This window comes from Garra rufa, chromosome 25, assembly GCF_049309525.1.
Source record: "Garra rufa chromosome 25, GarRuf1.0, whole genome shotgun sequence".
NCBI classification, from domain to species: domain Eukaryota; kingdom Metazoa; phylum Chordata; class Actinopteri; order Cypriniformes; family Cyprinidae; genus Garra; species Garra rufa.
Window position 1 is genome coordinate 40,067,446 of NC_133385.1, and position 116,131 is coordinate 40,183,576.

At 42.0% G+C, this 116,131-nt stretch overlaps 1 protein-coding gene, 1 long non-coding RNA gene and 2 pseudogenes across 2 annotated transcripts; 1 reads left to right on the plus strand and 3 right to left on the minus strand.

Moving 5' to 3' along the window:
• The first annotated feature begins 40,082 nt into the window (after nucleotides 1-40,082).
• LOC141301131 (uncharacterized) lies at nucleotides 40,083-45,289 on the plus strand. Its single transcript, XR_012342111.1, has 4 exons — nucleotides 40,083-40,775; nucleotides 40,921-41,073; nucleotides 44,563-44,654; nucleotides 45,038-45,289. It is a non-coding gene; the product is annotated as an uncharacterized lncRNA (long non-coding RNA).
• Nucleotides 45,290-46,030: 741 nt separating this feature from the next.
• LOC141301114 (interferon-induced GTP-binding protein Mx3-like) lies at nucleotides 46,031-51,054 on the minus strand (annotated as a pseudogene).
• A 4,682-nt stretch (nucleotides 51,055-55,736) lies between these two features.
• On the minus strand, nucleotides 55,737-63,280 carry LOC141301506 (interferon-induced GTP-binding protein Mx-like; annotated as a pseudogene).
• A 2,603-nt stretch (nucleotides 63,281-65,883) lies between these two features.
• Nucleotides 65,884-74,347, minus strand: LOC141301115 (interferon-induced GTP-binding protein Mx2-like). The gene is made up of 13 exons (XM_073831363.1): nucleotides 74,158-74,347; nucleotides 69,209-69,289; nucleotides 68,959-69,018; nucleotides 68,535-68,689; nucleotides 68,310-68,448; nucleotides 68,008-68,206; nucleotides 67,741-67,819; nucleotides 67,526-67,648; nucleotides 67,198-67,327; nucleotides 66,948-67,085; nucleotides 66,735-66,811; nucleotides 66,431-66,640; nucleotides 65,884-66,349 (listed from the first exon to the last, which is right to left on the minus strand). Exons 1-13 carry the CDS (start codon nucleotides 74,345-74,347, stop codon nucleotides 66,128-66,130), a joined length of 1,803 nt encoding a protein of 600 aa, XP_073687464.1. The 3' UTR covers nucleotides 65,884-66,127.
• Nucleotides 74,348-116,131: the final 41,784 nt, after the last annotated feature.

The following is a 116,131-nucleotide window of genomic DNA, read 5'->3' on the forward strand; positions in this document are numbered from 1 at the left end:
CCCAACAAAAATCCCACCCCCTGTCAGAAAATACATAAAGCTGACATTACTGAGCTATATGCGTTTAAAAGTAGCCTATTAAAATGGTACAATGGCATTGCTCAGTTCAACGTGTTGGGAAATCGGGCATTTTGTCCCGCGTCAGCATTTATTCAACAGTTAATAACGCTCAACATTCAAAAGGTAAATATTATTCAGCCACTAAAGTGTAGGTCTATGTATTTCATAGAAAATTGTGTCTAGTACTATATAAATTACAAAGGTTTAATTGGCATCTTTATTTCAAACGACCCGACCGACCGCGACCCAAATATCATTAAAAATATTTTTGGATGACTAGTAACCGGGTGACCAAAGGCACCCGCTCATTTTGGATCAACCGGCGCATCACTGATGCAAAATCATTTCAAATGTTTAAAAATAAACAAGAAAGCATGGATGTTTAATCGGCATATTCATCAAAATACACACAAGCTTAATACAAGTGCAGCTCGAGCCAGACGGGCGAGTGTGTCTTCAGCGCAGTTTGAAGAGTTGCGAGATCATGTGCACCCAATAGCCTAAAGCTTGCCACAATGGGGGAGAGGGGTGGCTACTGTGTAATCGAAGGTCTAGAGCGGCTTGCCTGCCTGGCTGTGCATTAGGGATGAAATGCATAACCCCATGGTGGCGCCACTGCTCAAAGAGCTGGATGAAGGCGCACCGACAACACAGCGGTGGTCTCTTATATCATCCACCAAGGAGGTCTGCGTTCGCGCCCCTTGTACAAGCTGGTGCACCAGATCCTTGTGTGGTCAAAGGGGAAACTCCTCTCGCTGAGAGCAGTTTACATCCCTCGGCATTATAACGTGAGAGCAGACATTCTGTCGGGGCAGGGGCCGAGGCCCGGGGAATGGATGCTTCACCCCGAGGTGGTGAAGCAGATCTGGAAAGTGTTTGGCCAGGCTCAGGTGGACCTATTCGCGACTCTAGAGAATGCGCAATGTCCCCTCTGGTACTCTCTGAGTCATCCAGCTCCCCTGGGGCTGGATGCCATGGTTCAGACGTGGCCGAGGCTACGTCTGTACGCTTTCCCCCGATTGCTCTGCTCCCGGGAGTTCTGGCGAGAGTGCGCCGGGACGGGGTTCGACTACTCATAGTAGCCCCGTACTGGCCTGGCCGAATATGGTTGACTTGATTTCCCTCCTTGACGGCTCCCCCTGGGAGATTCCACTCAGGAGGGATTTCCTCTCACAGGCGGGGGGCAATCTTCTCCACCCCCGCCTGGAGACTTGGAAACTGTGGGTGTGGCCCCTGAAGGGGGCACAGTTCATAGCTTCCGGTCTCTCAACTGAGGTTGTTGAGACCATTCTCCAGTCCAGAGCTCCCTCCACGAGGAAACTGTACACCTTGAAGTGGAGGCTCTTCACTTCTTGGTGCGGAGACCGCCAGTTTGACCCAGTTAACTGCTCAGTTGGTACAGTGCTGGAGTTCTTACAGGCCCGCCTCTCCGCCGGGTTGACCCACTCCACCCTTAAGGTCTACGTGGCGGCCATAGCAGCTTACCATGCCCCTCTTGGTGGCTCTTCTTTGGGTAGAGACCCTTTAGTTACACGTTTCCTCCATAGTGCGCTGAGGTTGAGGCCTCCAGTATGCTCTCGCGTCCCTACTTGGGACCTGGCTGTGGTGCTAGAAGCTCTCTGTAAGCCTCCATTTAGAAGAGATATCTGATCGTCTTCTCACTCTTAAGACTGCTTTTCTGTTAGCTATTACTTCTCTTAAGAGGGTTGGGGACCTTCACGCCCTCTCAGTGGCCCCTACTTTTCTAGACTTTGCGCCTGGTATGGCCAAAGCGTTCTTATATCCCAAGATGGACTGCCCTGTGGAGGAAGGCTGACCAACTTCTGGTCTGTTACAGCCCTCCGAGGAGAGGTCGTCCTGCTGCCAAGCCTTCTTTAAGCCGGTGGATCGTGGATGCCATTGTTGTAGCCTATGAGTCCTCTGACCTTCCCTCACCTCTGGGAGTCAAGGCTCACTCTACAAGGAGTATGTCTGCCTCTAAAGCCTTTCTTTCGGGCCTTTCTATTCAAGATGTCTGTAACGCTGCGAGTTGGTCCACGCCCTTGACCTTTACTAGGTTGTACGGCCTAGATCTTCAAGGCTCTCCTGGCTCTTTCGTTCTCTCGCCCTAATCCAGGCAGGGACATTTTCCTCAGTATGGTGGTGTGGGCATCTCGTTCCCAAAGCATCTCGATGCAGCTCAACGTTCCTGGAGGGAAATGTCTCTAGGTTATGTATGTAACCCTAGTTCCCTGAAGGGAATGAGATGCTGTGTTTCGAGGCCATTCTTCCGGCATCCCTGCAGCGCTTGCTTCATCCGAAAGCTAGCGCTGTTCTCACCGAACGTGCTTTTAAGCTTCCTGGTCGGTGACGTCATCACGCCGGTGACGTCACGCGATTCCATTGGACGGATTACACACGTGTATCAGAGCGTGGTCATGCTGGGGGCGTTCCCAAAGCGTCTCGATGCGGCGTCTCGTTCCCTTCAGGGAACTAGGCTTACATACGTAACCTAGAGATGTTTTACATATATGTGACATATATAAAATTGGCTGTTTTCCTATATTATATGTACATATATGCACATATATGTGAACATATATGCGTACATATATGTGTACCTATATACATGCATACATGTACCTATATAGGTACATATATGCATGTATATATGTGTGCACATATGCACATATGTTCACCTATATGTTTACCTATATATTAGTACAATTATTAAAATCCATAGCTGCTAGACAACATAAATAAAAGCACAGTGAAATGCTCAGATAAATGTGGGATGATGATGATTGAATGTTGTAAAGTACTTTTTCCAACTTATTATAATGATTTTTATAATGATTTTATTGCCTACTCATTTTACAATTTTTCTTAATTGCGCAGGGAAAGGGGATTGGAAACAAAGGCAGCATAGACTCTCTGTTGTGCGCGCTCACACTGCACGTCCGTGTTTGTTTTATCCTGGGGAACCTCCATGGACCACGCCCACTTCAACAAAGTAAGTCCATATATGGAAACGTGCATCACACGGAACGTCACCGTGGGTAAGGCTAAAGCTGCGACAACAATTGTTAATGACATACAATATAGCCACAACATACTCCGGCCCAATGAACTTGTAAATCAATGTTCATCCACTTCCAGGGGGTAGAGTAATTGTACAGGTCTTCTAAACATAACTCCAGATGGCAATCGGACAGCAGATGATCTAATTTTACCGTCTCTTCCTATAAATGTCTCATCAATCCGTCCCATCTTCCACATATGCTTAGGTTGCTTATAATCATAGATCAATACAAAATCTCCAATTTTAAATGGTACATTTTGACTTAATGGGTTACTCACATGATGTGCAGAACGAAGCTCCATCAAATACTCCTTCTTCCATCGATTCCAAAAATGAGTGCTCAACCTCTGCTGATACTGTAATCTCTTATTGAGCTGGGTGGTGGTCATTTTCCTCAAACTGGAATCTTGTAACGAATAGGACGGAAGAGTAGTAATCCTCTGTCCAGTCAGAAAATGAGCAGGAGTGAGGGGTGAAGGTTCACTGCTGTCTGTGTGCAAATGGGAAGAGGGCGGGAATTGATCACAGCCTCCACTTCACAAATCAAGGTTTGGAGTTCCTCAAAGTCGAGATAGGACCTGCCCAATACCTTTCGTAAGCACGTCTTAACTGATCTCACCAAACGATCCCACACGCCACCCCACCAAGCGGCTCGCTCAACAATATACTTCCATGAAATTCTCTTGTCGGCAAACAATTCCTGCACTTTCTTTCCATTCATCAATGTCCACGGAAATTTCAAATCCTTTTCAGCTTTCTTAAAGGTTTTTGCATTATCAGAATAAATGACACCGCAAATGCCGCGTCTGGCAATAAACCTCTTAAAGGCAAGCAGGAATGCGTCAGTGGTCAAATCAGAAACAAGCTCTAAGTGCACAGCTCGTGTTATGGCGCATGTGAATAAAGCAATATAAGCCTTCTTGTTTTCTGGTTTCACATAAACTGGACCAGCAAAGTCAACTCCAGTAATTTCAAATGCTTGGGCCTCTTTAATGCGCTCTTTTGGTAATGGTGCACTAACCTGTTGGCCTGCTTTTACGCGTGCACGTCTGCAGATCAAACAACGCTTAACACAACTCTTGGTCATCTTTCTCGATTTCAGTATCCAGTACATTTCTCGCAATTGGTTCAGCGTAGCTTGTAGGCCTGAATGCATCACATCCTCATGTGCCTATTTCTGATCAAAAGTTCTGAAAATGCATCATTACCTGGCAAAATGTAGGGATGCTTCTGTGAAAAGGACCAGTTCGTTTCCTGCAATCTCCCTCCTACGCGCAAAAGTCCACATTCATCCAAGAATGGTTTCAGTGAAATGATTTTCGAATGTCTGTCCACATTAGTATTTTTCAACAGACTATCAATTTCCTTTGGGAAGCTGTCACTTTGAGTTCGCTTAATCCAGTACTGTTCTGCTTGTTGAATCTCCTCAGTACACAGGTATCCTTTATGTTTTTCCTGTGCCCGTACGCAGGGGCGCCGCTAAGGGGGGGTAAGTTAGGACAATTCTAAGGGCCCACGCCTTTTAGGGGCCCCCAGAGATCTGCTTTTGTGTGGTAGGGGGGGGCCCAACCTCATATTTTGTCATACGGCCCAAAATTGCGAGCGGCGCCCCTGCCTGTACGTTATATACAAACCGCTGTATCCATGCTGTGACTCTCAAAACTCTATTGAGTCCACTGTACCTGTTCAAGTCAAACAGCGGTGAAACTGTACAGTTTGGATAAATCATTGTATTCTGAACGAAATACTCCATCACATCATCATTTTCGTCCATTACCTGAGATTCGGTTCTATGTGTCTGTACGCCATCTTTCAGCCACTCCGGCCCATGCCACCAGAGCACCTCCTCTTGGAGCGCTTGGGCACTTGTTCCGCGAGTCCCACAATCCGCTGGGTTCTCCTTTCCAGAGCAGTGTTTCCAGTTTTCCGGTGATGTCAAACTCTGTATTTCACTTACTCGATTCTCCACAAACGGTTTCCACTGTTTGGAACTACTCCTAATCCAATGAAAAACTATCATCGAGTCAGTCCAGAAATACATTTCATTGTCACTCACATTCAGATTATTCAATATAAATTTTCCAAGTCTTGCGCCAATAAGCGCTCCCATTAACTCTAATCTGGGGATTGTCATTCTCTTTAGTGAAGCCACTTTAGTTTTGGAAGCAATCAGACTGGTTGTACACTCTCCGTTTAGTTTTATGCACCTCAGATAAGCGGCAGCGCAGTAGGCCTTCTCACTGGCATCTGTAAATTCATGAATCTCACGCTCAACTGTTGCTTTTACACTAGTTTCATCACATTTAATTTCAATATCATTATCATCATAACGACGTGGGATAGTTATCCTTTTCAAGTAAGGTATTTCTGAGCACCATTGATGCCAGGTCTGCTCGATGTCAGAGGGAAGATCTTCATCCCATGATATTCCTCTCTCCCACATTTCCTGAAATAGACATTTGACTTGAATGGTAAACGGGGACAAAAATCCAATTGGATCAAAAATGCGCGCAGCTGCCTGTAGAAGCCCTCGTTTGGTATCTCTTTTGTTCTGCAGAAAGTCAATCAATTCATTAGTTTCAAACCCGAATCCATCAGTGTCTCTGTTCCATGTTAAACCAAGCACCTTGAGTGAATTTGGCCCTTTTATTTCCACTATTTCCTCCTTATTTCGTTGTTTCCATTCGTTTTGCAACTCCGATGAATTTGTATTCCATTTGCATAGTTTCATACTTGCACTTGACATTATTTCTTTGGCTCTCTGAGACAATTTGAGTGCAATTTTTACATTATCTGCCCCTGTTATCAAATCATCCACATAAAGACACTTTAACTTCTTCAGGATATTTATCTTTGTATTTCTTAAGGTGGTGTCGGATAGTTGCAGCCAATAAAAAAGGGCTTGGTGATGCACCAAATGGCACACACGTCATTCTCATAATCGCCACTTTGAGATCCTCATTAGGGACAGGTCTCTCCTTGAACCACAAGAATCTAAGCACATCTCTATCTTTCTCATTCAGGCCAATTTGCAGAAAAACTTTCGTTATGTCTGCCATCATAGCAATTCTGTGCTGCCTGAATTTAATTAAAATGCCTAGCAAATCAGGGTTCAGATTCAGTCCCGTAAAGAGACATGCATTAAGTGTTCGGCTTTCTCACTCATGGGATGATGCATCAAACACAATTCGCAACTTTGTTGTAATCCTATTTTCTTTAATTATGGGATGATGGGGCATATAATACACTGGGTTTTCTGTCTCAACATTAGTCACATCTTCAATAATTCCCTCAGCCAAATATTCTTGAATTACTTGATCATATTGTTCATACAACTCATAATTATTGTAAAAAACGCTTTACTAGGCCATTTAAACGATTTCTAGCAGTACAGTAATTAGTAGCCAAATTAATATTCTCTTCTCGCCAAGGCAAACTAACTTCACATCTACCTTGTTGGTACTTTACTGTCTGCTCGAACTTCCACAGCACATCTGTCTTTGGGTTCTGTTTGATGTCCGTGATACCCAACGACTCGGTCTCCCAGAAACTGCGCAGTTGGTCAGTCAGCGCTTGCTCCTCGCCAACACTAAGATGCAGAGCATTTACGTCCACTGTTTCTGTTGTCACACTCATTACAGGGATGGACACAGTTCCTTGTATCAACCATCTGAATTTGCTCTCTACAGCCACAAGTCCATTGTCCAGTCTCTCTATGTTTCCTGACACAATGCTCCAATAGTAGTCTCCTCCGATAAGAATTCCAAGGCCTTCTTGTTCCATACCACTCACAGGATGATCCGCTACTTGGAAGCCCTTTGCTTCAAGAGAGCGTCTGCTTTCTTCGCTGGCCATTTTAATATCAGATGAACATACACTTGGGGTTTCTAGTAATTCAACCTCAATGGATACATTTGTTTTCAGATTTCTCAGACTAGCCTTAACCTTCCTGACTGTCATTCGTTTAGCGTTTTCAGAACCAAATACGTGCAGCTTAATAATTTCCGTAGGCAGGTTCAAAGCTTTACAAATATCTTCACGGATAAAGCTACGTTGACTACCCCCATCTAATAAACATTTGACAATTTGGCTTTGTCTAGGCGTATCTACCCAAATAGTTTGCAATAACACTGCTTTACTATTACGATCACCTGGTGAAACTGAGCATTGGGCTTGTGCAGTGTCTATCTCTGGTTTAGTCATGGCCTCTCTTGACTGCTGATTGCAGATTGTTTTGTAATGCCTTTTGCCACACTGAACACATTCAATTCCGTGCGCCAGACAATTTCGCGCAATGTGTCTGGGCCCTAGACATACAAAACATCTGCCTAATCGTTTTAACTTTTCTCTCCTGATATCAACTGTAGCCTCCGTGCAATCAGGAGATTTATAATCAGGCTTACCACAAAACAAACAGTCACTGTCATTCAGACTCCACGTGTGGAATGCCGTGGCTGAGGAGGCCATATTTCCAAAGTTGGGCCTTCTCGTCCTTCGCTCTGACATGCGTTCTTTGTCAGTAGCGGCACCCTTCCATTCGTTCTGAGACACTTCTTTCTTCTGAGTGAGATTCAAGGTTCTTTCTCTACTTTCCACCTCTAATTTCATAAAATCCATCAACTCTTTTGCTTTAAGAACATTATCGGCTTCTGATTTAGTGAATTCGAGTGCAATGTCCTCTGGGATCATTTTCAACAAGATTGGACATAATAAACTTCCATAGGTGTCCGCTACAACACCTAGTGCATCAAGACTACGCACCTGTATCTCAAAGTTGTCATATAATTTGCGCAAAGAGCTTACATTAGTCGCTTTTTTTACGGGAGTCATATTCAATAACTTGTTCATATGGGCATTAATCACTAAATCTTTACGGCCAAATCGATTTTTAAGCAGATCAATGGCAGTATCATAATTAATATCAGACAAAGCAAGACCTGCTACTGCACTCGCTGCAATGCCAGATAGAAATGACTTCAAATAACAAAATTTGTCAGTCTTGCTCAAACTTTCGTTATCATGGATGGTTGTTTCGTATTGACTCCAAAATCCTTGCCACTCACAAATTTCCCCAGAAAACTTCTGAAAGACCAATTTAGGAAGGTTGACTTTTTTCATTCTATAGGACCCAGGTGTAGACCCATGTGCACTCTGTTCAGACTGGCTGTCTTTGACTTCCATGCGCAACGCGTGTCTCAATCTTGTTTTCCGCACACTAATTTCATCCATATACTCCAATACTGCAATCATCTCATCTTCCAAATCGTCTTCTTCCGTTTCTGCTTCAACATCTTTATCATATTCTCTAAGAATCTGTTCTTTGTCCTGAATCTGTTCGAGCAATTCCTCCAATTTCTCAAAGCATAATTCTTCTTTTTCCAACTCACCATCAATCTTCTGGGTGAGTTTTGTTGTTGCAGTTCGGACCACTCTTTCAAACAATTTTCAATTCAGCTCAGTCTTCTCCCATTACTCTTCATAAATTAAGTCCAATTTCCCGGGTTTCGGCACCAGTTTGTAAAGTACAGGGAAAGATTCTAAGGAGAAGAATTCTTATTATAATGATCATTTTATTGCCTACTCATTTTACAATTTTTCTTAATTGCGCAGGGAAAGGGGATTGGCAACAAAGGCAGCATGGAGTCTCTGTTGTGCGTGCTCACACTGCACGTCCGTGTTTGCTTTATCCTGGGGAACCTCCATGGACCACGCCCACTTCGACAAAGTAAGTCCATATATGGAAACGTGCATCACACGGAACGTCACCGTGGGTAAGGCTAAAGCTGCGACAACAATTGTTAATGACATACAATATAGCCACAACAAGTGTAATGACCAGATCCTGCCATGAGCTATATACTGTAGGATATATATGTGGATATAAAGAAGCAATACAGGAGACCTATATGGCCTGTATGTGCACATATATGAACCTCAATTTTGCCTGTATGTGGCATATATACGCATATATGCAGCATACATATTATCATATATGTGCATATATACTGCATATAGGTTTAATATGTGCGCATATATCCTCATATAGGTTCTTTCCATGTGGGTTGGAATGCTGAATTGACAAATCAGCATCAAAGACTTTAAGACAAATCCAGTTTATAAGACAACACAGTTACTGACTTTTAGTTTGAGATTTTGATCTCTTTGTACCAGAAACCCTGAAAAGAAAAGAGAGTTTTACTAACCTGCTGCAACATGTTGTTCAACTAATGAAGAATCTGCAAATTCAATTTTCTTCTCATTGTAAGTTGACTGTGCTGCCTTACCACTAGCCAGTTTGCTGGCTTTAATAGGACCTGCAACAAAACATAGGTTAAAAGCAATAATTTCAAGCCAGCTGAGAGAAACCATTCCAATTAAAAAACAAAACACACTGCAAGCAGTACCACTAACCTGCAAAATTCACAGATTTGCCTGTTTTCTTATTGTAAGTTAAAACAGCCTTCCACTTGACTCCTGGTACCTTTTTCAGTCTCAACTCTAATGGACATCTGGTGACAATTCCTACAGCCAACACAGTTGAGTTAGCAATCAAAAGAAAACGAAAAGTGGAAAATTATGTGACAAGAGCTTTATCTATCTCTATCTATGGAGAAAGAGAGAGAGTTGCAACCTCTTTGACCTGCAAGGTTAGTGTTCTTCTTCTTCTTCTTAGTTTTGTTGTTGGTATAGAAACCATAAAACCATGGTTATGAGGAGCAGGGCTTTTTCCTGAATCATGATCTTACCAACACTACAGTTAACTCTGTATTCAAGAATTACAGTAGATTTTTTATAAAGGAAACTACAAATGATAATTTAATAGTTCTAAAAAAACTTAATATACTTAATATTATAAAAAACAACAACAAATAAATATATATTATATTGTTAAATGTATTTGCAGTATTGTCACAGGTTGCTGGGGGTGAGGAGCCATGGGGAAACATGCAGGAGCCAGGAGATACAAAACAAACAAAGTATTTAATAAAACAAAACCGGGAACAAAGAAAAACTACAACCGTAACATAACATTATAGACAGGACAATGTAACTTCTTCTTATTCTTCTTCTTTTGGGTTTTATGGCGGTTGGCAACTCAACTTAGAGGCTCATTACCGCCACCTACTAGACTGGAGTGTGGGCAGTAGAATGGCATTAAGAAGGTGGAACTAAAGCAAATAAAATAAAGTAAATCATTATATATATATATATATATATATATATATATATATATATATATATATATATATTAGGGGTGGGCATAGATAATTTTTTTTAATCTAGATTAATTAAGCAATAAGGTACGAGAGGCCGTGCTGTATCATGAATAAATCACGGCTGAAGGGCGTTGTTAGGCACGACGCGAAGCGGTTACCACACAATAAAAATATTAAAATCAAAAATATATATTAATTTATATATATTAGGTTGTACGTTTTCATAAAGTAAAATCATTAACTGCCTTCCGCTGTAAAAAGTAGTCCCTAACTGCTGCAGCTGTGTTTACGTTGCTAAGGGTGGTTGCTAAGGGGGTTCAATGATACACAAAACCGTTGAGTGAAGCGGTCATAGCAGTGCCGTATCATGAATACGACACAGCTGCTGACCAATCAGAATTGAGGAATGGAACTAACCGTTTTATAATTGCATTTACAACATAATTACCTATACAAACTTGTGTAACCAAGTACTTCTGCGCAAAAGGCTGCACGACATGGGCATGGGCATGGATAGCCTATCTGCGTGCATAGTCTTCGATTAAACTGCGTTGCTTTTAGAAACGTCAATTCAGTTTTTGCATATAGTTTAATGTCTTTATTTCGGGATTATCAAAGTAAATTATAACTCAAATTTGAGATTTTACTGAAAATCTAAAAAGGGTCTAGCAACGCACGCACCTGCCCTGAAGCGGCTTCATAATTGCATCCATGTCTGCACGTCTCATTTGATGTGGTAATTTCACAGAAGTTGAAGACTCGTTCTCACCTCCTACAGTGCAATTCGACTAGGTATACGTCATCCGCGCTAAAATATCAAGGTGGAAGTCATCATAGCTTACATAGTTTAGACCCAGCTCCCAACCCAACTTTGAGAATAGATTAACGGCGATATTTTTTTTATCGCCCGATAAGAGTCTCACGTTAATGCAGTACGTTAACGTACGTTAACACCACTAATATATATATATATATATATATATATATATATATATTCAAACAAAACAAAAAACAAAAAGATTATTTTCTTTGGATTATATATGCATTTTAAATTCTTTCAATTAACCCAGTATTTTTTAAGTAACGTATTAATACCTTGTGTACTTTCCCAGATGTATTCCCCAATATATACTCGAGTGTCATATTTTGTTCTTTGATTTGTGTCCTTAATTCTACTCTATCTTCCTCATATTTTTTGCATTCTAATAGTATATGTCTTACTGTCTCTTTTACATTACAATGAGTCCAGTGGGATGCTTTCTTATTTTGTGCATTGTTGCATTGAAACCAGTAAGATCCATTCTTAGGCACGATACTACCATTTCCTCCCTTGGGCTCCTGCCCATCTTCGTCCTTATAACTACTTGTTTTTGAATACAGTATAGATGACACCCTGTGTCAGCTATGTCACAATAGTACTGCCTTATTTTGAATATATGTTCTTTTATGATAGTTTTAACCTCTGCTCTGCTTACTAGTTCTTGTACATCTACTGCTTTATGCTTTATAGAGTTTTTTGCTAGTGTATCCACTATTTCATTTCCTTCCACCCCTACATGGGCAGGAACCCAAAGGAAAGAGTCTACCCATTTCCGATTATGAAGTGTCAGGAGTAAGAAGAATATTTTATATATGTGGTCTTGTCTTAAGTTAGGACAATTCTAAGGGCCCACGCCTTTTAGGGGCCCCCAGAGATCTGCTTTTGTGTGGTGGGGGGGGCCCAACCTCATATTTTGTCATAGGGCTCAAAATTGCGAGCGGCGCCCCTGATGCTGACACCCAAGTCATTTTCTCATCAAAAAGAACTCCTAGAAATCTCACTACTTTAATCTGCTCCAGATTTTGTCCATACAATTTCAAAGGCACTACTTTATGTCGCTTAGAAAAGCATATAACATGTTTTTGGGACTGAGAGTTTGAATCCCCATTTATACGTCCATTGTTCCACTTTCTCTATTGCGACAATACAGTAACAGGAACAAAAGACTATTTAAAGGGTGGCAGAAGGGTGTGGCAAATAAACAAGACAGGTGTGGCAGATAACTCAAACAAGGGGGAAGTCCAAATATGGGCAACGGGTGAAACCAAAACAAACAGAACAACAGGGTGAGACAATGGGAAAAACCAACATGTGAAGTCCAAGGGGGGAGAAACACTAGGAAAGGAAGTATATTCACAAATATCTATTGTTATTTGTCTCTGTCCTTTATTCAAACGCCCTAACCCCAGCAAAAGTTGTTTTTGGAAACCTATTTACTTTAACCTCATATCCAGCATAAATGCATTTATGCTTTAAATCTGTTGTAGTTTAGAATATTTAATATACATACCCATATATCTTTGTGTATTGGAGTTTTTTAAAAATACTAATTATTCTTGTGTTAGAAAACAAAGTCTCAGGGCCCTATGTGTTTTTAATATGAGTGTGTATGAATATCCAGTAGCAAAGAAGAGTTAAATTAGTCCTCACCAGTCCCTCTTGGTAATGCAACTCCAGACAGCGCTTCCAACACAGAGCTTTTTCCAGAACTCTGGTCTCCAATCACTACGATAGTTGGTAAACTCAAGTCCTTATGAATCCCAATTGACCGCAGAGTGTCAATCAGATCAATGTATGGACGAATGCTCTTTTCTAAATGACTGTGAACTTCTCCATTCATTTTCTGACTGTAAAGATAGATATACATATGTAAAGAAAAAAAATCACAGATTGTACTGTATTCCTTTTAGTGTTTGGCTTTTCATACATAGTTTCTCTTTTATTTGTTTAATATTTCTCGCGTTTGCTGTGCCATTCTACGTTGTTCCTGCCTGTGTGAGAAGTGTATAAATGTTCAGCAATAAAACTAGCATAAAACTTTTAAACAGTAACCTGGATCATTTGCTGAACAACAAAAGATAGCCTTTTTTCATGAATCATGACATTAGCTTGATTTTAAATAGTAGATCTGGCTGTATTTTCACAGACTTTTCTATGTGTAGTAACATTTTAGGTGTGTTTATGATTGGGTGATTGGGACTTTGACTTTCAAGCTCATAATTAGTACTGCACTCAGTACTCAGGTTCCAAATTAATAATTTAATTAGGGATTTAATAATTTAAATTTAACAAGAGAAATCTTGAAGCAACCAGCAGTGAATTAGTCTTCAGGGTTCTGATGTCATACCTGCACCACTCTATAACACCACCATTTGCACTATAAACCACATTGTTTATGAGTACAATGATAAAAAAAAAAAAAAAAAAAAAAAAAAAAAAAAAAAAAAAAAACATGAAAATACCAGTTCTCAGTTTCAAGTACCTGAAGTCACACATTCAAGCAAAAATAATGACTGCACACACTGGATAGTGGTCTGGTGGCATCTCTATGTTGTCTTGTTTGGTATTGCACCTAGACTTACTGTTTTCATCAGCCAATACTACAGTCCTTCAGATCCTTTAGAAATCATTACAAAAGTTTTCTACTTTAGATAAATGCTTTTCTTCTGAACTTTCTATTAATCAAATAATTCTGAATATAAAAAATATACTATGTAATGTTTTTTTTCTTTAACTGCATTAAATTATATTGGGATGTTTGCTAAAACTGTTGTGGCACAGCCCTATACCTAGAAAAATTTCCACCAGCCACCATTGAATTCAACTGAATTTACTCACCTAATTTTATTTACCACTATTACTATTATACTATTATATAGGGCAAATGCCTGCCCTAATACACTTGCCTTGTCTATTATATAAATGTACATAACAGCAAGAAATAAGCCAGGCTTCTAAAAGCCTAAACATTTAGCTTAATGATAAGCAAAATTAAATGTATACTAACCTTTCATTTTGTGAACTATCACTATCTTCATCATCATAAGTACTTCTTTGATCTGGAGATGAGAAAGCGCCTGAACCGGACATTTTGTCGAATGTGCCTGAAGTGGACATTTTCTTGAAATTGAAAAGAGTGAGAAAAAATAATAAAAAAGTTCTAAGAATATGTCCTTGATAATGTCCTTCTTTTCAGATGCCTCAAGCAGAGTGTATGTGGTGATGCTGAAGAGAAATAAACCTTGACAACTTTCATGGTGTTATTTGTACGGGAATTACCAAACATTTGTGTGTTTATGGGTGTGCCAGGGCAGGAATTGGCAAACATTTCTTTTGGATGATGCTCCAGGGCAACTATCAGGGTGTAAGGAGTGAAATTATCTCCTCATGGAATTAAAACACAGGAACTCAAAACAGCTGCCATGCAATAAAGCAATAAAACTACTGGAATCAGGAGAATCGATCTTCAAAGAGAAAGCAAACAACCCCACCCTGACCTACCCCCCTCTCTTCTCCCACTCTCTCACCTTTCTTCCCAAAAGCTTTTGCTGGAAATCAGTAAGATCATCCACATGTTATATCTTGTGAATATATTGTTTTTCTCCTTCATGTTTGATATCATTTTAATGGTCTCTGTGTGTTTGGTAAAATGGTCTCAATTTCATAGCAGTCACATATACTGTAAGAAAGATTGAAAACTTCCATAGAATTGGGTTTGTTGCCATTGGGTGTGTTCTCCCTTTAGGGGCAAATGTGAACCCCCAACCAGGTGCGAGCCTGGGGTTGCGAGAACTCCTGAAAGACCAAAAGGTCTTTGTATTTTTACAACTGATTAGAAGATATGTTTGTGTTGGTCTGGTATATAAGGCAAGTGGTGAAACAGTACGGGGGGATTTTGTAGCCAAATGAACCCCACTGTATACAAGAGTCTCTGGAGCTAAACCTCCAAGTCTCCCATGCTGCAGTGTGTCTCTCTGATAGTCAGGAATGCTTTTTCACTCTTAGATACTTCTTTGAGTTACTGAGGTTATGTATGTATCTAAATTGAAACTGAATTGGATTCTCATTGTTTAATTGTGTAATTGGCATGATACATTTTTACCTGACAAATAAAATGTTAAATTTTGCTATTCTGATACGTCCTGAAATCATTATAACTATTAAATCATGGAGGCCGATGTTACCACAAAATAAGACCAGGATTAGACAAACTGGAGGCGCGGGAACGGATGAAGCAGTAGGCACATCCTCTGAAGACCTCCTGATTTCTGCTTATCACTGAAGTTAACAAGTTGAGCATGGGAAAGACTAAGTAAACTACACTTTTGTACGAAGCAAGCAGTAGGCGGCTGGTCAAGAGTGCATTAGTCTCCCACAACCTCTGATTAATTATCAGACTGGCGATTTTGTGACGTATGATCCACGTAAAGGCCGACGTGAGACATAAAAGCGACATTGGGTCCCTGATGAACGGATAATTGAAAAGATGGAATGTCTAGAATAATCAAATTCCCAAATTAATTCATAGTCTATATTTATGATAACCTTTTGATTGGAAATACAGTCTAAATTTAATGATCAATTAAAAATTGGAGTCAGATTAGTATGGAGCCAGATCAAAATTGAAACTAAATCTTGAAGCGCTGTAAAAAGACCGAACATGCAGTAAACCTTCAACCAGATCGCTGGACTGCTTTCGTGCCAGTGAGTCGGTCCTTTCAGTTGGTGACATTCCCTAGTGATCTCCCATTATGAGGCGAGGGTTTTTCAGCGCAATATTCGAATGTGCTCCGGAAAGAGGTTTGAGCTTCTCCTTCCCCTTTCTTCATCTGCTGCGGTAAGTCATTTCTTATTTACCTTTTTAGAAGTGTTGAGGGAAAGCCTAGACCAACCCGATATATACACATTTGTAGAATGAGTCGGAATACTCATAAATTAGACCGGAGACGTAGAAATCCGGTGGTGTTTAAGAATTAGACGAAACCACATGAATTAACAGGGACATGATAGCAGCAGAGTAGATAAAGAATGAAGTCTCTTGAGCCAAAATCAGAATCTCGTAAGAGAAGAAAATTTAGAAATGGAATAACATCATCCACATTTATTCTGGTACTCAACAGAGGGCTGTAAATTAGAATCTAAATTCTGAAATGAACAATCTCCTGTCACCATTGTTTAGTGGCTACATTAACTGAGCAACATTGGAAAGGCAAACAGTTATGTTCAAGTTCTCACTAAAATCCTTTTGTGAAAGTGAAGTTGGGCAGGACAGGGCAATAAAATTAAAGCTTAGAGGATTTGAAAAGAAACTCTAATCTGACAAAATGATCCTGCTTGTATTTTCAAGTTTGTAACTGTGTTAAACACATTGTGTGTATAGACCACACACCATAGTTGTTTGTGCTACTAAATGTACACATAGGCTAGTCGAGTTTATTCTTTAAAAACATGACTGCTTTACTGTAAGTGTGTAAAACACTTAGGTAAAGGTTGTAGATGCTACATGCATACTAGACCAGGTGTCCTGTTTAAAAATAGAATAACTGGAATTGTATAGCAATTTCAAGTTGAATGTGTGTCTATAATGAATTTGTTTGTCTCCTAATTGGTAAACTCTGCTATTTTCAATATAGCTGCAGTGATCCATGTGTAGGAGCATAGAATTGCCATGTGGCCGCAGTGTGATCTTATAATTGTCTTAACAAAGAAAATACTTTCCGCACAGCGGATTTTAAAGTTCAGTCTAATAACTATAGCTTATAGCTTGGTTTTAATTTAGAGTTGACAAAAATTACTACAAGTTTGTATGAGTCTCAGTCTTTGTCTTTAAGTAGACAGACAAACATGAATAGACCTCTGAATCTAGAACAATGATTTAATCATTTAATGATTTAATCAACAGAGATGTAATCTGCATTTGCTCTGGGTTTGCCCAACCCCCAAAAACTTTCTCACACTCAAAGAGATTCCTAAAAGGATACAGTTAGTTACAGCACAGCTCAAAACTAAAAGAAAAATTTGACCAATCCCAGATTGTAGTCACAGAGATTGGCAACACTTTACTTTACAACAATAGTCATTTATTGATATTGGTTAGTGTAGTGGCTAATTTGAATAAGCAATGAACAACACAATTCTTACGGTATCTTTTAGTCTGTGTTCAATAAGAATACAGTTAACGGGAATTGTTGGGAACCGCGCCGTTGTTCATTGTTTGCTCATGTTGGTCCATGGTGCACTAACTAAAGTTTACAAACACAACCTGTGTTTTTATTAATGCATTAGTGAGTGCTGAAATTAGCATGAATTAGGATCAATAAATGCTGTTAAAGTATTGTTTTTCTTGGTCCATATTAATGGAAGCAATGACCCTTGTTGTAAAGTGTTGCCCAAAATGTTTAGATTGAGCAATGATTTGACTCCTGATTTCAGTATGTGCTTGCGGGCATTCAATGTCCACGACAACAAAAGCTATAACTGGGTTCCAGTTTGGCTTGTTGCTGTGCACATGATGCACATGCTGGAACTGCTGTGGTCACAGGTCCAAATCAAAGATGTATCTTTAAAAAGATCAGTGAGATGATAACCAATTACTCTAAGCAAGTTGCTCAGGAGGCCCTCCAGAGACCAGTGATAAAAGTATTTTAATTTATAATATTTTAATGTAATATAACTCATATTATAACAATCTTATAATATACTTTATTACAATGGCCAAGCATGGCCTCTAGTCTCATGATGATTCAGCATAAGTTTAGAAGAGAAAAGAAAGTTATGGGAAAATGAGAGAAATGATCAGAATGTAGGAAGAATGTACATGTATGTAAGAAGTTGGAAGCACTACTAGTGCTAGGAAAAGGTATCAAGGGAAGGTGGTTTAAGCAGGAATGGGTAAGAAAGAAAAGTGAAAGGAAGAATGATCAAACTAGTGAGAAAGAACTTCTTGATCTTCTATTTATGCAAAATCTTCAATGAGAAAAGTTAACATAACCTAAGATTTACCAGCTAAAATGATCAATCTGATTGAAATATCTTGAATAGGCCAAATTCATCCAAGGCCATAAGATAATTTAAATTTGATTCTGTTGACATGCAACCCAGTAACAAGGGAAGGTACAAGTTTGCCTTTCATCTTGCAACAAAACCACAAACACAGTGGGGTGCAAGTGTTAACAAACTGACCCACCCCTCTCTGGGAATGCTAACTCAAAATCTGATCAGAGAGCTCATTTTACTTTGGCATGTGATTGAAGTTGTGTGTAATGCTAAAATCAGGGGATAAAATCAGGCAGAGATTTACAAATCTCTACTGAGTACAGAGATGGAAGTGGTCAAGGTATGAATAGTGTATGAAATTCACAATTACTAAGCTAACAGTACAGCACCTAAACTGGCAAACTTATGCCATGATCACAGATCTGACTAGTGCAAACAGTATCATTTGAAGAGATTTTCCCAGCAGATATGGGTGACAAAATTCATGCAAAACAGCAGACTGTGAAAACAGCTGAAGGTACACTATGCTTAGATTGTGTTAAAACACTAGCTCTTTGAGCTGACCATTGACACTTGGTTTATCTTGACCTTTTCATTACAAAAGTATGATCATAATAATGATACAGGTCTTTGTAAACAAAAACAAATTTTGTGCGGATGGTATGCAATCCTAGATTACAACCACCTGTAACAAAGTTGTGGCTGTGACCATCACAGGAAAAGTAAGATCCACCATTTTCCAAACAATTTGTGAAAAGGTCCAAGATTAAACTGTTTTCCTCTCTGTCTTTTCCCTTTCAGACTGACTGCTGCCAGTTCTGAGGAACAAATTCCACAAGGATGTCTGGTCCCACCTACACCAACTTACACACACAACAAGGAGATGGGGGTAGAGATACTTCAAGGGGTCATTCACACTCATAACACTCCGCAAGTAGTTACATGACCTCCCAGTATAGCACTGGAACTAAATTATACAACACAGATTATAATAGACTAGACTCCACCCATCTCCTAAACACAAACATACAAACACACTTCATTACAATGACCACACTACATCCTTACCTGGCATAATTCAAAAGGATATCCAGGTCTAAATTACTCATTTTAATCTATCACACATTATTGACTGCATACATATAGGTCAAAGGAAATTATTTTTTATAATTTCATTTCAATAATAGCAAACATTTTTGCGATCTTAAAGTCTTGCAAATGTAATGGTCTAATGAACTTATTGTATGTAAGTACCTGTAATGTGTATAGGACATGCATGGCTACAGTCACACATCAATCTAATTTAAATTTTGAATGCAGAAGTAGAATTCAAATTCTACTTAAAAAATACAAATGAGACCTATTCATCAATGCAACTGGTCTCTTAGGACAAAATGTTTATGTCCAGTCATTGGCATTGTTGCAAACTAGGGGGCCCACTAGTTTACAGCATATGTCTAATGACAATACAAATTTATAAAAATAAATCAATTATACAATTTCCAACCAACCTGTCTTATAAAGTGTGACTTAAGCCTGCACATTAAATTCACAAAGAATGATTGAAAAGCTATACAGCAGATTTGAAATCTTTGTTTCTTTAAATGTCATTCTTGAACTGACTTGATAAAAACCATAGGTCTGCATCAAGGAATTTATTGTAGAACAAGTAACAGACAATTTTATGATTGTAATTATGAAATTGTGTATTTTCATGTTTAATTATGTGACATATTTTGATTATGTATACCACTGGTAAACATACCGGTTATATTGGTTTTGCTACTTTCCTTAATTTATCCAGACCAAGTACCTAAATCCAAAATTACATTACATAAACAATTTGGCAACCAAATGAGACCTGTTTGCTAAATATTCGACTCTAAGAGATGGAGACCTTATTTACCACTCGCACTTTTGACATGAATTTCTTGTTTATCTCATAACCCTTCTTTCATTCCACAATATCACCAAAGTCATCAGTGTTAAAGTGTTGCATGGTCACTCAGAAGTTGTTTAGCTGCCTCTCATACATTGGAGCACCACCAGTTAAATAATTCCTTCACCTATGGAGATGTGACAGACCCTGCAAACTACACCTTCTACCTAAAGGCAACGAAAGGATTCGTAGCAGGTCATGTAAACATCCTGGGGAGGATGGCACTGGACACAAATGCTTCTTCAGAACAGAAGGACAATTTCAACTCAGGTGTGATCTACTCAGCGAACCTGATACGACAGTAATTTCTACAGACTGATTACCAGTACAGCCAGTGCAGATGACCACTCTTTTCCTGCACTTATCAACTAATACTGCCTACCCATCAAAGACTTTGGCAGTAGTCTCATTCAGAGATAATCTGATTTTGGCCCCTCAGGAGCTGCTCAGAGTTTGTCCCAAGGGGCCAGGGAAGGTCTGTAAGGAGTGAAATTATCTCCTCATGGAATTAAAACACAGGAACTCAAAACAGCTGCCATGCAATAAAGCAATAAAACTACTGGAATCAGGAGAATCGATCTTCAAAGAGAAAGCAAACAACCCCACCCTGACCTACCCCCCTCTCTTCTCCCACTCTCTCACCTTTCTTCCCAAAAGCTTTTGCTGGAAATCAGTAAGATCATCCACATGTTATATCTTGTGAATATATTGTTTTTCTCCTTCATGTTTGATATCATTTTAATGGTCTCTGTGTGTTTGGTAAAATGGTCTCAATTTCATAGCAGTCACATATACTGTAAGAAAGATTGAAAACTTCCATAGAATTGGGTTTGTTGCCATTGGGTGTGTTCTCCCTTTAGGGGCAAATGTGAACCCCCAACCAGGTGCGAGCCTGGGGTTGCGAGAACTCCTGAAAGACCAAAAGGTCTTTGTATTTTTACAACTGATTAGAAGATATGTTTGTGTTGGTCTGGTATATAAGGCAAGTGGTGAAACAGTACGGGGGGATTTTGTAGCCAAATGAACCCCACTGTATACAAGAGTCTCTGGAGCTAAACCTCCAAGTCTCCCATGCTGCAGTGTGTCTCTCTGATAGTCAGGAATGCTTTTTCACTCTTAGATACTTCTTTGAGTTACTGAGGTTATGTATGTATCTAAATTGAAACTGAATTGGATTCTCATTGTTTAATTGTGTAATTGGCATGATACATTTTTACCTGACAAATAAAATGTTAAATTTTGCTATTCTGATACGTCCTGAAATCATTATAACTATTAAATCATGGAGGCCGATGTTACCACAAAATAAGACCAGGATTAGACAAACTGGAGGCGCGGGAACGGATGAAGCAGTAGGCACATCCTCTGAAGACCTCCTGATTTCTGCTTATCACTGAAGTTAACAAGTTGAGCATGGGAAAGACTAAGTAAACTACACTTTTGTACGAAGCAAGCAGTAGGCGGCTGGTCAAGAGTGCATTAGTCTCCCACAACCTCTGATTAATTATCAGACTGGCGATTTTGTGACGTATGATCCACGTAAAGGCCGACGTGAGACATAAAAGCGACATTGGGTCCCTGATGAACGGATAATTGAAAAGATGGAATGTCTAGAATAATCAAATTCCCAAATTAATTCATAGTCTATATTTATGATAACCTTTTGATTGGAAATACAGTCTAAATTTAATGATCAATTAAAAATTGGAGTCAGATTAGTATGGAGCCAGATCAAAATTGAAACTAAATCTTGAAGCGCTGTAAAAAGACCGAACATGCAGTAAACCTTCAACCAGATCGCTGGACTGCTTTCGTGCCAGTGAGTCGGTCCTTTCAAGGGCTAGTGTAAGGAGTGAAATTATCTCCTCATGGAATTAAAATACAGTACGAACAGATGGCATGCAACAAAACAATAAAACTAATCTGAAGAAGAGATCTTCAAAGAGAGCAAACAACCCCACCCTGTCCTACCCCCTTTTCACACCTTTCTCCCTAAAAGCTTTTGCTTAAAGTCACAATTTGAAGATACACATGTTATATCTTGTGAATATATTGGTTTTTCCCTTCATGTTTGGTATCATTCTAATAGTCTTTGTGCGATTGGTAAAATGGTCTCAATTTCATAGCAGTCACATATTTATTCTGAAAATCTCCTGCAATCATTATAACTAGTAAATCATGGAGGCCGATGTTACCACAAAATATGACCAGGATTTGACAAACTGGAGGCTCGAGAATGAATGAAGCAGTAGGCACATCCTCTGATGACCTCCTGATTTCAGCTTATTACTGAAGTTAACAAGTTGTGTATGGGAAAGACTAAGTAAACTACACTTTTGTATGAAGCAAGCAGTAGGCGGCTGGTCAAGAGTGTATTAGTTACTACAACCTCTGATTAATTATCAGGCTGGTGATTTGTGTCATATGATCCACGTAAAGGCCGACGTGAGACATAAAAGCGACATTGGGTCCCTGATGAACGGATAATTGAAAATACGGAATGTCTGGAATAATCAAGTAGTTAAATTAATTCATAATCGATATTTGTGATCAGCTTTGATTAGAAATACAGCCTAAATTTAATGATCACTTGAAATTGGAGTCAGATTAAGATGGAGCTAGGCTACAATTGAAACTAAATCTTGAAGCGTTGTAAAAAGACCGTACATGCAGTAAACCTTCAACCAGATCGCTGGACTTCACTTTCAGGCCAGTGAATCGATCCTTTCAGTTGCTGACGTTCCCTAGTGATCTCCCATTCGCAGGCGAGGGTTGTTTTCAGCGCAACATTCAAATGTGCTCCGGAAAGAGGTTTGTGCTTCTCCTTTCCTTTCTTCAGCTGCTGCGGTAAGTCATTTCTTATTTACCTTTTTAGAAGTGTTGAGGGAAAGCCTAGATGCACTCAATATATACACATTTGTAGAATGAGTCGGAATACTCATAAATAAGACCGGAGACGTAGAAATCCGGTAGTGTTTAAGAATTAGACGAAACGTCTCGGTTATGTATTGTAACCCTCGTTCCCTGAAGGAGGGAACGGAGACGTCTCGTCGAGACCGTCGAATTGGGATATCACCTGGATAGACCAATCTACTTCGTGTGTTAACCAAACGATCCAATGAACATTGGCATGCATGATTGCAGCCAGCTGCAGCTGATCACAGCGTGAGCATATAATGCGCAGCAGGTGCCATGCATAGAAAAGGTTTCGCTGAGGAGCCGGGACGGGCCCGGCCGTACAGCGGTGGTACAGGAGCCACGGCGATGGGACGAAACGTCTCCGTTCCCTCCTTCAGGGAACGAGGGTTACAATACGTAACCGAGACATTCCCTCTCAGTCGGTCTCTTCGACGTCTCGACGAGACCGACGAATTGGGATCCCTAACAAAACGCCGTGGCTACTGCCCCTTCCAGTGTCCTGAGCGAGCCTCCTGGGCCCCTTTTTCTGGCTTCGGCCAGGGCTTGCATCAAGGAATACCAGTCACCGTATAACATAGCACCACCTACTACAGTAAGGCTGGAGCACTGGGAATGTGCGGAGCTCACGTCCTTTCTGTGGAGGTTCGGAGCAATATACATATGTGGAGGTGGTTGAACCCTCGTAAGATGGTAGAAGGTCTACCGGGGAAACACACAGCCTTTAGGGCACATTGTGGAACATTTAAGAGATGCAGTTAAGTCTCTATGTGGAGCCTGGCCCTCTACTGGTTCTGAAGGATTCATTGAGTGAGGGCCTGACGCCAGACGTTCCGCTACATCAGGCTGTCAAGCTCAGCGGAGGAATTCGACAGAGTTACTCAGGGATACTCTGGAGCAGTATAGCAAGCCGACCCGAGCCAGAGGCCTCTCTGTGTTCCTACCTGTTTGAGGTGAGAACCCAGGAGGAGACTGGCTCTACACGAAGGCTATAGAACCTAGTGAACGTGTTAGGGGTCGCCAAGGTAGTGTGCTCTCAACCTGAGGGGGCAGGGCACACCCTGAACCTGATAGGCCAGAATAATGGCATCCACTATCCAGTGGGCCATCCTCTGCTTGGAGACGGCATTCCCCTTCTGCCTGCCTCCATGACACACAAAGAGCTGGTCTGAGGTCCTGAAGCTTTGTGTGCAGTCAACGTAGCATCTTAGTGCTCGGATGGGACAGAGCAAAGCTAGGGCTGGGTCTGCCTCCTCCGAGGGCAGCGCTTGCAGGCTCACCAACTGATCCCTGAAGGGAGTGGTAGGAACCTTGGGCACATAACCAGGCCGGGGCCTCAGTGTTACCTGGGAATCCGCCGGGCCAAACTCTAGGCACAATTCATCGACCGAAAATGCGTGCAGGTCTCCTACCCTCTTGATGGATGCCAGTGCGAGCAGGAGCAGAGTTTTCATTGAAAGAAACTTCAGCTCAACTGACTGCAAAGGCTCGAAGGGGGCCTGCTGTAGTGCTGTGAGCACTAGAGACATGTCCCAAGAGGGTACGGAAGGGGGCCTAGGAGGATTTAACCTTCTGGCGCCCCTGAGAAACCTGGTGACCAGGTCGTGCTTCCCCACGACCTTCCTTCTATGAGGTCGTGGTTGGCAGAAATGGCAGCCACATAGACTTTAAGGGTTGAGAGGGACAGCCTGCGCTCCAACCCTTGCTGCAGAAAGGAAAGCACGGCTCTGATCGAGCATCTTCGGGGGTCCTCTCTATGAGAGGAACACCAATCAATGAACAGGTTCCACTTTATGGTGTAGGCATGTCTCGTAGACTGCGCTCACGCCGAAGTAATAGTGTCAACTACCCCTTGGGGTAGGTCACTTAGAACCTCCGCGTCCCGTCCAGGGACCAGACATGTAATTTCTAGAGGTCTGGACGTGGGTGCCATAGGGTGCCCCGTCTCTGAGTCAGAAGATCCTTCCTCAGAGGAATTTGCCAGGGAGGGGCTGTCACGAGGAGCACAAGTTCAGGGAACCAGGTCCGAGTGGGCCAGTAAGGGGCTACCAGAAGGACCTGCTCCTCATCCTCCCTGATCTTGCACAGTGTCTTTATGAGAAGGCTCACTGGGGGAAACGCATATTTGCGAAGGCCCCGCGACCAGCTGCATGCCAGTGTATCCGTGCCGAGTGTTCCCTTGGTCAGGGAGATCTACCTGAGCCTCGCCGAAGCGTCTCCAAATCAGCTGGACCGACTGGGGGTGGAGTCTCCATTCTCCGGGAAGCGCAGCTCGTGAGAGCTCGTAGGCCGCACGGTTGAACAACCCCGGAATGTGAATGGCACGAAGCGACTCAGATGCTTCTGACTGCACAGGAGGAGATGACGGGCGAGTTGCGACATGCGACGGGAGCGTAGACCACCTTGTCGGTTGATGTACGCAACGGTCGCAATGTTGTCCGTATGGACCAGCACGTGCTTGCCTTGTAGGTGCCTCTTGAGTCGGAGGAGGGCAAGACGTACTGCAAGCAACTCAAGGCAGTTGATGTGCCAAGTTAGCTGGGGGCCCATTCAAACCCCTGAAACTGCCTGACCGTCGTACATGGCTCCCCAACCGGTGGTGGAGGCATCCGTGTGTACCACAGCATGCCTGGAGACCTGTTCCATGGGTACTCCTGCCCGTAGGAATGAGAGGTCTGACCACGGGATGAAGGTTTGGCGGCAGGCCAGTGTTACTTGAAGCATAGCCACGCTCTCCTCTGGACTCGGCCATGAAGCCAGTGTTGAAGCGGTCTCATATGGAGCAGCCCTAGCAGTGTAACCGCTGCTGCTGCTGCCATATTCCCCAGGAGCCTCTGAAACTGTTTCAGTGTGACCGCCGTCCTGCTCTTGAATGTATTCAGGCAGTTCAACATTTACTGAGCACATTCCTACGTGAGGCGTGCTGTCTGAGTGACCGAGTCCAGTTCCATACCGAGAAAAGAGATCCTTTGTGTAGGAGTGAGTTTGCTCTTTTCCCAGTTGACCCCGAAGGCCCAACAGGCTGAGGTGTGTGAGCACCAGATCCCTGTGTCCGCATAACTGGTCCCGAGACTGTGCCAGAATAAGCCAGTCGTCGAGGTAGTTCAGAATGCGAATGCCCTGTTCTCTGAGGGGAACAAGGGCCGCCTCCGCGACTTTCGTAAAGACCCGGGGAGAGAGGGACAGCCCGAAGGGCAGGACTGTGTACTGATATGCTCTGCCTTCGAATGCGAACCGCAGAAAGGGTCTGTGGCGCGGAAGGATTGAAACATGAAAGTATGCTTCCTTCAGGTCGATCGCTGCAAACCAATCTTGGGGACGGACACATCTGAAAATGTGTTTCTGTGTGAGCATCTTGAACGGTAGCCTGTGAAGGGCCCGGTTCAAAACACGCAGATCCAAGATCGGCCGTAACCCGCCGCTTTTCTTGGTTACTATGAAGTACGAGCTGTAGAAGCCAACCTCATATCGGCTGGAGGGACCGGCTGTATCGCTTCCTTCACCAGCAAAGTTGCAATTTCTGCACGCAAGATGGGAACATCTGCGGCCCTCACTGAGGTGAAGTGGACACCTCTGAACTTGGGAGGGCGCCGGGCGAACTGAATCGCATAGCCGAGTCTGATGGTCCCGAGGAGCCAGCAAGATGGGCTGGGAAGCTCTGTCCAGGCTCTCAGGTAGTGTACAAGGGGCACCAGGGGGACCACCAACATACCCGTGGGGAAGCAGCGATAGGGGGCGCAGGGACCCCGCCCGGGCGTCTCGTAGCCAGTCCGAAGCGGGGTCAGAGCTTCTGTGTGTTGTGTATGTGAGACACTTACCTGCGTAAGAGGCGATGGTGCGTGAGTAGCCCGTTTCGCAGCACTCTCGAACCGCCCATTGTCACTCGCTGGCGAGTGGGGAGGGTGGGTGAGGCGCAGGGATGACCCGCGCACTCCTCGCTGACCCCTCTGAGGACCCAGAGATTGAGAATTCTGCTCTTTTGTTGAGTATTTGGGTACCACCGACTGTGCGATCGGTGGCGGGGAAAAAACAAACAAAAGATTCTCCGCCCGGCCCTCCTCCGGGGGAGGGAGTGGTGCGGTCACCATCTCCCGAAGAGCAGCATCCTCCATCTCTGGGTCGCCCGTCTCAGGGCCTCTTGGGCTTACGCTTGCCACTGGTCTTTGTGGGGCCTGGACGGGCTGGGTGGCTGCCCTGCGACCTGATCCACGGCACCGTTGTGAAGGCTGCTGCGGTGGCTGCTGTGGAGCGGAGGCAGGGGGCCGCCCTCGGCGAAGAGCAGACTGAGGTGCCACCGGTGGCCGGGTGGAGGCAGCAGCTGCACGCCGGGGCAGGATGTGACTGATGGCCTCAGTCTGCTTCTTGGCGGTGGAGAACTGCTGGGTAAAGTTTTCCACCGCGTCGCTGAAGAGGCCGGTCTGGGACACCGGAGCGCCGAGGAACCTGGTTTCTCGCAGTCCCTCATATCAGCCAGACACAGCCAGAGATGGCGTTCCTGGACCACCATAGTGGACATGGCACGACCCAGAGACCGCACAGTCACCTTCGTCGCATGTAGCGCGAGGACAGTGAAAATACGAAGTTCACGGAGAACTTCTGGGTCATGACCACCCTCGTACAGGTCCTTCAGTGCCTGAGCCTGATGAACCTGTAGTAACGCCATAGCGTGTAAGGCGGAACCAGCGGAGCCACAGGCCGAGTAGGCACTGCCGATCAGCTCCTACGAGTGCCTACAGGCCCGGGAAGGGAGCGACGGGCTGCCCCGCCAAGTGGAAGCAGCGCCGGGACACAGCTGCATCACGACAGCGCGCTCCACCGGTGGGACGCCCGTATAGCCCCGCGCTGGCCCGCCATCAAGGGTGGTGAGGGAGGAGGTCCCACTCGAACGGTTTCGGGCAGTGAAAGGTGCCGTCCACGTTCGGGTGAGCTCTTCATGCACCTCTGGGAAGAAGGGCACCGGGGTGGGACGCTGAGAACCAGCGTGAGCCACCCCGAGATACCAATTATCCAGCCGGGAGGGGTCGGGACGTGATGGAGGATTCCATTCAAGCCCTACCCTCTCGGCGGCCCGGGCAAGCATAGCCATCATCTCTGGGTCGGTATCCCGCACCGCTGACCGCCCAGCGGACGACAGTGTGCCGTTATCCTCCCCAGAAAGGTCAGGCTCTCCCTCCGATGCCGCGACCGACGTCTGTTCGTCGGGGGGAGCCCCACAGGTAACGGGCGGTACACCTAAAGAAGGTCCAACCCGCTCTCCTGAAAGCTCCGGTGGCGACGGAGCGTCGGTGGAAGGAGGAACCCCCACCGATGGAAGCGGCGGGGAATTCCTCACCGTCACCGTCAGACCGTCAGGAAGACTAGACATAGACTAGTTGAGTGTATTCTTTAAAAACATGACTGCTTTACTGTAAGTGTGCAAAACACTTAAGTAAAAGGTTGTAGATGCTACATGCATACTAGACCAGGTGTCTTGTTTAAAAATAGAATAACTGACATACTGGAATTGTATAACAATTTCAAGTTGAATGTGTGTCTATAATGAATTTGTTTGTCTCCTAATTGGTACACTCTGCTATTTTTCATATAGCTACAGTGATCCATGTACAGGAGCATTGTAGAGTTGACAAAATTACTTCAAGTTTGTATGAGTCTCATTCTTTGTCCTTAAGCAGACAGACAAACATGAAGAGACCACTGAATCTAGAACAATATACGTGTAATTTGCATTTCCTCTAGGTTTGCCCAACCCCCAAAACTTTCTCACACTCAAAGAGATTCTTAAAAGGATGCAGTTAGTGACAGCTCAGCTCAAAACTAAAAGAAAATTTTGACCAATCCCAGATTGTAGTCACAGATTGGCAATACTTTACAATAGGGTGTCATTTGTTGATATTGATTGGTGTAGTGGCTGACTTGAACGAACAATGAGCGACACACTTCTTGCGGTATCTATTAATCTGTGTTCAACAAGAATATAGTTGACGGGAATTGTTGGGAGTTGTGCCGTTTTTCATTGTTTTCTCATGTTGGTCTATAGGGCATTTACCAATGCTAACAAACACAACCTGTGATTTTAATGATGCATTATTGAGTGCTGAAATTGGCATGAACTAGGATTAATAAATGCTGTTAAAGTATTGTTTGTTCTTGGTTCATGTTAATGGAAGCAATTAATGAACCTCGTTGTAAAGCGTTACCCCAAAATCTTTAGATTGAGCAATGATTTGACTCATGATTTCAATATGTACTTGCAGAGCATGTAATGTCCATGACAACAAAATCTATAACTGGGTTCCAGTTTGGCTTGTTGCTGTGCGCATGATGCACATGCTAGAACTGCTGTGGTCACAGGGCCAAATCAAAGATGTATCTTTAAAAAAGATCAGTGAGATGATAATCAGCTACTCTGAACAAGTTGTTCAGGAGGCCCTCCAGAGACCAGGGATAAAAGTATTTTAATTTATACTATTTTAATGTAATATAATTCATATTATAACAATCTTATAATATACTTTATTACAATGGCCAAGCATGGCCTCTAGTCTCATGACGATTCAGCATTGGTTCGGAAGAAGAAAGAAAGTTATAGAAGAGTAAGAAAAATGATCAGAATGTAGACACAAGGTACATGAATGTAAGAAGTTGTAAGCACCAGTAATGCTGGGAAAAGGTATCAAGGGAAAGTGGTTTAAGCAAGAATGGTTAAGAAAGAAAAATGAAATCAAGAATGATCAAACTAGTGAGAAAGAACTTCTTGATCTTATATTTATGCAAAAATCTTCAATGAGAAAAGCGAACATAACCTAAATTTACCAGCTAAAATGATCAATCTGATTACAGCATCTCAAATAGGCCAAATCCATCCAAGGCCAGGGAATGATTTAAAACTGATTCTGTTGACATGCAACCCAGTAACAAAGGAAGGTACAAGTTTGTCTTTCTTCTCACAACAAAGCCACAAACACAGTAGTGCAAGTGTTAGCAAACTGACCCACCCCTCTCTGGGAGTGCTAACTCAGAATCTGATCAAAGAGGTCATTTTACTTTGGCATGTGCTTAAAGTTGTGTGTAAGGTTAAAATCAGGGATAAAATCAGGCAGATATTTACGAATCTCCACAGAATACAGAGATGGAAATGGCCAATGTATGAATAGCACAAGAAAATGCCAATTACTAAGATAACAGTACAGCACCTAAACTGGCAAACTTATGCCCTAAACACAGATCTGACTAGTGTAAACGGTATCATTTAAAGAGATTTTCCCAGCAGATCTGGGTGACAAAATGCATGCAACATAGCAGACTGTGTAAACAGCTTGAGGTGCACCGAGCTTAGACTGTGCTGAAACACAAGCTTTTCAAGCTGACCATTAACACTTGGTTTATTTTGGCCTTTTCATTGCAAAAATATGATCATGATAATGATACATGTCTTTGTAAACAAAAACAAATTTTCTCCGGATGGTATGCAATCCTAGATTACAACCACCTGTAACAAAGTTGTGGCTGTGGCCATCACAGGAAAAGTAAGATTCACCATCTTTCAATCAATTTGTAAAAAGGCTCAAAATTAAACTGTTTTCCTCTCTGTCTGTTTTCCTTTCAGACGGACTGCTACCAGCCCTGCGGAACAAATTCCACAAGGATGTCTGGTCCCACCTACACCAATTTACACACACAACAAGGAGATGGGGGCTGAGATACTTCAAAGGGTCATTCACACTCATAACACTGCGCAAGTACTGTAGTTACATGACCTCCCAGTGTAGCACTGGAACTAAATTATACAACACAAATTATAATAGACTAGACTCCACCCATCTCCTATACACAAACATGCAAACACACTTCATTACTATGACCACACTACATCCTTACCTGGCATAATTCATAAGGATATCCAGGTCTAAATTACTCATTGTAATCTATCACACATTATTTACTTCATACATATAGGTCAAAGGAAATTATTCTTTATAATTTCACTTCAATTTTGGCAAACATTTTAGCAATATTAAGTTTTTGCAAATTTAATGGTCTAATGAACTTATTGTATGTAAGTACTGTAATGTGTATAGGACTTGCATGGCTACAGTCACACATCAATTTAATTTAAATTTTGAATGCAGAACTAGAATTCAAATTCTACTTGAAAAATTCAAATGAGACCTATTTATCAATGCAACTGGTCTCTTAGGACAAAATGTTTATGTCCAGTCATTGGCATTGTTGCAAACTAGGGTGCCCACTAGTTTACAGCATATGTTAAATGACAATACAAATTTTATAAAAATAAATCAATTATACAATTTCCAACCAACCTGCCTTATCAAGTGTGACTTAAGCCTGCACATCAAATGCACAAAGAATGGTTGAAAAGTTAAACAACAGATTTGAAATCTTTGTTGCTGTAAATTTCATTCTCGAACAGACTTGATTAAAACCATAGGTCTGCATCAAGGAACTTATTGTAGAACAAATAATATAGGCAATTTTATGAATTTTATGATAACTGTATTAACTTATCAATTAATACTGCCTGTCCATCAAAGACATTGGCAGTAGTCTCATTCAAAGATAATCTGATTTTGGCCCCTCAGAAGCTGCTCAGAGTTTGTCCCAAGGGGCCAGGGAAGGTCAGTAAGGAGTGAAATTATCTCCTCACTGATTTAAAATACAGTACGAACAGATGGCATGCAACAAAACAATAAAACTAATCTGAAGAAGAGATCTTCAAAAAGAGCAAACAACCCCACCCTGACCTACCCCCTTTTCTACTTTGAATTCCCTGCCTCTCACTCTCACACCTTTCTCCCTAAAAGCTTTTGCTTAAAGTCACATGTTGAAGATACACATGTTATATCTTGTGAATATGTTGTTTTTTCCCTTCATGTTTGGTATCATTCTAATAGTCTTTGTGCGATTGGTAAAATGGTCTCAATTTCATAGCAGTCACATATACTGTAAGAAAGATTGAAAACTTCCATAGAATTGGGTTTGCTGCTAAGGGGTGTGTTTTCCCCTTAGGGGCAGATGGGAACCTCCACCCTGGGTCGCAAGATTTTCTGATAAACCAAAAGGTCTCAGTGTTTTTACAACTGATTGGAAGATTTGTTTGTTTTGGTCTGGGGTATAAAAGGCAAGTGATGAAACACAACTGGGGGATTTTTCTGTAGCCAGAACCCCCCACTGTGTGTGCCAGAGTCTCTGGAGCTAAACCTCCAGGTCTCTCTCTCATGCTGCAGTGTGTCTCTCTGATAGTCAGGTATGCATTTTTCATTCTTAGATACATCCTTGAGATTTTGAGGTTATTTATTGATCTAAATTGAAATGGAATTGGATTCTCATTGTTTAATTGTGTAATTGGCATGATACATTTTTACCTGACAAATAAAATGTTACATTTGATTTATTCTGAAAATCTCCTGCAATCATTATAACTAGTAAATCATGGAGGCCGATGTTACCACAAAATATGACCAGGATTTGACAAACTGGAGGCTCGAGAATGAATGAAGCTGTAGGCACATCCTCTGAAGACCTCCTGATATCTGCTTATCACTGAAGTTAACAAGTTGTGTATGGGAAAGACTAAGTAAACTACACTTTTGTATGAAGCAAGCAGTAGGCGGCTGGTCAAGTATTAGTCCCCTACAACCTCTGATTAAATATCAGGCTGGTGATTTGTGTTGTATGATCCACGTAAAGGCCGACGTGAGACATAAAAGCGACATCGGGTCCCTGATGAACGGATAATTGAAAATACGGAATGTCTGGAATAATCACATAGTTAAATTAATTCATAATCAATATTTGTGATCAGCTTTGATTGGAAATACAGCCTAAATTTATTGATCACTTGAAATTGGAGTCAGATTAAGATGGAGCTAGACTAAAATTGAAACTAAATCTTGAAGCGTTGTAAAAAGACCAAACATGCAGTAAACCTTCAACCAGATTGCTGGACTTCACTTTCAGGCCAGTGAATCGATCCTTTCACCAGTCACACATGTATAGCCCTTGAAGGGGAAAAAAAGAAACATTTTGTTGATTTAATAGAAATGACATATTAAAAATCAGAAATAAAATCGTATTATGAATTCTGCCATGTCCTGGTGAGCCTTGATAACTGTCGATGTTTGGTTACAATTGCAGGGCTCTCAAGTTTTGGAAAAAGTTTGGAGTGAGATTTTATCTGTTAGGGGAGGAGCCACTCAAATATTTGCAGCAGCGGCCCCTCGGCCCCATGCAATTCTCTCCAGTTTTTGGTAAAAGTTCAACAATCTATTGTTCATAATTAACCAGCACAAAATAAAAAATATAACAACTGGTAGATCTGATAAGTCAAATTCCTAAAAATAAAATGTTTTAAATATTTCAAAAATGCATATGTATCAAAAGTAAAAAATGAAATTTGGCCCCAAACGAGCAAACTAAACAGCAGTGCTCAATGCACATAGGAGGATTGCAGAACTTGCTCATAGCATGTATGTCAATCTGTGTGTGTGTGTTTGTGAAAGAGAGAGGGTAAATATTTCAGCTTACTAATGTCATTTTGTATTTCAAGTGTTTATTGCACACTTTGATGCCTTGATGACAGTGGTAGGGGCTTGAACTTAGCTAGAGTAATTAGTTACATGTAATTGAATTATGTAATTTAATTAAAAATGACATTTAACTAATCTGTTACAGTTACTGAGAAATAACAAATATAGTTAAATTAGTTACTTTTAAAAATGTTTAAAATTACAAAGTGGGTTGGATGTAAATATTTTGATTGGTTTATTTCCCAAATCGCATTGACTGCTTTAAAATAAGAGACACCAATGTTTCAGGAGTTAAACAGAAGTGCTAAAGATTTTGTGGTGGCTGTGCTTTAAAATTAAATTATTATAATCTTAATTCAAGTGATGAAGGATTTTGTAAAATTGACAGTAATTAGTGTTGAGTGCTACTGTAAGGTAAACCTGCCTGCTTAAAAAGTTTTTAAAAGGATTAACAGTTGAAAACATTCCTTAGAAATTTAGTAATCAAATGTAATGTTACATTACCTCTAAAGCAATTAAAATAGTTACACTACTTTTAAATTACATTTTAAATAGGGAAATTTAATCTGTAGCCTATTACAGCCTATTTCCAAAATAACCTTCCCAACAATGTTGATACATTTGTGTTTTGAAATATATAAAACAATTTATTTTATTTGGATGATTTTGTCTGTCTTTTTTAGCAGATTTACCAATTATCTTGTCTTTTCCTTAATTTCAGGCCCACAATTAGTTAAAGCTGTTGAAGAACTAATAGTTTTGCACAAATTTGGCTATAATCCCCAACATCAGTTCTCACTATCTTTGATCACAGGCAAGTGATTTTGTCTAGGAATCGTAAAATGGAGAAAAAAAAAAAATATATGAAAAACCCTGCTGCATTTATTTAGTTTCTAGTAAATACAAATGGCAACGTCCGCTCCGAGACCGCAACACGACCACCTCCTCAACTGTACTAAACGCTTCCACTGCGAGAGAAAGCGGCAGCCCCGCAACGATTCCACCGCTGGCCTTGTCCCGTGTGTGCGCGTCTACGTTGCCTAGTGAGGAACGTGATTGTAGCGGGATCATGTAATATACCAGAAAACAGCTAATTCTAATTTTTTGGCTGGTAGGTGCCATTTAACTCTCAAGACAGCTATGAGCTTGGCAGAGTACTTCTCTCTGCAAAGCCTGCACCTCGTCCATTAACACCATATAGCGGGACAAGTTATCCCTTACTTTTCAGCGTGAGAAATACAAGGTGTGGCGTGAGGGCGTGTGAACTGGTTGAAATGCGTGTGTCTCACGGTGAATGCGTGAGACTTGAGAGCCCTGCAATTGTTCAATAATTATTTACTAGTCGTTAATGCATGTGGAGATGAAAGACCTGTTGCATAAAAGAGAGCTCTTTTTCTTAATTGTTTGGAAACAGAAGGTCATAGACTCTTTGTTAATTCAAGGAGAGACTATAGATGAAAGGCCTGTTTTTATAAAAGAGAGCTCTATTTCATAATTGTTTGTGAACAGAAGGTAAAAGACTATTTGTTAAATAGTCACAGCGCCACGGATGCCTGATTCATGACAGAGCTCCCTCCCAGCGAGCAGCTCCTGAAGCGAGAAGGAGTGCGACGCTGGGGTCTTCCACAAAGTCGAGGGGTAGGTCTTGTCGGGCGAGTAATGTGGAAGTCCGCAGTGAGCGCAGGGTCCAGGATATCCTGAGCATTAACCGACCTCTCCTCCGGCCCATACCCCTCCCAGTCAACTAGGTACTGTTGTACCCGACACCGGCATCGGGAGTCGAACCTGATTAGCCTCCTCGCCGTCCACGATTATGGGAGGGGTGCTCTCAGTCACGGCCTCCTCCTGGACCTCCACTCTTCTCGGAACACAGGTTTTTGCGCTGAGTGTTAATTGTTTCCCTGTCTGTGTTCCAGTCTGACACGCTCATTCAGTAAAGATTTAAAGATGTGTAAAGATGTGTGACTGTCAAGACGGACTTTATGCATAAATGGAAATGCTCTGTAAATGTGTGACAATTGGTTTGCCCATTGCCCATCTATATATTGGTTTTAAAACAACTGAATGCGCCGATTTTTGTGTGAGCTGGCGAAAACCTTGATAAAGTCAGAAGAAGATAGAAAGAGAGAAGAGAAATACAGACAAGAGCAAGAAAAGATGAAACATAAACAAGAACGCATTATAGAAGAATTAAAGATGGAACAGAAAGAAGAAATAAAAAAGAGATATGGAGAAGAAAATGAGAAATGAAGAAGAGAAAGAAAGACAGGAATGGGAGAGAAAAATAAAAGAAGCTGAAAATAACAATAAAGGGATTCAAGAGGAAATTAAACGACAGCAGAGAGAGTGGGATGAGGAAAAGAAACAACAAATGAGAGAACAAGAAGAAGAAGAAAGAAAGAGAAAAGAGAAACACAAGGAACAACTGAGGGAAAAACAAGAAGAACTGGGGAAAATGAGACAGATTTGAAAGAGAAAGAGAAGAAGAACAACAGAAGATAGAGGAGGAAAAACAGAGACAGAAAAGAGAAAGAGAAGAAAAAGAGAGAGAATATGAGAAAGAAAACTGAAATGAAAAATCATTATGAAAGACTGGAACAAGAGAGAAAAGAGGACTAGGAGAGAAGATAACGAGAAGATGACGAGAGACGAGAAGAAGAGAAAAAGACATGGAAGGAAAAGATTGAAAATCTGAAACAAGAGCAGGAAGATGAGATCAAGAGAAGAGAAACAGAGGAGAAGGAGAGAAAAGAAAGAGAATAGAAAGAGAGGGATGAAATGAAACAGAAACATGAAGAGGAATTAAAAGAGATGAAAACAAAACATCAAGATGAAGCCAGAAAACAAGCAGAAGAATTTAATGATTTCAGAGAGAGAAAAGAGCAGGAGTTGAAAGAGATGCTGGATGAACGTGAGAAACAATATGAATTACTAGAAAAACTCTGTCAACACCTGAAAAACCAGAAAGAAGAAGAAATAAAAGAGCTGCAAGACCAGAAAGAAGAAATAAAAGAACTGACATTATCTGAACCACTGCTGGTACTACTGCTAACGTCTTCATCAGGTTTGCTTTTCTTGCTAACGAAGAACTGTTGGATATTCTGGTTCCTTTTCATACTGCAGTGCAATGAAGTCAGATTTCCTTCCATTTACATTATTAGTAATTATTACTTACATTATTATTAGAAATTGAAATGAAACGAACAAGAAATGGCACAATGAACAACAAAGAACGTATTATTTACAATTAATTACACAAAATTAAAGCTTAATCAAAGGCCACATCTGTCCTGTGAGCTAAACTATTAGTATTTATAAAGTTTAAACTATATAGACTACTCTTTCATGTCATTACTGCATTGGTGATGTGCAAGTCGAATTCAGTGCCTGTCACTTTAAGGCCCTGACGGCCGTGAGGTTTGCTTGATTCTCACGGTTTAAGCTAAACTGTTGTGCATTGTGCATAAGGATATGTGGATGAAATGAATTATGTTTGTTTCCATGTCATTTGTTAAACTAAATACTCTAAAGCCTAACAACTCGAAGAAAATCTGTCTTGGATTACAGGAGCTACTGTAAGTGTCTTGTAATGATAATTTCTATGATTTTGGCGAGCACAAAGAACTATCTCCAGATGTAAATTGGTTTCCTATTGCTCAAATTCAATTAAACCCACCAGTAGGCTAGACCTTAATTTCACAGCCTAGGTATGTTAGCAACACAGGGCTTGAAAACATTGACTGTATATATAACGTTAGACCAAACAAAAACGAAACCGTGCGTGGAATTTATCTGGGAATATAGCCTAAACCTAATTTACTGAAGGTAGGGGCCGGCGAGCTAACGTTACCTTGCTGGCGTGTTTTATTTGGTTCCTTGGTTAAAATATAATGTAGGCTACGTTTTTTTGCATAAAATTGAATCTTGAAGCGTTGTAAAAAGACCAAACATGCAGTAAACCTTCAACCAGATCGCTGGACTTCACTTTCAGGCCAGTGAATCGATCCTTTCACCAGTCACACATGTACAGCCCTTGAAGGGGAAAAAAGAAACATTTTGTTGATTTAATAGAAATGACATATTAAAAATCAGAAATAAAATCTTATTATGAATTCTGCCATGTCCTGGTGAGCCTTGATAACTGTTGATGTTTGGTTACAATTGTTCAATAATTATTTACTAGTCGTTAATGCATGTGGAGATGAAAGACCTGTTGCATAAAAGAGAGCTCTTTTTCTTAATTGTTTGGAAACAGAAGGTCATAGACTCTTTGTTAATTCAAGGAGAGACTATAGATGTTTTTTTCTGGAGATGAAAGGCCTGTTGCATAAAAGAGAGCTCTATTTCGTAATTGTTTGGGAAACAGAAGGTAAAAGACTATTTGTTAAATAGTCACAGCGCCACGGATGCATGATTCATGACAGAGCTCCCTCCCAGCGAGCAGCTCCTGAAGCGAGAAGGAGTGCGATGCTGGGGTCTTCCACAAAGTCGAGGGGTAGGTCTTGTCGGGCGGGTAATGTGGAAGTCCGCAGTGAGCGCAGGGTCCAGGATATCCTGAGCATTAACCGACCTCTCCTCCGGCCCGTACCCCTCCCAGTCAACTAGGTACTGTTGTACCCGACACCGGCGTCGGGAGTTGAACCTGATAAGCCTCCTCGCCGTCCACGATTATGGGAGGGCTGCTCTCGGTCACGGCCTCCTCCTGGACCTCCACTCTTCTCGGAACACTGGTGGGCTTAAGCAGGGAGACAGGAAAAGTGGGTGAGATACGGTAATTTGAAGGGAGTAGGGCTGCAACTAACGATTATTTTGATAATCGATTAGTTCGCTGATTATTTTTTCGATTAATCGATTAGTGAATGCTATGAGAACACAGTGCTTAACAATTTATTAGACCACCTGTCGTAATAAGAAGATAAGACAGACATCTGAAGAAAAACACATTATCTCAGAATTGTGAGATATAAGCTCACACACTGTAAATTCCAATAGCTTTGCTGACTCAAGTATAATTAGTAAACTTTACTCAAATATTAAACAATATACTTCTTACAAGGTTTTGTTAAGTTACAGTTAATTGCAGGGTGAGTAAAACAATTTACTTAGTAGTGTTAGTGATGTTTACTTGCAACACTTAAGTAGCATCAAAGGAAGCACTGCACCAGTGAGTAGCAGCAGTGCACCCAAGAGTAATAAAGAAGAAGAAATAAGAAGAAGAAGAAGCAGCGAGACTTGTCAGAGCATGCGTAATAGAATTTTTGTGCTCAGCTCCTGAACTGGTGAATTCGAATTGGCGGCTTGGCGCCCATTTTGCAGATGATGTAGGAAGAAGCAGCAGCTAGACAACCGACGTTTTTAACATCTGAAGCTTCGTTACGTTTTTAAAGAATAAAGAGGTAAGTAATCAAGCAAGCAACTTTTATGTGAATGTTTACTTTCTGCTTGTCCTATTTTTTGCCAATCTAATACATATTTACCAACGAATTTTGACATTATACGGTGCTAGAAGAACACGGTCTGACCACTAAATTAGAAGGTAACAGTTAACAGTTAAGTTACCACAAATGGTAAAAAAAAAATGTTTTGCCTTTTTCCAGTTGGATAATGGATATGTTGTATAGTTTTGTATTTTACCCTGAATTCACAAAGAAAATGCCTTATTTCCATGTTGAAAGTAGAAATTAAGATGTGAAGTGAAGGGCTGGCCAAGATTATATCTTACCAGTGGCTTGTGATTGATGTGAATACAGATTTTGAAATATCTATTTAATGATCAGTGTAATTGTTTACAGTGTTTCCTCTATGATTTTATAAAACTGTGGTGCTTTATTATTATTAGTAGTAACGTTAGTATTTTTGTGTTCATTATTAAAATTTGCTATTGTAATGTCCAGTCCATTTTTTAAATATTAATCATTGTAACTATTCATTACATTGTTACACCTTTTTAGATTTTAAGCTATATTATAGTGGTAAGTATTTTTGTAATGCTTGTAAAACATGAACATATTAAGAAATGAATGCATTTATAATTTGCAATGCAGAACTTCCTTTTCAACTAAACTTTTTTTTATCCTTTTTAGAAGTGCTTCTGGTAACTGCATCCTGAGTATGGTCTTCAATTCACAGATCTTGATACAGTTGAGGTGAGGACATCTTATTCTGAAGTAGTAGTAGTAGAGATTAATTTGTGAAAGTGTTGACTAAGATGCACCTTAAGTATTATATTGAAAGACTAAAGCAACTTAAAGGGATAGTTCACCCAAAAATGAAAATGTGATGTTTATCTGCTTATCCCCAGGGCATCCAAGATGTAGGTGACTTTGTTTCTTTAGCAGAACACAAACAGAGATTTTTAACTCAAACCGTTGCAGTCTGTTAGCCAAATAATGTGAGTGGATGGGCACCAAACCTTGAAAAAGTAAACAAAAACATGCACGTACAAATCCAAATTACACCCTGCGACTCGTGACGATACATTGATGTCCTAAGACACGAAACGATCGGTTTTTGTGAGAAACAGAACAGTATTTATATCATTTTTAACCTTTGATACATAGCAAAATCCATCTGTGATGAGTTTAGCATCAGGCACATTACTTGTGTACGTGCTCTGGCGTAGTATACGCAAACGCTGGAAGCGATCTGTCGCTCGCGACACTCATTGTTTACACAGTGCACAGAGACTGTGGTTATAGCGGCTATTCAAAATGGTAATTACTTGCGCTTATCCTGATTGTTCAAACCAATTCAAAGCTAAAAGATTACGTTTGCTTGAGCAAACTCATCCGGGACTTTTCACTGATTCCCCTCGGCTTTTGCGTATACTATGCCAGAGCGTGTGCACATGTAACGATCCAGATGATGAGCTTGTGCTCAGGACAGATGGACGTGGCTGTGTATCAAAGGTAAAAAATGATATAAATACAGTTCAGTTTCTCGCAAAAAACGATCGTTTCATGTCTTAAGACATCAATGTATCGTCACGAGCCGCAGGGTGTAATTTAGATTTGTCTGTGCATGTTTTTGTTTACTTTTAAAGGTCTGGTGCCCATCCACATCCATTATTTGGCTGGCAGACTGCACTGGTTTGAGTTAAAAATCTCTGTTTGTGTTCTTCTGAGGAAACAAGCAAGTAAACCCAAAGTTGCGTTTCACTGTCAGTTATGTGATTACTGTACCAGTGAAAGCATTGCAGGAGCGGTGGCCAGAGAGACAAGTAAGTGCTCATACATTTAGTTTTCCACCATGTTAAACAATTTTTTTCAGGCTTGGCCTGGTAACCAGTGGGCTGAACATGCATAGTCATATCCACATTGTGAACCATGCTTCTTTATTCACTGTTTATTTTGCCTCTGTTGTAGGTGTTTGCAGAGTTCCATAGGATAGCCACCACAGATCTGCAGAGTGACTTTTTTGGTGCCTTGGATCACTACATACAACGGTTTGACACAATCTTCAAGTCCAAGAAAGGAACAGTTGGAGAGAAATTGGCTGAACTTGAAATTAATACAGCGGTGAGTTTACTGCAGCCTTAATTTTATTTATTGTTGTAAGTTGATTGTGATGTTGCTACCTACTATTATTTTAAAGTATTTAAAAGTAGTGTTGCTAATATTGTAATTGTTACAAGAGTTGTGTTCTGTTTTTGAGAAACACTTTAACACAATGTAAGATAGTTTAGATCATTGATAAAGTAATCCATGTGACATCAGTGGTTCAACTGTAATGTTATGAAGCTACTTATTTTTGTTTCCTTTGCACACAAAAAAGTAGTCTCATAGTTTCATAACAATCATCTTTGTACTTTTCTGGCCTTGAACATGGTAGTACCCTAAAGATGCCTTTTCTACCTTTCATGGCCTTGAAATTGCTAGTTGCCAAGGCTGCATATGGAGGGACAGAAAGCTCTCGTATTTCATTTTTGTTATTTCTTCATGTGTGTTCTGAATATGAACAAAGGTCTAACAAGTTTAAAATGACAAAGTTTAGCAACTGTTGACAGAATTTATGTTTTTGAGAGAATTAAAGGATAACTGTTGCCAAAATGCAACCTGGGCTGTTTTTTTATTTTTTTACTGTAAACGAGACAAACTTATATCTAAAAGCATAATTACGACAAACAAGCCATTTTTGAGATTGACCGTGGTTTAGTTTTGTGGTCAGTGGCCGGTGAATGGGAGAACTAGGGTCATAACTTTGAGCGCATCAAAATCAATATTTTTACAACACTAAGAAGGCTCAACACACTAGGGTTGGGCGATGTCGACCAATTTGGCATCGTACGATGTCTAATGTGAAACATCGCGATGGACGATGGCATCGTCTGGGGGGGGGGGGGGGTGAGGGATGGTTGTTGTTAAATAATTTATTTATAACGAATTAATTAATTGTAGCCTACCATGTCCACGAGTGCTTAATTTGAGCCGGATTCTGCTCTGGAAAATGTCCGATTTTGGATTTTTGCGTTCCGGTATTTGTTTTTAAAGATCCGGAATTAACAAGTGCATTAGATCATGACAGTGCGTGCGTGCAGACGAGACAAGATCAAGCACGGGTTTATATAAATGCATTTGGAGGATGTGTGTTGGTCCTTAACATATTTTCGACCAGTCAGCTTTTTTAGGTTCAATAACGCTCTCATTATTTGCTTACTGCTTAACACACTCTCTCAAAACGCATTTAATGAGCAGCGGAATGTTTAGAGAGAAAGCTTAATATCAGAAATAATACCAAATCAAGCAAAATATTATGTATTAACATTATAAACACTATAAACATAGCTATAAGTTAGTTACCCTGACTCCAAAACGAATTATTTAAATGTAGAGGTATTTAGAACAGAACAGAAATGAAACAAAATATGTAAGGAATAATTGACGACGGGCCGTAGAATTCTTAGAAAATAATGCACACCCGAGGTGGTGATGCGGTCACGACGCGAAGCGGAGTGGCCGTTACACCTCGGGTGTGCATTATTTTCGTAGAATTCTACGGCCCGAAGTCAATTATTCCGCTTATACTACAGTTACCACACCTCAAGACATCGATCAAATGATATATTTCAAGACATTCGTCCCGTTTTCATCCTTAAAACGCTATTGTGAGTAGGATTAATTTCTTACGCAGCTTATTCAACAGCTTCGTTGCTAGTTCCAAAACGTCATTTTAGAACTAGTAACGACGCTTGAGCTGTTAATAGCAAAATAATGCCGTTAATAATGAAGTTTAGACAGACCGAAAGACAAGCAGACAGACGGAAAGAGTGAGGGAGAGAAACTAAGTGTATGACTTTACCTCTCTCACGTCTGTGTCTCTCAAGGGTGACTGGCAGCATCCTCTCTACTAACAGTTAAACTTTAAGTTCATTTTCTTCCAGACCACGCCGTTGTCTCCTCGCGTTTGGGAGCTGTCATGTCGTTGTTAAGTTGTTAATCGTCAGAGCAGCGCTAACAACATTAGCGCGAATGCTAACGCGAGTGCAAACTGTAACATTATGTGTGTGCGTCTGTGAGGTGAGTGAGAGAGGGCGAGAAAAAAAGAGTTTGTGCTTTCCGTACATGATAAAACGTAATATAATGTGGAAAAAAACATGGAAATAATGTGTCGTTTTTATCCTGATGTTTACTGTATTTATTAGCTTGGCCAGTGTTATTGTGGGTTTTAGTTATTTTGCTGTTTTGGGCTGTAAGGACCTTTGAAATAACTGAAATCGTATGGCGAAGTGATATAGACATGCACTGCGGTCTAAAGCTGCCTGGAACTACGTTCGCCGTGCGTATCCCTGAATATAATGCACACCTCTAGAACGTTCATCAGCCAATCAGATTCAAGCATTCAACGGCCCTGTAGTATAAACAAAGTTAAGAAACTAAAACAAAGCGAAACTAAAAATAGCGCGTTGGGCTCACGCACCTCTGTTTTTCGGCACAAATCCAAGTGTTCCAACTAGGCTTTTTGTATTTGTATTGTGATCACTAACAACTTCCTTGTTATTATTTCCTCATAATAATAATAATAAAATAAGTAAAGATGCAGAAATTGAAAGCATGCATTTCATTTGGCTATATAGGGATTAAGTGTGTGTTTTCCGTGAGCGGGTTGCGGCGGGGGCGGGGCTTGGCGCTGCGGGGGCGGGGCGGAGGATCGCGATGCCGGTTCAGCATCGTGATGTCTTTTGGCCATCGGCGATGGACGATGGCATCGTCTATCGACCCAACCCTACAACACACCATAAAAACTTTGCTCGAAGTATCATCTGGGTCTCTACACATAAACTCCAGCATTAAGAACATTGTTTGTGTACACAGAGTTTACTAAAAAGAAAGGTTTTGAACAACTCACTTTCACTGTTTGAGTTTCCTCTTGCGGCCGTCTTGTCAGTCAAGAAGTGTCCATCTCCGAATGCGACATAATAGCGAGGAGGAGAGTAAAGATGGATAGCTCCTAAAGTATATTTCCATATAAATGCACGGCTAATTCGTTGTTTTGAAGCAAGTGAAAAACAATATTAACCTTCTAGTTGTAAAAAGAGCCTTTCGGAAATCGACACTTCTTGACTATCAAGACAGCCGCGAGCGGAAACTCAAACAGTGAAAGTGAGTTGTTCAAAACCTTTCTTTTTAGTAAACTCTGTGTACACAAACAATATTCTCAATCCTTGAGTTCATGTGTAGAGACCCAGGTGATACTTCAAGCAAAGTTTCATGGTGTGTCGAGCCTTCTTAGTGTTGTAAAAATATCGATTTTGATGCACTTAAAACTTGCCCCTAGTATTCCCATTCACCGGCCACTGACCACAAAACTAAACCACGGTTAATCTCAAAAACGGCTCGTTTGTCGTAATTATGCTTTTAGATATAAATTTACGGTAAAAAAAAAGAAAAAACAGCCTAGGTTGCATTTTGGCAATAGTTATCCTTTAATCCTTTAACAAACTGATTGGTACTGTAACTTCAGAATGCTGCAATCTTGAACTTAAATTGTTTTTCATTATCTACTCCTAGGAACCAGATTTGACAGCTATGTGCACATTGGTGCTCCGAGGCCTGCCATGATGCTTGGGGATGATGCCAGTACCTTCTACAACACCTGCTTTGTAAGTTCTTAGTTATATTTTATATTTATTTATTATTTCCATTGAAAATGGGTTTACCAAAAAACTTATTAAACAATGTGAGTCCAGTGTACTTTCTGTCTGTCAACCTAAAATTAGGACTTGTTATTATTATATATTCTTCGGAAGTATTAAAATCATATTGCAAGCCATGCAATATGCATAATGTGATATGTACAATGTGATATGCATGAAACGTACTATACCTTGAATATTTATGAGTTGAGATAAAAAAAAAAAATGCATGTACATACTTAACAAGGAATGGCTAAACGGGAGTTTAGGCAGGGCAGACAACTGACAATTAATAATTCCTTTCAACATTTCCCTGTTGTAATATTGTTATTGTTTCGTTTTTCTTATAGGCATCTGATAACTGATGAGGACTGGGCACAAGTACCTGTTGGAGTGCTGACTGTCATTGATGAACACATTCCTCTCTTACAAAATCAACTGTACCTTGACCCAGTTTATACTGCCATCATTGTTGAGGGAGGTATTGTCATTGACAATCTACAGAATCTACCACAGGCAATTTGCCTTTTGTTTGGACTGTCATATGTTTTGAATTTGGATTACCCCAAAAACATGAAAAACTGTTGGTTTAGGATGTTACAGTCAGGTCAAGGACTTTTTTTTTGGTCCACAATAAATTTTTTATTTATTGTACATTTTATATAGATTTATTGTACCATCAAATGGTTTGTATTTTATTTAAAGAAAATTAAAATTTGTAATCCCCAGTGGAAACTTGTGTGGAACATCCCTGTGCCTGTAGTAGAGTAAAAAAAAAATACAATAAATTTATCCTTGAACTATGTCACTGCCTTACAGTATTTGTCCAGGTGTAAGTGTATTCTTTGTTAAATTGCGAACCCCTTCTCAGGGTTTTATAATAGACAATAGATGCACTTAAGTTATTGGAGTAATGCTTACTTGGTTTTTTTAAGGCAATCGGTTTGCATGGTTTTAACAAGTAAATTGGATTGCTTTTGAAGTAAAGTCAACTTAGAAATTTCGAGTTGCATGCAGAAATTGTCAAGTTAGCTCAACTTGCATAAATCAGTAGTTTGGAATACATACAAAGTATATTTCACTTGAAATGATATAGTTGTTAAAAATAGCAATTCTGAGTAACCTGTACTAAAGATGAGTACATCTAAAGTAAACATTCAAGTATATGCTACAATTTAGTTTTAAGTTACTGGAACTCTCTTGTAAGTATACAATACTAGATAGGCGTTTGTTAATACTACAAACTATTCCCATTTAACTTTACTTGGTTTTTTTAAGGCAATCGGTTTGCATGCTTTTTTTAAGTAAGGTTTACTAATTGGATTTTACAGTGCAGATATTACTTTTTTTTTCTTTTTTTGACCTATGAGTTCACTTCCATTTTTTTGGAGTAAATTAAGAAAAAAGTATACAATTCACTTATTTGTACTAGACAAGTGTGAAATGAATGTGGAAAAAAATACATGCTGTACACAGTCTTTTACTTGCCTTGCCATAATTTTCACTGGCCTCAAAAGATTACAATTATTATTTTTTATTAGCCAAAAAAATATTTGAGTTATGTTAAATCTAGTCTGTCATGTAGAACACTAACTTGGTGACACCAAGCAAACCTAACAGCAACCGTAGCAGTTCATTGGATACATGTTTATTGACTTTTCTAATATTATTATTCGGACAAAAAACAAACAAACAAACAAGCAGGTCAATCAATAAGGAAAGTGCGATTTTAATTTTGATCAGATCACAAAGTAGTAGGAAAATAATGTACTGTAGCCAATGGACTGATACAGTACTTTCAGTTAATTTAGGAAACAAAATGTAGGTATGACTTGGAAACAAAGTACTGCTTTGGTAAACAACCTGAAAAAATCGATTAGTATAAGAAACAGGTTAATTTATGTGTATATTACAAAAATCTAAAAGTATTAAGCTAAGAACGTTTTATAGGTTAAGTTGTCAAATCCTGCAATTCTTGAACAAGTGAGGAAAATGGATGGATGTATTTTCATATATATCCTCTAGTCATCTAAAAAAATTGCTGATTGCTGCTTCAGCAGCAGTCATACGTTTCAAACGAGCTCTTAGGTCTTTGCGTCTTCTGCTGACGTCAGAGTTCTCAGACAGAAGCTCGTGCACATCTGGCTTTTCCAATAATTTCATTATGTTAGTAGACAAGAGCTGAGCAGTCTCCTGCAACATGTAAAAGGTGATTATCAAGGGCAGTTGATCAGCCATCCTCTGCACCACAATCTGAAAGGAAACGAGTAGATAAGTTACGTCCTCACACCACAAGCACAGTGCAATTTGTTATTGAAATCTAAGATCTACCTCATAATATGCCTCTAGCATTTGCCTGTAACTGCATTGTTTGTCAAAGACAGGTAACTCATTTTCTGAAAAAGACTTGCTTGTAATCTCACTCAAGATTTTCAGGAAGATGGGATCTTGAGTGTAGATCCTGTTTTCCATTTTAAACTGCTCTGCGATTCTCTCCTCAGCCTTTTCTAGTTGGGTTAACTGAATGTTGTGGATTTTATCCTATAAAGAATCAAGTAAAAAAGTACTATGGATAGAGAACTCGATCAAACTGGATTAACAATTTCTGCAATATTTTCAGGAGCTAATGAGGGGCATAATTGACCTTAACAGTGTTTTGAAGGACATGGTAGTTCCGGAAACACTCACTCACCACGTCAGTGAATTGCTTGATGACGATGTCTTCAGAAGAAATACAAATAACCAAAATGACAAATAGCCACATATGTCCCACGATTCAGATGTGCTAAAACTATTAGTCGTTATAAGTTTATAAGTTTAGCCACATGGTCCTGCAGAATCTTCTCAAACAATCTGTAGTTGCTGAAGCCAAGCAGTTCCCTCTGTTTTTCTCACTCAACTCTTTTGCATTGTTAACTTGTTTGGAATTAAGATGGATTTATGAAATGAACCAACCTAGAACTCTGATTAAAGAACAGTGAATTATTGTGCTTCTTAAATGTAAAATAAATATACTCACAGGATGTCTTTGTACTGTTAAGACGATCATTCCACTTCTTGAATTCAGCACGAAGCTGGGCAAACATAGTTTTCTCAGCCATCTGCTCTCCTGATAATAGGGACTTGATTTGCTCGTTGAATCTGTTTAAGGTCTGTGAGAATTTTTTTTATTTGTTTCATGAGCCTATTACATTATCATTATACAGGATTTGTTGGGAAGGTGTTATCTAAACAGACAGCATTTTAGAGGGACAGAAGACAAATTGAATCAAAATGAGCTATGCTTGTAAAAAACATTTTTAATCACAAATGCAATCTACTTGTCAGAATTGACATTTGTAATTCTAAGTCGATCAATTTTAGTGCTAATTTATAATAATACAATAATAGAATATATATATATATGGACCCCTATGATAATTCTCTGAAGACTTGATGTCTTGAGGTCCTACTTTAATAAGGAATTCCTTGGCTCCCTCAAGGTCATCTGGTGGTCCATCCTCACAGACCTTAAGTTCTCTCTTCACAGTCCACAACTGCTTTTTTATCTGCTCATTGAGCTGTGGAAGTGATTTCTGACAAAGATAAGCAAGATACAATTTTATTATAGTAGCTCAGTCCATCCTGCCATAAAGTACAGTTTACTAAATTTATGAAATTTGAGAAACTTACTTTGATATGTTCAACAAGATCCTGAGTCAGTTTGACGGCAAGAATTTAATAGTTGCTTTATTCTCTTCCAAAAGGCATCTGTCAAATAAGATGAGCACGTGTTACACGGTGGCTTATTTTAGTTTATAGACTCTAGCTTAATAAACAGATTTTCTTCAAATAAATAAATAATGGCCAAACGCGCATTTAAAAAAAAAAACACATGAATAAAGCCATTTTAGGATGCATTAGCAGAGGCAAACTTTTACAATGGTGTGATTGCACAGTCAGTTGTCATTTAATTTAATAGCACAGTGTAACCATCATTTTTTCTTTATCTGTACCACCCTAACATTTTTACTTTATGAGTTTAAAAAAAAAAATCTAAATTATTTTAAATTGAGAAACTAATGCATGCAAAAACTTAATTATATTCTGTTCAGAATGTAACCTGAAATAGTCATGGTTTTGGAAGAAATCTCTCTCCATTTGTGCCGCCTCCTCCAGAGGAATTTCATCATTGATCTGCTGTTGTCCTCTACACTTCACCATGATGTAACCTTTGCGGAGAGGAATCACTTCGTTGTTGACTACTTTCAGAATGTTCTTCTCGGTTCCCTTGTCTATGAGGTCTGGCTTGGTCAAAATGGCTGTAAAAATTAAAAATAGCTATTTTATAAGGGTCCATTTGCTGACAAACATGCCGTAAGATATTTGGTGAGATATTAGATGTTGTGCAGATCATCTGCATCATTACCGATAGTCCTTATGCCCTTAGGATCTACTTCTTGTGCCATTTGTAAGGCTTCTGTTGTTGCAATGTCAGTGTTACAAGGGACCACAACCAGGTTTACAGTCTCACATTTCTTAATATATTTCATGATCAGGCGTTTTATCTACAAGAAATAAACATAGTTTTAAAATTGGATTGATAGTAAATATGAAGTGCAAGATCAGATTATATGACTCACCTGTTGTCCAATATCCTCTGGTTGTCCTTCTACTGGGACTCGGGCAATTCCAGGTAGGTCGATCAGTGTGAGGTCACACACATCTGGTGACATGACCTCTAAAGTGATGAGCTCATCAGATATTCCTACCCCTTCTCCTGCCAGCTCATTCTGGGCTGTAGAAAACAAACAGCAAACTTAACTATGTTTATTAGAAAAAAAAAAGGTCCTTTAAAGCAGTGTGAATAAAGATAGATTCATCTTAGAGCCTGAAGCTCCCCTTTAGCATGTTTCATTGACATAAATGTCTCTTAGCCAGTTCAGAAATACTGTCAAACATCTGCCAAGAAAAGAGAGAAACGGTGAAAAAACAAGCTATTGTCAAGAGGCTATTGTACTTCAAGGGATAGTTCACCCAAAAAGTATTTTTGTGTGTTTGCAGCACAAAGAGACTGACTGACTGACACAGAAGAGAAGAAATTCTTCATTAAGTTATAGTAACTGAAGTAAACTTAAGTTTTAGTAGCTGAAAAGTATTTAAAGTGAAACAGATGTATTGTTGTAAGTTAATAGTGTGGGCCCTGTGTAGGCACTGGCAGCCCGTTGGGGGCCCTTAGGCTAGCCCTAAGATGGCCCATAAAGGGCCAGTGCTTGCATGTTTGCAGGGATAATGAATTTATTCCAAAAAAAAAAGTGACTTAATTTTATTATGTATACCAGTAACACTGATTACCAGCAGTTTTACTAACCTTCTGCAACATGCTTTTCAACTAATGAAGGATCTGCAAATTCAAATTTCTCCTCATTGTGAGTTAACTGTGCTGCCTTTCCACTCTCCAGTTTGCTGGCTTTAATAGGACCTGCAACAAAACATGATTTTAATCCAGTTGTAAACGTGATCCAGCTGAAAGAAACCCTTCTGATTAAGAAAACAAAAGACATTGCAAGCAGTACTACTAACCTGAGGAATTCACATATCTATCTTTCTTATTGTAAGTTAAAATAGCCTTCCACTTGACTCCTGGTACTTTTTTCAGCCTCAACTCTAATGGACATCTGGTGACAATTCCTACAGCCAACACAGTTGAGTTAGCAATCAAAAGAAAAACTAAAAGTGGAGAATTATGTGACAAGTGCTTTATAACAGTGCAGGTGAGGGCAAAAAGAAATCATACTTTAATTATAATTTAACTATAAATACACTCAGTTTACCAGTACATCTTCTTATTGATGCAAATATCTGACCAGCCAATCTGAAGTTGCCAGAGCTTTTTTCTGCTGCGACAGGTCTGACTGTGTCAGATTTGGTGGTGCACGACAACATGAATCTCTCGATCCATCCTGCCTCCACAGTCACCAGAACTCAAACCAATAGAGAAATACTGGAGAGATGTACCTAAAAGTGGTCACTGAGTGTGTATGAATATCCAATAGCAAAGAAGAGTTAAATTTGTCCTCACCGGTCCCTCTTGGTAACGCAACTCCAGACAGCGCTTCCAACACAGAGCTTTTTCCAGAACTCTGGTCTCCAATCACTGCAATAGTCGGTAAAGCCAAGTCCTTCTGAATGCCAACTGATCGCAGAGTGTCAATCAGATCAATGTATGGACGAATGCTTTTTTCTAAATGAGTGTGAACCTCTCCGTTCATTTTCTGATAGCAAATATAATAATGTGCGTATGTAGAAAAAAACCCCGAACTTCTGGTTTTGTGTAATCAAGCTACAATTTTACAATGTCTGTTCAGTTATACACAGTGTTTCAGTGTACCAAATGTTTGACTGATGCGATATCTTTCTTGTACTGTGTTCTTTGGGTGTCACATCCCAAGCTGTTCAGCAATAAAACCACCATAAAACTGTTAAACAGTAACCTGTGTCTTGGGTGAATCATTTAATGAGCAACTTCATTTAGCAACTACATTTATTTACCTTTATAGTAAAACATTTTATTACCTGATGTCATTTCATTTGATTTACCTAAATCTGTTTTGTGCCAAATGTACTGACACAACCAACACAAAAAGGCAGGGGCAAAGATGAATTAAAGTTCATCCGAAGTTGTCTCGTACTAGGTTTCATTATTCCTGTGACACAATTAACTTTTTTACAAACTGATATATACGGTGGCCGACAGAGGCCAACGCGCTGCAAACTTAAGAAAACACATGCAAACAGAAAAAACGACAACAAATTAAGAAAACATCTTCATCCGTTTGACAATACAGGCGCTGCAAATCCTCGCAACGCAAACACAAATACGGAAACGCGCTGCAAATTCTCACAACACAACCAAACTCAGAAACACGCTGCAAACACACGAGGGCGCTGCAAACTAACAAACGCGCTGCATATAGATCGGTCCACAACGGAAATGCTTCAGGGGGACCTCAAAAAGTGACGAACCCATCTGGGACCTGATTATTTGTTCAGTGGCTGTTGGTCAGAGCAGAGGTGTTATCGGTGAACTATCACCTTTTAGTGATAGTATAGTATCATTTAAAGGTGATAGTGATATAAATAATTTGGTAATATAGTGATATAAATAATCAGGTCCCAGATGAGTTCGTCACTTTTTTAGGTCCCCCTGAAACATTTCCGTTGTGGACCGATCTATATGCAGCGCGTTTGTTAGTTTGCAGCGCCTTCGTGTGTTCGCAGCACGTTACTGAGTTTGGTTGTGTTGTGAGAATTTGCAGCGCGTTTCCGTATTTGTGTTTGCGTTGCGAGGATTTGCAGCGCCTGTGTTGTCAAACGGATGAAGATGTTTTCTTAATTTGTTGTCGTTTTTTCTGTTTGCATGTGTTTTCTTGTTTGCAGCGCGTTGGCCTCTGTCGGCCACCGTAGATATATGTACTAAAAGGTGCATAGTTTCATGGATACAAACACAAAACACCATCATGGTAACAAACATGACAATAAAATAAAAGACACTAATTTAACAACATAAGATGTAAGGCACAACCCTAACTTACATAACTGTTAACAAAAACCTAAGAATAAACATCATTATTTAAAATAAAAAATCATAAAATGAAGTGTCACACAGATCAAGCGTCATTTAGGCATTGATACAGCTTTAAATAAAACACCATGTGTCATCATCTTGAAGTTAGGGTAATTACGGCATGGCATGAATGCAGTATTTTATGCAGGGGGGAGGTTCTATTACACTTTTATAGTTTAAGAAGTTTATTGACATGGTAGCATGCTCCACCAAACAAAGTTCATGTTAGATAAGAATGATATGACGAATCTCGATTAGACATTGATATGTTTTTAATCATTTCATGTCTTATTATTATTATTATTATTAAACTTCAGAATACTGTTCCATCATTAATGAATAACTAGGAACAAATGTCACTATTAACATTCCAGTAACTAGAAAGAAATTCTGATTAACAAATCCGTAAGTAATAGTGCTCAGTTGAAAGTGGTAGTTCATAATTAATGTGACTAATGCAAAATGTATAATTGATTCTAAAGTAAAGATCATGATAACCCACTAGTAATGACTCAGGTATTTCCAAATACTTCAGAAGGAATTACTAATTATTTGGATCGATATTCTAAAGTGAAGATCATGATAACTCTCTAGTAATAATGACTGATATCATTGTAAGCTTTTGAGGTATATGTAAGGTTTTGGATAATTATTTGGATCTGTATTCTAAAGTGAAGATCATGGTATCCCACTAGTAACGACTCAAGTGTTACCAAAGCCGTCAGAAGTATTATTATCTAGAACCTCACAAAAAGCTCAATAGTTTTTTAATGACTATTATAAATTTCAGAATTAATTATACATTTTTCATTATTCACATGAATTATGAACATGTATAGTTCTTAGTAGTTCTTCGGGAGAAATTAAAAAAATAGTAGTTACTGATCAGTAAATAGTGAACTATTATGTTCAGCTGAGTGCTATTACTTACTGATTAGTTAATCTTGTTTCTTGTTAGTTAAAAGTAGTTACTATAATGCTAATAGCGCATTAGTCATGTTCCTGTGTAGTTATCTATTAATGACGGAACAGTATATTCTAAAGTGTTACCTTATTATTTAAAAACAGTAATAAAAAACATTTTAAACTCAATCTCACAATTCATTATTTAATTTGCATTATCTTGCAGCTTTAGTAATTGCTTAATTATTAATTAAATCAATTATATGGTTTTACAGTGAGACAAAACTAGTGACTATTTGCATCAAAGGGTTGGCAGTTTGTGTAGTTTTTGTTAATATATAAAGTGTAGGTTTTTCCTCTTTCTGTCTTTTTTCCCACTTTTTTATTTTTATTTTTTTGGAAAAATTATGTGAACACAATGATGTGTGCCCTTGACAACTGAATAAATATGATGGATAAAACTGTGGATGTTTACTAAATTGTTTAATGCGTTGTTTAAAGAAAAATGAAAATTAGCCCATGATTTACTCACCCTTAAGGCATCCTAGGTGTATATGCATTTCTTCTTTCAGACAAATTCAGAGTTGCATTAAAAATGATACTGGCTCTTCCAAGCTTTATAATGGCAGTGGGCAGGTGTTTCTGTTCAACAGTCCAAAAGAAGTCCAATATAGTGCATCCATCCATCATAAAAAGTGCTCTACATGGCTCCAGGGGGTGAATAAAGGCCTCCTGTAGTGAACTGATGTGTTTTTGGTTAATGATAATATTATAAAGTGAAGCAGGTAATCGAATTTGATTGCCTTGGTGGGAGCATGGGACTTTTCCCTCATAGATTCTTCATGCATGTTACATTGTTAATCCAGTAGATGGAGCCAGACGACTGTCATTTACCTAACAAAAACACTGATTTATTCAGGAATGGTCTTCATATGTGAATTTGTGGTAGGGGATTGGTGTCTGGGGACAGAGGGTTTTGAAGAAAATTGATCTGAGTTATAACCTTGGGGTAAGATGGCGCCCTCAAAATGGGGCAAAAAAGGCCCTTGGCACATCTTGCCCTAAAATAATAAGTTGCTTGAAAATGTTAAAGAGTGAGTGAGAGTGAATTGGAGGCATTAGCTTTAACTTACCTTCACTTCAGGATAAAAAAGTATGAGTGAATGTATTAAGGGAGAGGGGATAAAATAAATGTGTGTTCCTACCATATTTTATGGACAAATTTGCAAGTGATCACCCCAACCCCCCAAAAGATGAACAATTCTAACAGTTTAGTGCTTTTTTAGATGATCAATTTGAACAGTTTAGGGCTTTTTGACCCAGGTAGGGAGTTGTTTTGGTAATAATTGGGGAAAAATGAGGAGTACAGTCTTCATTTCCAGTTTACCAAAAGACACAATCATGGTTTATTTCTTAATGCAAAAAAGTTGTTTATTTTTTATAGGGATGCAAGATATGACAAATTTAACCGATACCGATAGCCGATAATTAAGTCCTTCTTTTGCCGATACCGATACCGATACCCAATACATTCATATTTTTATATAATAATTTTGTGCACACAGGAGAATACAAAATCTAAGATAAACTAATGAAATTAATATATCTGGGTCTAACAATCATAGCAAACATCAGTCCTGACTCTTCAAAAATGTTTTTTTTTTTTTTTTTTTTTTTTCGTGTGTCAGGCACCACAATTCTATATATTTAAAAAAATGCTTTGACATTTTGTCAACCTGGAAAAAATGAAAAGTGCATCATGGAGTAATGTCAGATGTCCAAATGTCTGTGGTAAAGCTTATGTGTAGTCAATTCTTATTGATTATATTATGAATGTGTGCAGCAACCAAATCGTACAAGGCGGGGAATAAAACATCAGAATCGAGATAGAAACATCTCATCTCTTCAGAATGCCGCAAAGCGCAACGCAGGTCATGTGACATGAACTAACCAATCAGCTTCATCCTTTCCATTTATAACATTGAAAGCACTGGCAAGGTGGAGAAACAGCAGCAAGCTTGCCTACTATTTTGCTACATACTCAAAAGTATGTACTTTTTCTTCACAAAAAGAGTACGTACTTCAAGGGCATAGTATAAGTAGGCGAATTGGGACGCAGCACGTCACTGCAGTTTACAGCTTCAGTCACTTGCACTCGGAAAGCAGATGAATCTCAGATAAACCAGACTGATTGATTGATTTACCAGCAAGAGTACTTTATCGGATCAGGTTTCATTTATTTATCGGAGCAATAAAAATGACATAATTTTTACCCATATCGGTCGATAATTTATCTGTCCGATAAATATCGTGCATCCCTAATTTTTTATATGGCACCAAAATTCTAAACAGACTTTTAAATGGCTTTACACTATATAACTATGCACATTTCTGACTGAGTATAAGCAACATGGAAACTTAATTGTGCTCTACCTGAAGCAGAATGTTATGCAGGTTAATTCACTTGCAAGGCTATTCATTTTTTTGTAGTTTTATATTTAAAGCAAAAGGTATTAATGGAAGCTAAGCTGTTTTAAGTTTTATTCAGTCATCATAGAATTATCATTATCAATCCAACGTTTTAGGCAAACCTGTAGGTCTTTGTGTTTTTTAGCAACATCAGAGTTATCAAACAGAAGCTCGCTCACATTTGCCCTGTCCAGTAAACTCAACATGTCAGTAGACAGAAGCTGAGCAGATTGCTTCAGCATAAAAAGAATCATAATCATGGGAAGTTGGTCAGCCATCCTCTGCACCACAATCTGAAAGAAAACAAAGAGTAATGTCCACATGTGCAAGTAATTCATCCCATATAGTCTCTGAACAAACATTCATATTTGTTACTAAAAACTAAGATCTGAAAATGTCTCATGGTTGATCTCATTTAACATCTTCAGGTAATAGGATCTTGAGTGTAGATCATGTTTTCCATTTCACACTGCTCAGAGATCCTCTCCTGTGGCTTGCCTTGCTGACTTGCCTGAATCTTGAAGATTTTTTTCTGTGGAGTCAGGTTAAGAAGTGCAGAAGAAAGAGAACTTGATTGAAATCAATTAAAAATAACAATCTTTGCCACTGATTGGGAGTAATATTTACCATAGTGATATCTAGAAGAACAGGGTAGTTCTGGAAACTCTGATTAGACACATCATTGAATTGCTCAAGGATGATTTCTCCTTTAGGAGACATACATAAATCAAGAAGAATGCCACAGGCTTGATAATTCAGACAAAACTAATAATTTAGGCTTAATAATTCAGATATAACCATTGGGCTGTAATCTAATCTTTTGGCTTTTATATGACCAAAGATTCTTCAAACATGTATGATGATACCTTTTATGGTTCTGAGTAAGTCAATGACTGGTTTCTTAAGTGTGGCAACATGGAGCTGTAGAACAGTCTCAATAACTCTGTTGCTGAAGCCGAGCAGTTCCCTTCCTCTGAAATTCTGGCTAGGCTCTTTTATATTCTCAACAACAAAGAACTCAAATTAAAAATAGTTGAATATGTACTCACAGGAAGGCTTCCCATCAACATGATGATCGTTCCACTTCTTGAATTCCTCCCGAAGTTGGACAAACAAATTTTCCTTAATGATCAGCTCTCCTGATGATAAGGAGTTGATTTTATCATTGAATTTTTTTAAGATCTGTGAGAAAGAATTACTATTTATTACATCAGTTTCAAGTTAAATTATCATTGCATTTTCTCTGAGGTTAAATAGAGGTGCCAAATCTATCACAAACCATGTTGTTGTCAGGGAAGCAAACGGACAGCAAGGTAAATAACGATAATAGAGTTTATTAAATAACAGCGGTGCAAGACGTGAAGCAGGTTGGTGGATCGGGTGAGTAATGGCGTTCACAGACTGGTTTCTTAGGATGCGTTGACAGGTGATCTTTAACAGTTCTCTTTCTTTGCAGGATGGACGGATGACAGACAGCAACAGCCACACTGATGTGGCGACTGACCAGAAGGCTTATGGCACACACTCATGCACTTTGAAGATCGGGACTGGCTTACGGCACGATCGTCCTCGACGATAGGATCTGCACAGAAGACTGAAGGAGATCAAATACAGGTGAGTAGAAACAGGTAAGTATCTTTTACCGAAGGTTTTGAAGATAATGGCTTGGAAGAGAGTAGCGTTCGCTGTGACAAGCATTCGCTTGGAGTCCGCTGGGTATTGACGAGCCCGGACATTGAGTGGAGTGTGTGGAGTGTATTTAAACGTGCCTGGGTGATTGGGTGCAGGTGTGCCTTGTTAGAATGCGGGTGACAGTGAACGTGGTGTGATTGCTGGTGAAGAACCTGACCAATCCGTGACATTACCCCCCTCCCCAGGGCCCGCTCCTGAGGGCCTGGACCTCCGGCGCCGTGGTGGCCTGCCTCTTCCTCGGGGAGCTGGTTGCTCGGGGTGATTTGCGTGGAAGTCCTCCAACAGTGCCGGGTCAAGGATGTCGCCTCTAGGAACCCATGATCTCTCCTCTGGACCGTATCCTTCCCAGTCTACCAGGTACTCCAGAAGGCCACCACGACGTCAGGACTGCAGAATTTCTCGAACCGTGTAGACAGATCCTTCGTCCAAAAGCAACGGGGGAGGGGGCTCCTCTTCTTGGCCAGGTTCTGTGGAAGAGACTAGAGGTGGGTGCCAGGGTTTTAACAATGAAACGTGGAAAGTGGAATGGATCCTGTACTGTGGGGGTAACTGGAGTCGATACGTGACTGGATTGACCTGTTCCAAGACTGTGAAGGGGCCAACAAACCTGGGACTAAGTTTTTTGGAGGGCAGTCGCAGACGGATGTCTCGCGTTGAGAGCCAGACCTTATCTCCCGGAACATAGACTGGAGCCGGAATCTTTCTTCTGTCGGCAGTGGACTTGTATCTGCGAACTGCCCTCTGAAGATGGTGGTGAGCTTCGTCCCAGACTCTCTCGCTTTCCCGGAACCAGTAATCCACTGCGGGCACCTCAGATGGTTCACCATTCCAGGGAAACAGTGGAGGTTGGAATCCTAGGACGCACTGGAATGGTGTGAGGCCGGTGGTAGCTTGCCGCAGTGAATTCTGGGCGTATTCCGCCCAGCCCAGAAACTGGTTCCAGGAATTCTGGTGAGCATGACAAAAGTTTCGGAGGAACCGCCCCACTTCCTGGATTTTCCTCTCCGTCTGGCCGTTGGTCTGCGGATGGTAGCCAGAGGAGAGGCTGACGGCCACACCTAGAAGCTTGAAGAATGCTTTCCAGACTCTTGAAATGAACTGGGGTCCCCTGTCGGACACTATATCCTCGGGGATGCCGAAGTATCTGAAGACGTGATTAAATAACAATTCTGCAGTTTCTAATGCAGTAGGGAGGCCTTTCAAGGGTAATAACCTGCAGAATTTGGAGAAGCGATCCACGATGACGAATACACAGGTGTTCCCATCCGACGAGGGTAAGTCTGTTATAAAATCCACTCCTAGGTGTGACCAGGGGCGGTTAGGAACTGGCAAGGGATGGAGTTTTCCGGCGGGTAGATGTCTGGGAGTCTTGGATGTGGCACACTCCTTACAGCCTTGCACGTACCTCCTCACATCCCTTGCCATGTCCGGCCACCAGAAGCGTTCGAACAGCAGCGAGAGATTTTCTTTGGCCCCCGGATGTCCAGTGCCCGGAGAGGTATGTGTGGCATGGATGAGATCTACCCGTTGGTTCCTAGGGATGTACTGATGGTCTGGTGGACAGCCCGGCGGAGGTCGGGGATCAGGAGTGGCGACGGCTGGAGGAGCTGCCCACTCGATGGGACTGACTATTATGTCTTCGGGGAGTATCGTGGAAGTGACTTTAGGAGTGTCTTGGGAATCGTTTAACCGTGAAAGGGCGTCAGCTCGGACGTTTTTGGGACCAGGACGATATGATATGGTGAATCGGAATCTGGAGAAGAATAAGGACCATCTTGCTTGCCGGGGACAGAGTCGCTTAGCTGCGCGAAGATATTGGAGATTTTTGTGGTCTGTGAGGACTTGGAAAGGATGGTTAGCACCCTCCAACCAGTGTCGCCACTCCTCCAAGGCGAGTTTGATGGCTAGGAGCTCTCGGTTCCCGATGTCGTAATTCCTCTCCGCTGGGCTGAGCTTCCGGGAGAAGTAGGCACATGGATGGAGTTTTCTGGGTGTTCCATGGTATTGTGAAAGGACTGCTCCAACTCCAGACATGGAGGCGTCCACTTCCAGTACAAAAGGGCGATCAGGATCCGGATGGGTAAGTAGGGGTGCTTGAGTAAAGGCGGATGTCAAGGATTGGAAGGCTGCGGCTGCTTCTGACGACCAGACGAGAGTTTTGGGCTTGCCTTTGAGGAGGTTTGTGAGCGGAGCAGTGATGATACTGTACTTGTGAATAAACCGTCGAAACACGATCTAGAGCCAGGGATAGCACACAGACAGGATGACAAAACACATATAATGCAACTAGGATGAGTAGTGGGGAATGAGAGTTCTTATAGTTCGTATAATGGTGAACAGGTGTGGGTTTGATGAGTGCTAATGACAACAAAACAGGTGAACAATCAAGGGAGTGTAGTGCAAGAGGAGGGGAACAACGACCTCAGGTGGCTGAAAGAAAACTTACAGCCCAGATCATGTCAGTTATTTTATAAAAAAAAGTGTATTTGCTGGCAGAAGTCACCACATAAGATATTTGGTGAGATAGATATTTTGTGGATCGTCTGCTTTATTACCAAGAGTTCTTTAGCCCTCAGGATCCAGTTCTTGTGCCATTTTTAATGCATCTGTTGTTGGAATGTCAGTGTTACAAGTGACCACAACCATGTTTATTAGGGATGCACCGAAATGCAAATTCTTGGCCGAAACCGAAAACCAAAAAAGAGGAAACCAAGGCCGAAAATTGAAAACCGAAACACTGAAAGAATTATGCCAATTATTAGTACCATTGCATTTATGGCTATGACTGTGTACTAATTTGACTAAAATCAAGGCATTGCAATTGCATAAATTAATATTAAAGTTTCAAAGAATAAATCAGTTATATTAATTTAAACAATTATTATCAATCAAGTATTATATTACTTAAATAACATATACATATATTTTACTGCCTTTGTTAAAATTGTTATAACACATTATCCATCAGTTCACATTTACAACTCTACGTGTTTCTCTTCCAGCAGGAGGCGCTGTCAGACTGGTAAACAAAGCAGCGCAGCAAATGACTTTGAAACGTGCAGCGCTCATATTTATTCAATGGATAGCCTTTTGAAGTTTCATTAAAATTAAGAGCTTTATTTAAGTCTTTCAAAAAACAACACTTACACAATAGTAGGGGACTAAATTAATATCAGCATATGAAGTATAATCGTCTCTCATTGTCTCTGAGAGAATGCATGTCAGATGCTGAAAGCACTGTCAGCTTTCACTTTCACTTTAATATATTGCGCAGTTTTCACGTTGCTTGTGTGATATCCATTGGCTCACCTCCACGGTTTAAAACATAATTATTTATAAAAATACAGTATATAAAAAAAGGCATATCTTTAAAATGTTGCGACGTAACACCAACGTAAAGCCATTGTTTTTCACTCACTGAAAGCCACATCTGTCAGCGCAATGCGTCGATCTCTGCTCTGATCACTAGCTGCACGCACGACTGCAGACACACCCCCTCTTGAAATTTCGGCATTACAAGTTTTACAAATCGCTATCCATTGGTCTTTCTCAGATATAGGCTACTGATATACGTCCACACCGCAGATGTGTTGCTTCAGACAAGCACGTGCAGGCTGCGGTTTCTGTTTGCGTCAACATGCTGTTTCGGCCGTGTTGTTTCGGTGATAAAAGTCTTTCGGCCGAAAATGCACTTTTGGGCCATTTTCGGCCGAAAATTTTCGGTGGCCGAATATAGTCTCTTCCTTTTCAATAAATTTCATGATTAAATGTTTTATCTACAAGACATAGAGATGTAGTTTTAAAATTGGATAAGTATAGTAGGCTATTGAATGTTACAAACAAAACCCAACCCATCCAAACCAAACCTCATAAAAAAATATGTGCCTCTATATGCATTTCTGCAACACCATAACTGCACATTTCGATCCAGTTTTAAAGTGAAATGTCCAGAGAGTGGCGCTAAAACACGTTCAATACGTGACCGTGGCATTTTATATGTATATGTTTTTATTACGCTGCTTGAGATAGGCTGCGGCCACATTCACACTGTCACTTTTGGGACTGACAACTGCATTTACTTACAGGTGTGAGTCTCGAAGGCCACGTTCACACAGCAGCAGAATGCAGCTGTCCATCCTGTATTTGAGTCCTTACAGAACAGATAATGTACTTATCTCCTTGTCATCCAAGATGTAAAGAAATGGTGTTTTTTGAGGAAAACATTTCAGGATTTCTCTCCATATAATGGACTTCTATGGTGCCCCTGAGTTTGAACTTCCAAATTACAGTTTAAATGCAGCTTCAAAGGGCTCTAAATTATCCCAGCCGAGGAAGAAGGGTCTTATCTAGTGAAACAATCGGTTATTTTTAAAAAACATTTACAATTTATATACTTTTTAATCTCTACACACAGAGTACACACAGACAAGACAAGCATTTGAGTTTAAAAAGTATATAATTTATTTATTTATTTTTTCATTTTGCTAGATAAGACCCTTCTTTCCTCGGCTGTGATTGTTTAGAGCCATTTGAAGCTGCATTTTGGAAGTTCAAACTTGGGGGCACCATAGAAGTCCATTATGGAGAGAAATTCTGAAATGTTTTCCTCAAAAAACATAATTTCCTTACGACTGAAGAAAGAAAGACATGAACATCTTGAATGACAAGGGGGTACGTTATCTGTAAATTTTTGTTCTGAAAGTGAACTATATATAGAACCGCATTCTATAACCAAACGGGTTCGTATCGAAGCTTTTCGCTCAAGTGCAACGCCGTATCGCGTGAACTACGGAGCAAACCTACTGAATTAGAAAACTCATGCAAATAAAGCTGTATATGTGACGACAATGTTTAAAAGTGCAGGATGTTAAACTTATTTTTAAGTCATAGCATAATATTCTGCAAGTAATTGTGTAAAAAAAATAGGCTTTCTTAATCCAAACTCTGTATCTGTAAATCAGACTTAGTTTGAAAAAGAATAAAAGAGTTTTACTGCCTCTAGTGTTCATTTCAGCTGGAAATGGACTCAATCATATACTTTTTTTTCAGTTTTGCAGAAATGTATATAGAGGCACGTATTTCCAATGAGCTATATGTTGCCAAAATTAGATTATATGACCCACCTGGTTTCCAATATCTTGTGATTGTCCTTTTACTGGGACTCTGGTAATTCCAGGTAGGTCGATCAGTGTGAGGTCACACATATCTGGTGACATGACCTCTAAAGTGATGAGCTCATTACATATTCCTACCCCTCTTCCTACCAGTTCATTCTGGGCTGTAACACAACAAACACAATATAAATGTAATTCAAATTCAAATTTGACACCCTTTAGACAGGCAGGACAATATATATAAACATGCTAAAGTGACAGAGCTTTTGGACAATCATTTAGATGCCTTGGGAGTAATAACTGGATTCATACAGTTGGCTAACATGTCTTTGAAGGGTGGTGGTTTGGGATATAGAGGATCTGTTGACTGACGTGTGGGGTTAACTGGTTTAAAAACAATGTTCACACAGTATTCATTTTGACAGGCATTTTCAATTTACTCTTAGTCTTGATCTCATAGTTTTAGTCTATAAAAGGCCTATAAAAGCATATACAGATATTTATCTCAAATGTAATTAAAAATAAAGGTGCTTTCAAAGGTTCTTCACAGCGATACCATAGAAGAACCATTCAGTCAAAGGTTCTTTAAAGAACCATCTCTTTCTTTCCTTTCTTACCTTTTTATAATCTGAAGAACCACAAAGAACCTTTTGTGAAATGAAAAGGTTGCTCAGATGTTAAAGGTTCTTTATGGAACTATTTAGACAAAAAGATTATTCTATGGCATCGTGAAGTACCTTTATGTAAGATAAATAATATTAATACTAACCTTTCATTTCGAGAGCTATCACTATCTTCATCTTTATCATTTTGATCACTTCTTCAGTCTGAAAATAAGGAAAATATGCCTGACATTTTCTTGCCAAAGAAAAAAAAAGAGAAAAGAAATAAATGATTAGTTCCAAAAATAAATAATATATTTTTGGAAGCCTCTTCAAATTATATAACTTATGTTTCACCCAAATACAGTGTTTGAGGTGATGCTGAGGAGATATCAAGGAAAGTTCAAATCTGTGTGTCAGACCTGGTTACAGTTTGTACACAATGCAAAATGCAAGACAGACTAAACACTAATTTGCATAGGAAATAGCCTTTGTTTGGGTATATGTGGGTGTGTATATTACATCTGGCAGTATAAGAAAATACTATTTCTATGAATATTTTTTCTCTCAGATTATATTGTTACTGCCCCCCAACCAACCACTGCCAGTCATACACAGATCTTATCCACATGGGGAAAGATTAAATTCTCGAAAACAGTCAAGATTGCAATCCAAACTGAATGTTATCTTCGTATGTGATCACAAACAAATTAGTGCAAGTATAGACATGAAAAATGTTATACAGTAAAATGCTGTTTTTTCTGTCTAATAAAATGATCTAAGATGACCAACAGATGTTTGTAATATTAGCCAACCAATATTGAGCCTCAGACAAGGGTAGCTCACACATGACCCTAATCTCAAAGTTATATTAAATGAGAACTGTTAATATTAATGATTTCAAAAGTAACCCACATATAATGAAGAGAAAAAAAAAAAGAGTAAAAGTTCAGGTAGCTATTTTGAATGTGCTTCAGTGTATTCAAAGCAGGTTGTTCAAGGTCTCCAGCAAGGTCTCTTAACCATTGATTCACACACGCAGGTTACACATAGTCACGTAAGGTCACTAATTTGCCAGCTCTTCATTGGCTCTGTGACTAAAACAAAATAAACTTAGAATAGTGAAAACAAATGATAAAGTACAGTTCAATGGTGATGATTTTGTACGTAAAAGTGCAGTTAGTTTTTCAAATATAATTTTTCACAGACTTAGTTCAACCAATTTGTTCAAAACACTAATTCAAAACACTAAGAGATTTTTGTGCAAAGTGCTCTATAGTGCCGGCCAGAGGGTACAAAGAGTTTAAAGAGGAAATGGGCTTTTCTTTACGCTGGAGGTGTAAAGTTTTTGGAGGTTAGGCAGGGGGCACCAATTACCTTTTTGTAGTCTCCTGATGTCTGATTTGGTAGCTGAATCAAAATTTTTATTGTTGATTGGGTGCTTCTTACACAATATTTAAAACCTGTAACCCACAAGGGAAAATCAACCTACGACAGTACCCAATTCTGTGGAAAAAATGTGGATTGACAATGTTTTTCACCAAACACAAAATTGGTGAAAAACTTTTTACTGGTCTAACTCCACAATTAAGCTACAACCCGTCAAATGCACAGTGCGACTATAGCTGCAACAGTGGCGCACTCGATCAATAGCACTCCTCTGTGGAGCACACAGTAACTTTGTCAGAAATAACAGCGAAGTGGGGTCGTGTTTAAGCCCTGGTCATACTTTTTGTAGATCCAGTGAATGCTGCGTTTGTACAAGGCAAGCATTCCAAGCAGACGTTTGCTGTGACGTACATTTAAAACAGGAAAGAAAAGGAAAAATAAAGGAATACAAATACAATGCAATGCAATACAAACCTTAATTTCATTCAGTAGGTTTCCAGTCAGTTTTCTCTTATAGGATAAAACACAAAATGACCACTGACAAATGTAACCAGTTTTACCTGGTTTGGCACAGACTACCCAACATTGGTTTACATTGATCCAAAGTCCTTTTAAGACAAGTCATGTCACTCGGCGGCCATCTTTGAAACGCCTCTCGGGCATCCAAGTGCAGCTCCTATCTCTTTGAATGGGGAAACCTACAATTCTCCAAAACTGTTTGCCAAACTTACGATTAAATTTCATATTTGAAATCTCCAAAGAAATCCAACAAGAACTGCCTCATAAATATAGTTCCTTGTGCTTTAATAGCGTTAAAAAACGCTTATTTTTCCGGCTAGATGAGCCAGTGCGAATGCGCAGTACTGAACGCACGTCTTAGAGCGCCGACTGTTTCTATAGCAACCGGAACTTCTCGCGGTAGCTGCAGTAACGCGCTGACTTTACTAATCAATGATTGACTATTTCACGAAGAAGGCGGAGCTTCGCGGCCATGATGACCGTTGCATTTTTCCCCATTCAAAACTACAGGAGTGACATGTCTTTGGTATTCTATAGTCTTTGCATTGATCCAGCGCTGGGTAGGTATGTGACAGGCATTTTAGACATAAAACCCCTGACATCTCATCCTTATGTTGCGTTCTATAAAATAATACAATTTACAGCACTGTAAAGACTAAAGAAATAAAATGCAACAACAACAACAAACAAGCAGGTCAATCATAAGGGAAAAATTTTGATTTTAATTTTCAACAGATTACAAGAAAATAATTTGGCTACTTTAGTCAAAGCACTAATACTTCCAATTGATTCAGAAAACAGGTTAATGTATGCATATATTATAACAATCAAAAAGTATTAACAAGCTGAAGAAAGATTTATGGGTTAAGTTATCAAATCCTGCAACACTTGAACAAGCGTGGAATGGATGGTTGGATACAGTATAAGTTATCAGATACATTAGATCACTCGGTCCTGGAGGGCCTGCAGAGTTTAGCTCTAACTTGCGTCAACACACCTACTGGGAAGTTTCTAGTCTGCCTAAGAGCTTGATTAGGTGCTTCAAGTGTGTCTATTTCAGGTTGGAGCTATACTCTGCAGGACACCGGCCCTCCAGGACCGAGTTTGGGCATCCCTGTATTTTCAGATATGTCCTCTCTAGTCAATTCAAAAATTGGTAATTGCTTCCACAGCAGCAGTCAAACGGTTCAGACGAGCTCTTAGGTCTTTGCGTCTTCTGCTGACGTCAGAGTCCTCAGACAGGAGCTCATGCACATCTGGCTTTTCCAGTAATTTCATAATGTCAGTAGACAGAAGTTGAGCAGTCTCCTGCAACATGTAAAAGGTGATCATCAAAGGCAGTTGGTCAGCCATCCTCTGCACCACAACCTGAAAGAAAATAATTAGATAAGTTACATCCTCAGACTACAAGCACAGTGCAATTTGTTATTGAAAATTCAGAAGAAATACCTCATAATATGCCTCCAGCATATGACTATATTTGCTTTGTTTGTCAAAGACAGGTAACTCCTTTTCTGAAAAAGTCTCATTTGTAATCTCACTCAAGATCTTGAGGAATATGGGATCTTGAGTGTAGATTCTTTTTTCCATATTAAACTGCTCTATGATTCTCTCCTCAGCCTTGTCTAATTGGGTAAACTGAATGTTGTTGATTTTGTCCTGTAGAATCAAGTAAAGAAGTACAAATGAAAGAAACATTGACTAAAATTCCATCTTTGCAATATTTGAGGAGCAACCGAGGAGCATTATTTACCTTAGTGATGTTTTGAAGTACATGATAGTTCTGGAAACACTCATTCATCACGTCAGTGAATTGCTTAATGACGATGTCTTCAGAAGAAATACATAAATCAGAATGACAAATAGCCACAGATGTGCTAAAACCATTAGTTGGTGATCTTTTGGTTTTACAATAGATGTTCTCCACGGTGACCAAAAAGTCTTTAAACACAAACATGTGTGATACCTTTTATGTAGTTGAGTAAATCAATGGCTGGATCTTTAAGTTTTGCCACATGGTCCTGCAGAATCTTCTCAAACATTCTATAGTTGCTGAAGCCAGGCAGTTCCCTCCCTCTGTGAATCTCACTTGTTGAACTGTTAACTTTTGGGAAAAATATGGCTTTCTAGTGAAATTAACAGACCTTTTTTTGCAATAGAACTTCTATAAAAGAATAGTAAATTATTATGCTTCTTAAGTGTGAAAATATACTCACAGGATGTCTTTGTACTGTTAAGATAATCATTCCATTTCTTGAATTCGGCACGAAGCTGGACAAACAATTTTTTCTCAGTCAGCTCTCCTGATTTTAGGGAGTTAATTTGCTCATTGAATCTGTTTAAGACCTGTCAGAAAAATAATATTTGTTTTATGAGCTTTTTACATTATCATTGTAATTTCACGGACTAACGGATCTGCCTGCATCACGAAATACATATTTTGTTTAAGAAATGTTTGGTGCATTTGATCTGGTATGGTTCCAGCAGATTGAACCCTAATGGTAATTCTCAGAAGCAAGAAGACTTGATGTCTTGAGGTCCTACTTTAATAAGGAACTCCTTGGCTCCCTCAAAGTCATCTGGGGGTCCATCCTCACAGTCCTTCAGTGCTCTCCTTACACTCCACAACTGCTTTTTTATCTGCTCATGGAGCTGTGGCAGTGATTTCTGACAAAGATTGGCGAGACACAATTTGTTGACAGTTCAATCCATCCTCCAGATCATTAAATTCATGACATTTAAGACATTTAAAAACTTACTTTGATATGATCAACAAGTTCCTGAGTCAGTTTGAGGGCAAGAGATTTAACAGTTGCTTTATCCTCTTTCAAGAGGCATCTGTAAAAAAAAAGACAATTTTCGCAAGAAGGTGTATTTTAGTTCATGCTGTAGATTTACATATCAAGACAGGTGTAGCACTTTTACTTTATCAGGGTTAAAAAAAAATCTTAATTATTTTAAATAAAAAAAAACACCACATGCAAAAAAATACTGAGTTTAAATTTTAATTCTTTTCAGTCTGTAACCTGAAATAGTCATGATTTTGGAAGAAATCTCTCTCCATTTGTGCCGCCTCCTCCAGAGAAATTTTATCATCGATCTGTCGTTGTCCTCTACACTTCACAATGATGTAACCTTTGCGGAGAGGAATTACGCGGTTGTGTACAATAGCCAGAATGTTCTTCTCGGTTCCCTTGTCTATGAGGTCTGGCTTGGTCAAAATAGCTGTGAGGATGAAGAAATCGCTATGTTATAAAAAGTTGATTTGCTGTCAAACGTGCCGTAAGATATTTGGTGAGATTTTTGTGCAGATCATCTGCTTCATTACCGACTGTTCTTATGCCCTCAGGATCTACTATTTGTGCCATTTTCAAGGCTTCTGTTGTTGCAATGTCAGTGTTACATGGAACCACAACCAGGTTTATAGTCTCATGTTTCATAATAAATTTCATGATCAGATGTTTGATCTACAAAACACAGACATAGTTTTAAAAATGTACTGATACTTGTTTGATAATAAATGTGGTGTGTAAAATCAGATTACAGGACCCACCTGTTTTCCAATATCCTCTGGTTGTCCATTTACTGGAACTCGGGCGATTCCTGGTAGGTCGATCAGTGTGAGGTCACACACATCTGGTGACATGATCTCTAAAGTGATGAGCTCATCAGATATTCCTACGCCTCTTCCTGCCAGCTCATTCTGGGCTGTAAAACACAATCTGCAAAATTAACTATGTTTATTTGAAAACAATATGTCCTTTAAAGCAGTGGGAATAAAGACAAGCCATTTTAAAGAGGCAATATTGTACTTACTTTAAGTGCAACCATTGCTTTGGGATTAATATAAGAAAAATTCAATTTATAAGACAAAATATGAACAGAATTACTGATTGTGACTTCAGTTTGAGATTTTGATTTCTTTATTATGTACCAGAAACACTGAAAAGAAAAGAGATTTCAGCAGTTTTACTAACCTTCTGCAACATGTTTTTCAACTAATGAAGGATCTGCAAATTCAATTTTCTCCTCATTGTGAGTTGACTGTGCTGCCTTTCCACTCCCCAGTTTGCTGGCTTTAATAGGACCTGCAACAAAACATGGTTTAAATCTAGCGATTAAAAGTGATCATTTCAACCCAGCTAAAAGAAACCCTTCCAATTAAGAAAAAAAGACTTTGCAAGCAGTACTACTAACCTGCAAAATTCACAGATTCGCCTGTTTTCTTATTGTAAGTTAAAATAGCCTTCCACTTGACTCCTGGCACCTTCTTCAGCCTCAACTCTAATGGACATCTGGTGACAATTCCTACAGCCAACACAGTTGAGTTAGCAATCCAAAGAAAACTAAAAGTGGAAAATTATGTGACAAGTGCTTTATCTATCTATTTATCCATCTCTCTATCTATAGAGAAAGAAAGAGAGAAAGAAAGCAGGGCTTTTTTCTGAATCATGATCTTACCAACACTACAGTTAACTCTGAATTCAAGAATTACAGTAGATTTTTATGAAGGAAACTACAAATGAGACTGGTTGATTGAATAGTTCTTTAAAAAACGTCTCAGGTTACGTATGTAACCCTGGTTCCCTGAGGGAACGAGACACTGCGTCCTGAAACGCTGTGGGGAACGCCATTGGCGGGCCGCACTCTGAGACATGTCCAACGTCCAATGAGAAACGGGAGTGACGTCACAGGCGCGGTGACGTCATCGACCAGGAAGTATAAAAGCACGTGCGTTTGAAGCTGGCGTCAGCTCATAGGCATGAAGCGAGCGCAGCAGGGATGCGGGAATTATGGTCCGAGACGCAGTGTCTCGTTCCCTCAGGGAACCAGGGTTACATACGTAAATTGAGACGTTCCCTTCCGGGAACTCTACACTGCGTCCTGAAACGCTGTGGGGAACGAGGTATCAACGCCCCCATAATTTCCGCACCCTGCCTAGTGTCTGCTAGAACAAGGGGGAAAAAACAGCGTTATAATACAATACAAACCTCAGCCTGGGAATCTGCCAGGACATGGGTGGTAGTACATCTCTGACTGTGGAGCCCACCAGATAAGAGGGAAAGGAGACCTCGGCCCTCGAGCCCACGAGGTCCTGTCATCCTTCGTCTGGTCTCGCAAGACCGAGAAGGGACAGTGTCTAAAAATACTTACCTGATGAGACACTGTGGTGACTCCGCCTGGTGGTCTTGCCAGGACGAGAGTGGTAATACATCTCTGTCTGTGATCCATCACCAGACAAGAGGGAAAATGAGCCTCGGCCCTCAGGCACTCGAGGAGAAGTGGCGATCCATTGTCTGCATTACAGCCAGTACAAGAGGGACGCAAGAAGTGCCTGGTGACCTTGCCAGGGCACTGGAATTCATCTCTGTCTGTGACCAGCCACCAGACAAGAGGGATAGAATAGGCCTCGGCCTTCAGGCACACAAGGCTAGGGTTCTCAACCGCTGCCTGTCATCAGACCAGTGCAGGGGGAGAAAAAAGCTCCTCGGCCCTCGGGCGTACGAGGAGAGATGATGGTCCTTTGTCTGCATTACAGCCAGTACAAGAGGGACACGAGAAGTGCCTGGTGACCTTGCCAGGGCACTGGAATTCATCTCTGTCTGTGATCCACCACCAGACAAGAGGGATAAGAGACCTCGGCCTTCAGGCACACGAGGCTAGGGTTCTCAACCGCTGCCTGTCACACAACCAGTGCAGAGGGAGAAATGCTCCTCGGCCCTCGGGCACTCGAGGAGAAGTGGCGATCCATTGTCTGCGTTACAGCCAGTACAAGAGGGACGCAAGAAGTGCCTGGTGACCTTGCCAGGGCACTGGAATTCATCTCTGTCTGTGACCAGCCACCAGACAAGAGGGATAGAATAGACCTCGGCCTTCAGGCACACGAGGCTAGGGTTCTCAACCGCTGCCTGTCACCAGACCAGCGCAGGGGGAGAAAGTGTTCCTCGGCCCTTGGGCACGCGAGGAAAGATAGTGGTCCTTTGTCTGCATTACAGCCAGCACAAGAGGGACACAAGAAGTGCCTGGTGATTTTGCCAGGGCACTGGAATTCATCTCTGTCTGTGATCCACCACCAGACGAGAGGGATAAAAGCAAGAACAACATCTCGATGTTGAGCCGCTAACTGTTCTGAACTGGTTAGAATGAGCCAGTCGTCTATGTAGTTGAGTATGCGGATGCCCTGGAGTCGCAGTGGAGCCAGAGCAGCATCCACACACTTCGTGAAAGTTCGGGGAGAGAGCGCTAGGCCGAACGGAAGAACTCTGTATTGGTAAGCTTTGCCCCTGAAAGCGAACCTGAGAAACTTCCGGTGTTGAGGAAGGATGGAGACGTGAAAGTATGCGTCTTTCAGATCTATCGTGACAAACCAGTCCTCGGACCTGATTTGAGACACGACCTGTCTGACAGTCAACATTTTGAACTTCAGTTTTCTTACTGAGAGGTTTAGCTGTCTGAGATCTAAAATGGGCCGCAGGCCCCCATCCTTCTTGGGAACAATGAAGTACCGGCTGTAGAACCCGGATTCTCTGTGTTGAGGAGGGACCACCTCGATGGCCTCCTTCCTCAGGAGAGTATTCACTTCCTGTTCCAATACCAGAGCCTGCTCGGGGCCTACCAGAGTAGGAAATACCCCGCTGAAAGGTGGCGGCTTGGCGCCGAATTGAATGGAATAACCTTTCTCTACAGTACGCAGGACCCACATAGAAATATTTGGCAGTAGTTTCCACGCTGCCAGAAATTCTACTAAGGGAACCAGCCTCTCGAGACTGGTCTCTGGATTTATTAGAGGAGCTAACTTGGTGACCTGTAGCAGCGAACTGGCAGGATGCACCTGAAGTGAGCGCTCTAGAGACCCCCGTGGGGGTGGCGAACTCTCTGGTTCCGCTACGTTTCCGGGCGGAAGGACCAGAGAATGATGTTCGCGGGAGACTGCCGCGCCCTGTAACACCGGCAGGGTTAGCTGACGAATCTCCTGAGGGCCCCGAAGAGAGGTGGTCACCGTACTCCTCAGAGGCGGTGAGGCACCTGACTCTTCGAGAGGGGCTGCCCTCATTGGCCCTGGGCCACGACCATCAGGGCCGTTTAGCCGCGGCCCTCTTAGACTGTAGGACGACCCTCAGGTCGGGCCTAGTCTTCGAGGGCCCCGGCTTGGAGCGTTGCTGAGCCCGCCCTCTAGGCCGCGCCGGAGGGGCATGGGTAGCAACGCTCCTTTTCTGGGTCTCCCTGTGTGAGGAGCTGGAGTGCGGCTGGGGCTGCTCCCGTCCAGCAGCCCCAGAGGAGAAAGTGCAGCGAGGGAGGTAACGCTGGAACGCCGCTGCCTGCCTACGGGCCTCCTGGTGCCTGTTGACAACTGTGTCAACAGAGTCACCAAAGAGGCCGGAGGGGTGCAGGGGGGCGTCCAGGAGCGTGACCCTGTCCTTCTCTTTCATGTCGGACAGGGTCAGCCAGAGATGCCTCTCCGCGGCCACCAAGGCTGCCATAGACCGCCCAACAGCGCGGGCGGTCTCCTTGGTGGCCCGGAGCGCCAGATCAGCGGTCCTGCGCATCTCTGACACGCTCACCTCCTCGCCGTCACTAAGCTCCTTCAGCAGGTCGGCTTGGTACGCCTGGAGCACAGACATGGTGTGTAAACATGCACCAGCCTGACCTGCTGCCGCATAAGCCTTGCCCATCAAGCCTGATGTTACCTTTAATGGCTTGGTGGGCAAGGACGGAGCCTTCAGGGACGATGCCAGGCCGGGAGACAGATAGCTTGCTAGTGTCTGCTCGACCTGAGGCATCGCCCTGTAGCCGTATTCCTCCATCCCCCCCACATTACCGTAGTAATCTGAGGCGGGGGAGTAGAGACGTGAGGAATACGGCCTGTCCCACGACCTCGCGATCTCCTTATGGAGGTCGGGGAAAAAGGGAAGGCTCCGTTTGGGAGGTGCTGATTTAGCCCGCAGGAAGCGCTCATCAAGCCTGCTCGCCTGGGGCTCTGGATCTGGAGCGGGTGACCAGCTGATGTTGAGCTTGGCCACCGCGCTCGTCAGCACCTCCACCAGCTCCTCATACTGGGGTGAACGGGGGGCGGTTGTGGGAGGTCAACGCTCTCGATGTCAACCTCCTCGGAGGAAGACAGGAGAAGCGTTGACTCCTCCTCTCGGAGGGAAGGAACCGCAGTGCGGGCTTCCTCATCCAAGAGGAGGTCATACGATCCGCTGGGTGAGGAGAGAGATAGGGGATCACCCGTCTCAACTCCCTCCAGCAGATCTAGCTGCGAACCCCACGAGTGCAGCTGCCGCTCCGCCTCGACGGAAGCGGGGCCAGACCCGCGGGGAACGCTAATGAAAGCCCCCTCCTCAAAGAGGGCTTTCCGGGAACGGAGCAACCGCAGCGGCATCCGCTCGCACTGCGGGCAGCCAGCCCCCTCAAGGGCTGACCTAGCGTGCTCCGCTCCCAAGCAGACCACACATAGATCGTGTGTATCCCCACCAACAATGAAGCGTTGGCAGGGAGGGACACACCGTCTATGTGGCTGCTGAACCGCCTTAGAACGTTCGTTCTTAAAAGAACATTTTCCCCCTGGCATTTCTGCTCAAATAAAAGTAGTGCAATTGGCACTGAAAAACAGCAGAATGCAAATCAGACAGACAATAACACAGAGCGCTCTCGCTGAATGACAAAAGCTGACGCCAGCTTCAAACGCACGTGCTTTTATACTTCCTGGTCGATGACGTCACCGCGCCTGTGACGTCACTCCCGTTTCTCATTGGACGTTGGACATGACTCAGAGTGCGGCCCGCCAATGGCGTTCCCCACAGCGTTTCAGGACGCAGTGTAGAGTTCCCGGAAGGGAACTTAATTTAATAATTAAGCATCTGTAATACAAATGAATATTAATATTGTTAGTTGTATTTGCAGTATATTCACAAATATCTGTTATTATTTGTTTCTGTCCTTTATTTAAATGCTCTATCCCCAGCAAAAGTTGTTGCTATTTCTGGAAACCTGTTTGCTTGGACCTCATATCTTCCATTAATGCATTTATGCTTTAAATCTGTTGTAGTTTAGAATATTTATTATGCATACCCATTGTATCTTTGTGTATTGGAAAAAAAAAATTAATTATTCCTGTGGTAGAAAACATAGTCCCAGGATAACCAGTAGCTAAGAAGTGTTAAATTAGTCCTCACCGGTCCCTCTTGGTAATGCAACTCCAGACAGCGCTTCCAACACAGAGCTTTTTCCAGAACTCTGGTCTCCAATTACTACAATAGTTGGCAATGCCAAGTCCTTATGAATGCCAATTGACCGCAGAGTGTCAATCAGATCAATGTATGGACGAATGCTCTTTTCTAAATGACTATGAACTTCTCCATTCATCTTCTGACTGTAAAGATAGACACACATATGTAAAGAAAAAAAAATCACAAATTGTACTGTATTTTTTTTCAGTGTTTTGCATTTCATACATAGTTTCTCTTTCATTTGTTTAATATATCTTTCTTGTGCTGTGCCATTCTACGCTAGTGTGAGAAGTGTATTAATGTTCAGAAATTAAACCAGTGTAAAACTCTTAAACAGTAACCTGTGTTGTGTGGATTATTTGCTGAACAACAAAAGATAGCCTTTTTCATGAATCATGACATTAGTAGACATTAGACATTGATTTTAAAACAGTAGATCTGTCTGTATTTTTACAGACTTTTCTATGTGTAGTAACATTTTAGGTGTGTTTATGATTTGGTGATTGGGACATTCCAAATTATTTCATAGGATTTAATGATTTAAATTAAAAAAGAGTAATCTTGAAGCAACCAGCACTGAATTAGTCTTTAAGGTTCTGATGTCATACCAGCACCACTCTATAACACTGCTATTTACACTATAGACTGGTTTGTTTATGATTACAATAATACATACCAGTTCTCAATTTCAAGCACCTGAAGCCGCACATTTAAGCAACAATAATGGCTGCACCCATTGGATAGTGGTCTGGTGGCATCTCTATAGTATGTTGTCTTGTTCAGTATTGCACCTAGACTTATAGTTTTTATCAGCCAATACTACAGTCCTTCAGATCCTTCAGAATCATTACAAAAGTTTTCTACTTCAGACAAATGCTTGTCTTCTGAACTTTATATTCATCAAATAATTATATATAAATAAAAATATATACTCTGTAATGTTTTCAGCATTCAATTTAACATAAAAATAAAAACAAAGGCAGTTCATGATTTTTTTCTTTAACTGCATTAAATGATATTGGGATGTTTGCTAAAATTAGGACCATTGTCACCATTGAATTCGACTGAATTTACTCACCTCTTATTTATTTACCACTATTACCATTATACTATTATATAGTGCAAATGCCTGCCCTAATACACTTGCCTTGTCTATTATATAAATGTACATCATAGCGATAAATATGCCAGGCTTCTAAAAGCCTAAACATTTAGCTAAATGATAAGCAAAATTAAATGTATACCAACCTTTCATTTTGTGAACTATCACTATCTTCATCACCATAAGTACTCCTTAGATCTGGAGATGAGAAAGCACCTGAACTGGATATTTCGCCTAATGTGGCTGAAATTGACATTTTCTTGAAAATAAAAAAGAGGGGAAAAATAATAACAAAAGTTCTAAGAATATGTCCTTGATAATGTCCTTCTTTTCAGATGCCTCAAGCAGAGTGTGTGTGTGGTGATGCTGGAGAAAAAACCTTAACAACTTTCATGGTGTTATTTGCATGGGAATTAACATTTGTGTGTTTATGGGTGTGCCAGGGCAGGATTGGCAAACATTTATTTTTGCTGATGCTCCAGAGATGTACTGTAATGATTACAGTACGTGCTGAACAAGACGATATACAAATAACCAACTATACAGGTCATTTTCAAAAAATTTGCATATTGTGATAAAGTTCATTATTTTCTGTAATGTACTGATAAACATTAGACTTTCATATATTTTAGATTCATTACACACAACTGAAGTAGTGCAAGCCTTTTATTGTTTTAATACTGATGATTTTGGCATACAGCTCATGAAAACCCAAAATTCCTATTTCAAAAAATTGGCATATTTCATCCGACCAATAAAAGAAAAGTGTTTTTAATACAAAAAAAAGTCAACCTTCAAATAATTATGTTCAGTTATGCACTCAATACTTGGTCGGGAATCCTTTTGCAGAAATGACTGCTTCAATGCGGCGTGGCATGGAGGCAATCAGCCTGTGGCACTGCTGAGGTGTTATGGAGGCCCAGGATGCTTCGATAGCGGCCTTAAGCTCATCCAGAGTGTTGGGTCTTGCGTCTCTCAACTTTCTCTTCACAATATCCCACAGATTTTCTATGGGGTTCAGGTCAGGAGAGTTGGCAGGCCAATTGAGCACAGTAATACCATGGTCAGTAAACCATTTACCAGTGGTTTTGGCACTGTGAGCAGGTGCCAGGTCGTGCTGAAAAATGAAATCTTCATCTCCATAAAGCTTTTCAGCAGATGGAAGCATGAAGTGCTCCAAAATCTCCTGATAGCTAGCTGCATTGACCCTGCCCTTGATAAAACACAGTGGACCAACACCAGCAGCTGACATGGCACCCCAGACCATCACTGACTGTGGGTACTTGACACTGGACTTCAGGCATTTTGGCATTTCCCTCTCCCCAGTCTTCCTCCAGACTCTGGCACCTTGATTTCCGAATGACATGCAAAATTTGCTTTCATCCGAAAAAAGTACTTTGAACCACTGAGCAACAGTCCAGTGCTGCTTCTCTGTAGGCCAGGTCAGGTGCTTCTGCCGCTGTTTCTGGTTCAAAAGTGGCTTGACCTGGGGAATGCGGCACCTGTAGCCCATGTACACGCCTGTACACGGTGGCTCTGGATGTTTCTACTCCAGACTCAGTCCACTGCTTCCGCAGGTCCCCCAAGGTCTGGAATCGGTCCTTCTCCACAATCTTCCTCAGGGTCCGGTCACCTCTTCTCGTTGTGCAGCGTTTTCTGCCACACTTTTTCCTTCCCACAGACTTCCCACTGAGGTGCCTTGATACAGCACTCTGGGAACAGCCTATTCGTTCTGAAATTTCTTTCTGTGTCTTACCCTCTTGCTTGAGGGTGTCAATGATGGCCTTCTGGACAGCAGTCAGGTCGGGAGTGTTACCCATGATTGCGGTTTTGAGTAATGAACCAGGCTGGGAGTTTTTAAAAGCCTCAGGAATCTTTTGCAGGTGTTTAGAGTTAATTAGTTGATTCAGATGATTAGGTTAATAGCTCGTTTAGAGAACCTTTTCATGATATGCTAATTTTTTGAGATAGGAATTTGGGGTTTTCATGAGCTGTATGCCAAAATCATCAGTATTAAAACAATAAAAGACTTGAACTACTTCAGTTGTGTGTAATGAATCTAAAATATATGAAAATCTAATGTTTATTAGTACATTACAGAAAATAATGAACTTTATCACAATATGCAATTTTTTTGAAAAGGGCCTGTATTTAATATTAATCTACAAGATGAACAGGCAGGAACATAGATCTTCACACACATAGACAACATTAAGGACCGACATTGAACTCAAGATGCAAACAGACTTATAAAGGGAAACTAATTATTAAACACAGGTGACGGGGATCAGGATAAACGAGGGCAAATTGTTCAAGAATTATTTACTAGTCGTTAATGCATGTGGAGATGAAAGGTCTGTTGCATAAAAAAGAGCTCTATTTCTTCATTGTTTGGGAACAGAAGGTCAAAGACTATTTTATACTTTGCCAAAGAAAGGAGAGACTATAGGTCTATTGAGGCTTTGCAAGCAATTATTCCTCAGCGGAATGTAATTGGAGAACGCTATTAGAAAAAAAGTTACCTAGTGTAACAGTTCTGCTGTCTTTTACATACGTAGATGGAACAAAATTATCTTAAAAGGACTTATAAATGAAAATCAGAACATTGCATGACTCCATATCATGTATGCAACCCACACATTTGACTATCATGTTCTAATCAAATTGTGTGTCATTTTGAACTATTTAATAATTTAAAGGTTTATAGTCATGTTTGGTATGCATGAGTTTGAAAATGCTTTTTTGAAAAGTTTCTATCAATCAATTCTTTGTGAAATCAAATAACAATTATTGTTATAGAAACCATTGTCCAACTTATACTCTGCAAGAAAGGGAAAACTCTGACCATGTGACTTATAAGATAACATTGATTTAGGCCTATGTATTGGGAGGAGAAACATAACAACACAGCGAGCTAGACAATGTCTAGTTGGTCAAGGCAGCATTTGGGATGTGTCCAACAGTCGAGTTTAAAAACTCAGGATACCAGCAAATTTAGCTTTTTGCCTATTCAGGATTTTAGCCATTGCTTTTAGCGTATTCTGGCTTTTTGCTGCTGCTTTTTTGAGTTTTTCGAGCGCTCTTTCAGTGTGTGCTTCAGCTTAAGTTAAGTTTTGCTGCAAAGCCATGTCTCAGATGTCTGTGCCCGCCTCAAAACTCCAACCAGCGTACACGACTCCACACCATCCTTCAGCCAACGCCCAAGACATCAGGTGCTTTCGAGTTGCACTACACTAGTCTGCCGGCTGGCGAGAGCAGCCCCTTTCAGTCGGGGGAGGAGTAAAGAGACGGCCGTCAGCTCAGACACTTAGGTTTCCGTAGTGTGCTGAAACATGTTTTCTTAGCAGTATATGAGGTCTGAAAAAGTACCGAGCATCTTATTTTGACCTGTTTCATATTGACATACTGTCAGTAGCTCATAAAGTGACACCAAGACAATAATTTTACCTAAACACAGAACAAGCAACATTCAGAAAAACCTAATAATTTTGAAATGGTCTCTTAATTTTTTAAGTGACTTTGTGTATAATCAACACAAAGTATTACATGTATGCATGAGTAGATATGTCACATAAACATGTTAAAACAATCATTACAAGATTACATTCATTGGCATGGAAATAGATAATATAAAACACGGATCTCGTCAAAGATGTGTTTACTGTATCACAAAACCATTTATACATATAGAGTACATTGGTAAGTATATAAATATACATTTTTTATATCAAGAAATAAGCCAGGCTTTTAAAAGCATATAAACTCAGCAAAAAAAGAAACGTCCCTTTTTCACTACTGTGTATTTCAACAATAATGTTGTAAAAATCCAAATAACTTTACAGATCTTCATTGTAAAGGGTTTAAGCAATGTTTTCCATGCATGTTCAATTAACCATAATCAATTAATTAACATGCACCTGTGGAATGGTCGTTAAGACCTTACAGAAACAGAACAGCTTACAGAAAGTAGGCATTTAAGGTCACAGTTCTAAAAACGCAGGACACTAAAGAGACTTGCCTACCGACTGGGTCCCTGCTCATCTGCGTGAACGTGCATTAGGCATGCTGCAGGGAGGCATGAGGACTGCTGATGTGGCTAGGGCAATAAATTGTCATGTCCGCACTGTGAAATGCCTAAGACAGCGCTACAGGGAGACAGGAAGGACAGCTGATCATCCTCGCAGTGGAAGACCACGTGTAACAACATTCCCCCCAGAAATGTCCAGGAACTTGCAAGTGCCTTGGTGGAAGAGTGGGGAACATCTCATAGCAAGAACTGACAAATCTGGTCCAGTCCAGAGCGTTGGCTCCGGAAGCGGATTCCTCTCCCACCCCGGTTCCTCCCTATTCACAACTCATCTTCCCTTAAATCATCCGTTAAATCCCCTCCTCATCGCATAACTCGAATCAATACTACAAGCAGTCTCACCTAGAACTCTCCAATCTTACCTAACTGCTTGGAGATGTTTCAAAGCCTTTCACTTTTCATACAACCTCTTTTTTCCTGATTTCTCTCTCACCTCAATCACATCGTTCGTCTCCCACCTCAATATGTTTAAGAAACTTCAAGCCGGGTCTATTAAAGGTTATTTAAGCAGAATCCAATTTTTTCACAAAATAATTTACAGCGCCCCCTCCCCTGAAATAAACAATCGTCAAACATCTCTCTTGATCAAAGGCTTTCAGCGGTCTCACCCTCCAAGCCCGGATGCTAGACAGCCGATTACTCTGGAAATTCTTACAAAATGCATCCATACACTCCGCTCAGGCTTCCACTCACTTCAGACCGCTTATACACTCGATGCTATTTTCATTTGAGATTTTTTTGGTTTTCTGGGATGCTCAGAATTCGCCATCACTTCCAAATTTAATCCCAAACTCCATCCAACCATCTCCGACCTCTCTGTGCTCGACAGTGAAACCATCTCTTTTTTCATCAAACATAGTAAAACGGATAAGGAAAAAAGGGGTCACCACGTATATATTTTTAACCTTCTGTCACCTATCCAACCATATCAGGCTCTTTCTTCGTACCTTCAATTCAGAAGCTCCCAGTGCACCTATCCCCTCGACCCACTCTTCGTCAATGACCATCACAATCCTGTCACACGTTTCTGGTTCCAAAAACATCTAAAACTCACCCTAGTCCAAGCAGGCATACCCGCAGAAAGATTTTCCAGCCACTCCTTCCGAATCGGGGCAGCTACCACAGCAGCTCAAAAAGGCCTATCACACCAACAAATTCAAGCCCTCGGCCGATGGACCTCGGACGCCTTCAAGAGCTACGTAAGGACCAATAATTCTCACCTAAAAACAGCCCATCTCACTCTCATTAGTTAAACGGCTCATGACAGTACCGCAGCATTCCTTGATCATTCCACCCTGCCGCCCCTGTCTTCCACTTCATTTAACAAACAGCACCCTGGTCATTCAATACTTCCAGGGCAGTGCTTGACAACTCAATACTGTCGCTGCAGTGCTTGACCATTTGATACTGCCGCTGCAGTGCTTGACCATTTAATACTGCCGCTGCAGTGCCCTGCCCATTTAATACTGCCGCTGCAGTGCTTGACCATTTGATACTCCCGCTGCAGTGCTTGACCATTTGATACTGCCGCTGCAGTGCTTGACCATTTGATACTGCCGCTGCAGTGCTTGACCATTTAATACTGCCGCTGCAGTGCCCTGCCCATTTAATACTGCCGCTGCAGTGCTTGACCATTTGATACTCCCGCTGCAGTGCTTGACCATTTGATACTGCCGCTGCAGTGCTTGACCATTTGATACTGCCGCTGCAGTGCTTGACCATTTGATACTGCCGCTGCAGTGCTTGACCATTTGATACTCCCGCTGCAGTTCTTGACCATTTGATACTGCCGCTGCAGTGCTTGCCCATTTAATACTGCCGCTGCAGTGTTTGACCATTTGATACTGCCGCTGCAGTGCTTGACCATTTGATACTGCTGCTGCAGTGCCCTGCCCATTCGATACTGCCGCTGCAGTGCCCTGCCCATTTAATACTGCCGCTGCAGTGCTTGACCATTTGATACTGCCGCTGCAGTGCCCTGCCCATTTGATACTGCCGCTGCAGTGCTTGACCATTTAATACTGCCACTGCAGTGCCCTGCCCATTTAATACTGCCGCTGCAGTGCTTGACCATTTGATACTGCCGCTGCAGTGCCCTGCCCATTCGATACTGCCGCTGCAGTGCTTGACCATTCGATACTGCCGCTGCAGTGCCCTGCCCATTCGATACTGCCGCTGCAGTGCTTGACCAGTTGATACTGCCGCTGCAGTGCTTGACCATTTAATACTGCCACTGCAGTGCCCTGCCCATTTAATACTGCCGCTGCAGTGCTTGACCATTTGATACTGCCGCTGCAGTGCCCTGTCCATTTAATATTGCCACTGCAGTGCTTGACCATTTAATACTGCCGCTGCAGTGCTTGACCATTTAATACTGCCACTGCAGTGCCCTGCCCATTTAATATTGCCACTGCAGTGCTTGACCATTTGATACTGCCGCTGCAGTGCCCTGCACATTCGATACTGCCGCTGCAGGGCCGCGGCTCCCTTCGGTTGCAGTGAGAGCCCTCTATCTGCCCTCTATCTCCAGCACCCATGCAGCATCAGTCAGGGCTCTCCCTTCCAGTACAGCAGAGCCGTGGCTCCCTTCAGTTGCAGCGAGGGACCCTCACCTGGCCTTCTTTCACGCTCCTAATTCAGCAGCAGGTTCGGCTTACCTTCTGCAGCTCCCACCACACGCCCCTTCCCAGTTGCTTGCTGCCTCCGGGCACTCCCCATTTTCATTAGCATGCATTTTGGGGGGGTCATGACCATTTCTTTTCGGCTGCTGTCTCTTTCTATTTGCTTCTTTTGAGGAGTTCTTTGGTTCAGGCTCCATCCCGAGCTCGGAGCCCTCCCCCTGGACAGCACGCCAAATATGCTTATTAAATTGCCTTATCACATTATACGAGAGTGCGAACTCGTGAAATTATGTTTTATTAACAAGGTTCGGGAGGAGCATGATCAGATAATCAACCTGGCCCAGGTGGAGCTCACCAGCCAATCACCTTAACAAGCTCAATTTGTATATAAATACAGCCAGCTCACCTCTGTTCCACAACGGTTTTCTAGCATCCCACCCCCACCCCAACGCCTCACTCTCCATTTAAGTCATCCCAGTTCGGGATGGGGGGGACTTCTCTGGTTCGGGCTCCATCCAGAGCTCGGAGCCCTCCCCCTGGACAGCATGCCTAATATGCTTATTAAATTGCCATATCACATTATATGAGAGTGCGAACTCGTGAATCTGGTGTTTGCAAAAGACCACTGAAAAATAAGCTAATCCTAACATAGCAGCAACTATGATGTAATAGTCTCGGGATCATTAATAGTTACGCCCCCAACATTTGTATAGCGAATCATCAGAAGTTATGTTCCAGGTTGTGCAGGGGATGTTAAGTGCAGGGATGGGTTGGTGTTTGTACTCAGAAAGGCAAGGAAAACGAATAACACGTTCTAATAATATAAGGCGAGACACTAAAGGGACACGGTTAGCTTCTTGCTAGCGGTAGTCTGTTACATTGCAGTACATAAGATTTCACTTATCACATAAACAGAGTAAGGAGCTTCTAAACTTGTAGAATATGTGGTGCGTACTGCCGCTGTAGTATAATGTTACACAGAGCTAGGCAATCGAAAATCAAAAGTGAAAGTAAAATGATCGTGCATTCAAAACGGCAGTTTCAATGACTCGCATATTAATAGCGGCTTAAGCTCTGTGATTAAATATATATTTTTCTCCATGTGCAAGCTACTAAATGAGCTGCTCTGTGAAACAGCCAATCAGAGCAGAGCTCATCATTATTATTCATGAACCTTCCACATAAGGCAATAACAGAGCATTTCATTCTAGGGACACATCCTAGGGTTGTAAATGGACCTGTAAAACCGTTTCTGGAGAATTTTTGCCCTTTCCTATGCCATATACCTTCTATGTAGATATCAGAGAACAATTTAAAATATTCTCTCAATGCATTCTATGGCACATTTAAGTATACCAGTTTAGTATACTAATATTACAATTGCAGGGAATTTGTATTAAGTGCATAATATGGAAATGTATTTGTAGTGTACTTAGCATACAATAAATGTATTTTAAATACATTTTAGTACATTAATTTTTATAGGGGATGTGGCATGGATAAAACACTTAAGACATTTTTATAATTTTTTTAAACCTTGACAACTTGACAGAGTGTTATTTGCATTGGAGTTAGCAAACATTTGTGTGTGTTAATGGGTGTGCCAGGGCAGGATCTGCAAACTTTTTTTTTTTTTTTTTGACTGGCATGATGCTCCAGGACAACTATCAGGGTCAGTCATGCAAAAAAAAAAAAAAAAAAAAAAAAAAAAAAAAAAAAATTTGCAGATCCTGCCCTGTACAGTTTTTTTTTTTTTTTTTTTTTTTTTGAAGCTGAACTATATAAGTTGATATTTATAAGTATGAAGCATATTATTGTGCACCTTCTGGCTGTTGTCTTCTTGTAGTTTCAGATTACCAAGAATACCATTAAAAAAGTTAAAAGGTTTTTAAGTTAAGTAATAATTAAACTAAATAATAATTAAATAAACAACAATTAAGTAATTAAAAACAACTATCTAAAAGAAATTATTTGTTTGTGTTCATATATGCAAAGACAAAACCATGAGAAATGTATAAATTATAGATTTGTTTTGTTAAAAGTTTATTTAAAAACAATATAGTAGTTACAAGATCAATGAATGCACCTCTCACTGTATGTGATGTCACATGCTGCATCCCAGTTTGGCTTCTTATACTACGCCCTTAATACTCTTTTGGCAAAGAAAAAGTACACACTTTGAGTGTGTAGTAGAATAGTAGGCAAGCTTGTGACATACTATCACGTTTAAAATTGTGTTTTTAACAGACCACTCTGTCGCATAGCATGTGCATTCTGTCACTATAAACTGGACTGTCAATCATCTTGTCAGAGTTAACATTCTCCACATTTCACCTAATTTAACTTCCTAATGTATCAGAGAGAAAAGAATTAGCATGTTGATCTACCAGCTGTGGGTCTTTACATGGAAAACTCTGCTCATATTTTTTGCAAAATAGGCAAATTAATGTTTATAAAATTTCAAATTGTTGTTGCAGATAAAATATAACATGGTTATCCGTGGTATATTTTATCTGCAACAACAATTTGTTGTTTCGAGTTACTAATACTCAACATTTAATCTGGTAAAATATGTAAAATACATATTTTACCAGATTAAATGTTGAGTATTAGTAACTCGAACCCTTTTATCTAAACCTCTTAGACATTGGTTGTGCACATTCGCCATGTTTGATTTTTTTTTTACTCTTTTTTTTATACCTGTTTGTAGGACTAAACTGAATTGTTAGCCAAAGTCCCATGGGTTTTTGGCCAATAGAGATTGCAACGATTCACACTTCAAAAATTTACCGGAAATCATAGACCATCCATTGGCATACTCTTTTCAACATACTATGCTTTGGGACACACTTATAATTTAATCTAACATATTATTTAGGATGGATAGTATGAACATTGGGAATGAAGGGCATAGATTGAATATTGATGCCTGTGCAAGCAATAAAATGAAAGTCATTAGCAGTTGTTCAGACCTGTCCCTCATCTACTTGTGTTATATTAACTATTGAATTCACCAAGTCAAACTCTTCCTCCGGATCCACTGACTGCTTCTGAAAGATTTTCAGTATGTGTGTGACAGCCTCCGTGTTGGCTGCAGGATTATGTTGCATAGCATAAAACTAGTATTAAAGTAATGCATTGTTCCATGGTGTATATTAAGAATCAGTTATGATGCATTGCGTGCTGTTCTAAGAGAAATACAATGATATGGAACTATTGTATTATAGGGATAGTTCACCCAAAATCGAAAATTTGATGTTTATCTGCTTACCCCCAGGGCATCCACCATGTAGGTGACTTGGTTTCCTCAGCAGAACACAAACGAAGATTTTTAACGAAAACTGGTGCAGTCTGTCAGCCAAATAATGGATGTGGATGGGCACCAGACCTTTATCGTCACGAGTCACAGGGTGTAATTTGGATTTGTCTGTTCATGTTTTTGTTTACTTTTAATGGTCTGGTGCCCATCCACATCCATTATTTGGCTGACAGACTGCACCGGTTTTCGTTAAAAATCTTCGTTTGTGTTTTGCTGAAGAAACAAAGTCACCTACATCTTGGATGCCCTGGGGTAAGCAAATAAACATAAATTTTTCATTTTTGGGTGAACTATCCCTTTAACTTTAATTTTTGGATTTAGTGAGGAATGTACAAGTTTCTAAGTAATGGGGGAATATGTTGTGTCCTTGTATTATTGATTGTCCAGACGAGGGTGCTGTGGGTTTAATATGCTGGTACCTATAAATGATGTAGAACAGGGTCCCTCAATTCTGGCCTTTGAGGTCCATTTTACTGCAAAGTTTATTTTTTGTTTAGTTAAATGTTTTCTGATCCAAGCTGTTTAAAATAATTGCAGGAGGCACTGTGTTGATGTAAATGTATTTTGGGCTGTCATCAGTTGAGGGCAGTATATGTGCACAGAGGATTTGTCAACATGTGTTTTATTTATGTAGAGGGGGAGGCTTGGTTTTAAGAGATTAAGAACTTTGCCAGAATTAGTTCGCTAGTTGTCTTCTTTACTGTCCATTATTATTTTTTTTTTACTTCTACCTGTTCTCCGAGCAAGATTTTGCATCACTACGCACGGGCTATAGCTGTATCTCTTCTAGCCATGACCATGCAGGTTGAGGGATCGTATGTGTTTTTACCACACATACTCTCAAAGCAGAGATATAGAGTAAAATACCACTCATCTGGTTTAGCATCAAACAGATAATAGCAAAATTTGAGAACCTCACATGGAATTTTGTTTAAGTAAACACAATTTACTTAGCATTCTTTTTTCTGTAAACACAATCCCTTTTCTTTAGCATTTTATTTTCAACAGATCACAAAGAAATAAGAAACAAATATATTGTAGCAATGTGATGATTTTAGCAATTTAGCCACACAAACAAAAGCTTTATTCCTTTAATGTTGGTAGCTTAGAAACAAATAACAAAGGGTGTGTTCACACTTGTCATGTTTTTTTTTGTGTAAATGCTGCCATCTGCCCTTGTGCACACTAAACAAGTGGACTGAGACCAGGACAGTTCAACTGTAATATGAACGCAACACAGACCAAATAAACGAACCAAAATAAGAGAAGTAATGATAAAGCTGTGGTCACACTTGACTTTGAGAATGCAAAATTCCCTCAGAGGCTGCAACTGGCTGCAATGGTCGTGATATGACGTCATGCTCTCCAGCATCTTTTAAAAAAAGTTAAATTTAGGACAAATAATAATACATTTAAAATGTAAAAACATACAAGCTACTACACTTCCCCGCAGTGCTGCAGTTTTAAATGTAGGTTCATTTATTTAGTTAAAGGTCATGCTGTGACGTATCGATCTCCTGTTGGTCACACGGTGTCACGTGATGCGAATTCACAATGCTTGAACTTTGGAACGCTGCAAAATGCAAAAACTTTTCTCACTGGCTTGTGTTTCTGGTAAGGAGAGCAGAGGGCATTAACTGTATTTAAATTAATGTGGGTGTAGGACACTTTAAGTTAAACACAAACTTTTTATTTTCTTTGGCGTGTTCAGGGTATGACTAATAAGAGAGATATACAAAATGCTGGAGAGTCACCAGGACAAGTTTGAAAACCCAGTAAATCTTTCAAATAAAACCATTAAGTGCTTCATGGGCAGCAGTCAGGCGGTCCAGGCGAGACTGTAGTTCTTTGCGCCTTGTACCGACTTCCAATCTGAAAGAACACAAATAAGAGTATTGTCCACACATGCATGTACGGTACTCCAGACAATAGAGTCTCTGAACAAACATTGATATTTGTTACTGAAAACTATAAGCTCTACCTCGTATTATGCCTGCATCATTTCACTGTACTTGCTTTTTATGTCAAAGATGGGTATGTGGTCTTCTGAAAATGTCTCGTCGCTAAGCTTATTCAAGAACTTGAGGTAAATGGGATCTTGAGTGTAGATCATGTTTTCCATTTCAAACTGCTCTGAGATCCTCTGCTCCACCTTGGCTTGTTGGCTTGACTGAATGTTGTTGATTTTGTTCTATGGAGTAAAAAATGTAAGAACTTGATTAAAGAATATTCTGAGTTCAGTACAAATTACGTTCTGTCAAAAGCATAATGTTGACTCCCATGAAAATTAATTCTGACTTATCTGTTCTCTTCTTTTTTAAATAATTAATAATTTTAATAATAATAATAATTCATTACATTTATATAGCGCTTTTCTAGACACGCAAAGTGTTTTACAGTGTCAGGGGTATCTCCTCATCCACCACCAGTGTGCAGCATTCACCTGGATGATGCGACTGCAGCCATAGTGCGCCAGAACGCCCACCACACACCAGCTCACTGGTGGAGAGGAGACAGAGTGATGAAGCCAAACAAAATTTGGGGATGATTCGGAGGCCATGATGGTCAGAGGCCAATGGGCAAATTTGGCCAGGATGCTGAGGTCACACCTCTACTCTTTTCGAAAGACATCCTGGGATGTTTAAGGACCACAGAGAGTCAGGACCTCGGTTTAACGTCTCATCCGAAGGACGGTGCTTTTTGGCAGTCTAGTGTCCCCGTCACTATACTGGGATGCTAGGACCCACACAGACCACAGGGTGAGCACCCCCTGCTGGCCTCACTAGCACGTCTTCCAGCAGCAACCTAGTTTTCCCAGGAGGTCTCCCATCCAGGTACTGACCAGGCTCAGCCGTGCTTAGCTTCAGTGGGCGCTCTATTAATTAGGTTCTATTAAACCATAACAAGACATTGAAAATAGGCCTATATATGTAGGTAACATTATAGTTAGAGACCAATTCTCACTATTAACTAGTTATTAGCATGCATATTACTAGCATACAGGATGTTTATTAGTATTTATAAAGCACATATTTATGCCTATATTTTAGATCCCTTAATCCTACTTAATCCTAAACTTAACACTACCTTACTACCCAGCCAACATTTGTATGTGGGGCCCATGTGGGTTTGAAATGGGCTGAAAAATGGGCTCCATGTAGGATTGTCCGCGGGTACCATAATGGCCCTATGTTAATTGCCCACATGGATTTCATATAGGATTTCACTTGCCACTAGGTGGGACCCAACTGGGCAACATGCACGAGACCCACATTGGTCCCAGCTTTAACCCAGCTAAGTTTTATATGTGGGGCCAATGTGGGTTTTAAATGGGCTGAAAAATGGGCTTTGCATGGGATTGTCCGCGGGTTCCATAATGGCCCCATGTTAACTGCCCTTCCTGTCGTTCAGACGTCACTTCCTGTTTGTCCTAGCGCGCACCTTGAGTTGAAGCTCCGTCGAGTCAAATTACTATTTTCTATTTTTAAACCTAAAAACAATTCTATACACCATCGTTCTTGTTTTTCATAACATGTGAATATACCCGTCGTGTGGTACAACAAAAACAATCGGAACGCCTTGTTATCATTAGTTTTTATTTTTGCTTTCCCGAGTCTGCTACTAAGCTAGCTTATAACCCGTTTAGCTTTGCCAGCGTGGTCGCGGCTAATCTTGCATACATCGTTTATTCTCTATTCACAAACACTTAAACTGCTTACTCACTGTTACTTGCTTTAATGGCGAATTTGTGTCTACCTTTGAGTGCAGGTGAAGACACGTTCGAGCTGCACTCAGTTCTGATGGAGCTGGAGGCAGTGGAGAAGCAGATCCAGGAGCTCCTGGCAAGACAGATTCAGCTGCGAATCCGAAAGGATGCACTGGAATCTGTCCGGGTAAGTGTACAGCTCGATCCTAACACTCCCATAACCTCTACTCCGTGTGATTCTCTGCACAGATCCGCCGCACCCAGGACGCGATCCTCCCAGATGTCGTTCACTCCGGCGCCGGGACACCACGGACCCTGGGTGCAGCAGCAGAGGAAAGCGCGAGCCAGACCCCGAGCCAGGACCTCTCCCCCTCCGCCGCCCCCGGTCTTCGAGATCTCCACCCGGAACCGCTTCGCTCCCCTCCGCGAGACGGAACGCGATGCTGTGATCGTCGGAGACTCCATCGTCCGGTACGTTCGTGCTAACTTAGCTAACGGTAAAGTGCACACTCGCTGTTTCTCTGGTGCTTGCGTTCTTGATGTCTCTTCACAGATACCTGCCATCCTGAAGGACGATGCGAGCGTCGGCGCGATCGTCCTGCACGCAGGGGTGAACGACGTCAGGCTGTGGCAGACGGAGGTCCTGAAGAGGGATTTCAGGAGCCTGATCGAGACGGTTCGCAGCACAGCGCCCGCGACGAGAATCATCGTGTCAGGACCGCTTCCCACGTATCGACGTGGACACGAAAGGTTCAGTAGACTTTTTGCTCTAAATGAATGGTTGTTGTCATGGTGTAAAGAACAGAAACTGCTCTTTGTCAATAATTGGAATCTTTTCTGGGAGTGTCCTAGGCTTTACCGCGCTGATGGCCTGCACCCCAGCAGAGTCGGAGCAGAACTCCTGTCGGACAACATCTCCAGGACGCTGCGCTCCATTTGACTAGTAAGCAATTCTTCAAATAGTTGCGTTGATGGCTTTTGTTATGCACATTTAAACGATAGCATTGGTGCTGTCCAACCTATAAAGACTGTGTCTGTTCCTCGAATAGTGAGGTCAAAACAAAAATTTAATGCAGGATCTAGAACAAATCTAATCGTGATTAGACCAAAAAATGCACAATAAATGAACAAAATCAATTTTTAAAGCTTGGGCTCCTAAACATTAGATCACTCGCACCCAAAGCACTTATTGTAAATGAAACAATCACAGACAACAGTTTTGATGTACTCTGCTTGACTGAAACTTGGCTAAAACCAAACGATTATATTGGTCTTAATGAGTCTACTCCACCAAACTACTGTTATAAGCATGAACCCCGTCAGATTGGTCGTGGCGGTGGTGTAGCAACAATTTATAGTGATGTAACCAAGTGGTAAAAAGTATAATATTTTGGGTTCTCTCTCTCTGCATGTTTAAATGTATTTTATTTCTATTTGCTGTTTTCTGCAAATTGTCAAGTCAAAAGAGACAGTGAATACATGTAGTTTCCTCAAGTCGCCAGTGGGTGGTGCTGTGTGCGTTACACATGGGAAATGCGCATGCGCTCTCGTCCTCAAATATTTTTGATGTGCAGTGAGCAGTGCGTGGGAGACGTGCACTCTCCGTAATTAGTGTTGTATGTAAGTCCATCCAGGTAAATATAGTATTTCCTGTGAATATTCTTGTTAATGATCATTTCGGGATTTATATTGTGTTGTGTTGTTACTAAGAAATGTTGTATTTACGAAGTTATATCGTGTATAAGGTACGATAGTATGATGTCACACCGTGTGGTGTAGGCCTGTTTAATTAGGGTTCTACAAAATGTCTTACACTTCTACACTGTAAACATGTTTCATGTGTTTTCATGTGATTAATGCTTTATCTGATCAACTACACAGTTTACAGCATTTTGCTGGGGATTTCAGCTCATAAAGTAAACGTGAGGTGTGAAATAGGAGCTCATCGTTACGTGAGTGTTCTGTTCTTCTATTTTTCACAAGTGATATGTAAGTGGGTAATATTTTCATGTACTTATGATGCTTTATTTCTTTTGTACAGTATTCCCACTGCCGTATTGTTGCATATTGTGCCGTATTGTGCCACATTGTGTCATTTGTTACCGCATGCGTTTTGTGTGGTATTTTCTCTGTATTGTATCCCAGCATTTCGGTGTTGTATTATTTTCTTTCGTATTCCAGTATTTTCCAGAAGTTTTGTCTTTGCTTACACACAAGCAGATTGGGAAGCTAAGGTGTGTAGTGCATTACAGGTATCTATAAACTGAGAAATATGGAGCTGTGAGATTTAAGTTGTATCCAGCTCTGTGTATCCTTCTCTGTTTTGTTTTGTTTACATTATTTTTCAGAAATCTGTTTTACTGTTTTCGTTCCATTTTGTGAAAGCTGTGCGCCGGAGCGATCTTTTGTACATTCGTGGAAAACTTTTCAGAACGAATTAGTCTTTTTGAAAATATTAAATAAACTACAAAGTAAGTGAACCCGCTAAATGTGGTCTGTGTGGTAACTCAAAATCCCCGGTCACACATTTTTGGTACCAGGAGTGGGGTAGTTTATTTAGTCTGATCCATTTGCGATAAGCGGCGTGTTTAGTCGAGCAATACGGCAGTGGTGAATATTCTGCAGAGGCGGTGGACATCCAGATCGTGGAGGATTGCGGTTGGGGACGAGGTCGTCAACGTGGGACTGATCGGGTTTCCGGTGTGCCAGGCGTGATGGCTGCGCTGAAGACTGGTCCAGGGTTGATGTGATCCCTTCTGGCAACGTGCAACGTAGCTCCAAGGATTTCACGGATCAAGATCAAGGAACTGTGTATCAGAGCGAGAGTGTCTGAGGTACTGAAAAGGACTGGGAAGTTTGGACGAGTTTTACACCAAGGACATTTATATTGGACTAATTTGTTAATTTTGGGTTATTTTCATTTTGACCTAATTGTGTAAGAAATGTCGGACTCTGACGAACTGCCTGCAGGGGGGGTAGACATCCCTGTTGATGGGGCTGTGGGTAATGATGCCATAGAGCAACTGAGGGGTCAAATTCAAGAGTTAAGAGATTTGAGAGATGACTCTCTGGCCAATAGGGTGGTTGGTGGGGGTAATTCAACCCGCTCCTACATTTATGTCCCTCGTGAACGTCAGATTCAACCTTTTTGTGGGGAGTATAACAAGGATGGGAGGTCTGTAGAAGAGTTTATCGAGGAGGTGGAAAGGGTTCTACGGGCCAGAGACCAGACACGGGAAGAACAGTTGGACTTTATAATTTCACTTTTGAGGGGGCCCGCACTGGAAGAGGTGCGTTTATGTGTCGGTAACCAGTCCAGACAGGCCAGTGATTTGTTTACTTTCCTGCGTGAAGCATTTGGGGAACAGCGTAGTGGGACTCAATTGTTGCAGATGTTTTACAACCGCAAACAATTGGAGGGGGAAGACCTTCGGAATTACTCTCATGCTCTTTCTCGCCTATTAAGCTCTGTCACAAAACAGTCTGCAGGTGGTCTTGCTAATGAGCAGGGGATTTTACGTGATCAGTTTGTGGAGGGTGTGCGAGACGCTGCGTTAAGGCGAGAGCTGCGTAAAATAATCAGAGAAAAGCCCCATTTGACCCTGCTCGGGATTCGTAATGAAGCCATTCTTTGGTCCATGGAAGAGAGCAGACCAACTAGAGTTGCACACAGTAGACCTGTCCATTCAGAAGTACTTAGTGAAACTAAGGGTAATGCTGCAGGGTCTGAGACTCAAACATCCACTGTGTTAAATGATATCTTACAGGTGATTACCCGGCAGGACAAGCGAATAAGTGAGCAAGAGCAAACCATTTCAGAGCTCACTAAGGCCGTTAAAGAATTGACTGCACAACGGTCAGGGTCAGTTCCGCAAATTTTTGTGCCCATGTCAAAGTCTCCTCCCAGGTTTACAGATGAGGGTGAACCTATCTGTTTCAGATGCAATGAGGTTGGGCATATTGCTAGGCGCTGCACTATGAGACGGGGTGGGAGACCCAAGAGTGCTGCCAGGACTGCTGAAGGACAAGAAAAACAAGGTCCTTCCATGGCTCTGAGTCAGGCAACACAAGGAGTAGTGACTGGTTCACCACCTGAGGGAACCAATCGAGACAGGTTTCTTGAACGGGCAGTTGGAACGTGTCCAATGGTGGACTTGAAAATCAGGGGTGTGCTTGTGTCATGTCTGCTCGACACTGGTAGTCAGGTCAGTACTATAACAGAGGGGTTCTTCCGAGAGCATCTATTTGGGAATGAGAGTGATGTGTTGTCTACTTCAGGTTGGCTGAGGATCACAGCAGCCAACGGTTTAGACATTCCCTATTTGGGTTACATGGAGCTGGACGTGGAGGTTATGGGGATGACGTTGCCGGAGTGTGGTTTCTTGATTGTTAAGGAAACTCCTAGTCCGTCATCTATGGCTGTGCTTATTGGTATGAACATTATTAGTAAGTGCCGACAGATTGTTCATGCTGAATTTGACACAACACTAGGTGGGAGGCTTGACTCTAACTGGAGGGTAGCCTTCCAGCAGGCTCAGTCAGTCGATTTAGTTGAGCGAGTTTCATTTGCTCGTGTTGCAGGTAAGACTCCCGCTCATGTGCCTGCTTGGTCGGCAGCCACTATCCTGATCAAGGGACTAGAAGCTGGTAAGAAGGATGGCTCTGCGTGGTTGGTAGAACCCGTAAACACACCCTTACCAGAAGGTTTGGTTGTCGTACCTACACTGGTTACATCAGAGTGCCCTGTGTGTCCAGTGAGGGTACTCAACCTATCTCAGGAGGATCTTTGGCTTCAGCCCAGAACCCGTTTGGGTATGTTGTCCCAGGTAGATGGTAGCAATGCAGATTCGTCCTGTGAAGTGAAGTTTCAGCGAATCTCCGCAGACACAGAACGGGTCACTGTGGGTGTAGGTCAGGGTTCGGAAACCCCCGTCCAATCAGTCTTAGATCACATCGACATGGGAGGCACACCTGAACAGCAGGTTCAGTTAAAAGCAGTGCTTGAGAAATATTTAGGTGTGTTTGCTTTGGACGATGATGATTTGGGTTATACAGATAAGGTTCAACACGAGATACACTTGACTGATGAAGTACCGGTGAATCAGCCTTACCGACGCATTCCACCGAATCAGTACCAAGAGGTCAGAGAGCACATCAAAAGGTTACTGAAGAAGGGTGTCATTCAAGAGAGTGTGAGTGCTTATGCCTCGCCGGTGGTATTGGTTCGCAAGACAGATGGGTCACTACGGCTGTGCGTAGATTATAGGAAGCTCAATGCTAAGACGAGGCGTGATGCATTTCCGCTACCCAGAATTGACGAGAGCTTTGATGCTCTCAGGGGAGCAAAGTTTTTCTCAACTGTGGACTTGGCCTCTGGTTATCATCAGATTGCAGTGAGTGACGGAGATAGAGCCAAGACGGCGTTCACGACGCCCTTTGGTTTATTTGAGTACCGGAGAATGCCGTTTGGGGTCTGCAATGGGCCATCGACCTTTCAGCGACTTATGCAGGCTGTCATGAGTGACCTGATCTTTCAGGTGTTGATAGTGTACTTAGATGACATTTTGCTGTTTTCACAAACATTTGAAGAACATCTGGAAAGGTTGGAAATCGTGCTGAAGCGGTTGGCAGAGACCGGCTTAAAGGTGAAGCTGGGGAAGTGTCGTTTTCTCCAAGACTCCGTGCGTTTCCTGGGACATCAGGTGGCTGTGCAGGGGATTTCACCTGACCCCGACAAGGTTGTTGCAGTTAGTAATTGGAAAATCCCAGAAACTGTCAAGGAGTTGAGGTCATTTCTAGGGTTTTGCAGCTATTATAGAAAGTTTATCGAGGGATTCTCAAAGATAGCTGGACCCTTACATGATTTGGTGAATGTGTGTCTGAGAGAAGGCAGGTGGGCTAAGAGTGGTCGACTGTTTAGTACTCTGTGGTCTGAGCAATGTGATCGTGCGTTTAATCAGTTGAAGGAGAAACTTACAACAGCTCCTGTACTTGGTTTCGCAGATTTCAGTTGTCCTTTCATTCTTGAAACCGATGCAAGCCAGAATGGTTTAGGTGCTATCCTGTATCAGAAACAAGGTGAAGAAAAGAGGATTATTGCATATGCGAGCAGGAGGTTGCGTGACGCAGAGAAAAATGATCGCAATTACAGTAGCATGAAGCTTGAGCTACTAGCCCTTAAGTGGGCAGTAGTCGAAAAGTTTCGTGGGTACTTACTGGGATCCTGGTTTGAGGTGATCACGGATAATAACCCGCTCTGCCACTTGCAAACTGCCAAGCTAGGAGCAGTTGAGCAGAGATGGGTAGCACAGCTCTCTGTCTTTAACTTTGAAGTAAAGTACAGACCAGGCAAGAGTAATGCTGCAGCCGATGCTCTGTCTCGGCAGGAGTTTGCAGGGGAGCCTGAATCTGATCCTGATGCTGACTGGGATGAGTGTGTAGCGATTTGCAGTGTGATTAGTCGAGGTACAGCCTTGGGACCTGCACTTGCGTTGAAGGGTGTTGAGTGCGCCAGGCTGAGGCAGATCCGTGTGTTGGAGGCTGGAGAAAAAACGGTCACTAGTCTCCAAGGCAACACTCATACACTTCCCGGTTACACTAGGGAACAGATGATTGAGTTTCAGAAAAGCGACCCTGTTCTGAGAGACTTCAGAAGGTACTGGGAAAAGAAAAAGAGACCAGTGTACCCAGAAAGGAAGTCTCTGTCCAAGTCAGTGAAGTGTCTTCTGAAGCAGTGGAGTTTTATCAGAGAACGTGATGGGTTGCTCTATCGAGTAGTAGATCATTCTTCCGAGGAAAGCTGTTGGCAACTCTTATTGCCGGTGTGTTTGAAAGAACGAGTGCTGCGAAGCGTGCACGATGACATGGGGCACCAGGGCATCGAGCGGACTGTGGGGTTGTTGAAGCAGAGATGTTTTTGGTCTGGTATGCATGAGGATGTGGAGGAATGGGTAAAGAAGTGTCAACGGTGCATCCTCACAAAGATGCCGCAACCAAAAGTCCGTGCCCCTGTGAGAGCATTTCTGGCTTCCAGGCCTCTTGAAGTGATTGCGGTAGACTTTACTGTCTTGGAGCCTGCTTCTGACGGGCGTGAAAATGTTTTGGTTGTTACGGACGTTTTCACGAAGTTTACACAGGCGTTTCCCACCAAAGACCAAAAGGCTGATACCACAGCAAAGATCTTGTTGAGAGAGTGGTTTATGAAGTACGGCGTCCCAGAGAGGTTGCACTCTGATCAGGGTCGAAATTTTGAGAGTGAAGTAGTAGCCGAGCTGTGCAGACTCTATGGGGTGAAAAAGACTCGTACGACTCCTTATAGGCCACAAGGAAATGCTCAATGTGAGCGGTATAACCGAACGCTTCATAACCTGTTACGTACCCTTCCGCCAGAACGAAAACGGCGTTGGCCTGAGTATTTGCCTGAGCTAGTCCATGCATACAATGTGACTCCGCATGCTACTACAGGGTTTTCCCCTTATTATCTTCTTTTTGGTGTACAGCCGCATTTGCCCATTGATGCATTGTTGGGTGGTGAGGAAGTCTCAGAGGGGAAACAAGACTGGTTATCTGTTCATCAAGAGAGGCTGAGGTACGCCCATGAGAAAGCTAGGGAGTACTCAGAGGAAAAAGCTCTAGAGAGAGTGACTCGGTTGAATGAAAAGGCATTCTGTCCCCAGGTCAAAGTGGGCGAGTTGGTGTATTTGCGTCAGCGGCATCCAGGCAGAAACAAGATTCAAGATGCCTGGAGCCCAATTGTGTACAGAGTAGTGGAAATAATAGGCACAACGTACACTGTGGAACCTATAGAGGGAGGGCCCTCGAAAAGGGTTCACCGGTCAGAGTTGCGTTCAGGTGCCGTGCCCACTCCTAGGCCTAGGAGTAGGGAGAAATCTCAACCAGAAACACAGCATGTCATCATAGACGAGACTGACACTTCTGAGCCAGATTTTGTGATGGTAGAAGAGGTGGTGCAACCCTCAGTAAGAGAGGCCACAGACATTCCAATTCACTCAAAGACACCGGGTACTTTGAACTTGGGGGATGACAGTTCTGAAGTTAACCAGGTACCAATATCATCTGACACTCATAGAGATTCTGTAGCATGTGATGTTGTGTCCCCGAGTGTAGAGGATGCAGATGAGCCTGTCCAGTCTCAGGAGTTCAAGACTGATGAAATGCTTGACAGAGTTCAGAGAGAAGTACCAGTTCCAGCTGTGCGCAGAGGCAAGCGAACAACTGCTGGTGTTCACACAAATCCATTTCATGTGCCCAGGTCTGCTTGTCATGCAGTAAGCATCAGTACAGATATGGTGTCTCAAGTGCTGACGAGTATTGGCACTGCGTTGTTTGAGAAGGCGTTACGGGGTGCTATGAACACTGATTTAATAACTGAGTGAGTCATCGAGGACGCTGACTTATTGCAGGGGAGAATGTAACCAAGTGGTAAAAAGTATAATATTTTGGGTTCTCTCTCTCTGCATGTTTAAATGTATTTTATTTCTATTTGCTGTTTTCTGCAAATTGTCAAGTCAAAAGAGACAGTGAATACATGTAGTTTCCTCAAGTCGCCAGTGGGTGGTGCTGTGTGCGTTACACATGGGAAATGCGCATGCGCTCTCGTCCTCAAATATTTTTGATGTGCAGTGAGCAGTGCGTGGGAGACGTGCACTCTCCGTAATTAGTGTTGTATGTAAGTCCATCCAGGTAAATATAGTATTTCCTGTGAATATTCTTGTTAATGATCATTTCGGGATTTATATTGTGTTGTGTTGTTACTAAGAAATGTTGTATTTACGAAGTTATATCGTGTATAAGGTACGATAGTATGATGTCACACCGTGTGGTGTAGGCCTGTTTAATTAGGGTTCTACAAAATGTCTTACACTTCTACACTGTAAACATGTTTCATGTGTTTTCATGTGATTAATGCTTTATCTGATCAACTACACAGTTTACAGCATTTTGCTGGGGATTTCAGCTCATAAAGTAAACGTGAGGTGTGAAATAGGAGCTCATCGTTACGTGAGTGTTCTGTTCTTCTATTTTTCACAAGTGATATGTAAGTGGGTAATATTTTCATGTACTTATGATGCTTTATTTCTTTTGTACAGTATTCCCACTGCCGTATTGTTGCATATTGTGCCGTATTGTGCCACATTGTGTCATTTGTTACCGCATGCGTTTTGTGTGGTATTTTCTCTGTATTGTATCCCAGCATTTCGGTGTTGTATTATTTTCTTTCGTATTCCAGTATTTTCCAGAAGTTTTGTCTTTGCTTACACACAAGCAGATTGGGAAGCTAAGGTGTGTAGTGCATTACAGGTATCTATAAACTGAGAAATATGGAGCTGTGAGATTTAAGTTGTATCCAGCTCTGTGTATCCTTCTCTGTTTTGTTTTGTTTACATTATTTTTCAGAAATCTGTTTTACTGTTTTCGTTCCATTTTGTGAAAGCTGTGCGCCGGAGCGATCTTTTGTACATTCGTGGAAAACTTTTCAGAACGAATTAGTCTTTTTGAAAATATTAAATAAACTACAAAGTAAGTGAACCCGCTAAATGTGGTCTGTGTGGTAACTCAAAATCCCCGGTCACAGTGATATTTTCAATGTTACCCAGAAAACAGGGTACAGGTTTAATTCATTTGAAGTACTCCTACTCAATGTTACTCTGTCAGATATGCAAAATAAATCTCTCCTATCTCTTGCTCTTGCTACTGTGTATAGACCTCCAGGGCCGTATACAGCAGGGGTTCCCAACCTTTTTTACTCCAGGGCCCCCCTCCTTCTCCGGACAATTTTGCAAGGCCCCCCTATGCCTGACATGTCCTCTTATACTGTACTTCCGCAGTAAAGAAAAAGTATGTATTTTGAAACCTTTTTTTATTAACCAAAACATTTGTTTTGCCTTATTATTCTTCTACTGCATGTTATAAAAAAACTCAAAATTCAAACAAACTTTAAATTAAAACTTAAAATATACCTTATAATCTTTAAAGAAAACCTCTGCTCAATTCAAACTTTTAAAATTATTTTACTTCAGACATTCTTTACAACTTCAGAGTACTTAAATAAGTGAACCTGCCGTATAACAGGGAGATACCAAAAGACCACTAAACCTATCCCTTTGAACTTGACTGACTGAATATCTACTGTTTGTATCCATTAAAAACTAATACACAAATTCAAAATACAGCAAATACATTCTAAATCTGTTGAAACACATCGATGTGAAGGTTTGGGATCAGTGAACTCTGTCAGTGCGCGCCTGACGCTCATAAACACCGAGCCTCACTCCTCTTCTATGGGCGAGCATCCATTATAAAACACTCACAGGACAGTAATTTGGACAACTAGGCAAATGTTTGAAATTTCACGCAAAAATAAGATAGGGATCAGAGCCCCGAGAGCGCGCATAGTTTGTGAATCAATAGCGGACTTGCGTGTCTCATGTACGACTTTGACATACACGAGTGTTATACATTAGGCACGCGCAAGTTCGTTATTATGACACTAATCATTTTTACCTTTACATTAGAGCGACGGTTTGCTTCATGCATGCAGCTGAGAGATGAAACAGTAGTTTGCGTACAGCGTTTGGAAGTTTTGAGCCGCCATTTAGTCTGTATTTAACAGTGCGATGAGGCTTGCTGTGCCGAGTCTGAAGCAATCAATCACAGAACACGAGAGAGGCTGTGCTTTTATTATTTTCATTTAGCATATTAATAATGAAATTAAACAATTATAGGATAATATTTAAATTAATTTTAAGATATCTCGCGGCCCCCCTGGAGGATCACTGAGGCCCCCTAGTGGGTCGCGACCCCCCGGTTGGGAACCGCTGGTATACAGAATTCCTAAAAGAATTTGCAGATTTCCTTTCTGACCTATTGGTTAATTTTGATAAAGCATTAATTGCTGGGGATTTTAACATTCATGTTGATAATACAAATGATGCGTTAGGACTTGCGTTTAATGACCTGTTAAACTCTTTTGGAGTCAAACAAAACATCACTGGGCACACTCATCGTTTTAATCATACACTAGATCTAATTATATCGCACGGACTTGATCTTACTGATATAGATATCATACCTCAAAGCGATGATGTTACCGATCATTTCCTCGTATCGTGCATGCTGCGTATCACTGATGTTAACTATATAGCTCCGCGCTATCGTCTGGGCAGAACTATTGTTCCTGCTACCAAAGATAGATTCGCAAATAACCTGCCTGATTTATCTCAACTGCTCTGTGCACCCATAAATAAACATGAACTAGACAAAATGACTAGTAACATAGGCACTATCTTCTCTAACACATTAGAAGCTGTTGCCCCAATCAAGCTAAAAAAGGTTAGAGAAAAACGTACTGCGCCATGGTACAACAGTAATACCCATTCTCTCAAAAAAGAAACTCGTAATCTTGAGCGTAAATGGAGAAAAACTAACTTAGAAGTTTTTAAAATTGCATGGAAAAACAGTATGCCCAGCTATAGACGGGCCTTAAAAGCTGCTAAAGCCGAGTATATCCACCAACTCATAGAAAAAAAACAAAACAATCCAAGGTTTTTATTTAGCACAGTGGCTAGATTAACAAATAACCAAACACCTCCTGACCTGAATATTCCTGCACAGTTTAATAGTAACGTCTTTATGAATTTCTTTACTGATAAAATAGACAACATTAGAAATACAATAACTAATATAGATACTACAGCAACTGATACTTCAACATTAGTCATTACACCCAAAGAAAAACTCCAGTGCTTTAAAACTATAGAACAGAAAGAATTAAATAAACTTATCACCACATCTAAACCAACAACATGCCTATTAGATCCTGTACCCACTAAATTACTAAAAGAGTTGTTACCTGTAGCAGAAGTACCGCTTCTTAATATTGTTAACTCATCGTTATCTTTAGGTCATGTCCCAAAACCATTCAAACTAGCGGTTATTAAACCTCTTATTAAGAAACCACAGCTAGACCCTGGTGAATTGGCAAATTACAGACCCATTTCTAATCTTCCATTTATGTCTAAAATTCTAGAAAAAGTTGTGTCTGCTCAATTGTGCTCCTTCTTGCAAAATAATAATATCTTTGAAGAATTTCAGTCAGGTTTCAGGCCCCATCATAGCACAGAAACTGCACTTGTAAAAATCACAAACGACTTGCTACTTGCGTCAGATCAAGGCTGCGTCTCATTGCTAGTTTTACTTGATCTTAGTGCTGCGTTCGACACTATAGATCATGAAATACTCATAGATCGATTACAAAACTATACAGGTATTCAAGGGCAGGCTTTAGGATGGTTCAGATCATACCTGTCCGATCGCTACCACTTTGTTTATTTAAACGGGGAGTCATCGCAGTTATCACCAGTAAAGTATGGAGTGCCACAAGGATCTGTCCTAGGTCCTCTGCTATTTTCAATTTACATGTTACCCCTCGGTAATATTATTAGGAAATATGGGATTAGTTTCCATTGTTATGCTGATGACACTCAACTATATATTTCAACAAGACCAGATGAAACTTCTAACTTAGCAAAGTTAACAGAGTGTGTTAAAAATGTGAAAGACTGGATGACCAATAATTTTCTACTGTTAAATTCAGATAAGACTGAGATATTACTTATTGGACCAAAAAACAGTACACAGAATCTCTTAAACTGCAACTTGCAACTAGGTGGATGTACTGTTATTTCCTCTACAGTCAAAAATCTGGGTGTTATATTAGACAGCAACCTGTCTTTTGAAAATCATATTTCCTATGTTACAAAAACAGCATTCTTTCATCTTAGAAACATTGCTAAGCTACGGAACATGTTACCTGTTTCTGATGCAGAAAAGTTAGTTCATGCATTCATGACGTCTAGACTGGACTATTGTAATGCACTACTAGGTGGTTGTCCTGCTTCTTCAATAAATAAGCTACAGGTAGTCCAAAATGCAGCTGCTAGAGTCCTTACCAGGTCAAGAAAATATGATCATATTACCCCAATTTTACAGTCTCTACACTGGCTACCTATTAGGTTCCGTATCACTTACAAAATATTACTTCTTACCTATAAGGCCCTTAATTGTTTAGCTCCTGCATACCTAACTAGTCTCCTACTACGCTACAATCCCTCACGCTCCCTAAGGTCGCAAAACTCTGGACTTTTGGTAGTACCTAGGATAGCAAAGTCCACTAAAGGAGGGAGAGCCTTTTCTCATTTGGCTCCCAAACTCTGGAATAGCCTTCCTGATAACGTTCGGGGTTCAGACACACTCTCTATGTTTAAATCTAGATTAAAGACTCATCTCTTTAGCCAAGCATTCACATAATGTATCTCATAACGTTGTAATTTCAGTTACATCTGATCAAATGCACATTAATATTCTTCAGCTTGGGCTAAACACATCATTTTTGTTTGGTCGGAAGTTGGAACAGCAGCTACGCTAATTATTTCTTTGTTTCTCTGTCTCTGCCACGGGATGTCCATCCCGTGGTAACTAGGGTTTACACAAGATTCAGCCCGGATTCAGAAGAAGAGATGATGCCAACCCCTCAGAGGACCGCAGATGATGCCAGCCTTGAAACAACATACAGCACTACATAATTTTCCTACAAGTTGATTATAGCACATAACCATTGCAATTAGTGTTCATCATCTGTTTGATTACACAGTTACTGATTTTAATATTTATATCATATGTACATCGACTCAACATACAGTATTCACCACTAATAAGCTACTAAATATATTGTAGTAGCCTAAAACTTTTGTACAGCTGCTCTGCAACAATTTGTATTGTAAAAAGCGCTATACAAATAAACTTGAATTGAATTGAATTAAATTTCATATAGGACTGCACTCGCCACTAGGTGGGCCCTAACTGGGCAACATGCACAAGACCCACATGGGTCCCAGCTTTAACCCAGCTACGTTTTATATGTGGGGCCAATGTGGGTTTTAAAAGGGGCTGAAAAATGGGCTTTGTATGGGATTGTCCGCGGGTTCCATTATGGCCCCATGTTAACTGCCCACATGGATTTCATATAGGACTACACTTGCCACTAGGTGGGACCTAACTGGGCAACATGCACAATACCCACATGGGTCCCAGCTTTAACCCAGCTAAGTTTTATATGTGGGGCCAATGTGGGTTTTAAATGGGCTGAAAAATGGGCTCTATATGGGATTGTCCGCGGGTTCCATAATGGCCCCATGTTAACTGCCCACATGGATTTCATATAGGACTGCACTCGCCACTAGGTGGGACCTAACTGGGCAACATGCACAAGACCCACATGGGTACCAGCTTTAACCCAGCTACGTTTTATATGTGGGGCCAATGTGGGTTTTAAATGGGCTGAAAAATGGGCTTTATATGGGATTGTCCGCGGGTTCCATAATGGCCCCATGTTAATGGCCCACATGGATTCCACATTAGATTGCACTTGCCACTAGGTGGGACCCAACTGGGCAACATGCGCAAGACCCATCTTGTTTCCAGATTTGGGTACTACAAGGTTACTACATGGGCTGAAATACGGGCTGTAACTGGGATTGTCCACGGGTTCCAAGCTGGACCCAGCAATTTACCGGTATGCATGGGGCCAAGCTAGCAATCACCTGGGTTCCATCTAAAATAATATCAACACCACACAAATACATTTTTAAGGATTAAAGCACACAGTGAGATTAAAATATTTTCAAATTTAAATTTTATTGGAGACACAAAAGGACAGCATTTAAATAAGCAGATTAATGTCAGATTAAAGGGATAGTTCATCAAAAAAAATGAAAATTTGATGTTCATTTGCTTACTCTGAGGGGATCCAAGATGTAGGTGACTTTGTTTCTTAGTAAAACACAAACAAAGATTTTTAACTCAAACCATTGCAGTCTGTCAGTCATATAATGGCAGTCAATAGTTACCAAATCATTAAGAGTTAAAAAAAAACATGCACAGACAAAACCAAATTAAACACTGTGGATTGTGACGATACATTGAGGTCTTGAGACACATAACGATGGGTCTGTACAAGTAACTGAACAGTATTTATATCATTATTAACCTCTGATCCACCGGAACATTCAGCTGTATGGAGCACGTTGACAATAGCTGGCGTGTGACGCATCAACATGCTCTGGCAATGTAGTCAAAAGTTTGTCTTTGTAGGTGAAAAGTCAATACTCGCAGATGAGTTCACACAAGGAAATGTAATCTTTTAGTTTTTAATCAGTTCCCAGAATCAGGATAAGCACAAGTAATTACCATTTTGAGAGGCCAATATGCTCATGTAAACAATGAGTGATGTATACGCGTGAAAGATCACACACGGACTGGGTGAACATTCTCAGGACAGTAGAACGTTCTGGTGGATCAGAGGTAAATAAAAATATAAATACTGTTCAGTTTTTTGCACAGACCGATCGTTTTAAAGGGATAGTTCACCCAAAAATGAAAATGTGATGTTTATCAGCTTACCCCCAGGGCATCCAAGATGTAGGTGACTTTGTTTGTAGTCTGTCAGTCATATTATGGCAGTGGATGGGCACAAACCTTTAAAAGTAAAATCCAAATTACACCCTGCAGCTCGTGACGATACATTGATGTCCTAAGACACGAAACGATTGTTTTTTTATGAGAAACTGAACAGTATTTATATCATTTTTTACCTTTGATACACAGCCATGTCCAACTGTCCTGAGCACGAGCTCATCATCCGGCTCGTTACATGTGTACGCTTTCTGGCGTAGTATACGTAAATGCCGGAAGCGATCTATCCCGTGTGTACGACACTCATTGTTTACACAGTGCACAGAGATTGTGGGTATAGCGGCTATTCAAAATAGTTTACTTGCACTTATCCTGATTGTTCAAACCGATTTAAAGCTAAAAATTACTTTTGCTTACGCAAACTCATCCGGGACTGCTGACTGTTCACCGATTTCCCCTTATGACGTTTGCGTATACTACGCCAGAGCGTGTACACGTGAAATGTGCCAGAGGCTGAGCTCGCGCTCAGGACAGTTGGACTTGGCTGTGTATCAAAGGTAAAAAATGATAATATACTGTTCAGTTTCTCACAAAAAAAACAACAACAATCGTTTCGTGTCTTAGGACATCAATGTATCGTCACGAGACACAAGGTGTAATTTGGATTTGTCTGTGCATGTTTTTTTTTACTTTTAAAGGTAAAACCAAGCACCAAGCCCATCCACTGTTATTATATGGCTGACAGACTACAATGGTTTGAGTTAAATATCTGAAGAAACAAAGTCACCTACATCTTGGATGCCCTGGGGGTTTCAGAATCATGTCTATGTCTTGTCCTGTTCTGTTCTGTTTCCCTAGTGTTTTTTCCCCTATGTTTCTAGCTATAATGGTTTAGTCCTTGTCTCCCCCTTTTGGTTATGTTTAGTTAGTTCAGTCATGCCCATATTTGTATTTCCCCCTTGTTATCTTCTTATCTTGTTTGTGACCACGCCCCCGTTTCAGTATATTTAAGAGTCTGTGTGTGCACTCCCCATTTGTCCGTCAATGATTCTGTTACTGCTGTTTGCTTGGTTTCATGTGCTCGTCTTATGCTCCCGGTTTTTGTTTGTTTGTATTAGTTTCAGTGTTTCATTTAATAAACTGTTTACGTTTTCATTTACTCCGGTTCTCCTCATCATTCTCCACTCCTCAACCCCGCCTGGATCGTGACAGATTGACGGACCAACACAAAGATGAACTGGGCTGAGGAATATCTGTTCAATCTCCAGCAGGGAGGACGGCCATTGGAGGAGTTTGTAGAGGATTTTTTGATCGTTTCACATCTGGTGAGTTGGAGTGATTCTATGATCAATGCTTGCTTTCAGATGGGACTTTCCGATGATCACCTGTTTTGTTTGATCACTCCGGACGATTGCCGCCAACCCCTAGCGGATTTTATAAATTTCGTCCTCAATATCTGTAATTCCAAGTTCCAAGTGGAGAATTCCAATTCTCCTCCCATCCGAAAGCAAGCAAACACTCCAGCTCACCACAAGCCAGTATCCTCTACCTGCTTCTCCAATGAGCTAAACCCCTCCATGCCCTCCACGCTTCCTCAAGACTGCCAAAGCTCCACCAGAATCCTCAGCCCAGTTCCACTGGCAGCCAGCCCTCCGACGTCATGGCCCATCTTGGTGGCTGGCGTCCTAGACCCACCATTGATGTCGGTACGGGCAGCATATGACCAAAGGGCTGCCCCAGCACACCCGCAAGCTCACAAGATGGCCGCCACGCCAGCGCACAAGATGGCCGCCGCGTCAGCTCACAAAATGGCCGCTACGCCAGTTCACAAGATGGCTGCCACGCATGATTCTGAAAGCAAGATGGCCGCCACGCCAGATTCTGCAAGCAAGATGGCCGCCGTTGCGGAGTTCCCGGCCAAGATGGCAGCCAAGCCTGAGTTCCCGGCCAAGATGGCAGCCAAGCCTGAGTTCCCGGCCAAGATGGCCGTCGTTCCTAAATCCTCGGCCAAGATGGCCGCCAAGCCTGAGTTCCCGGTCAAGATGGCCACCGTTCCTGAGTTCACGGCCAAGATGACCGCCGTTCCTGAACCCTCGGCCAAAATGACCGCCCAACCTGAAATCCCGGCCAAGATGGCCACCAAGCCTGAGTCTGCACCCAAGATGGCTACGGCCAAGTCAGAGTCTTCGCTGGTTCTGCCCAGCCTTCCTGAGTCTCCTCTGGTTCCGCCCAGTCTCCCAGAGTCTTTGTTGGTTCCGCCCAGCCCTCCAGTGACTGCGCCGCCAGAGCGCCCTCCAGTGACTGCGCCACCAGAGCGCCCTCCAGTGACTGCGCCGCCAGAGCGCCCTCCAGTGACTGCGCCGCCAGAGCGTCCTCCAGTGACTGCGCCGCCAGAGCGTCCTCCAGTGACTGCGCCGCCAGAGCGTCCTTCAGTGACTGCTCGCCCAGAGCCTGCTCTGCCAGAGTCTCCGCTGGGGTCGTACAGTCCTCCAGAGCCAGCTCCTCAAGAGCGCTGTCCAGAGCCCGCTCCTCAAGAGCGCCGTCCAGAGCCCGCTCCTAAAAAGCGCCGTCCAGAGCCTGCTCCTCAAGAGCGCCGTCCAGAGCCCGCTCCTCAAGAGCGCCGTCCAGAGCCCGCTCCTCAAGAGCGCCCTCCAGAACCAACGCTCTCTCCTGCGCGCCCTCCTGAGCCGGAGCTCTCTCCTGCGTGTCCTTCCGTGCTCTCCAATGTGGACTATACCCTAGGTTCCCCCAAGAAAATTTTTGGGGGGGGGGCTACTCCCCTGATCGGCCATGGCCACCTGGACTGTTTACTCGGCCATGGCTGCCTGAACCACCAGATCCGCCATGGCCTCCTGAACTGTTGTCCCGGCCATGGCTGCCTGAACCACCAGATCCACCATGGCCTCCTGAACTATTGTCCCGGCCATGGCTGCCTGAGCCGCCAGATCCACCATGGCCGTCTGGACTGTTTACCCGGCCATGGTTTCCTGAACCCCCAGATCCGCCATGGTATCCTGGACTTTTTACTTTTACTATCCTGAGATCCCTGATCCACCCTGGAGACCACCTCGGTATCCCGTGTCCCCTGTGTCCTCTTAGCGGTCTCCAGGGCGCCCACATAGACATGATTCTGACATTTTTTTTTACTTGTAAAGATTTGGTAACCACTGACTGACCTTTAAAGAGCATCTCTTCAAAGTTATATACCTACTTGTTCAAAATGTAAAAGTTATTACATTTTCAACCTGTATTTGACCTAATATTTACTGAAAGCTTCGAACATTTGAACAGGAAATAAATTGGAAACAATTAGAAGCAGCAGCAACTATACATTTGTGCTTACAATGCAGACAGTCACTTGGCATTCTAGACATCCTCTGTACTCCTCCGTCTCTTGTTCCAATTTTGAGAGATCCCCATCAGCTTCTTGCCAATCATCGCAGCCTTCTTAAGAACCAAAACCTCTTAAATATACCAAATTAAATTAAACTCAGTACAATAAGGAATAAAATCCATTTAGTTTATGCAAGGCAAAAGGCATTTCCATCATGCGAAGTGACTGACATCTCGCCCTTATGTTGCGTTGCATAAAATAACACAATTTACAGCACTGTAAAGACTTTAAAAAAGGAATAAAATGCATAAAATCCTTTATTTTTATCCAGCAACTAGGTCAAAATATTACAAATAACCCAATAAAATTACCCAACAAGTTGAACCCAGCAGTTGGGTCAAAAAAATAACCCAACACCTGGGTAAAAAATTTAAAAATAACCGAATAAAATGACCCAATGGTGCAGCATTTGGGTTAAAAAATTTTTTAGAGTGTAGTTAACACTACCTTGGTGACACTAATAAAAGGCAAACTTTGCAGTAGCTGTAGCAGTTCATTTGATACATTATGTTGTGAATGGCTTTACATTTGACAAAATATTATTATACTGAGAAGAAAAACAACATCAAACAAGCAGGTCAATCAGTAAGGAAAAATGGTAACACTTTATAATAACTACACACAATGAACCATTAGTTAAGCATTAGTAAATAGCCAATTCATCATTTATAAAGCTGTGACGGTAATGAAAGATGGAGGAAGCAAATGCAGGTGAATACAGGATTTATTGAATGAAACAGAAGTGAAACAGTCAATGATGGTGATGTAGTTCTCCCGGCTGGGTGAGGCAGGGGCAGATGACAGACAGTGAAGTGGCGTGGGTCCCGTGGTGGAATAATCCCTGGTGAAACAATGAAGACACGACGAAATCCGACAAGACAGAGCTCCACTATGACGACCAGCAAACACGAAGACAACCCAACACTGTGACATCCAGATGAACTATCGGACGAGGGAGAGAGAGAGAGATGAGTATATATGGGCTGAAGGTAATGGGAAACACCTGTGCCGGACTGATTAGCAGCTCAGCCGAGCGAGCACACACAATCACATGACAAACCAACAGATCACGAGACGAGAGAACACGGCAGATCCATGAACCGTGACAGTACCCCCTCCCCTAGGAACGTCCCACGACGTTCCCAGAACCCCTTACCTGTTGATTGTAATCATCAATAAGGGAGTGATCCAGGATGTCCCTGGCAGGCACCCAACTTCTCTCCTCCGGACCGTAACCTTCCCAGTCCACCAAGTACTGGTATCCGCGTCCCCTCCGCCTAGAGTCCAGAATACGATTAACCGAATAGGTGGTCTCCCCGTCTACGAGTCGCGGCGGTGGGGGAACCGGGGTAGGCGGATTAATACGTGCAAAAATCACAGGTTTAATTTTGGAAACATGAAAGACGGGATGAATTCTCCTGTATACTGGAGGGAGTTTGAGGCGGACTGCCACCGGACTAATGATCTTGGTGACAGGAAATGGGCCAATGAATTTAGGAGCAAGCTTATTCGAGACGGACCGGAGTGGAATGTTTTTAGTAGAAAGCCACACTTTAGAACCGACGACGTATACGGGAGGCCTCGACCGGTGGCGATCGGCTTTGGCCTTGGTGCGCGCTCCCACCTGGAGTAGAGTCTCACGGGCTCTAGTCCAAGTGCGATGACACCTCTGGACAAAGGCGTGGGCAGAGGGGACCGCGACTTCGGATTCCAGACTAGGAAAAATTGGTGGCTGGTACCCTAAACTACATTCAAATGGTGATAGGCCCGTGGATGATACTGGCAATGAATTGTGGGCATACTCCACCATTGAGAGTTGTTGGCTCCAGGAGGAAGGATTTCTGTTGACCATACATCGCAACATTCTTTCCAGATCTTGGTTGGCTCTCTCAGTTTGACCGTTGGTCTGCGGGTGGAATCCTGAAGAGAGACTAACAGTAGCCCCCAACAATTTACAGAATTCTTGCCAAAATTTGGATACAAATTGGGGTCCCCTGTCGGAGACCACGTCCGTCGGGAGGCCATGTAACCGAAAGATGTGGTCAACTACAGTCACCGCTGTCTCCTTGGCTGAGGGTAATTTGGGCAAGGGAATGAAATGGGCCGCCTTCGAGAATCGGTCCACCACGGTCAAAACTACCGTGTTGCCCTGGGAGGGCGGGAGGGCGGTGACAAAATCTAAAGCGATATGGGACCAGGGTCTCGAAGGGACCGGCAGCGGTTGAAGGAGCCCATCAGGGGGTCTGTTAGACGACTTACCAACGGCACAAACTGAGCAAGCCAAGACAAAACTGCGAACATCACGAGCCATGAGAGGCCACCAAAATCGTTGCTTGACCATGTGTAAGGTTCGATTAACCCCTGGGTGACAAACCACATTGGAACAATGACCCCACTGAATAACCTCGGACCGTAATTCCTCTGGCACAAATAAGCGGTTCGGTGGGCATGCGACCGGGGGCGTTACCCCTTCTAAGGCTGATTTAACCTTCGTTTCGACCTCCCAAGTGAGAGTTGAGACGATAAGCGTCTCAGGAAAAATACTCTCGGGAGTAGACGGGCGATCGGAGTGGTCAAAAATTCGCGATAAAGAATCGGGTTTGACATTTTTTGAACCCGGGCGGTACGAAAGAGTAAAGTTAAAACGTCCGAAAAACAATGCCCACCGAGCCTGCCTAGAGTTCAGTCTTTTAGCCGTTCTGATATATTCGAGGTTTTTATGATCGGTCCATACTATGAAAGGTACCCCCGACCCCTCTAACCAATGACGCCATTCTTCCAATGCCAATTTGACCGCCAACAACTCTCGATTACCAATATCATAATTTGACTCGGCAGGTGACAGACGATGGGAGTAAAACGCGCAGGGATGCATCTTGTCGTCCGTGGCCGAACGCTGGGACAGGACTGCACCTACCCCCACCTCTGACGCATCGACCTCCACCACGAACTGATGAGATGGATCAGGGGTTACAAGAATGGGAGCCGAAACGAAGCGGCTCTTCAGTTTGGCAAATGCAGCTTCCGCTGCATCTGACCACCTGAACGTAGTTCTGGGGGAGGTCAAGGCGGTCAGAGGCGAGGCTAGCTGGCTGAAGTTGCGAACAAAACGCCGGTAGAAATTGGCAAAGCCCAGAAACCTCTGCAGGGCCTTGCGGGAATCTGGGGTTGGCCAATCTACCACAGCTTTAACTTTCTCTGGATCCACACGAACTCCCTCGGGCGACAAGATGTACCCTAGAAAAGGAACAGACTGTGCATGAAAAACGCATTTCTCCGCCTTGACAAAAAGCCCATTCTCTAGCAGCCTCTGAAGCACTCGCCTAACGTGCTGCACATGTTCCTGGAGAGATGAAGAAAAAATCAATATGTCGTCCAGGTAGACATATATGAACTGGTCGACCATGTCTCGCAGCACGTCATTAACGAGTGCCTGAAAGACCCCTGGGGAGTTGGACAAGCCGAAGGGCATGACCAAGTATTCAAAGTGCCCCCTGGGGGTATTAAAGGCGGTCTTCCATTCATCTCCCCTCCTGATGCGAACCAAATGATATGCGTTTCTTAAGTCCAATTTAGTGAAGACTGACGCTCCCTGCAACCTCTCGAAAGCTGAAGATATCAACGGCAAAGGATAGGTATTCTTTACCGTGATATTATTCAGCCCTCGGTAATCAATGCAAGGTCGCAGAGATCCGTCTTTCTTCCCCACAAAAAAGAACCCCGCCCCCGCTGGAGAAGAGGAGGGTCGAATGAACCCGGCTGCTAGAGAATCAGAAATGTATTTCTCCATAGCCTCTCGCTCAGGAATGGAAAGCGAATATAATTTGCCCTTAGGCGGAGACGTACCTGGCAGTAACTCTATTGCACAGTCATAGGGACGGTGAGGAGGAAGAGAAGCAGCCCGAGACTTACTGAACACTTCCTTCAGGTCGAGGTACTCTACGGGCACGTTACACAGATCCACCGCCTTCTCCTGCAACATAGGGGTAGACACAGAGGGACAGGCAGACACAAGACATGACTCATGACATTTAGTGCTCCACTCAGACACAGACTTGAGCCGCCAATCAATCCGGGGGTTATGCTTGACTAGCCAGGGATGGCCCAGAACGACAGGTGCATGGGGAGAGTCCAGTATGAGAAATGAAATACTCTCACTGTGATTTCCAGACACAGTGAGAGTGATGGGTTCTGTAGAGTGAGTAATTCTGGGTAAAGTCTGTCCATTGAGTGCGGAAACGGCAATGGTGTTAGTGAGGGGGGAGAGAGGAACATGATTATGCAGAGCAAAACTGTAGTCCATAAAATTACCTTCAGCCCCGGAGTCCAGAAGTGCGGTGACGTGATGATCAAAAGTCTGCCATCTTAACCTTCCCGGGAGGAGCATGGAGGTCGAGGTGGATGAGGTCTTCTCAGCGGAGATCCCACCCGACAGTAGCCTCAGATTTACTGCCGGGCTGGCCCTTTTACCGGACAAGAAAAAGCGAAATGTCCCCCAGCTCCACAATAAAGGCAGAGACCTTGGGATCTCCGCCTCTCCTTCTCCTCCCGAGAAAGCCGAGCTCGACCCACCTGCATGGGCTCGTGATCGTCGTAGGGGCTGACCGCGTCGCGGCCGCTGGCTCGTGATGGTGTTCCCTCCCCAGGGGGAAGCCGAGCGGAGAATCCACGCCGCTCGGCTCGGGAGAGACGAGAGTCTACCCGCAAGGCAAGATCGATCAATCCGTTGAGGTTGGCGGGTAGATCCAGGGCGTAGATTTCCTTTTGGACGCGGTCAGCCAGCCCATGCAGGAACCTATCCCACTGCGCCTCCTCGTTCCACTGGCACTCTGCCGCCAGGGTGCGAAACTCGATCGAATAGTCGGAGACAGACCTCTCCCCCTGTCGGAGGTCCATCAAAGTCCGCGCGGCCTCCCTTCCTGAGACCGCGCGGTCGAACACCCTCTTCATCTCGGCGGAGAGTGCAGAAAACGAGGCACAGCAGGGATCTTGATTTTCCCACACCGCCGTACCCCAAAGTGCCGCCCTCCCCGTCAACAGGGTGAGCACGAATGCTACCTTGCTTTCCTCACTAAGAAAAGTTTGCGGTTGTAATGCGAAGTGCATAGAGCATTTAGTGAGGAAAGCACGGCAGAAATTCGGCTCACCGTTGTAGACCTCAGGCGGGGGAAGGCGGGGCTCGAATGGCTGAGCCGCAGCAGATGGTCCGGTAGATGCGAGAGGGGCGGGCGGCGTGGGTGGCGTGACTGGCGCAGCGGGAAGTTGCAGTTGTTGCATGCGCTGGGTTAGCTCGGACACCTGCCCCACAAGAGCACGAATGGCGGATCCAACACCGCTTGTGCTCTGCTCCTGTTTCTCCAGCCGGGAGAGACAATCCTGTACGTAGTCCTCGAGTGTTGGCTGTGGCGCGCCTGCTGCTTCCATTGTTGGTCCGATAGTTCTGTGACGGTAATGAAAGATGGAGGAAGCAAATGCAGGTGAATACAGGATTTATTGAATGAAACAGAAGTGAAACAGTCAATGATGGTGATGTAGTTCTCCCGGCTGGGTGAGGCAGGGGCAGATGACAGACAGTGAAGTGGCGTGGGTCCCGTGGTGGAATAATCCCTGGTGAAACAATGAAGACACGACGAAATCCGACAAGACAGAGCTCCACTATGACGACCAGCAAACACGAAGACAACCCAACACTGTGACATCCAGATGAACTATCGGACGAGGGAGAGAGAGAGAGATGAGTATATATGGGCTGAAGGTAATGGGAAACACCTGTGCCGGACTGATTAGCAGCTCAGCCGAGCGAGCACACACAATCACATGACAAACCAACAGATCACGAGACGAGAGAACACGGCAGATCCATGAACCGTGACAAAAGCATTATCCCCACATTAACAGACAGTAATAAGCAGTTTATAAATGCAGCTATAAATGTTTTGTTCCTGATTAATAAGCATATCTATAATGTTTTTAATAAATGTACTTTCATAATATATTAATGCTCAGTTAATCATTTCTAAATTAAGTATTATTGTTACACCAGGCCAGCAGAGGGAGCCTTGCCCCTCACTGACTGTTGCTGATCCCTCTGCTGCTTCCCTGGTTACTTCCTGTTTGTCAGCCATAAAAACTAGCTCAAAACACACACACACACCGCGAAGTATTGTTTTGCTCCTAGCGACTTTACCAAGCGTTTTCCCTTACTCCCGGTTTCCTAGGTCCTAGTTGATTCCTGTTTTGTTTTGTAGTTTCAGTCTTAGTCATAGTTTAGCCTTGTTCCTTGTTTTGTTTCATTGTTTGCTTCTTTGTTACTTTGTTTGCTCACCTGGATTTTGACCCACGCCTGTTTTATTGGATTACTCTCTGGATTATCTTCGTTGTTGTCGTTTGCTAGTGATTGACCGTGTCTGTTTAGACCACGCCTGCTAATAAAGCCTTGCATTTGAGTACCCGGTCAAGATGGCCGCCACACCAGAGCTACTGCACAAGATGGCCGCCACGCCAGAGCCTGTTGCAAAGATGGCCGCCAAGCCAAAGCCTGTCGCCAAGATGGCTGCCACTCCAGAGCTACTGCACAAGATGGCCGCCACGCCACAGTCTGCACTCAAGATGGCTGCCGCCACACCAGAGCCTGTCACAAAGATAGCCGCCACGCCAGAGCCTGTTGCAAAGATGGCCGCCACGCCAGAGCCTGTTGCAAAGATGGCCGCCACGCCAGAGCCTGTCGCCAAGATGACCGCCATGCCAGAGCCTGTTGCAAAGATGGCCGCCACGCCAGAGCTACTGCATAAGATGGCCGCCACTCCAGAGCTACTGCACAACATGGCCGCCATGCCACAGTCTGCACTCAAGATGGCTGCCGCCACGCCACAGCCTGTCGCAAAGATGGCCGCCACGCCAGAGCCTGTCGCCAAGATGACCGCCACGCCAGAGCCTGTTGCAAAGATGGCCGCCACGCCAGAGCTACTGCACAAGATGGCCGCCACGCCACAGTCTGCACTCAAGATGGCTGCCGCCACGCCAGAGCCTGTCGCAAAGATGGCCGCCACGCCTGAACCTGTTGCAAAGATGGTCGCCACGCCGGACCCACGCCAAGCCATAATCCTGATGCCAGCACCAGCCTACACTGAGTCTGCTCCTCCAGAACCAGCTCACACTATGTCTGTCAAGCCACGGCCACCCTACATCACAGCATCAGCCAAGCCAGCACCTGCTAATGCTACGTCAGCCAAGCCAGCGACTGCCAATGTCACGTCTGTCAAACCAGCCCCCGCTAACATCACGTCTATCAAACCAACGTCCGCCAATGTCACGTCGGCCAAGCCAGGGCTAGCTAATGTCACGTCTGTCAAGCCAACGCCCGCTAAAGTCACGTCAATCAAACCACAGCCTGTGAACGTCGTGTCTGCTTCTCCTGAGCATGCCACAGCTGCTTCTCCTGCAAAGTCTGGTCACGTAATGGCTGAGGTTCCTGAGTCAAGTCAAGCAACTTCACTTCCTGAGTCAAGTCAAGCAACTTCACTTCCTGAGTCAAGTCAAGCAACGCCTCCTGCTCTGCCCTGGAGGGCTCCTGCTCCCTCTGCTCTGCACTGGTGGGCTTCTACCCCACTCGGTAGGATTACGGTCTGGCTCTGGTGGTCGTCTGCTCCGCCGTGGGTACCCTCGCTCCCACATTTCCCGCTGTGGGGGTCCTCAGCTCTTCCTCATCTGCCGGTCCTGCCTCAGCTCCTAGGTCCTCCACCGCCACATGGACCTGGCCCCCTTTTTGTTCCCTTGCTCCATACCATATATAGAAGTGTTTCTTAAATTCTGTATGAACACGCCTACATGAAGGCTTATGTGAGTGTGCTGTATAAAAGATGGGACTGCCCCATCTTCTTTAGTAGAGAACAATAAACCACTTGTGTTGACATCTGGTGAGTTGTTGTCTATTGCAAGCGCTTGTTGCTGATCCACACGACAGACGCAGAGAAAACTACAGTGATCCAGAGTAGAAGTTCTTACACGTTATTACTACAGCAAAATATCTTGCTTATTTTCTTTATTTTATTGTTGTTGTTGTTTTTCGTTGGATATTTTGTTGACATATTCATTTTGTTAAAACATAACATAACTGTGGTTTATCACACCTGAGTTCAGTTTCTCTAGCCACACCCAGGCTTGATTACTGCCACACCTGTTTGCAATGAAGAAAATACT

Coding starts and splice junctions, on each gene's coding strand:
- LOC141301115 (XM_073831363.1), bottom strand. CDS start 74,347: ATGAATGGAGAAGTTCATAGTCATTTAGAAAAGAGCATTCGTCCATAC. Junction 66,812..66,947: donor TTTACTCAACTACATAAAAG/GTATCACACATG, acceptor TTTCTTCTGAAG/ACATCGTCATTAAGCAATTC. Junction 66,641..66,734: donor TACTTCAAAACATCACTAAG/GTAAATAATGCT, acceptor TTGATTCTACAG/GACAAAATCAACAACATTCA.